Source organism: Ictalurus furcatus, chromosome 2, assembly GCF_023375685.1.
Source record: "Ictalurus furcatus strain D&B chromosome 2, Billie_1.0, whole genome shotgun sequence".
NCBI lineage: Eukaryota > Metazoa > Chordata > Actinopteri > Siluriformes > Ictaluridae > Ictalurus > Ictalurus furcatus.
In genome coordinates, this window is record NC_071256.1 from 33,014,967 (window position 1) to 33,159,145 (window position 144,179).

General features: G+C 41.4%; 5 protein-coding genes across 5 annotated transcripts in view; all 5 read left to right on the top strand.

Moving 5' to 3' along the window:
- kcnh4a (potassium voltage-gated channel, subfamily H (eag-related), member 4a) overlaps positions 1 to 20,945 on the top strand; it is a 48,727-nt gene extending 27,782 nt beyond the window's left edge. Inside the window, exons 6-16 of the mRNA XM_053615506.1 lie at positions 999 to 1,156; positions 3,208 to 3,415; positions 7,757 to 7,951; positions 8,132 to 8,331; positions 10,465 to 10,714; positions 12,855 to 13,054; positions 13,677 to 13,730; positions 15,898 to 16,220; positions 18,402 to 18,487; positions 18,851 to 18,927; positions 19,933 to 20,945. Coding sequence (XP_053471481.1) covers positions 999 to 1,156; positions 3,208 to 3,415; positions 7,757 to 7,951; positions 8,132 to 8,331; positions 10,465 to 10,714; positions 12,855 to 13,054; positions 13,677 to 13,730; positions 15,898 to 16,220; positions 18,402 to 18,487; positions 18,851 to 18,927; positions 19,933 to 20,760 — 2,579 coding nt within the window. The 3' untranslated portion in view covers positions 20,761 to 20,945. The remainder of the gene's footprint in view (positions 1 to 998; positions 1,157 to 3,207; positions 3,416 to 7,756; positions 7,952 to 8,131; positions 8,332 to 10,464; positions 10,715 to 12,854; positions 13,055 to 13,676; positions 13,731 to 15,897; positions 16,221 to 18,401; positions 18,488 to 18,850; positions 18,928 to 19,932) is intronic.
- A 7,969-nt stretch (positions 20,946 to 28,914) lies between these two features.
- On the top strand, positions 28,915 to 47,259 carry rab5c (RAB5C, member RAS oncogene family). Its single transcript, XM_053615479.1, has 6 exons — positions 28,915 to 29,020; positions 40,072 to 40,399; positions 42,558 to 42,709; positions 44,144 to 44,266; positions 44,362 to 44,455; positions 45,703 to 47,259. Exons 2-6 carry the CDS (start codon positions 40,228 to 40,230, stop codon positions 45,828 to 45,830), a joined length of 669 nt encoding a protein of 222 aa, XP_053471454.1. The 5' UTR covers positions 28,915 to 29,020; positions 40,072 to 40,227; the 3' UTR covers positions 45,831 to 47,259.
- A 4,596-nt stretch (positions 47,260 to 51,855) lies between these two features.
- kat2a (K(lysine) acetyltransferase 2A) lies at positions 51,856 to 69,643 on the top strand. Its single transcript, XM_053615380.1, has 18 exons — positions 51,856 to 52,255; positions 53,494 to 53,617; positions 53,721 to 53,866; positions 56,219 to 56,308; positions 57,475 to 57,656; positions 57,913 to 58,104; positions 58,241 to 58,347; positions 61,158 to 61,247; positions 61,397 to 61,533; positions 61,844 to 62,052; positions 63,524 to 63,650; positions 63,736 to 63,846; positions 63,966 to 64,109; positions 64,439 to 64,553; positions 65,310 to 65,346; positions 65,424 to 65,487; positions 65,969 to 66,053; positions 67,036 to 69,643. The coding sequence occupies exons 1-18, from the start codon at positions 52,034 to 52,036 to the stop codon at positions 67,227 to 67,229; spliced, it is 2,376 nt and encodes a 791-aa protein (XP_053471355.1). The 5' UTR covers positions 51,856 to 52,033; the 3' UTR covers positions 67,230 to 69,643.
- Positions 69,644 to 69,777: 134 nt separating this feature from the next.
- dhx58 (DEXH (Asp-Glu-X-His) box polypeptide 58) lies at positions 69,778 to 82,214 on the top strand. The gene is made up of 12 exons (XM_053615396.1): positions 69,778 to 70,432; positions 73,094 to 73,267; positions 74,374 to 74,578; positions 74,772 to 74,962; positions 75,179 to 75,292; positions 75,452 to 75,584; positions 76,464 to 76,649; positions 77,436 to 77,683; positions 78,024 to 78,335; positions 78,446 to 78,636; positions 80,057 to 80,150; positions 80,243 to 82,214. Exons 2-12 carry the CDS (start codon positions 73,094 to 73,096, stop codon positions 80,426 to 80,428), a joined length of 2,034 nt encoding a protein of 677 aa, XP_053471371.1. The 5' UTR covers positions 69,778 to 70,432; the 3' UTR covers positions 80,429 to 82,214.
- A 24,406-nt stretch (positions 82,215 to 106,620) lies between these two features.
- Positions 106,621 to 144,179, top strand: part of znf385c (zinc finger protein 385C) — a 111,309-nt gene continuing 73,750 nt past the window's right edge. Inside the window, exon 1 of the mRNA XM_053615417.1 lies at positions 106,621 to 106,870. Coding sequence (XP_053471392.1) covers positions 106,816 to 106,870 — 55 coding nt within the window. The 5' untranslated portion in view covers positions 106,621 to 106,815. The remainder of the gene's footprint in view (positions 106,871 to 144,179) is intronic.

The following is a 144,179-nucleotide window of genomic DNA, read 5'->3' on the forward strand; positions in this document are numbered from 1 at the left end:
TTATGTCTATGTTACCTTTCACCATTTGTAAGCTATCTTATCCACCAGTGTCGTCGGGCATCTTGAAAAAAATGTCTTACCCCGTGTCAGCATTTGTTAGCCCCACAACTCGTCCACAGCATTAGCAAAGCTGCGACCATTGAGTGCATGACATGTCCAGCATTCCACACTTCGTTTTTATTGGTCGAATACGTGCATCATCCAGGTACTTGAAGTGTACTTCTTCTTGTTGGAATTTTCACTACACACACTATTTATACTACAAAATGGCATAGAATAGTGCCTACGTCTGCGATTTGGGATGCACCAATTGTCCAATCTAACATTCACAGACATTTCCATATATGCAATATGCAATCCACAATCCGTCTCCATATACGGCAAGAGTTTGAAGGATTTCAAGAGTACAGAAGAGAATCAGTACGTCATTTAAGGATGGGTTTTTAAAAAACTTGTAAGTAAACATGTCACTATAGCAATCTAGCTAATGTTATCATACATAGCCAGTGTAACTAGTCAGCCAACTTACCTGATATATAGTGCTCAGTACAGAGAATGGCTTGTTCTCGCTTGATTGCTGCTAAAAAAAAAATCTTCAGCAATCTTGTGGAACGGAGCAACATTGAATATCTTTATTTTTCAATGGCTATTGCCACATCACGCAGCACAGCACCATATAGATGCTGGTCAGTAACGCCAGAATCTTTCAGTTCATAATTATGGCAACATAGTCATATATGAAACAGATATACAGTAATGAAAGTCTAAGGACAGTTGTTGAATTCCATTCACAAATATTTTGTCGTTCTTTTGTTCAAAATCCTTGTTGGAAACATATGCTACAGAAGCAGTACATAGACATTAGACTTTCAAAATATCGGATTATCCCTTTAATTCATTGCCTAATTTCATGGATAGAATGAACTGCAGCTGGCATTAAAAGCTCGAAAAGCTGTTTACAGATGTGTAATAACCATGTAATGCCTCATCCACGGCAGATATCATCTTGAATTTCCGCACTACTTACGTGGGGCCAGCCGGGCAGGTGGTGTATGATGCACGCTCCATCTGTCTTCATTATTCTGCCACATGGTTCATCCTGGACCTCATCGCTGCCCTGCCCTTTGACCTGCTCTACGCCTTCAACATCTCAGTGGTGAGTTGGTGTAAATTTGCACAGTATAATTACAAACCATATCATTTAAATTGAGCTTCAGATGAAAATTGGGATTTACGTGTGTAACTAATTGTTACTGATGTTGAATTTTGACGCAATGAGTGATATTTTTAAGGTCTTAAACAATATCTAAATGAACTTCTTTAAAAAAAAATAAAAAATAAAAAATAAAAGCTCAAATTGACTGTAGTAGATGAGGGGATTGAGTTCATAAGTGACTAAGCTGCTTTTGTGCCGGTAATTATATCTCTCTCTTTTTTTTTTTTCTTTTTTTTTTCCACAACTGACATTATCTGGCTCATGTTTGTCAGTGATTAAATTAAAGGTATTTCTTATAACCGTAAATTAACTTCATAAATGTTTCACCGGTTCTTTTTGACGTGTTATCCAAAGCACTGTTAGTCCCACGGTACCCTTAAATGATTTACAATGCCTTTAAGACATTCTTATTTAAAGGAGTGCTCCTGCATTTTTTTTTCTCCACTGCATCTGTAGAGTATGTGTGATTAGCCTGGACAAGAATTTTAACTCGTCCCTCCGTACTGAGAAACATTTGCTTAGTCCGAACGTACTTTTCATAGAAGGCTATGGGTGGTTGAATTCTGTCAATAAACATTTATGCGACAGGAATCTTTTTGTAGAATGCTTTCATGAATTCTTCAGTCAAAACCATTTGGAAATGAAGCTCTACATGTTTTTCATTAACGGGACTATTTTCCAGAATAAAAGAATTTGTATTTGTGTATGTGTGTATGTGTATGTATTTGTGTACCATATCTGTTTGATCTGCGTAAATGACGTTATACTGTAATGTACTGGTCTTGTAAATTTGCATACTACATGAAAACAACAACAGTAGGACTTTCTGTCATGTCTTTACCATTATAAGACCACCTTTATTATTAGAGTGTAATGGTTATATACGTGTGTGTGGGGAGGCAGGTGTGGTTTAGGGGTTACCACGTTTGCCTCGCACTCCTGGGGTCGGGGGCTCAAATCCCGCCTCCACCCTGTGTTCGCAGTTTGCATGTTCTCCCCGTGCTCTGGGGGTTTCCTCCAGGCACTCCAGTTTCCTCCTCCAGTTCAAAGACATGCATTGTAGGCTGATTGGCATTTCCAAATCGTCCATAGTGTATGAATGTGTGTGATTGTGCCCTGTGATGGGTTGGCACTCCGTCCATGGTGTCCCCCGCCTTGTCCCCCGAGTCCCCTGGGATAGGCTCCAGGCTCCATGAGACCCTGTGTAAGATAAGAGGTATGATGACGTCAAAACGGATGGATGGCTAGAGGTTCTATATTATAGAGTCACGTATCGTGCATTATTATTCACAAAACTCAACTGCCCATAGTCATTATAAGTGAATTTGGAGTAAATTTATCTTCAGGTCTTTCCTCAGTGCATGGAGATGTGTTGAAATGAGTAACAGTGGTGATTACATATAGACGACAGCCAGATAATAAGGTAGGTAAAGGATAAAGAATAGGTTGAACATTTAAATATGAAATATTCCCTTAAGCAGAGCGACATATAGTGTAGAGTAAATAGCAGCTGTTTTCATAATTCACTGTGATACTAACTAGTCCAGTGTCGGGGAAAGTAATGAAATACACTAATACTGTGCACAGTTTCTCACCATGTAAAACATAGTAGTTATGAAAGCATGCTTTTGAGTGGGAGGTATCATCCTTATGCCTTTTGACCTTGCTGTATTCTTCGCCTCAGGCATTCACTTCATTACTTACTTCTTTCCCTTATTCTTCTGTACGTGAAGAAATTAGGACGCATAGAAGGAAGTACTTTTGTTTCCCCAATATGACCATGCAACATGTTCTCACTATTGCAAATCCATGCCAATTTATACGGAAAATAACATTTGCTAAAGGTTAAGCTAAAGGGCAGGGGTTAGTGATCGTAGCTTTTTATTTTTGCCCTCGTTCACATGAGCTAAGCGTTCGCATTGCATGAGATAGGGTTGGTGTATGTGCGTCTGCAGCACTGAGGAATCATCCACACTGTTGGTGTGTTGCAGACCTCCTTAGTGCACCTGCTGAAGACCGTGCGTCTGCTGCGTTTGCTGCGTCTGCTGCAGAAGGTGGACCGTTACTCGCAGTACAGCGCCGTGGTGCTCACGCTCCTCATGTCCGTCTTCGCTCTGCTCGCACACTGGCTCGCGTGCGTCTGGTACGTCATCGGCCGCAAAGAGCTCGCCAGCAACGACCCGGTTACCTGGGACATCGGTAAGCAAATGTGTGCGTCTGCATGGTTGTGTCTGCACAGTCAGGAAGAAGGGTTTTACGAGTGAAAGACGCGACAGTGAGTCAGAAAACGCAATAACAAGACGAAACCCGCAACGGCGAATTCGCAAACATGAGCGCAAGACCAGAAACGCAACAGTAGAATACACGATCAATTACCAAAAAGCATGTCATGTTCAATAATAAAACTAAGCCCTCTGCTTTGTGTTAAAATGCTCATGTTTTTGTTTTGTTGTTATGTTTTTAGTTTTGCTGATTTATTCTTGATTTTGTTGTCAGGTTTCTGGTTTTCTTGCGTTTTTTGGTTTTGCTGTTGTAGTTTTGAATTTGTTCTTGTGCTTTTTGTTTTTGCTGTTGTATTTTTGTTGTTGTTGTTGTTGTTGTCTTGTTTTTGGTTTTGTTGTGTGTTTTTTTGGTTTTGTTGTGTTTTTTTATTTTGTTGTCCTGTTTTTTATTTTGTTGTGTTTTTTTGTTATGTTTTGGTTTTGTTGTCATGTTTTTTTGTTTTGTTGAGTTTTTTGGTTTTGTTGTCATGTTTTTTTGGTTTGTTGTGTTTTTGGTTTTGTTGTGTTTTTGTTTTTGTTGTGTTTTTGGTTTTGTTAAGTTTTTTTTTGTTTTTGCTGTTGTGTTTTTGGTTTTGTTGTCATGTTTTTGGTTTTGTTAAGGTTTTTTTGTTTTTGTTTTTGCTGTTGTGTTTTTGTTTTTGTTGTTGTGTTTTTGGTTTTGCTGTTGTGTTTTTGTTTTTGTTGTTGTGTTTTTGGTTTTGCTGTTGTGTTTTTGTTTTTGTTGTTGTGTTTTTGGTTTTGCTGTTGTGTTTTTGGTTTTGCTGTTGTGTTTTTGGTTTTGCTGTTGTGTTTTTGGTTTTGCTGTTGTGTTTTTGTTTTTGTTGTTGTGTTTTTGTTTTTGTTGTTGTGTTTTTGGTTTTGCTGTTGTGTTTTTGGTTTTGCTGTTGTGTTTTTGGTTTTGTTAAGGTTTTTTTGTTTTTGCTGTTGTGTTTTTGGTTTTGCTGTTGTGTTTTTGGTTTTGTTAAGGTTTTTTTGTTTTTGTTGTTGTGTTTTTGGTTTTGCTGTTGTGTTTTTGTTTTTGTTGTTGTGTTTTTGGTTTTGCTGTTGTGTTTTTGTTTTTGCTGTTGTGTTTTTGGTTTTGCTGTTGTGTTTTTGTTTTTGTTGTTGTGTTTTTGGTTTTGCTGTTGTGTTTTTGGTTTTGTTGTTGTATTTTTGTTTTTGTTGTTGTGTTTTTGGTTTTGCTGTTGTGTTTTTGGTTTTGTTGTTGTGTTTTTGGTTTTGCTGTTGTGTTTTTGGTTTTGCTGTTGTGTTTTTGGTTTTGCTGTTGTATTTTTGTTTTTGTTGTTGTGTTTTTGGTTTTGCTGTTGTGTTTTTGGTTTTGTTGTTGTGTTTTTGGTTTTGTTGTTGTGTTTTTGGTTTTGTTAAGGTTTTTTTGTTTTTGCTGTTGTGTTTTTGGTTTTGTTGTTGTGTGCTTGATATTATTTTTGTCATTTTGATGTTGCTGATGTGTTTTTGGTATAGCAGTTGAATTTTGGTCTGCACTTTTATACTTACAGGCCACCGTAGTTCAGGGTTGTAACTGACAACTTTTTGTTATAATATTTTAGGTAATGCTGTTGTGTTTTTGGTTTTGTTATCGTGTTTTCAGTTATGTTGTGTTTTTGGTTTTGTTATCGTGTTTTCAGTTATGTTGTTGTGTTTTTGGTTTCGTTATGTTTTCGTTTATGTTGTTGTGTTTCTGGTTTTGCATTTTGGTATGCAGTTTTGTTCTTACAAGCCACCGTTATTCAGGGTTCTACACAAGACAATATGGCACGGAAGGCATGGAATGGAAGGCAATATGGCAAATTTTGTATACGAAGGCAATTCGAAGTGGTTTACATAGCTAAAAGCATAATAAGAGATAAGGAGGACATTAAAAAGATAATGAATAAAATACAGAAATTAGATACACAGTAGATATATAAATAATCAAAAAGTTGGAACTTGAAAACATTTGAGTTAAAATGTTGTGTTTGCTGTGCTCACTGTAGCTAGCTGGTTTCTAAATTCACTAGCAAATCAATACATTTTCAGTAACCAAAACACTGCCATGCAAAATGTAATTGTATACACTGTAAAACCGGATAAGTTCATTTAACTCAAAAAATTTGAGGAAAAAAAATTTTTTGGAAATATTTAATAAGTGTATTTGGTTTAAAGAAATTGATTTATCAACATAAACATTTTGAGGTCATTAGTTTCCTCAAATTGTTTGAGTTAAATGAACCTATCCGGGTTTTACCGTCTATGTATCTTACATTTACAAAGTACAAATGAATCAAGTATTTTTTATCTCTGCTGTTGGAACGAATTTAGTGTCATATTTAATCATGCTAAATTGGACAATAAACAACCACAAATTAGTGGATTCATTTATTATTTATTATACTGTCTACAAATGATGCATTTTTGACCTTATCCATTGCGTAAGACGAACAGTCTGGACAAGACGTTAACTTGTTATTTGCTCATCTTTGAGACCTTTCCAATCTTGCATGCCATCTGTTCCGTCAGTATCACTGATCAGACCAAGATTACATTCGGCCTAAGCTTCTACAAGATGAGAATAGATCAACTGTATGGAAATAATCGTTTGCACATTACAATTCTAGATACATATTTAAGATAAAATGCCTGGAGAACAAACTATGCCTTTAGACTCTGGTTAAAAATGGAGTTATGTACCAGTGTCGAATTTCCCCTACAGTACATCCGTAAGCACATTTCAAACATTTCAAACCAGAACATGGCTGCAAGGGTGCAACAATAGAGTGCTGCGGGGTTGACGTATTTTTGTAGGCCAACCCAGAAGTTAGCATCACCCTGGTTCCCTAGACAACAATCCAATAGGATTTTTCCATTGGCGTTTGAATTATTGCGGAAAATAAACTCTGTGATCAACAAAAGTTTATGATTCTTACATGTTTTTTGTTTGTTTGTTTGTTTGTTTGTTTGTTTTGAAGCCTAAATACAATCGGCAGAAGTAAAAAGCTAATGTTAGGCTCTAAACGAACCACACGACGGTCGCATGACTTCGTCACCACCACTAAGCTTCCGACAACTCTTTCAATCTTTATTTAAAAAGCACTACAATTGGAAAATACTATAAACTGATAAAGGTACAAGTTGGAAACTCTGAGGTAGAATAGTTTGCAAGAGTGCGATTATAAACACAACGAGGCTGTAGTAGAGGAGTTTTCCTGTTCGGAGTGATGACGTTTAATGTCTCTGAGAACCTCTATAGTCCTATTTAGCCACTTGTTAGCAACCGCCTTTTTCAAAAGCTTAAAAAAAATCACGAGCGATTTGTATTACTGATGTATTTTATGTTGTAGAATAAAACGTGAAAATATCTTGAGCTTGTGTTTAACCTCAGACCTTATTTAACCAAAAAACCCATTCCAAAAACCCATTGATTTCCAGACGATGGAACTGAAACTGAAACTGCTAACTAATTTCGCATTTTTAGAAGGGATTTCTTTATAATTATACTATTCAGTGTTACCCAGATGAGGACGGGTTCCCTTCTGAGTCCTCTCCAGGTTTCTTCCTCATATCATCTCAGGGAGTATTTCCTCACCACCGTCGCCTCCGGTTTGCTCATTAGGGATAAATTCATACATTTAACATTTATATTCTGAATTCATATATTTCTGTAAAACTGCTTTGAGACAATGTCCATTGTTAAAAGCGCTATACAAATAAAATCGAATTGAATTGAATTGAATTTCCAGGTTTTAGGACTCATTCCTTCAGCACTCTATTAAACTAAGGCTTTTATGCACTTATACACTTGTCAAGCACTTATCAATTCATTTTAGAAGAACAAATCTGATATTGGTGCTTGCACCTCTCTTTGCGGCCCCACTGATTGCAGAATGACATGTAGCAGGGTAATGTTTATAAGATTTTGCACAAGTCCGTACACGATGGAGCACAAGATGGAAATAAGTGGCGGCTTGGGGGAAGTGGTGGCTTGGTGGTTAGGGCTCTGAGTTACTGATCAAAAGGTTGGGGGTTCAAGTCCCATCACTGGCAAGCTGCCACCTTTGGGCACTTCAGCAAGGCCCTTAGCTGTCTCTACTCCAGGGGCTGTATCATGGCTGACCCTGTTCTCTGACCCAGGCTTCCTGACATGCTGGAGTATGCGAAGAAAAGAATTTCACTGTAAATGTGATCAATAAAGACTCGTTATTATTATTAAAAGTCACCCATATTAATGCAAATATCCAGAACTGTACTGAAGTCTTTTTTCTTTGGTCTGACTCACTCCCAGGCTGGCTGCAGGAACTGGGGAAGCGCTTGGAGACTCCTTACACAAATGGCACAGTTGGCGGGCCTTCCATACGCAGCGCCTACATCGCCTCTCTCTACTTCACCCTTAGCAGTCTGACCAGCGTGGGTTTCGGCAACGTCTGTGCCAACACAGATGCCGAGAAGATCTTCTCCATCTGCACCATGCTCATCGGAGGTGTGTACATTATCTGAAATGGTTTCTCTGCTTTGAAGCTGGTTATAAGTCAACAGCTGTTAGACAAGCAATCGATCAATCGACAAATTTTGTTTTCAGTACCAGTCTCATTACACATCTCTGTGTGATTCATATGCTGTCTTCCATTAGCAGTGAATTATCTCATTCCGCTTCTCACAGCTCTGATGCACGCCGTGGTGTTTGGCAACGTGACAGCCATCATTCAGCGCATGTACTCACGCCGCTCCCTCTACCATACACGCATGAAGGATCTTAAGGACTTTATCCGTGTGCATCGTCTGCCTCAGCAGCTAAAGCAGCGCATGCTGGAGTACTTCCAAACCACTTGGTCAGTTACCAACGGGATCAATGCTAATGAGGTGAGAGAACCCACACGGAGGTTTTAGGTCCAGTCCTCCAAGTGATCCAGTCTAGGATTGCAACGATAATGACGCTAGTATTGAGTATCGGTCTGACGCTGTGCTCGATTACTCATACTCATAAAAAAACGCTCTGATACCAAAATACCAGGTGATACTCTGAGACATAAGCTTAGTTCACGCTGGTACGCTAATGAACAGATGACATGACATGACAGCAATCTGGACATATTTCATGACTAATGATGCCAGCCAAAGCAAAGCAGACTGCAAACTGTGCACTGTGAAAATATCAAGAGGAGGAACTGCAGCATTTTTCTACAATAAAACCGATCTGATAAAACCTTTTCAACATAAAACTCAGCACGAGGATACTACTAGCAGTATGCTATGAGAATGCGGAAGGCTAACTGAGAAAAACTGTCCTCAGATAAGCCTAGCTGAGTGAAAAAACAGCTCTCAACTCAGTGTGTTGTTCTTGACAATCAATCACTATTGGTGGTTGACAACAAGGGATTCTGCGTGCGGCTGTGGCTCAGGTGGTAGAGCGGGTTGTCCACTAATCGTAGGGTTGATTCCCGGCCCACGTGTCTCCATATCCCGAAGTGTCCTTGGGCAAGACACTGAACCCCAAGTTGCTCCCAATGGCAAGTTAGCACCTTGCATGGCAGCTCTGCTACCATTGGCGTTTGAGTGTGTGTGAACGGGTGAATGAAAAACAGTGTAAAGCGCTTTGCAGAACCGCTAAGGTTAAAAAATAGCTATATAAGTGTAGACCCGCTACTGTAGAACCGCGAAGGTTAAAAAAGCGCTATATAAGTGCAGACCATTTACCATAGACCATTCTGAAGCAGTGTAAACAAAAACGGATTTTACTTACAGTTGTATAGAGACACCTTTTCGAAGTGAAGCAAAACGTGCTAGTCTCCACCGCAACCCTAATCAATCAAACCTGTGACCTAAGGTAACTGAATGAATGTAGCTAGCTAACTTAAATCAACTAGCTAGCGCTATGAAGAATGAGCCTCGTATCGTAGCCTACACGCTTTAATGGCTACTGTTTAAATCAGGGAAACATAAACTGTGCTAAATAACATGTTCCGTGGCGTTCCTGATTAATTAATACATAAGTAGGTTAATCATTTTATGCATCAGTATGGGTTTCGTTATCGACAAATACCAAAACTATATACTTGTGCTCACTCTCTGTCTGAAAACAATCATTTTTACGTTTTATTCTAGCTATACAAAGCTAAGGACAACCTAGAAATCCTTCAGGATCCTCAAGGATCTGCTACTAACTAAGACGTACTCTTAAGACCTAAAACCCAGGATGCAATCCTGTTGAGTTTCAGTCGTGTACCGTTAATATAGGTCTATTTCCTTCCTTTTCCTTTCTAGCATATCTGATTATATGTTCGCACTCAGGCACTCACAAAGTAGGTGCCATGTTGGCACGTTCGGTATCAGAAATATCACGTGAAATATGGGTCGCAACTACTTCACTTTGCTAATTACCATTCAACTCGTCTTCACCGAATAGCAGCTTTTGTTAGGCTGTCTCGATGGTTAGCCCACAGTGAAACGATGGCACAGCTAATTAGCTAGCACAGAAAAGTAGAGGTGAAAGGGAGGGGGAGAAAGTGGTGACTCTCATTTACACTTTGCAGACGTACTAATTTATTCAGTGATTAAAGGGGGGGAAAAACAGCAAACACACTTCAGACAGCTCACAGGAACACTGTGTCTCCTGACAACTGTTGCTAGCGTGGTGCTTTGCTATTGTTAGCGTGATTTTTAAGATCACGTTTTAAAGTATAACTGCACCTCCAGGGTCAGCATGTGTTTCATTAGAATTAGACATGTAGATATATTATGAGCTACATGTACTAGTAAACTCGTTATGATTTCTTATATTTTCTTTACGCTGCAGTAGGATAAGTGAATGCTAAAAGGTCAAGTCGATTGATTTTAGCCTGAGTGTTGGGTCATGAATGTAAAAGGTGTCAGTATGTTATTTGAGAAAGGAAACGATCCTATGTTAGAAAGGAAGTCGTGGAGCATTTACTAAGGAGGCTAATGATGACGATGGTGTATTTGTATTTGTCTTTCTGCGCGAACCTTCTCTTTCAGCTACTGCACGACTTCCCCGATGAGTTACGGGCCGACATCGCCATGCACCTCAACAAGGACATCCTGCAGCTGCCCCTCTTCTCCTCTGCCAGTAGAGGGTGCCTGCGCTCGCTCTCCCTGCACATCAAGACTTCTTTCTGCGCTCCAGGTGAATATCTCATCCGGCACGGAGACGCCCTACATGCTCATCACTTCGTTTGCTCCGGATCCCTAGAGGTGCTTAAGGATGGGATGGTGCTTGCCATATTGGGTAAGTCATATTTAGCAATTGTTCGATAAGAGTACAGATACTGTATGTTCCTGCTATTGTTGTTATTATTTTTATAATTAATGCACTCGGGTGCCAGTATTAGGTACACCTACTTTGTATTTACACTTACTGGTCATTTTATCATTTATATACAGTATACCATATATGTAACTTTGTAGCACAATTGTCTACAATTATGAGTGTAGCCATCTGGTGTTATACACAATTTGTCAGCTCTCATATACCCTGTCCATATGCCCTGACAAGATATTATTTGGGTCGTGGATTATTCACTGACATGGTTGTGTGTGTGTGTGTGTGTGTAATGCTGGTATGAGTGTATCAGGCATTGCAGATTGGGTGGGGTTTGACATCAGTGGAGATGCCAGCACATCCAACTGGTTTAAAATCTTCCCTCTTTGTATGCTGTATCCCAGCTGGACACGATAGTCTAGATGACAGGGTTGCCAGGTTTTCAGGTTTTGTTCTGGGCTAATTTGGTTAAATTTTTTTTTCAGTAACACTTTACAATATTCAATTCAATTCAATTCAATTTTATTTGTATAGCGCTTTTTACAATGGACATTGGCTCAAAGCAGCTTTACAGAAATATATAAACACAGGATACAGATTTTAAGTGTGTGAATTAATCCCTAATGAACACTAACTAGGTGACAGGGAAAAGGGGGTGTTGGTTGGGGGGGGGGGGTTGAATGAAAAAAAAAAAATTCTGTATAAAGATTTTACAGAAGAAAAAAAAAAACCAAGTGAGTACATGCTTAGAAATGAAGGCAACAAGCCATGAGACAAACTCCAGTGAATGGAATATATACAAAGAAGTAGTGTGGCTGTTGGTGAGGGATTCTGGGGATTGAAATTCCTGGAGGACGGAGCCTGAAATGGGTCACCAATGTCAAATTTACAAAAGCACCCTTAAATGACAGTGTTGTTGTGCTATCTTGATTGTTTGGTTTACTGCAATGATAGTCTCGTAGCATAACACCAGTTTATTTAATAAATTATTTAAAGCGCACCTATTATGGTTTTGAAACGTGTCTCAGTTTGTTTTAAAGGTCTCATGTAATAGATTTACATTCATCCAAGGTCCAAAAACACTTTAACGTGCTCATAATATAAATTGCAGCATTACTTTTTTTCCCCCAGAGTCACAAACGACTCGTTAAATGATCCGTTCTAAATGATTCATTCTAAACTCCACCTTTCAGAGAGCATACTCTGCTCTGATTGGTCAGATGTCCCAGTCTGTTCTGATTGGTCTACCGCTGTCAGCGTGTTTCAAAAAGGAAACGCCCACTACCATAACGAGTTTCAGCTCCGTCTGTCAGCGAGCGGGTGATGAAGATCAGAGGCGGGGCTTTTTGTTATAAACCTACGTAGGTTAGTGCAGGAAGTAAAGTCTGGAATCACCGACGACTCGTTTCAGCTGTTCAGAATCGATTCCTTCTTTTGGGAGTCGATAACTCCGTTTGTCGTGCGCTTAGATTTTTGAAACTTTGCAGACTTTTTTACATTCACAAACAGCTCTATAACACGCTACATGAAAGGTAATATTTGAAAAACCACAATAGGTGCACTTTAAAGGAGCACCAGTCACTATTAGTCACTACAAGATTGGCGCTCTAGCGGTTCAGCAGGTTATGGCACAGGCTTCTCGTTCTTACCCATGTGCATAAACCATGCCCCAGAAGAAGAGTACATTTAGAGTTCTTAATCTTTTAAAGCACTTGGCAATTTCACTATAGTTCCAGTACATTTCACCTATTCAAAGGAACTTATCATCTAACCATGTTACACAAGTACTTTTCTTGGTATAGTGCAGTCGGTAATGGTGTTAGCATTTTACCCTGCTGTGTTTTTTTTTTCCCAACTAGGCCATTCAACTTCTTGAGAGCTCAGTTATAGCCCTGTAAACACATTAAATTCACCTCATGCTGATTTGTTGCCGCAAGAAAAGTTCAAGAATGCCTTCACTGTTCTGTTTTTATTTGTAATGAGCTCCCATGGGTTTTTCAGCTGGTCATCACTACTGGTCTACAGTCGTACAGTCTCTCATTGTAATTTATGCAACATAGCAAGAACATACTGCAGCACGCACAATATCTCTGGGTGTTGTGTGCAGGTAAGGGAGATCTGATTGGAGCAGACCTGCCTGGCCGGGATCAGGTGATCAAAGCCAATGCGGATGTGAAAGCTCTGACCTACTGTGACCTGCAGTACATCAGTATCAGGGCAATGCGCGAGGTCCTCGAACTCTATCCTGAATACGGCAACCGCTTCAATGAGGACATTCATCACAACCTCACGTACAACCTCAGAGAGGTGAGATCGCTCGGGTGACTTTGTTATTTAAAGCGGCCATGCTGAAAATACAGTAGTTATAAAAACCATTTAAGGGTTTTATTGGATCCGATCCGTTTTGTGATGGGTTGTAATGATAACCAGATGACCCGTGGACCAGTTCTAGATGCTTTTCATGGTGTAATGGGATTTGAAGGTGAACACAGGAGTCTGGTGGTCTCGGAAGTTCACCTAGAGGTAATAGGATGTCATTTATTGGTGCTTCAATGGCGCTATTCACACTTCTAATTCTCCTGCAAGGAAACCAACAACAAAAAAAAAGCATTACTGTATAGCATCCATTTGTATCTAGAAACAAAAGCTGAGAAGTATTTCATTATGATGCAACTCAGTTAATTACTAATTGAATATATTCCGTTCATTGCAGTTTTATTTATATAGCGTTTTTAAACAGTAGACATTGCCACAAAGCAGTTTTAAAGAAATGCTCATGTTTTTTTTTTTTTTCAGCATCTGTGTTACATTGTGTTTCATTTCATTCCTGCTTTAGTTCCTACTCAATACAATACAATACAATTTTGAAACCCTACAGTGCTTTGATGACTAATAATTATTCTTTCTCTCTCGTTTCTGCTTCCCTCAGGGTCAGACTCGATTTCCTCGCTCTCCGAGAATGTCACAGGTACCATATGCACAGGCACATTCTTTACATGCTCACATATATGCACGCACACACACACACACACACACACACACACACACACACACACTAGTTTACACATGCACTCATTCATGTATGGAACATATTCCCAGCCACATACATATGCTCACACATGCACGCTCTCACAAATCTACAGGCAAACGACAAAATGAAAACAAATTTTTCCACCATTTTCTTGAAAATACCTTCTAGATTTCAATACTGATGGTGCTCGCAGTAATGCCTGCTCGGGTGGCTGTGGCTCAGGTGGTAGAGTGGGTTTTCGACTAATCGTAGGGTTGGGGGTTCGATTCCCGGCCCACGTGAATACCGACGTGTCCTTGGGCAAGACACTGAACCCCAAGTTGCTCCCAATGGCAAGTTAGCACCTTGCATGGCAGCTCTGCTACCATTGGTGTGTGTGTGTGTGTGAATGGGTAAATGAGACACAGTGTAAAGCGCTTTGGATAAAAGTTGTATATAAGTGCAGACCATTTACCTGGGTGTGAATTAGACTTTCAGAAATACTGTAGCTCTCTGCTTCAGTCAATTATATAATCATGCTGCCAAAGCAGTTTAAAACACACACAGAGGTAGACACACAATTCATGTGCAAAATATTTATGTATGAATAATCGGATTTTAGTTGAAAATGCTGACAGCATCTTGTGTGAAAATCGCCTTTATGTTTGTAAAGTGTACGGAACGTCTCGCCTTGACGTCTCACGTAAGGCGTATTGGAAATAGCGGGCCTCTGAAAGAAATAATTGCATTTGACTTCGTAAGGAATAAAACATTAGAGTGTGCTGTTAGAAGGGGTGGTGTGATGCAGCCCGACACAAAGCGGAGACCATCCTGAGGCGGATTATTTTCCAATAACAGCACGTCAAAGTGTTTTATTCCTGTTATACTACAGCAATTTGTCAACAGTGACATTTTTAATGAATTGTGACATGCCATACTTTATCTGTTTGGGCTATCTGTTTACATTTAATGTTGCGGAACGTCTGTGAAACAAGTTAATTCCTTGTATCAGTTATGATGTAGCATTTTTTTCCCTCGCCAGCCCCTTCTATATCTTACTTCTTAAGGTAATTAAAAAAAAATAAAAACAGCTTGTCATGACACTCACACAGGAGACTCCTTCCATAAATGATAAATAAACATCTCTGTCACGAGTTCCCCTTTAAGCAGCGCGCTGTGGAGCGTGTGAGCGCGCGTGCACGAGCAGGTGCACGTGCATTTGTTTATGTTTCTGTTATGTCTCCTCCCCGTTCTGTCATTGGTTGTTGTTTCACGTGTGTCTGAATTGCCCTCAGCCGTCAGCCATTACAACGCTGATTATGTCCGCATATATACCGCGCGCCTCCCAGCACACAACGCGGAATATTGAGTTTGATTTGAATGAATGCGGTAGTCGTAGTCGTAGTCGTAGTCGTAGTCGTAGTCGTAGTCGTAGTCGTAGTCGTAGTCGTAGTCGTAGTCGTAGTCGTATCCTCGCATCAGCTTATGTTTCACGTTTTGTTTATCGACCCTGTATCCCGTGACCACGACCTTGATTCCTGCCTAGCCCTGTGTATGCCTGTTTGCCGATCGCCTGACCTTTTGCCTGTTACTGGATTACGTTTATGGATCACGTTTTGGATTTATCTGCCTGTCTCTCTCCTAAATAAAACCTGTTCATACTGCGCTTGCATCCGTCTGAACTTCCTCACGTCACGAGACGTGACAATCTCCTCGTGGAACGCAACACCATATCATTGATTATTCCTTTTCTTTGTTAAATAGCAGCTCTAATAACAATATTATTATTATTATTATTATTATTATTATTATTATTATTATTATTATAAGAACAAGCACATAATATAAACTTGTGATTTGAATTACAGCCAGCACTACTGTTTTTGTTACAGAAAATTTACAGAAATTTAATCAACACCTTCCGACCGATCAGAATAGAGAATAGAGAACTGTTACTCAGCTATTAAATATCACTTGTTTTTCACCTCTGTAGTGATTACAGTATTTTGGGCGATAGAAGAGGCTCTGTTTACTGTACTAACGTGTCTCTAACGGGAAAGATTATCTTTCACTAATTCTCTTGTCTCTTCTGTCTTGTTTGTCTTCTCAGGGTCGTCCTGACTCCCTCCTTACTCCTGAGCCGAAACTGCCCTTTATCGTGGAGGCCGAGGACGAGGATGATCCGGGACAGGAAGTAGGCAGGCAGCCTTTGCTCTCCAAAGTGGAAGGAAACTCAAACCATTCTGCTCTGAGCGCCATGTTAGGAGAAGAGCTGCGGCATTTCGGCATGCTCCGCCTCTGTCGCTCTCCAACCCAAGGCTACCGAGGGCAGAGCCCCTCCCCCCACCCACCAGCCAGTGAGGACCTGTGCCCCCCTGTGATCGACACGGTTCCCGTCAACCGTCCGGCCAAGCTGCTCATCCCCTCACTTACCTGCGTCAGTCCACTAGACCTGAGCCCCAGGTAATGACTACCACTGCATAGTTATATCTATCCTAATTATTAGTTGTATCACACTGTAAAAAAAAATTATAGTAAACAGTTGTACAGTGGAGGCATGGTGGCTTAGTAATTAGCATGTTTGCCCGCACCTCTGGGGTTGGAGGTTCGAATCCCACCTCCGCCCTGTATGTGCAGAGCTTGAATGTGTATTGAATGTGCTTCGGGGTGTTTCCTCCTGGTACTCTGGTTTCCTCCCCCAGTCCAACGACATCCAGTGTAGGCTGATTGGCATTTCCAAATTGTCCATAGTGTGTGAATGAGTGTGCGATTGGCCCCCCATCCAGTTCCCTGGGATAGGCTCCAGGCTCCCCGTGACCCTGTGTAGGATAAGTGGTACTGAAAATGGATGGATGGATGGATGGATGGATAGACAACTGTACCGTGGTAGAAAAAAAAAGCAGCTTATAATTGAGGCAGGATAGGATACAACTGAGCTGAAGGTTAAGGGTCTTGCTCAAGGACCTCTCCATAGCACTTTGGCCGTGTTGGGATTTGAACACCAACTTTCTGCTCTGTAACTCAAAGCCTTAAGCACTGAGTCACCTCAACTAGCTCAACAACTCAACTAACTAGCATTGATTCAGTGTAATCATTTAGTGCGAGTTAATTCAGCGGTTGAATCAATGTAAGGTAGGTGACACTTTGAGTTACAGTCCAAAAGATAGGTTCCAATCACAGCACCACACAACTGATGATTAGGCCCTTGAGCAAGAAATTTAACCTTCAGCTCAGTTGCATCCTCTATCAATTGTAAGTCCCTTTTTAAATGATGTGTTATTGTATACTATGTAAGGTATTACAGTACTTACAGTGCTATATATACTATATATCTGTGGTTTTTATTTCTACCTAATTGTTCATTGCGCTTGATAATAAGAGATTTACAGTATACAAGCTCCTTTATTTGTTATTTGTTGTCTTATGGTCTATGTTTAGAGTACTGAATCATGTCTCTGTGTGGGGGTGTATGTAAGTGGCCTGTGTTTTTCGCTTTAGTTATCATGAAGCCAAAGGTATTTGTCCAGAAATGGGTGATATCAGTCTGTCTGAATGTCACGTCGGCACATCTGATCCTGTGTGGGAATGTTTTGAATTTGAAAACACACATGCATGAGATATCGAGAGATATATATATATATACGGTATATACTGATGTTATGTCCATGTAGCAGTCAGAAGCTTCAGTTAATATAGAAATTGAAAAAGAGGCTTTACTTGTGTTTATTTTAAGGAAGGTATGTCTAATGTCGTTTGTCTACCGGTAGGTACGTCTGTCAAGGTTGAAACACGATGAAAGAAAAAGTCATTTAAAGCTTGATTTGTTTGGACGTCAGCCTGATTTTATTATGCGCTTTCCAGACAGACTCGGTACACAATGTGCAGTGTGTGCTTATTCATTCTTCTCTAAATATCAGGCACAAAAATAGCTTCCCAACTTTCCATCTGTGTTTAGTAAATTAATCATTATCACCGTCATCTCCTTCAGCAGTCGCTTTTCTGCTGGTCAGAGTCTAAGTGAATCTGGAGCTTGTCCCTTTTTAGTCCCTTTTGGCATGATTTTGTGGGGTGGGGTGGCGGGGGTGGGATTTGGGGGAGTCAACTGAAATTGGGAAAGAGAATACTGGGTGAAGAAAAGGAAAAATGCTTCTCCATAAAGTGAGCAAGCACTCCTCAGTCCATTTTGTTTTCACCATTACATTTTTGTTGTTTTGGACATATGGCTGAATTGATGATCTGACCAGATGAAAAGACACACTGACGGTACACTGGAGACAAATACTAGTGCATGATTCAGTTCTATTAAATTGCATTTGCATGTACAATAGACCCAGAAATATTAATATTACTAATTAACCATCATTTGTGAGCCATTAAAAATGAATGTATATTATAGAGTAATGCTCCAATTAAATGGTCCTGTTCAGTTTAATTGATTATTTCTTTTCTTTCTTTCTTTTTTTTTTTTTGTCTTTTAAATCATGTGAATGGTATTTGTTGAAATGTCAGCATGCTTTAATTAATGTTGTAAATAAACTGGGCAGTAAGGATTTGTTTAGATAGAGACTTCAGGGAAAAGATCATATTTGTATTGAATGTTGGGAAAAAAAGAGGTTCATTTGAGAGTATGCTGATGTCCTGCAGGGTTGTGGACGGTATTGAGGACAATGAACCCGCGTTTCACTTCAACGTGGAGCCCAGTGAGGTCTCTTCTAATCGAAGGGCCAAAGGTAAGAGACATTTTCACTCAGCACTGGCTAGAATTTCAGTTTGGTAGGGCATTTTGAGTGGATAATTGACAGTAAAGTATAGACTGTGTGTGTGATTATATATATATATATATATATATATATATATATATATATATATATATATATCTATATATATATATATATATCTATATATATATATATATATCTATATATATATATATATATCTATATATATATATATATCTATATATATATATATATCTTATATACTATATGCAATAAAGAATGATTTTTTTAAAAAATGTAAAAGTATGGTTTCCTCATATACATAAGACAATTCACAATTAAACTTACTTTTAAATAAGTGTTTGTGCTTTTCAGATCCCTTACAGGTGAATGCCAACCTTTTACTTGAGACAGAAGAAGTTAGACAAAGCATCTCCCAGCTCAACACAGAGGTATTCAGTACACACACACACACACACACACACACACACACAAACTTGCACGTTAGTGTTGGGCATAACTACACGTTTTTAACAAAATTACATCACAACATAATTTAGATTTATGATATATTTATTTAATGTAAATGAAAAGTAGACGTACAACCTGAATATAAAATGAACCTCCTGTTCAAAAATGCAATTTTTGAAAAAGTATTTTTAAACGAAGAATTCTAGAACTGAAAGAGACACTTAAAAAAATTGTGATTCATAATATTTCTATGCAAGGGCTCTGGAAAGGTTGTTCAGCCCTGAAATTAGATCCACCTCTAGTTGAAAAAAGTAAACTATGCCACATTTCTACTTTAATAGAATAATAATAGTGTAATAGAGGGGGTGGTGCAGTCAGTTGGAGGAGACGGGGTCTTTTCAGTGTTTTCATAGCAATTTGCCTCACAGGCAACAGAGGGCCATAAAATTAACAAACCGTGCCTTTAAAAAGAACAAGTTAAAAAGGAAATTGGCTGTGGGACCCTAAAGATAGATACTGTTGCTACCTGATCTGGAATACCAGCCTGATTTACACCACACTCTGCAGTCCACTGTCCTTCAGTTGTGAGAATCATGACAAAAGACGATGTGAGATTTACTACAAAAGAAATATTTATTTTCGGAATGATTAAACGTTTCACTGAGAGACACACAAAGCAGGAATGATTAAAAGATCATTTTTGCGTGTATTTTGCGTGTTAGTTAAAGTCAGAGTCCATGGCTGGCTAGGCAAGACAAGCTGGGAACATGACGGTATAAATAAAAAAAACTAATCAAAGGCAAATCTAAGAACACACATACTGTATGGGAACAGACCAATGAGCTTGAAAACGCTCTTTGCGCTAAGGGGATTTGTGTCAGACACAAAATGATAATCAATCAATCAAATGGACTCAATTAACTACTCAACAATTACTTAAATAACAAACAATTATTAGTGCATAACCTTTGTTTCCTGTGTTTCAGATGAACTGCTTAAACCAGGAAGTGTCCAATCTGGCCAAAGGTCTGCATGAGATGATGCACTTCCTGCATACCCACATGACCATGCCCCACTTCCCTCCCTCCCTCCCACCATACTCGTCTTTTAGTCTTCACGCACAAACCGGCAACACCAGCCTGACACCATCTCCCTCTGACTGGCCCCCTCGGATGTCTTTCAACATGGACACAGCTCCCAGCTGTGGCTGTGGAAGAGGCTCTGTTCTGGGACAAGAAGTGGAAATGGAGCATCTCCGTCCACCTCCCAGTCCTCCACACAGCACCTGCCCTCACTCTCTGTGCTGCTCCGAACAGGAAAGACTCTCTGCCTTGGGACTGGAGAGTCAGCCAAGCCCATACCAGACGTCCAGGACAACACCTACTTCACAATACATGGGTCACTCAGCTGGCCGATCGGTGCCCTGTCTTCTCAGCTTGGCCCCGAGCTTCCCATCAGTCTCAGGACCTAGCAGGATGGCACCTCAAACAAACTCTCCAAGTAAAACTCTGTGTTTGCATAGCAGCCTCAGTCAGTCACACTCCTCTCTAAGCCTGCAGACCACCCCTGACCTCACATGCCAACGTTCCACACCCATCCACATCGCTCTTACACCGACCGGCCAATCGCAGCCCTTTACAGCCGTCAGTCCGCTTATGCATGCCGGGATTTGTAGCTCGAGCTCCTTACACTTGCCGACAGGGCCTAGACAGAACGACCTGGTCGGGTCGAGTCCTGTCCACCTGCATGACCCCACCCCGAGCTCCACTGGGGAAATGACCGATACAGAGAGCTTTGGTCCTGCAGGGGTCTAAATACAGTATTTACTATATTTCTTTCTCAACACTTTCAATGTAAAGAAGTGCCCTGCATGCCAGCTCCTTCAAAAAAGCAGTGGTGTTGCAAAGAGTTTACAGTCTGCACAGAAATTTGCGTTTGGTTTTTTGTTTTGTTTTGCTTTGCTTTGACACTATTACCTCATAATCTCCATTGCAGCTAGCTTCACCAAAGAACAAGGGCTGCTTGGCATTTCAAACTAAATGAGACATGAATGTTTAAATGGCAACATGTATAGAGATACAAACTCCATCCATCCATCTTCTATACCGCTTATCCTTCTTCAGGGTCACGGGGAACTCTTCAAATGTAATTATATATTCTCTCAAGTGCAAGATGCATAGAGATCAGAGTGTGATGTAGTGAGATTTGGATGCCAAACAATCCAAAACCAAACTCATTGCTAAAAACATGGAACGCAAGACATGTCAGAGGAAGGAGTTTTCTGTATGCTTCTAGTCTAGTCCAGAGCAAATGCAGATTCTGTGAGCTCACTTCCCATTACTTGAAAAGTTTTTAAACCAGGCCTCTTAACGGCCCCCTCCGTGTAGAAGCCCTAGGTAGTCAGTTCCAGTACTTCCCAAAAGTTTACTTCCCACGTTTGCTTCGCACCTCCGGGGTTGGGGGTTCGGGTCCCGCCTCCGCCCTCTGTGCATGCAGTTTGCATGTTCTCCCCGTGCTTCAGGGTTTCCTCCGGGTATTCCGGTTTTCTCCCCCAGTCCAAAGACATGCGTCGTAGGCCGATTGGCATTTCCAAATTGTCCGTAGTGTGCGAATGTGTACGTTATTGCGCCCTGCGATGGGTCAGCACCCTGTCCAGAGTATCCTAGGATGGGCTCTAGGCTCCCTCGTGACCCTGTGTAAGACAAGCGGCATGGAAAATGGATGGATGAATGTTCTATGAGAGGATTGAGCCGGTTTGTATTAGGCTTTCCAGGTCAAAACAGTGTTTCTACCAAAAGGTGTGGTTTTGACTTAAGCATGAAGATTCAAGGGATCCATGCTGTATCAAGTATGGTATTGCGAAACAACAACAACAAAACAGTCTATATAGTAAATATGGTGGAATGTCCTAGATCTCTCCATGGGGAGGAGAAAAAGGACAATGAGATAAGGATGGCCCTGGGAGTCCTTATCTAATATCAGGTCCTCGTTGTCTAAAAACGCTGACTTATTGGTGTACAACTGGCAGTAGCTGATATGGCAGTAGAGGAGAGGAGTTATCTTTCTCTGAAGGGGCTGAACATAATCCCCCCCCCACGTATCACACACGTGGCCATGTGCCGCACGTATAGGAGGGTAAAGCAGTTTCTAGAAGCGTAAGCTGCCATAATTCTTCACCAGTGTCTTTTAGATATAAAGATCCTGAAAACACTTACATTTTGGCCCTGGATTAGTCCCTGTGTTTCTAACAGCAAAGTTCAGCAAGTTTTAAACACCATTTAAAAGTAGGCTACTTAAAAATAGGATACCGTTCACTAGCACTTTGCAAATAGGACACCCGGGTCATCCTATTTGCAGTGACAACCTTAGTGAGCAAGATTTACAAGGAATTACTTGTGCAGCTCCATCCATTTGAGTCAAATCATTATAATACAATGTCAATGTAATGTTCACTTATTTAGTAATAAATTAAAAATTAATAAATTAAAAATTTAGATTGGGCGGTGCAGTGGGCAGTTCGATCCTTAGCTTGGGTTGCGCATGTTCTCCCTGTACCTACATGACTCTGATTCAGGTTCTCAGCTTTCTTCCCACTTTCCAGAAATATGCTGGGTGATGGATTGGCTACTCTAGGTGTCCCATTCAGGATCTACAGTCCGGTCCATAAGTATTTGGACAGCGACAAAATTTTCGCCATTTTGCCTCTGTACACCACCACAATGGAATCAATATGTGATTGAAGTGTAGACTTTCAGCTTTAAGTGAAGGGGTTTAACAAAAACAGTGCATTAACTGAAGTCCCTCCATTTTCACAGGCACAAAAGTAATTGCACAATCGGCTGATAAGCAGTTTCATGGCCAGGTGTGGTCTGTTTCTTCATTATTTCATGACAAATTAAGGAGATGAAAAGGTCTGGAGTTGATTCCAAGCGTTTAGTTTGCATTTGGTAGCTGTTCATGGGAATTCTCAATATGCGGTCCAAAGAGGTGTTGATGCAAGTGAAGGAGGCCATCATTACGGTGAAAAAAAAAACAAAACAGACCTATGAGCAGTGGTGGTTTAGTGGTTAAGGCTCTGGGTTACTGATCGGAAGGTCGGGGAGGGTGGCAGGGAGACATTCATTAATTTCTTAATTTAATGCTGACATCCCACCTTGCAAAAACTCATTTCAGGGAGGTACCTCCACCACCCCTGCAACACCACGGACTCGACTGTAGCTACTCGGAAAAATGACCGAGTCCAAAATGTCCAAGTTCGAGTACAAATTTACCAGAGTGCGTGACAAGTCCGAGTTCGTTCATGATAACTCTCGAGTCCGAGTCCGGGATCGAGTACCCCAACTCTAGCTAACGCCACAGGTTGCTAGCTAGCTAGCAGAATAAAATAATAAAGCTATGACACTCTGTCATTTTCTAGATGGAAAAGGATTATTTTAACATATCAAATCATTCACCCATTTATTTCCCGTTTGAAGTAGTACAAATGTATTGCTCAACAGGGTTTAATGCATTTCGAGCAAGTAATACGGTACATGTTGTTCTGAACCGCCTGTGCGATTGAGATTGCAGTGGGAGTTGATCAAGGGTCTGATTTAAAAATATTTTCTGAAACGCATGCCAACTTTTCTACCGTGGATATGCTGCTTGAGTTCATTTGTACATCCTAAAGTAAATGTATTATAGAGAAGCCAATACTGGCACAAGGAATGCTGTGCTAATTAAATTTCCACACTGCATGATCGAGATATTTCCTTCTGTGCTTTCTGCGTTTCGTTCTTTCGCTGCTTTTGTTGCTCAGATCACAGCACGGCGGCAGAAGGGAATATTTGTAAGACGTGCCATTATATGCTTCGAGTAGTTTATCGTTTGGGTTTCCAGTTATTAAATGCTGCAGTAATATTATCCTTCACACTTTCTAATGGAAAAAAAAAATAAAGTTCTTGAAGGTGTGTGAGGATTCTATTTTCATATTCATTTTTTTTTTTTACTAATTATTAAATGTTATGTTGATTTCTTATAGCATTTTAAGGCTTTTTGACCGTAAAAAAAACTTGTCCATTATGACATTTTTAAAGGTTTTGTGAATTATCTTAAAATGATGAAAATGTGTTTGCCTGCATTTTGGTGTCCTATTTGTATTTACCGAACAGAATTATTTTTCCTTTTTGCTCTGTCAAGTAAAGTACCGTTTCATTGCATCGAACGCTGATTAAAGTGTACTGTATGGGGAAAAAAAAAATTAAACATGCTGCGTTTTTGCAAAAACACCGATGCACAGTTTGTTTCCCTGATCAGCGGTCTCTGTGGGTGAGTCGTGATTTGAGGCATAACTCCGTTGAGAGCATTACACAACTACTTGTTTACTTCCTCTCATATTCCCCCTATTCCCAAAAGCCCGTCGTGTCAGACAAAAACACAGGATTTAATGCATGAAGCTTCCCACGCAGGTTGTCTGTCTGGTGGACACTGTCACTAACAGGCTGAGCTCTGAACTTTCTTCTCTTTCTTTCTTTCTTTCTTTCTTTCTCTCTCGCTCTCATTTGCTTTTTCTTTGTCTATCTGCGTTTGTCCTGTAACTATGGTATCCGCACAAGATCACAAGGTTTCATGTTATCACATATCGTGTAAAGGAACAGCATGAGAACTTGCTACACAGATGGTTACTGCTTTATGTAGGACCATGGTTTTAGTTTATAATAAGCCCTTGATCAGTACACGATATAAAACCAAAAGACATTGCCTCGATATTGGAAGGTTTCATACACAGGTTTCTGAGTAGCCCCGATCAGCAGCACAACACTTCATTTTTTCCTTTGCCCTTCTCATTAGCAATCAAAATAGATCCCGCACATCTCAGACACGATGCTCACAAACACACGTAGATAAATTATACACACATGCATATGTTCTAATCACAGAATCCAGAGTTGGTGTTATACATATTAACTGACATTTCAAATATTACCCTTTGTACACCCTTCCCACAGGTTCCCTCCATACCCGCCCAACCATATCCCAATCGCATCTACTGTCTTGTCTTGTCTACTGCTCCGTCTTAATAACTGTCCTCTCCATGTCCTACACCCACCACTCACCCATACTAACCTTTAAATACAAAGTACAACACATCTGAAAACATGAATGAAATAACAATAAATAAAGTCTTAATGGTCCCCCAAAGTGAGGGGGTGGTGGCGGGCCCAAAAAAAAAAAACACCAAGCATTAAAAATAGATCCATGTAGGCATAACGGTACACGGTCACAAATCAAATTAATAAGATGAAGAAGAAAGGCACTGGTGCAAATGTACAGAGGAGAAAAATGAAGAACATTTGCACAGCGTCTACGCATAATAAAGAAGTCTCCGAACAGTACGAGAGATATGTTTCAGGAACATTCCTGCGCTTTTCAAACGAATCTCTGCGGTGACAACCATACAAAACCTGATTCAATTTAATGAGGAAGAAAACAATCCCAGAAGAGAAGTGCCGTTGTAGGAAAATAATCAACAATGGCATGGTTGGATGTGAAGTTTTCCAGTATTTTCCAGCAACACATCTTGAAGTGTTTAATTACCATACGGTTTTGCCGTAAAATTATTCTTTTTTTGCATCAATTATCATTAAAGAGCGACATGTCATGCTTTTTCAGCATTTATAATTCCTTCTAATGCTGCGGAACATCCATGAGTTCCTGTTATCACTTCTATTGGACAGGTTCTATTAACTGCTCCCTCACCAGCCTCTATTTATTTTCTGTCTCTCTTGAAATTAATGAGACTAAATGTTCAGCTTGTCATGTTACAGAGAAATTGGAAAATGCTAAATCCTAAAAAGTCCGAAAAATGTTACAAAGTTACGAAGCGCTGACACTGAAGACTCCTTCCATAAGTGGTGATACAGTAAGTCCCACAAGATATTAAATAGCCTACACATCTCCTTACAGAAAACCATCACCATCGATGATTATATGTTTTTCTTTGTTCAATTATTATTGAAACGATAACATATTAGAACGAGTGCATTAATATCCATCCATTTTCTATACCGCTTATCCCAGGGAGCATCGGGCACAAGGCGGGGTACACAATCCATCACAGGGCACACTCACATACACACTCACACACCCATTCATACATTACCGACACTTTGTACATGCCAATCAGCCTACCATGCACGTCTTTGGACTGGAGGAAACCGGAGTACCCGGAGGAAACCCCCGCAGCACGGGGAGAACATGCAAACTCCTCACACACAGGACCGCGACAGGAATCAAACTCCTGACCCTGGCAGCGTGAGGTGAACGTGCTAACCACTAAGCCCCTGTGTGCCCCGAGTGCATTAATATAAACTAGTCATTTGCCTTGCAGAACTGCTGTTATAGAAAACGAATCAATACCTTCTGACCAATCAGATTTGAGAATTCAACAGTCAGCAGTCAGTACGTTTTCCACCACGGGAAAGTTTACGGTACAGAGGACTTCACTCTTTGCTTTCTTTTGAAAAAAAAAAAAAAAAGATGGTGACGGAAGGACTATTTATAGCTGCTATAACGTACGTGTAAACAGGGACTAACTCGTTTTCTGGACGTTCCACAACATTCAATATAACTATGAACAATTAAAAGTACGATGTTTTGTTGATTAATAAGCAAATGAGCAAATTATAAAATACTTTAACATACAATACAATAAAACACTGAACATACTCTCAGAGGAAAATAATCGACTTTCGGCTCGTAAACGTAACTCCGCTTCGAGTGTCCAGCCTGTTGTTGATTATTTTTCTATAACAGTCCTGTTGTGATTTTATGCCTTACATATTGACTCCCCGACAGCTGCTGTTAGACTTTCATTACAAGCGAATGTCAAGTAAACAGGTTTTCAGTTGTTTTCTCAGTACAGGGAAATGTGTTGAAATTCTTGTCTGTGGTAATCACACATACTGTATGCTACAGATACTCATACGACCAGATGGACGGTGGGAATTGGCTAAATTGATTTGAAATAGAATACATTCCTACGTCCACCCAGCTGCAACTAAACATCTGCCATAGAAGAAACAGCTCAGATTAAATTCTATCATTTGAAAAAAGGCTGTACTGTAAATCACACGATCCTCTTCAGAGAACAAAATTCTTGCAAGAAAGAACAGTTCATATCTTTGAGCATCCTTATCCAAATCCTTATTAATGGCATAAAGCAGATGGTGGGTGAAGATTACGAGATTTCATTTTAATTATAGCCTACTGCCTGTTCTCCTTCAGCCTTAGTAGTAATTAGCAGCGTTTATGTTTGACAGAGTGCGAGTGGGTGGAAAATAAGCTATTAGACAGCGTAAGTTCGATTTTTACACTCACTAAAATGGAAAGTCGAACAGAGACACATAATGAGAAAGAATCTGAAGAATGTCCGTGTGGGTAGCACATGTATGTAGCACCCTCCTAAGGTGAGAATTGGCAATTACATTGATAACTAATAAGAATAAGAAGCTTAAGAAGGTTTAATTCCCCTTAGGAAAAAATAAATGTCACAATTCACATCATGTTTATATTTCAGATGGACAGTCACGTGTCACACGATCAGACGTTTTTCACCTGTGATGATGTGAGTAATATCAGGATCATCACAGGAAACACATGACGGTGCATTTCAACATGAAATTGCACGTGAACTCAAGTTAACCAAGACGTCGTGTGAATTATATGTGATGACATGAAAAATAAATGTCCTAAATGTGGGTAATGTAAAATATATATATAGATATATAATTTATTTATTTATTTTTTAAATGATTGTAATATTCACATGAAAACCATGTGATTATTTATGTGGGTCGTTTGAGTGACATTTCAGTAAGAATAACCATGAAGTTTAAATAGCTTTATAGCTTTATAATTTTGAAAAGACTATATAAAGATAGTATATATGAATAATAAAAGCATTAAACTTTAAATAACAGTATATATCTAAATGCAATTTTACTTAACTCATGGATGTATACTAGCTGTTTAAGCTAATAGACCATATTTCTGTTTCTTTGCATGTTTTCTCTGTGGCCTTGTGGGTTTTCCTCCTCTGGTTTCCTCTCTCTGCCCAAAAACATGCCAGTATGTGAACTGATGGTTAAGACAAATTACCCCTAGGAGTGAATGTGTGTGTGTGTGTGTGTGTGTGCGTGCGTGCGTGTGTGTGTGTGCGTGCGTGCGTGGTTGTGTGTGTGTGCGTGTGTGTGTGTGTGTGTGTGTGTGAACTGGCAGGGAAGTGACCTAAATAATAACCATGACAATCTTGATATGGCGCACAGTGGCTTAGTGGTTAGCACGTTCGCCGCACACCTCCAGGGTTGGGTTCGATTCCTGTGTGTGTGGAGTTTGCATGTTCTCCCCGTGCTGCGGGGGTTTCCTCCCCCAGTCCAAAGACATGCACGGTAGGCTGATTGGCATGTCCAAAGTGTCTGTAGTGTATGAGTATGAGATATGTGAATGTGCCCTGCGTTGGATTGGCACCCCGTCCAAGGTGTACCCCACCTTCTGGCCGATGCTCCCTGGGATAGGCTCCAGGTTCCCAGCGTAGGATAAGTGGTATAGAAGATGGATGGATGGACAACCTGGATGAAGTATCACCAATGTGTGATGCAAAAGTATAAGTATACCCACATACTTTTGGCCATATTGTGTATATATCAACTACCTATCCGTGCCACACACACTGCCCCGATGCCACCTTGAACCCCCCATTTTGCCATTTGCCCTCAAGTGTCCAAATACCGTATGGTCACCTCAATACACTCACTAGGTCACCCTTACCTAAAATAACTTTGACACCCCTATGTCATTGTATTTATTTATTTATTTTAAAAAATACGCCTCTTATTTATTCATTTATTACACTACATAGACCGGCTGAAATGGTTATGGCTCTAGTCACTCCCTCCACCCGGAAGTAGGCGGATCCGGAAGTCAGTTCCCGCAGGCGGAAGTGAAGGCCGGGGCCCATCGGCTGGACTAGAGACGTCTTGGGGCGGCGAGAAGGGAAATTCCGCTCAATCAACATTTTGAGAACCGTTTACTAAGGTAATGTAAATACCGGTTGAATTTATCGACATGAGAATGCCTGAGTGTTAAGTGTGTGTGTGTGTGTGTGTGTGTGTATAGATATATCTCTATATAAATATATCAGCGGTCATTCTGCTCGCTGGAATAAATCGCCTGTGTCATCTACCGAACGTCAGCTGCTAGATGCTAACCTGTTACGCTACCAAGTTAGCCGCCTTAGCTAGCTTGGCTAATCTTATTCTTTGAGGAAATTGTACTCGTGACAGGACTGTTTATTATCCCGTGTCTCTCTCCAGGTGGGTAATTAATCAGCTAGTTAACGTAGTTTAGTTTAGTTTAGTTTGTTTGTTTGTTAGCTGGTTAGCTCGCGCTGCTGTGTGCGATAGTCTTGCGGTGTGAAACTATGCTAAGAGTGCGTTAATGTTTGGTGTAAACAGACGCGCGTAGCTAATTACAGGGTTTACATTTATTCATTTATTTTTAAAAAGGGTGGAGAGAGGAGGAGGAGAAGAGAAGTGAGAGATATTCAGCTTCTGCTTTCTAAATGTTGACGTCGTTCAGGAGCCATAACTGACCGCGCTGCTGCTGTGTACCACTCCCTATAGCTCACTCTTTTATTACTGGGGTGTTTTTTTTTTTTTTTAAAATCCCTGGTTAAATAAAATACATTTAAAAAAAAGAACAAGTCTAACTCCCTCCAGTAGTGTTTGAGTTGTTGGCCGGTCTGTGAGGCTACGGCTGAGTGCAAAAGTTTGCACCCCCTATACACAGCTCTCCTAGACTTTCTACAGTCAGGGATGAAATAACTTGGACCTTCTCTGAACATAATCCAAAATATTAGTCTTAATACTGGATATTAAATGTATACAGTAATATCTTGGCTATTCATTAATTCCTGAACTTTCCATCATCCGGGCTAATATTATTTAGAAGGCATTACTATGTGCAATTTTGGATTGAATCCATTCAACTTGAATTGAAGTTAAATCAAGTAAGGACTCAATAATATGACTGATATTTTAATTATTATTATTAGTAGTAGTAGTATTTGAGATTCACAGCACCCCTGGGCTTTGCTTTATGAATCCCACTTTGAGAACCACGGCTGTGTAGTTTTACAAAGAAACATGAATGTGTGTCTGCAGACAAACGAATAATCTAAACCGTAAGGTGAAACCAAGAGAAAAATAGTTTGTTTTGCACAACTGGATGTTCAGAAATGTTACACTAATGATGTTTCAACGTGCACAATGTAACCTGTGATCATGAAGAAATCTTTGTGGAAACCCAACACTAAAAATCTATTTAAAAAAAAAAATAATAAGTCGGGGTAAATTACATTTCCTTGTTTCCTTTATGTTAGAAGGGTGTCCAAACTTTTGCACTCCGCCGCACTGATGAGTACAGGGTACTGTATAGGTGGTAACGTAGGTTGTCGCTCGCTCACGGATTCGTCTTATCTTTGGAGGACTTCTCGGATGGTGTGGATTGTTCCCGGGTGTGTTTTTGCTACAGGAAAGGAAGTGAGACCGATCGAGTCGCTCCCAGTTCCAGGCTCGAAGGTCAAATGGGTGATTACGGCGTGCGTCAGCGTGTGCGACTTTGAGGAGTAGAAGAGGAAAGTCGAATCATGTCGTCTGTGTTTGAATCGGGCTGGCTCAGCACACTGAGTCATTTCTCGAGTGTTGCGTTTAGACCTTGCAGGCTGCTGGGAGTGCTGATGACGGCTCTGTGGCCTGATTTCTGTACGCGGCCATGTGTCAGGGTCACATGCAAGAGACCCCTCCCCACCTTCTTATTCTATTACTTAAAAAAAATATATATATATATATATATATGTGTGTGTGTATATGAGATCCTGAGACATGTTTTAACTCGACGATGAGCAAATTTCAAACGTTAGTATGAAGCGAGAATTATAAGGAAAAGTAAATATTGATTTGTATGACTCATGCCGGCCTGCTTTTTAACCACTCTGACTGATTTATTAAGAAAATATTTGTTTATTTCATCCAGTTGCATCATAGTGTTTCAGGATTTTCTTGTTTTTTTTAAATTAATATTTTCTAAATTTGTTTACGATACAAGAATTATTCTCAGTAATATTCAATATTTTAATATATTAATGATTAATGAGTACAAGAATTAAGTTATGTATAAGCATATAGCCTTTTTAAAGGACACATTTTTCTGTCATTTAACACTTTCTTTAAAGATCTTCATCACTCCATGTGATGTCACGTCCATAATTCTGCTGAGCTGTTACATATATACAAAAAGAAAAGAAAGAAAGAACCCAGTTACAGTATAGACGCCATTTTGCTGGTCCTCTGGATGGTCATGGTCTCTCCCATGATGACTCCGCCCCCATCCCAGGGCGCAAAAGCTCACGAAAGTTCTGACCTTCGCAGTCACCAGGTCTGGATCCTGTCAAACACTTGGGGGAGATTTCTGAGCGACGTGTTACGCCACGCTCTCCGCCACCGTCTTTACTTTACTCTCCTTTAGCTGAAGGAGAGAATGGTGTTCATCATTCCAGAGACGTGTAGAAAGTATCAGAGGTGCTCTGGTGGCTCAACGCCTTATGTTCCTTTAATTTGTCACCCATCCGTATATCTGTGACGTCTTAGGAAGGTTGCATGAGTAGATCTTGCGCATGCTAAGCTCATGCAAGCGATCAGACATATCCGTAATGCTGGAGTCGAAAGCTTTATCGTGTTGTACAGCACCAGGATGGACTTCTGGTCTTTTCTACACAATCACAGAATATTTCCAGCTGGTTTGAAATTGGATTTAATGTGGCATGTGATGCAGTATGTTTCTGTAAACTGTGTGTCAGTCCAAAGCTGGGCATTTTGGTAAGAGCCTCCGCCAGCACTTTATCACATCTCAGTGGTGTGGTTTGCTCTGCTACGTGAAAGCGAAACACACTAGCTCAGTTTGAAATCTCTCACGTCAGCCACTCGTGCTCGGAGCGACGTAGCGTGATTTGAGTAAATAGCAGTCGTGTCGGAGTCACACGCCGCTTTTTCACATTCCCTTCATTTGGAGCCGGTGAACGCAGTCTGCGAGAGGAAGTAATTAAAAATAATGCCCCGTTTCATCCGTGCAGGTCTTTCATTCGGACGTTTTTAGTGATCCTCTCAGTCATCAAGCGATAGATCTCCGTCTCGTACAGTTACCAGAGAGATCCGGTCACTCGGTTTATCGCAGGGTCAGAATCACCACCCGTCACTGATTAACTTTTATGAGCCGTTGCTCATTAAGGTGAAGGGAAATTAGCTGGTTGATCTATAAATGTGAAGCACGTCAGTCTTTCGCACACACTGATACAAGCAGAAATGTCCTCGTGTTAACGCGTTCAAGACATGGTGAGAATTCCTGGATTGAAGATTGGTGCGCTTGGAGATTTCTGTCCTAGCATAGTAAGCTTCATTACCGTGATATGTATGGGATAGAACATGACCGGGCATGCAGTTCGAGGAAAACCGTCAATGACAGGGCGGTGTAATGCGGTTCCATGTAAAGCAGAGTTACTGTTACCTCCTGGAAGTGATGCAAGTGGGTTTTATTGCTTTTCTAGCAAGGGATCATACAAGAACTACATGTCATACTTTTTAACCATTTATCATCACGTTTAATGTTGTGGAACATCCGCAAAACACGTTAGTTCCTGCTGTCACTTGCATTGTAGTAGCTATAAACAATCGTTCCCCCACCAGGGTCTTGTTTTAGACACTGACACTGGAGTCCTTCCATTGATATTCACCTAAATAATCGTCTCCTTACAGAAACATCACCATAGCAACGGTTATAAGATGTCTGTTTACGAGATGTTTGTTGATGTCTGTTTACTTATTTCAAAATCCATTTATTATCGGGCTTTGATTATGTGGTGTGGCGTAGAAGTCCCATAGAACGAGATTGGAACGAGCGCGTTAATATAGACCCATGTTTTGAATTACAGCCGGCACTACCATCTGAGCTGACCAGTCAGATTGGAGAATTCATCATCACCGCGGTATGAAGTGAATCGACACCTTCTGACCAATCAGATTGGAGAGTTTGTAGTGCTGTGGTGTGGTTTGTTGTTCACATCTTGTAACGATAAGAAGAATATCTTTTGCTTTGGTTAAAAGTGTGTGTGTGTGTGTTTGAATAAGCAACAGTGTTATCTGTCTATTTATATTGCAGAATGCTTCTGTAAACCCAGATAGGCAAACGTTCTTCTCTTCGCAAATGCTCACACGCAATCCATTGGCAGGTTCACAGGAAACTGGGTCGATATCCAGAGAAGCATTTCCTATTTTTGTGTTCAGTAATGTCCCCTTTCCTCTTCACGATGTGAACGATAGTCTCACAGTTTTGCTGCTTGGATAATGAAACCATGTCCCAGAACAAAAAAAAGTACAAGGAAATTGAGCACAAGTTTTTCTTCTACTATAACCAGTGTTCTCTCTTTCACACTCGTGATGATACTCCAAGGTGGAATAGCGAACAATTTTTTTTTTCTCTCCCCCCCCCCCCCAAGTGGTATTGTAGTCAGTTTTGCTCTGAGGTCGAGGACATTACAGGTTTAAATTTCAATACATTCTTCATATCTTTTTTTTGTATGAAGGACATATGAAGTGATAAGGAGGAATTTCATGATTCATTGGTTTGCTTCCTGAGCAAGCAGCACTGACTAATAATAATTACAGCCACCCTTCATTAGTATTGAAGCGGTTTGTTTCTCTGTTTTGTTTGCGGTATATTTTGGCAGCAAGTTCACATGAGTGAAACCAAGATAATGGTGTTGGCTGGAAAATCTACTCGTGCACAGACAAGCTTAGAAATGCTTCTTCCAATAGCGATTCCCTTACAGAAACCATGAGATCAGCTTCTTTCAAATTTACTTCGCTTTTAAACTGAAGAAGAAGCACTAAATTTTTTATTATAGGGACGTGTACATAGCCGTAAATAGCTATAAATATATACGACTTGCACAAACCCTTCTTTTTTTTATTATTATTCTGTTAAACTCTTTCCCTTTTATGGCGATTATAACGAACACAATACGGATTCTAATTATCGGATGGGTTCCGTTTCTAGAATCGAGCAAAGCACACAATTTTTCCTTGTATAATCTAGGCAAGAGTAATAATAACTTAGGGAACATACATGTTCAGCATGTGTAAAGAACTCCGCCAGTGGATTGGACCTTAACCCAAAGACATCTTTATCCAGAGGGATTTACAAATCTGATCATGTTTTTATTTATTTATATTTTCTAGGAATAATAAACAGTGCTTCCGTAATCGTTACTGCTACCATCGCTTGCATTAAACACTGCCCAGACAATTCCTGTAGGAGTTAATGTGCTGTAAGAAACACTCCACTCCCATTTATTATGATGATTGAAATGTTATATTTAGTCGTTTTATTGATTAATAGACCTGTATGTTGTTCTTGAACCTGTGTGTGTGTGTGTGTGTGTGTGTGTGTTGCGTCTGTTAGAAATTCAGGCCATGTTTACACTAGTGCGTTTTCGTTTTAAGACGCGTAACTCGTACTACGGTTACTCCTGTCGTCTACACTACTGCGGCGTTTTCAACTGTCGAGAATGGGGACTTTTGGAAACACCGAAGACCCCGTGTTAGTTTAAAAACTCCGGGTTCGCGTTTCAGTGTACACGGACCAAAATGAAGGTGTGGCTCCGCCCGCATTCGCTCCCTGATTGGGTCTTCTGGATCACTGCGTATCCTTCCCTGATTCGTCAAGCCCCTACCATATGACCATTACGCTACCTTGATCATATACACAACACAGAGACTGAACCGCAAGCTTTGCTTGCTTTGTTGTCGTTCTTCGCAGCCATTGTGCAGTTAAAACCTGTATTTTATAATACTGCAGCTGCCTACATGCACAAGAGGCGAGCTAGGATTTAGAGCAATCGGCAACAAATCTCATTTCGAGCGGCGTAAGCCCTACATGGAACCCCGGTTTGTTGTGCCTGCAGGTGACTAGCAACCAACTTATTGTTTATACTGGTTTGCGCCTGCAAAGTGTGCATGAATGGTCATGTGACATGCGTGGATGGAGATCGTTTCTGAAACACAGCGGCAACGCCAACGTGGACAAGGATTGTTTTCGTTTTAAAACGAAAACGCACTAGTGTAAACAGGGCCTCAGGTGGCCATAACCCTAATCCAGGTTAGTTACACACCACAATACAAGGCTTCATTGAGACCAATTAGTTGAGTAGGTGTCCAGAGAAACCCACTTGTCATTTTTGCAGAATTTTTAAACTCTGAAAGTAGTAGCTATCGATATTCAGATTTTTGACCACCGACTAGGGAAAAAAACCACAGGAAACGTCCCCTCAACTCGTGATCCTTACTCAGGAATGAAACGGCCTCCTCAACTCCGGATTCAGCACGTGACGTCCGATCAACATGGCTTTCGTTCAGTCAATGTAGAGACACATTAGCCTGTTAAATCTATAACCTATAACAATGACTACACAATTCCCTGTTCTGAGAAGGAAAATATTCATCACGATTAGTTGGCTCGACGCTTGCAAAAGACGAACACGGAGGCGTCCATGTTTTCTTCACCTCTCCACCAAACTTTGTAGATGGAATACACAAAGGTCAAATGCGCCAGGCTGTCTTCCCACTTTTGAAGTAAGTCAAATATCGTGTAATTTGCGATGCTCTTGCAACGACTGCGCTCATTTGCATAAGCACACACCCCCAAATCGCCATATATGGTCAACCATTTCCCTTTATAAAAAGCCCAGGGGCACTGCTCAGGGCACTGATCGTTGTGGATGAATGGAGTATGTCATGTGATCTAAGATCTTCTGTCTAAGAAATTAATACGATTTTTTGGGGCTTTTATAACCACATGTGAGCTTTCTATTGCCCCAATTACATTTAGAAAAGTTCTTCATTATTGTTATTTTTCGCTGATTTATTTGAATTTAACTATAGTTGATTGGGAGATAACAGACCTGCCTCTAATTTCTCTTTGAGACGTGCCTGTGGCTACATCCCCTATAGTAGAGATGAAATATATCTGCACTGGACAAACGAAAGTAAATATACACACGCCCTCAAGCACAAGAGGAGAAACAATACCATGCGTGCTGTTGCTCAATCAAACACCCGGTCTCTTCATCTCGCTGTTTCACTGTGACTTGATAGTCTACTTTGGAAGACTGGTTCCTTCCTGTTTTGAGTCATTTTGTGCTAGTGTGTCCTGGAGTCGTGTTAGAATAACCCTAGAGTAGTCGACTTTCAGCGGTGTTGGATGTTCCAATCAGTGCAGGTGGAGGAAATCTGTGTATTCGCCTCAGTTTCCTCCAATTTGCTGCTCATTATAGGGGCTTTTGTACCAATTAACACTAAGATCTGCATTATCATACGTCTGAACAGTATTCAGGACACTCATGGGAGGAAATAACAAGGTGTAATGTAGTAGTAAGTGATTTAAAAAAAATTTTTTTTAAATTATTCTCCACTCTCATTCATCGTTATAGTAGACGTGTTGTCTGTTGGCGAAGAGGTTGTACGAAAGGTAGGGGTGCCAATAATTGTGACATGGTTTTGTTGGATGAAAAGAAGTAACAAATATTAGTAAAATAAAGGAGGCGGTCAAGCATTTGAATTGAATCGTTAGAGATGTACAGCGGTGCTTGAAAGTTTGTGAACCCTTTAGAATGTTCTACGTTTCTGCATAAATATGACTTAAAGCATCATCAGATTTTCACAAGTCCTAAAGGTAGATAAATAAAACCCAGTTAAACAAATTAGACAAAAATATTGTACTTGGTCATTTATTTATTGATGAAAATGATCCAATGTTGCATATCTGTGAGTGGCAAAAGTATGTGAACCTTTGCTTTTAGTATCTGGTGTGACCCCCTTGTGCAGCAATAACTGCAACTAAACGTTTGGGGTAACTGTTGATCGGTCCTGCACGTCTGCTCAGGGATTTTAGTCCATTCCTCAGTACAGAACAGCTTCAACTCTGGGATGTTGGTAGGTTTCCTCACATGAACGGCTTGCTTCAGGACTTTCCACAACATTTCTATTAGATTGAAGTCAGGACTTTGACTTGGCCATTTGCCACTCGCAGCTATGTAATATTGGATAATTTTCCTCAATAAATAAATGACCAAGTATAATTTTTTTTGTCTCATTCGTTTAATTGGGTTCTCTTGGTCTACTTTTAGGACTTGTGTGAAAATCTGATGTTTTAGGTATTTATATATTTATGCAGATTTATAGAAAATTCTAAAGGGTTCACAAACTTTCAAGCACCACTGTAACTTAATAATTTGTTATTTTATTGGGAATTGTGTTTTCAAGACAGCATGGTTGTTGCCACAAGTCATTTTCTATACTGCCGGTTTTTGAGGCTGTAGTGAGGACTCCATACCTAACAACAGAAAGGCCAAGACGAAACAAGTAGCTTAAATGACGGATGACACACAGGAAACAGGACAGAAATTACACTGTCAGGGTCTTCACCATTGTTTTACAGAACGCTTAAATGCTGCTGTCCAGGTTCCCAGGGGAGGGGGGTTGGTGGGTTTGAAATTATTCAAAGGAAATTTTGTTATTTTTATTTCACATGTTTTTTAACCATTATCCTCACCATATTTGTGAAAGAAAGCTGGCAACACTTTAGACTTTTGACTATAAAAGTACAATATTCATTTCAACAATTAACATGTTTGGGATTCAGTGAAAACGTATGTGGATTACCATAACTTGTACATATAGGAAGAATAAAGGTGTTGAATCACATTTATTCGTTTAGCGGACGCTTTTATCCGAAGCGACTTACAAATGAGGAAATACAAGCAAAGTGATAGATCAAGCGGAGAACAATACAAGTAGTGCTACTGTACAAGATCTTTAATCGAGTTCTAGAGAAGCAAAGTGCGCAGAGTAGAGGTGTAAGTGCCAGAGTGTTTTGTTTTAAATAAATAATATGGGGTTGGCGTTTTAGGGGTTAGTTTAGTAAGTGCTCACGGAAGAGGTGGGTCTTTAGCTGTTTTTTGAAGATAGTGACAGATTCTGTGGTCTGGATTGAGGTTGGAAGTTCACTCCACCACTGAGGGACGGTTAGTGTGAAGGTTCTGGAAAGGGACCTTGAGCCACGCTGAGTAGGCGCTACTAAATGTCGGTCGTTAACCGATCTCAGATTGCGTGAGGGAACGTAAGCTTTCAGGAGAGAGTTGAGGTAGGAGGGTGCTGTTCCAGACAAGGTCTTGTACGTGAGCATCAAGGCCTTGAATTTGATTCGGGCGGCTACAGGAAGCCAGTGGAGGGAGATGAAGAGGGGTGTGATGTGGGTTCTTTTGTGCTGGTTGAAGACGAGGCGTGCTGCTGCATTCTGAATCATCTGAAGGGGTTTGATGGAGCTGGCTGGGAGACCCGAGAGTAGTGCGGTGCAGTAGTCCAGTTTTGATATGACAAGCGCCTGGACTAGTATCTGTGTGGCCTGTTCGGTGAGAGAGGGTCTGATTCTCTTGATGTTGTACAGGATGAACCTTCAGGATCTTGCACTTGTGGAAATGTGGTCTGTAAAGGTCAAGCCGTCATCAAAAATCACCCCAAGGTTCCTGGCTGTCCTGGTTGGCTTGAGTGTGGTTGACCGAGCTGTACGGTGAGGTTGTGGTCGATTGAGGAGCAGGCTGGGATGACGAGAAGCTCAGTTTTTGCCAAGTTGAGCTTAAAGTGGTGTTCCCTCATCTAGTCCGAGATGTCCGACAGGCAAACAGAGGACATAAAGGAGACCGACATTTCAACGTTTTTCTTCTTTTGAAGCCGTCAGCACCTGTTTACATAATAACCCTGTGGAGTAGACGTGATTTCAAAAACGCCCCGAGTTTCTTTTGGGACGCTCAACTGCATTTTGGAACAGCGTTAATTTTGTTTGTCTTTTTTATATATATATAGATCAGGAAAAAAAAAGGTGTTTCATATGAACACAGCCTAACTTTCTACCTTTAGTTACCAAGCCACTTTAGATACTAACATCATTTCATGGTATCGTTATATGAAGTCACACAACTAGCTTCACCGGCTAACGTAACTTAATTCGATAGTAAAATACGCCTCATTAGTTATATCTTTTCTCTATCTGCTATCCCTGTTGTTAACCTCCACAAGAATTACTCCCTAATAAAAACAGTTTATTCTTCATTTATTCTAAGCCTTTCTATGAACTGTCGTTTTCGTTGCCTGTCATTTTTGCCATGTAAACGAGCATTGTTTTTCATTGTTCTCGCTAGGTGCAGGTCATTTTCATCACTGCCACCTCTTGAAAAGTGTACTATGACACAAGTGATCTCAAAGTCGATATTCTAACAATGTATTAGTCTTTACGAACGTTTCTCGGTTCTTTGGTGTTATTCACCTCTCGTGGTGTTCTCTCACATCCAGTTTTTACTTTGTCCACGCAGTCACGCGTACACTACAGCAACCACGTTTTAATGAGAATAAACACGAGTAATAAAGTAAATGTTTCCTGGCAGTGCACAGACTTCCTTTCCAAACCTTCTTTTTTCCCCTCGGGATGGTAAACGAGGTCCGACGCGAACTCTCAAATGAGTTACTGATAAACTGTATATCTGGCTTCAGACCGATGACCCCGGTGTGTCCCTGCATTGCCGCTGTACTCCCAAGGTATTCTTATCATTCAGCTGTTTTCTGCTTCGTGTGAATACCGCAGGTTACTTCCGTGTGTGACTCAAATAAGGACGACACTGGCTCAGGGAAGAAAAAAAAAAACCCAATAACCCAGGAGTGGTTTTACTAGCTTATGTAAGGTAGAACACGACACACTTGCAGTTTTGTGTGAAATGCTACCCTTAAAGGAAATGACTCCTATTGTGGGATTTATTGATCTTTTTGGCAGAAATCCTTCTTTTGAAGTTTTGGCGTGGTTAAGGAAGCTTCGTTGAGTACGAAGTTGTTTATATGTTCCTATGAAGAGTTCTGAATGACTGTTTGTTTGTTTTTTCTTTCTTTTTTTCTGATCGTAACGATATGTTCTGTCTGTGGATTTTCTAGGTTTTCTCCACCTGTGACTGCTCCATCTGTGACTCCCTCCATCCGTCGTTTAGCCTGGTCTCGATCCTGGTGTCCTCTGCTCCCCCTCTCGTCCTCTGTGTCCTTGCTGAGCTCCAGTCCCGGCGTTAGCCCAGCCTGCTCTCCTCTAGTGCTGGCATGGCGGGGCGAGGAGGAACGACGCGGACCAACGGCACCACCGCCGCCGCCGCCAACAAGATCTGCCAGTTCAAGCTGGTGCTGCTGGGAGAGTCGGCCGTTGGCAAGTCCAGCCTGGTACTGCGCTTCGTCAAGGGCCAGTTCCACGAGTACCAGGAGAGCACCATTGGAGGTGTGTGTGTGTGTGTGTGTGTGTGTGTGTGTGTGTGTGGAGTTTTACGAGTTTTTCTTTTTAAAGAAAATAATTTATGTAGGAGATGAAGCAGTACTGTTATGATTAATTAAAAAACAAAATCATGATTTTGTTTTAAAGTTCTCTCATTTGCAGCGTAGGTTTTTTCCACAACCATTTTTTTTAATTAAGGGTGCCAATAATTTTGAAGTTGAGTCAGTGCGTTTATATATTTACTTGTATCTTGACGTACGTGACATTTCTACTGTCTTTGCGTGTGCAGTTAAATATTCCTTTATGATGCTGAAGTGGATATTTCTCAGTGTTGGATAGTAAATGTCCAGAGTGGGAGAGAGAAACCACTTTAATGGCAGACCCTGTGTGTCATGTGACTTTAATCGAGGCCTTTTTTATTCCTTAGAGCGGTTAGAGACTTGTACTTGAAGACTCGGCACATCTCAGCAAAGTCCTTCCTCACGATAACGCCCACGCTGTGATTAAATGTCTTAAAGGGTAAATGTGTGTGTGTGTGTGTGAACTGCGGGCTGTGATGTCATTAGAAAGGTGAGCTTGCACTTTCCATGCGAGCGAGCTGACGGGAAGTCGCGGCGCCCCATGCACGAAGCAGAGGAAGCAGCATGACTGTGGAATTTCCTGGATTTTCTGGTTTGTGTGCGTGTGCGCGTTTTGTACCTTTTCTCCAGAGTGAAACTGTCTGCGGTTCTCAGCGACCACGCGCTTAAAAAAAAAAAAAAAAAAGTGTGAGAGAGACGCTTTAGTAAAAGCACGGGCTTTTGGTGAGATGAAGAATTGTTCGCAGAAGCAGAAAGAAGTTCTCCGTCTTGTTCCACACAGGATGCCACGCGCTTCCATCAGCCGCGGTGTTCGGATCCGGGTCAGCACTTTCTCTCTTCCCGGTTTTATTTTCTTACTTTTTCTGTCCAGCAGCAGGTCAGAGGTCACAGAGCTGGATGTGCTAGTTACCTACTGTACAGTCATGTGAGCAGCCTTGCTGACTCGGCACAAGTCCTAACTTCTGTGGGGGGGTTTTTTTTTCTTTCCCTTTTTCTGGATTTTCTCCTTCTCTTCTTCTCATTAGTTGAGTGATGATGTTTTTATAAGACTCCCTAGTGCCACTGTTTCAGTGAACAGAAATCAAATCTTAAAGGGAATCTTGCACTTACTTTACTGTCTGGGATCTTTTCGATTATTCCAAAACGTTTTATTTTTCATTGTTCAGCAGATCAACTAAAATAGCATTTTTTTTGCAACCGATAGGCCGAATTGACCAACTGTTATTTTGTTATTAAATAACGTTTGCGTAAAGCCTTGTTCAAGCTGTACGATTTTGGCCACGATTCAGTCGTCTGAGACAAATTTCGAGAATCCTGAGATAACTGTAATCCCAGGCCAAAAATCCGTAGTCTTTGATCGCTAGTTTGACGTGTTTCCCGACGTTAAATTTTTCCTCCTGATTAAATTCTGGCCGTGTCGGAAGATTTGAGGCACAGTCCTGTAGTGTTGCTTGTCCTAGTCCGTACGTGTCTTCTTGTGCGCGTGTTTTTCACGTCTTGACGGTCATACAGTCCGACATTAACGGATCGTGTTCGTACAATCTGACAAGTAACTGTCGCAAAGGACTATTAAAAAATCAGAGTGCACCTGGATTAAGGCGGCCATAGTGGTTTTGTGGTTAGCAGGTTTGCCTCGCACCTCCAGGGTTGGGGGTTCGATTTCTGCCTCAGCCTTGCGTGGGCACAGTTGCATGTTCTCCCTGTGCTTCGGGGGTTTCCTCCAGATACTCTGGTTTCCTCCCCTAGTCTAGAGACATGCCTTGTAGGTTGATCGGCATCTCTAAATTGTCCGTAGTGTGTGTGTGTGTGTGTGCGCGCGCCCTGCGATGGGCTTGCACCTCGTCTTGTGCCCCGAGTCCCCTGGGATAAGGTTTCCCGCGACCCTGTGTAGGATAAAGCGGTGTAGAAAACGGATGGAAGTTTGAGTAAAGGGAGAACGTGTAGTACTTCATGGCCTCGTTTAGTGACGTGTACTGCACGAGAATGAATTTACAAGAACACTGGTTTTATTTAGCGTGATCATTATCTTCATTACCATAATTCCACGTCCGTCATCTATTTCTTCCTGTCTGTCGTCCTCACAGCCGCATTCCTCACACAGACAGTCTGCCTGGATGATACAACAGTAAAGTTTGAGATTTGGGACACAGCCGGACAAGAGAGATACCACAGTCTGGCACCAATGTACTACAGAGGAGCCCAGGCTGCCATCGTAGTCTACGACATCACTAACACAGTAAGAGCGTGCACACACACACACACACACACACACACACACACACACACACACACACACACACACACACACACATCATTATCATCATGTTTATGGACAGACTAACACTCAAACTCAAGGATGTAGTGCTCAAATCCCCAACATGGACTTAAAGGAGGGTATGAGCGGAGCTGTTGGTATAATCGTATAAGGTTTATCTGAACCATGCAGGTCAGTGCGAGACATGAGGTTTATTTATTCATGACTTTCTCAATGTAAATACTCACACCACAGAGGCTTTCCGTCTCCTCCGCTGAGCATAACATTTTTACGTTATCTTGTTATCTTCGAAAGACACGAGGCCTTAGCCGTCGCTCCTTCACTACGAACTGGGACACGAGCTCGCAAGACAGATTTATCAGTGATACCAAAACAAAAAAACGCTACTCAAACTTGCAGCACTTTATCTTTGAGCAGTTCATTCTGCTGATAATTCAATCATCAGTTTAACCATCCCACCTCCTCCCAGGACGTTATTTAAGACTTGAATAGGAAGCGCCTCGAAACAATCTGCCTTATTCGGTGTGTTGACGTCATTTCCACTGAAACAGGAAGTCGTGATATATAATCTCTCTCAATCTCTCTTTATCTCTCTCTATCTCTGTCTGTCTGTCTCTCGCTCTGTGTGTATATGTCACAATCGAGTGGCTCCTCCCCCTTTTAAAATGGCCAATAGTCATAGCCAGTATTGTTTAGTTACCTCACAGCCTAGGGCTAAGCTGTATTCGACAGTTAGAAGCATGGAAAAAACGCCCGTCACAAAGCCGTGAGAAGCCAAAGCGCAGAACGGCATCATCAGAACTGTTGATCCGTATCAGTGGTAGAGAGAGACTGTACGTTTTGAATGCACGTATCTTCTAAATGTGAATTTTGTCATTGTTTCGGAGCACACTTGCTTATAGATAACCTTAAGGCAGGTATATTCATACTAAAAGACACACAACTTTTTATTCCAGGACTGGGATACGAGAATGAGATGACTTCAGACTAGTCTCACACTTGACAGCACAGGTTGTAATGAAACATTCTTCACTTTAGTGTCAGATCTTCCAGTGGGACGTTAGAGGTCGTTGCACTGCCTTTTAATTATTATCAAGAGTATATTGGCCTTGCGCGCGCACACAATACACAATACGCTATACACTTTTGCTCAACAGACTATTGTGTAAGAAGCTCAGCTGACTAACTGCTGAGGTCAGTTATTCCACAGGTGTTATTGACGGACCTTTGCTCGGTAAAGCTTACTATTATTTTAAAGCGTAGTGTTTTAGTGTATTAAATTTGCCTCGTTACAATAGTATGCATGACAGAAGATTTCTTGCTGAAAGCCTATATTCATACATGTGTTAAAAATATATATATATATATTTTGCTAATTAGCGTGTCGAATTCCAGGAGACTTTCACCCGAGCAAAGAACTGGGTAAAGGAGCTCCAGAGACAGGCCAGCCCCAACATCGTCATCGCTCTGGCTGGGAACAAAGCCGACCTTGCTAACAAGAGAGCTGTGGATTTCCAGGTATGTGCATGTCTGCATTTTCTGGACAAAGGGAGCCATGATGATGATGATGGTATGCTCAAGCATGTTTCTGACTTCCACACACGTCTTCTCAGGAAGCACAGGCGTACGCAGACGACAACAGCCTGCTGTTCATGGAGACATCCGCTAAGACCGCCATGAATGTCAACGAGATCTTCATGGCCATCGGTAAGCAGCAGCTGTCGCAACTTGCAAGTGGTGCTTCCGTCCACGTTTTTATGTGGATCCAGAACATATAAAAACGACAAAGTAGAGTTGGTTTATCGAGTAAAAAGATGATAAAGTAAGGGTGATGGATACAGATTTTCATTATAAATCATAAGCAAGATTGAAGTGCTTATCTGCGATGTCTATATCTAATAAACGTGTATATATAATATATAATATATACACACACTCTCTCTACCGGTCAAAAGTTTGCACACTCATTCATTTATTTTTATTTTTTTCCTCCACATTTTAGAATAATAATAATAAAGTCATCAAAACTCTGGAGTAACACAAAAGGAACTATGGGAATTATGTTGTGATAAAAAATCCAAAATAAATCAAAATAATTTAATATTTTATCATCTTCAAAGTCGACGCCCTTTTTGCCTAGAATTTCCAAAAATGTATTCTTGGTGTTTTTTCGACTGATTTCTTGAGGAATTTCCCTGAGATGCTTTTTAAACAGTATTAAAGGAGTTCCCACGTACGCTGGACACTTATCGAGTGCTATTCGGAATATTTCGCTCCGAGTCGCCCATTTAAAATAATTTTTTGTAAATAAAATGCTAGTTTTCTAATGAAAGAAATGAATATGTCGGCACGATTATATTTTTGTCTACAACACTGATTTCAAACATTTAATCACACTCCTTCAGATCAAAAGCTTTTTAAGATCATGAGAAACATTTCAGTCAAGTGTCCACAAACTTTTGACCGGTTTTGTGTATATAAAGCGGTCTCTTTCCTTTCTGACATAATGTGTCTAGCCCCGCAGCTCTGGTCTTCAGCTAAATAATTTACATAACTGCTCCAGAAGCCGAGCTGGTTGCTGTTTATAAGTGCGGTTTTTCTGGCTCGCTCATTAGGGACAAATTTCTATTAAAAGAGCTATATAACTGTATACTCTCCGTCCTAAACATTATCCGAGATTAGAATTGGTATCCCAAATCGTAGCGTACCCGGACGGTCTACTAAATGATAACGCGTACAAATTATATAATAAAAAATGAACGGAGAAAAGCTGAAATGCATCGAGGAGTGTGTGTACTCAAAAGTACATGCTTTTTTTTTTTTTCCTTCACAAAGAGTACGTACTTTTTAGCGCATAGTATAATTAGGCGAATTGGGACGCAGAATCTGACTTACTAACCGTTCTTGCTTTGTTTTCTCTTATTTTGCACCTTTTTTTTTTTTTTCTTTAACAGCTAAGAAGCTTCCGAAGAATGAGCTACAGGGGGGACCAGGTCCTGGGGCACGGGCTCGGGGCGGAGTCGACCTGCAGGAGGCGGCACCTCAGGGCAGATCCGGCCAGTGCTGCGGAGGAGGAAACTAACCGTCCGTCCAGTCATGTGGAGACCGTGGCCGAGGATCAACAGAGACCCATTATCAACCAACTCATAGTCTGACAGTTATGTCTATTCACAGCCCAAGTGGAAAATCTAGTCGGTTAGACTGTGGCCTCCATCAGATTCTGCTTCTGAACTGACCAAAGGGGCCGTTCACAGTTCACTTGTAAATATTTTGACCAATTATCCCTCCTACTCCTACCCCTAGGCAGAGCCACGACCACCTCTTTAACAGCTGTATTTAAGAAGCAGCCACCTGTCAAAAAGAAAAATAAAGATAAATTTGGGGAATAAGGAGGGAAACTGATCAATTCTGTCGCACTTAACCAGAGCTGTGAGGTTCTTGTTCTAGTCTGTATTCACACACGCGCGCACACACACACCAAAATAAATAAATAATCAACACTGCAGCTGGAGGGAAAACAGGCTTCCTTCTACTTTATATCCTCAACCTCTCTCTCTCTCTCTCCATCTCTCTCTCTATCTCTCTCTCCCCTCAGTGCATTCTGACCTTTCACCTCCTCTCTCCGTCTCTGGGCACAGCACCTAACAAGTATTGAATTCTTCTTTCCTTCCTGATCTTCTAATTTCCAGTGAGAGGAGAAAGACATATGGGAGTGAGAGGATGTTTTCCCTTCAAGCGCAGCATTTCTGTAGATTCTGTATTATTCTTGGTTATCGCTATTATTATTATTATTATTATTATTGTAATTATGAATACCACTACTCCAGGTCTAATGAATATAAACGATAGATTAGTTCCCCCTAAAAATCATTACCGTAGGAGATCTTGAACTGTGAATGCGTAACGCATTAACAGCTATAACACCAGTGTCTTTAAGCATTAATGAAATGTGATTTATCAAATCGTTCAATCAATCGTTCAAGCTGGTGTTTAAACTCGAATAACGCAAGGCAAGGTTCGCTTCATCTGACCAAAATCATGTGTGTGTATAGAAAAAAAAAACAAACAAACAAAAAAAACCTGTTGCTGTATTTGTACTTTGTATTTTCTTTCTCTTTTTTTTTTTCTCCTGCAAAAGCATATCCAATCATTATCCATCGTCAATACAATACCTTCCCAAAACAGATCAATCATCCATATTTTTTTTTTTCCTCTTTTCTTTTCGGTGAAATGATTTTTGTAACTAAGTTGTCTCTGAGTGCACTGGCTGTTTGACTGTCTTATGATTTTTTTTTTTTTTTTTTTTTTTTGGGGGGGTGGGGGGGTATTTTTCCATTCTTCTTAAGGTAAACTGATATTTTTCATCTTGCAAGTTAGCACAACGGATCAGAACCGCTGCCCTGGCCCCACTTTGAAAGGGTTGGACAAATGTTTTGTGGTCTTCCATGGATGGGGGATGCAAACAACAATCTTCTACGTGTAATTTTACCAATAAAAATGGGGAAGGTATATATTTTTTGTGGTTTGTCTGGTTTTGTTATAGTAGCACATGTATTCTGTTTTGCAACCAGTCAGCTCCTGCCTTTTTCACCTAATTATATGTGGTTAAATATGTGGATTACAATACAAGATTGTGTTGCTTTGTAGTAATATCTATTGTTAAAAGTGCTATACAGTGCCCTATACTAATATTGGCACTCTTTGTAAATATGAGCAAAGAAGGCTGTAAAAAAATAGATATCATTGATTACATAGATATCAAATAATTAAACACAACACAGGTTTATCCAAAAACTTTGCTTATATATAGGTGTGCAAAAGTATATTCCCATTGATATTTAATTTTTTTTTTTTTTTTTTTTTAATATACCTGGGTGACTAGGAACAGGAAATTGTTCAACCATGACTTCCTGTTTCACAGAGGTATGAATATTAGGCAACACATAGGCCAAATTCCCTTATAGTCATTTATAGCAATGGGTTAGACCAAGGAATATAGGTGTGATGTGCGGCAAAAGTTTGTTGAGCTTCACAAAATGGGCAGTGGCTATAAGAAAATAGCACAAGCCTTGAAAATGCCCATTTCCACCATCAGGGCAATAATTAAGAAGTTCCAGTCAACTGGAGATGTTATGAATCAACCTGGAATTGGACGTGTGTCTGTATTGTCTCAGCGCACTGTGAAGAGGATGGTTCGAGTGGCCAAAAAATCTCCAAGGATCACAGCTGGAGAACTGTAGAAGTTAGTTGTGTCTTGGGGTCAGAAAGTCTCCAAAACTACAATCTGAAGTCACCGACATCACCACAAGCTGTTTGGAAGGGTTTCAAGAAAAAAGCCTCTACTCTCATCCAAAAACAAACTCGAGCATCTTCAGTTTGCGAGACACTACTGGAACTTCAAATGGCATCGGGGTCTGTGGTCAGATGAAACCAAAATAGAGCTTTTCGGCAATAAACATCAGAGGTGGTTTTGGTGCACACAGAGAGGTAGCCATATGGAAAAGTACCTCATGCCCACGGTTAAATATGGTGCTGGCTCTTTATGTTCTGGGGCTGTTTTTCTGCCAGAGGACCTGGACATTTTGTTAGGATACATGGCATCATGGACTCTATCAAATATCAACAGATATTAAATGAAAACCTGACTGTTTCTGCCAGAAAGCTTAAAATGGGCCGTGGTCGGATCTTCCAGCAGGACAGTGATCCAAAACATACATCAAAATCAACACAAAAATGGTTTACTGACCACAAAATCAAGGTCCTGCCACGTCCATCCCAGTCCCCTGACCAAGAAACCCATAGAACACCTGTGGAGTGAACTGAAGAGGAGAGTCCACCAGCGTGGACCTCGAAATGTGAAGGATCTGGAGAGATTCTGTATGGAGGAATGGTCTCAGATCCCTTTCCATGTATTCTCCAACCTCATCAGGCATTATAGGAGAAGACTCAGAGCTGTTATCTTGCCAAAGGGAGGTAACACAAAATATTGACTGAAAGGGTTCCAATAATTGATGCACACCTAGATTTAACAAAGATTTTTTAAAATATAAACCTGTGTTGTGTTTGCAATTGTTTGATATCCATGAGAGCAAAGTATTTTTGTAAAAAAAAAAAAATTGATCAAAAGCTTAAACAATAAAGACAATTTTTTCACAGCCTTCTTTGCTCATATTTACCAAGGGTGCCAATATTAGTGGAGGGCACTGTGTATATATAACATTCATTTGAATGAACTGTACAGTTCTGAAATTGAAAAGCAGAAGTTGTCCTGTTTTTGAGGAAGCAGAACACTGAGTGAAATGTACTCTCTGATGTATTGAGTCATAAAATCCTGATCAGTGTAATCCCACACTGCCTTCCAGTGGAGCGCATGTAGTTCACAGCTGTAGTGGCAGCTTTTACTAGTAGTAGACTAACTGTAGTTTAACATTATAATTAAAAAAAAAACAACAACAAAACAATCTGCAGCAGAGATTTATTTTAGACACGATTCACCTATTCAGATATTAGGCAAATATGCTCCATCACGTTTATTTATTGGTGCTATTAGAACTTTTTATTCCCAACCAGACACCCCAAACTTTTGCTAAAATTCCAGTTATATACTTTTTTGATACTTTTTTTTTTTTTTTTTTTTTACAGTTTCCAATCCTTTTTAGAGGCACTACAATCAAACAAAACGAAATGGAAAATGTAATCAAGTGAATACCGCCATTTAAAAAGCATGTATCATCAAATTTACATTTAAATGGCATTTAGCAGACACCCTTATCCAGATCGACTTACATTTATCTCATTTATACAACTAAGCAGTTGAGGGTTAAGGGTCTTACCCAAGGGCCCAACAGTGGTAGCTTGGCAGTGCTGGGGCTTGAATTCCTGACCTTCTGATTAGTAACCCAGAGCCTTTAACCACTGAGCCACCAAATATTTCCCAATACATTTGTGTATTGTCTCAACACCTGACCATCACATCCACATGTGCTTGTTGAATATCTCGTGCCTGATTTGCTGTTATAATAACCTCCACTCTTTTGGGAAGGCGTTCCACTGGATTCTGGAGGGATTTGTGTTCATTCAGCTACAAGAGCATTAGTGAGCTCAGCCAATGTATGATTGAAATGCCTACATTAGAGGTGACACAATCTGCATCTGTATATTTGGGTTTAAACCCAAACGCCTTAAAAATGTATTAAATTAATCCCTATCACTATCCCCACCCAAAACACTTGGAAAAACAAACCCAGAGTTAAAAACGTCGGCAATATCAGCATGACGCTTACAATTCCTCAACCTCCACTACATCACTCCAGTTCAAAACTGCTTTAAACTAGAGATGTGCATGACTTTTTTTTTTTTTTTTTTAAATCTCACTTGGGGTTGGAAACTGGAGTACTCGGAGGAAACTCCCGAAGCACGGGGAGAACATGCGAACTCCACGCACACAGGGAGGGCGGAGGTGGGATTCGAAGCCCCAACCCTGGAGGTGCTGTCGTGGAAATAAATCTTTCCAGCCTAACAAAACTCTTCAGAGACAAAGGGTTTGTAGATGTCAAAAATAATCAAACTTTATTGAAACAATAAAGTGAGACAGAAAGTCTGAATTATACAAACACAAACATGTCTTTATATACTTTTCTGAAGCAGTCAAATTATCCCTAGGTGCTGCAGTCACCTTTTCTTTCTAGAAATAAACCAATCTCCATTGCCTTAATTAATTATTCATATCTATATAGTACCTTACATTTGTGGCGCATGTGTTGTCAGTTGGATTTTCTTAAATGTTTTCATGGGACATGGTCATTTTTTGCAGCACATGTAGCCTTGCATTGAATTTTCTGAAAGGACAGGGTTTTTATTTTGTCCCAAAATTCACCCTTATACCTTAATGATTTCCTGGCTTTAGTCCCAGCCTGGTACACGTCTTCCTGGAAGTCTTACCTGTTATTTTGACACTGGTTTGCAAGCTTAAAAGGCTTTGACTGGAAACAGTTCTGGTGAATGTCTAAGTGCTAATTTATTGCCCTAGAGTAAAGCTGCTTTAGACAAAACACACGGTTCTTCTAACTCAATTTACACAGGAAATACAGATACAGAAAAATACCTGCTGTGCAGTAAAACATAGACGTCTTCTAGCTCAGTACACACAGAATATAACTTGATTAAAAAGTGTTCTATGGTTTTAGATTACGCTTCTAAATATGGATTATACATATAGATTATGTTTAAGTAATACTGATTATTAGATTACGCTTCTAAATATCGATTATACATATAGATTATGTTTGTTAAGTAATACTGATTATTAGATTACGCTTCTAAATATCGATTATACATATAGATTATGTTTAAGTAATACTGATTATTAGATTACGCTTCTAAATATCGATTATACATATAGATTATGTTTGTTAAGTAATATTGACTATTAGATTACGCTTTTAAGTATCAATTATACATATAGATTATGTTTGTTAAGTAATATCGATTATTAGATTATGCTTCTACGTAATAATTCTAAATGTTGGTTATACATATTGATTGTACTTTATTAACATGTATTCTATATATTCTAATATATTCTATAGTGTGAGGCAAGGGTCCTAAACACTAAACCCCCTGTGCCGCCTAATTAGAACATTTTATTTGTTAATTCTGAGTATAATGTATTTCTTCTACTCGGGTTACAGGGAAAGTTAACTTGTTTACTTGACCAGTAAACAAGAGCGATTTTATTTAAATTTCTTTCAAAAGAATCCCAGTTAAATATTCACATACACCTTATTTTATATTCCGTAAATCTCTGAAATAATTGCAAGCCAGTCTTCAACACTGGGGGTATGTTTCTGAAGCAAAATGATATTCATTTTGTTGAGATTTACTTTTTGCATTTTTTTGTAATTTATTTCATTCAGGTGATAAAATAAACATAATAAAGTATAATAAATAACTGTTAAACTCGGATCAACACTCACCATCAGAGCGTTCTTTTGGTGTTTTACACAAAAGTAAATTATAAATTGACCGACTTCCGGTTGAGATCCACTGGACCACATTACCCATAGGCGTGACAGGTGCTGCGCATGCGCAGAGTGACTGTTGTCGCTCGTGTGGAGGCGACGGGTGCTGCGCATGCGCAGAGTGACTGTTGTCTCTCGTGTCGAGAGGGGCGCGAGCAAGGCCTGAAATAAACATCAAAGGAAGTGAATTAACGCACGCGGGAGGCGAGCGGGACTCGGCGCGCGGGCTCGGTGGAGAGGAGAGGAGAAACACCACGGCGCTGAGATGGCGGAAGCAGCAGCGTCGCAGACGTCCACACAAGCCCGACTGCAGCAAGGCCAGAGCGGGGGGTCGGCGGGCTCAGGCTCGGGCTCAGGAAGCAGCAGCAGCGACCCGGCCCGGCCCGGTCTGAGCCAGCAGCAGTGGGCGAGTCAGAAAAAAGCGCAAGTCCGTGCTTTCCCTCGGGCTAAGAAGCTAGAGAAGCTCGGGGTGTTTTCGGCTTGCAAGGTAGCCGGGGCTAGCTATAGCTCCTTTTCCGTTGCTATGATAACCACTGCTTGCTAGCTGACTTAGCTAGCTGTTTAGCTCGCTTTATGTAGACAATGGGTTGAATGGCAGGTTCATAAACATAAACCTCTCACTCAGGTGTGTTCATATCTAAATCTCTAAAAGTCTAAACCTCATCAACACTTTGGGTTAGTCAGGGATTATATTCTCCTTCTGTAGACCTCCATATAACCAACATCCCAATAATAACACTGTTATAACTCAAGCTTGTTAAGTTATTAAATGCATAAACCCAAAAAGCTGTGTAATAAACCATTTAAAGTTCTGTATGAAACTGTTTCACGCTTAGTGCTCCTGAAATCAAGACTGGTGTTTCAGAGCGTTGTTGTTTTACCTGTAGATGGTATATCTAGGGAAAAAAACAAATTTTTGGAGCTAGTGTCTTTTTAATTTTGTAGCTCATTACTTACTACTTTTTTTTTGATGACACGTTACTGTACTAGTCTTGTCTCCATCCAATGAAATGCTCTGTAGAGCAGATATGCCCCGCCCCTTTCCAGAGCTCTTGTCTCAAACATATGACATAAGTGTGGAAACATGGGGCGTCTCGGTGTCTAGCGCAGCGTTTCCCAACCTTTTTTCAGTCATGGCACCCTTTGAGAATTGTAAAAAAAAAAAAAACCCAGAACATTTCTGGCACCCTACACAAACACTAACGCGAGACCGGGTTAGCTACATGAGGAAGAAGTTGATGGTCCAGAAGCATCTGGAGCTTTTCTTTTAAGAAATCTATCCATATTCTTTTGCACTACACACGCATCGTCACACGCTAATTATTAGGATAAAACACACATACTGAAGTTGACATGCTGCTGACAGGTCAGCGAGGGGGCTCCGGCGGGGAGGGAATTATAAAATATATATATTATAATTTATTATTATTATTATGTGTGTGTCTCTGTCTTATTATGTCTATGTCTGTGTTATTATTTCAGACATCAGATATTTATCATATATATAAAATGTTTCCTACATATTTTAGCATTTTAGTAATGTTTGAAGGATTTTTACACGGCACCCCTGCTCCCCTCAAACGGCACCCCTGCTCCCCTAAAACGGCACCCCTGCTCCCCTAAAACGGCACCTCTGCTCCCCTCAAACGGCACCCCTGCACGTGTTTGCCACTGTGTATAACTGGGTGCTTTATTCTGTCTCTGAACTGTACTGTTCTCCTCCAGGCCAACGATTCCTGTAAGTGTAATGGATGGAAGAACCCTCATCCTCCGACGGCCACCCGGATGGAGCTCCAGCAGCAGGCGGCTGATCTGAGCGAGGCCTGCCGCAGCTGTGGTCACGCCCTCGGTACGCTTTCCTCACATGTTTTTCACCCTGTCTCGTGTCACGAGGCGACATAGCCTTTTAATACTTTGAAGTCATTTGCATATCTGTACGTTTGCGTGTTTAGCGGAGCACGTGTCTCACCTGGAGAACGTCTCCGAGGACGAGATCAACAGGCTGCTCGGGATGGTGGTGGATGTAGAAAACCTCTTCATGTCTGTGCACAAGGAAGAAGACACCGACACCAAGCAGGTCTACTTCTATCTGTTTAAGGTGACCGCACACAGATCACGTTTCACACTCGCTAAACGGAACACGCACTCACACGCTAGAAATAGAAATCTAATCTGCCAAATGCACCACTAAATGTCACCGAACCGTGGAAAACGGGAACAGGTCGAGTCGAACCAGATGCCATTACAACACAGCTTGATAAAAATGTCGCACGAGAAAGCGGGACAGTAAACAAACATGTATCTTTTTTCTGTTTATCGCGGTCATGAACACTCGCGACGTTGCAGAATCTGATTTTTAACGTGTGTAGAAAAGTGGGAGATTAGGGTTTGGATGCGTCTTTGTAACGATATCTGTATCCTTTTATTGCTAATAAAATATAGAAAGCAGACTGACAGCCAGCGTCTCACTGTTTGATTTGTATTTGCTGATTTTGTTCCATTTTCTAACTGACTACGTTTACATGGACAGCAGTAATCTAATTATTGACCTTATTCTGAATAAGACAGTATTGTGATTAAGGTGTTTACATGGGTCGCTTTTAGAATATTCCTTTCATGTTTTCGTGTTACATGTTATAGAACATAGATCGATTAACAGCACACGTCATTACGTCACCGCGCCACGCCGTCCGACGTCCCTCCAGAATTTCACGTATCGACATACAGTTGGTCTTCGTTATGGAACCGTATACAGTTTTGGGTGTTTTTATTAAAAATATTTATGAAAGCTTCAAGTGCAGTTAATTATTTCTCATGCTATACGTACAAATAGACGACTGCTTGAAGCCGTGGGCTGCGTCCCAAACCGCATACTTACCGTCTATATAGTAGCTGAAATACATGTATCTCGCCTCCTATATAGCAGGTAAGTACGCGGTTTGGGACGCAGCCGTGCTCTCGTTTGCTGTAAAACGGTTGAGCACTGCCGTGTGTGATCGTGTCCTGTCGCAAAATGCGGTGAAAACTCTCACACGACGTTAATAGTGTGATTAAGGTGTGTACATGTCTGTAATACACGACGATAATGCGACTAAAACAGGAATACTCCACACGTCTTAATTCCATTTGTGTTTACTTCGAGTATGACTTTAATCGGATTAAGGTCATTAAAAATTGCTGTTTACATGCTAGTGTCTTAATCGGGTTAATATCGGATTATTGTTATCTATGGAAACGTACTGACTGATGGTCAATTATTAGTGCTTAAAGATGCACTATTGTTTTTTTTTTCAGTATTTAAAAATGAATGAGCTTTGTTAACAGATCTCTGACCTGGAGCAGAAGAAAAGCTAAAAGATGGGGTTGAAGACAGAGAAATCCTTTATGCACATTTCGTGTACATTATATTACATTAGGGACTTTTAGCATTTATATACTAAGAAAAATAAGCTGAATCTATGCTTGACAAGCGTGAGTTTTCACAATTCCTTATGGCAATGAATAATTTTCCAAGTCTAACTATGGAGATTCTAAGTAACTGGAGACAGAACTGGTTTATTTATTTATTTGTTTGTTTGTACACCATGTAGATCATAAACAATTGAAATCGTTTGAGAAATGTAAACGTTATTGTGCTTTTTATCCAGAAAAACTCCCACATTTACTCGTATTTGTTTATGGTGCAGTCTCTCCCGGATCAATATGGCGGACACCTTGACGTGAATGCTTATGTGCGCCGGCTCGTAGTTTTTTCCTTTCAAAGTGACATCGCCATCTGCTGGCCTGGCATGCGTAATACAGCGTTTTTAGTCGTTTTCGCGGATCCGTGTGAACGGGGATCGTTTTGACAACGTCGTCTTGTGTACGTGAAACTTTTCAAAAACGCGAAGGAAGAGCTTTTCCGTTTTTAGTACGTCATTGTCGTGTAAACGTGCCCTGAGATGTTATGTTTTACTTACATTACTGTGTGACTTGATCAGCAGGGTATTGTTGCTTTCTTTTTCTTTTTTTTTTTTTCTTTTGATCTTTTACATTGCATTTAATTTTCATCAGTGTGTTTTCGACACTTGCTTTCAGCCAGGCTGAAAAACGGTCACCGTCCGATCCCCAGGGTGTGGTTGTAATCAGGGAATGGCCTGAAAAGGGCTCATTGTTTTCTTAGTTCTCACCCCTTAATCTTCAGGCTTTTCAGAATTACTACTAAAACATGATAAAAGGGTTAAAGCCTTCCAGCCCACAGCAGCTGTTTGCTCTGGCATAAGATCCAACTTTAGATGCGTTTTAAACTGATCCTGGAGGGACTGGCTTCTGATTGGCTTCTGCAGAAATATGCATGTGATGTGCTTATTGGAACGGAGTTAAGCGGCGTGATTTTCACGATGGATGAAAATGATATTGTGTTTTGTGATGTGATGATATAATTGTGTTGGGGTTTTCTTTTGTCTCCTAGCTGTTGAGGAAGTGCATACTCCAAATGGGCAAGCCGGTAGTGGAGGGCTCACTGGGAAGTCCACCGTTCGAGAAACCTAACATAGAGCAGGTGAATCTGAGTCCGAGTGTGAGATGTGTTTACCTTCATTATTCATTCTGTTTGAGAAATTTGCAACTCGAGTCTCTCTCTCTCTCGCTCTGTGTGCCTGTTTCTCTATCTCTCTCTCTCTCTCTCTCTCTCTCTCTCTCTCTCGCTCTGTGTGCCTGTTTCTCTATCTTTCTCACTCTCTCTCTCTCTCTCTCTCGCTCTGTGTGCTTGTTTCTCTATCTCACTCTCTCTCTCTCTCTCTCTCTCTCTCTCTCTCGCTCTGTGTGCCTGTTTCTCTATCTCTCTCACTCTCTCTCTCTCTCTCTCTCGCTCTGTGTGCTTGTTTCTCTATCTCACTCTCTCTCTCTCTCTCTCGCTCTGTGTGCCTGTTTCTCTATCTTTCTCTCTCTCTCTCTCGCTCTGTGTGCATGTTTCTCTATCTCACTCTCTCTCTCTCTCGCTCTGTGTGCCTGTTTCTCTATCTCTCTCTCTCTCTCTCTCTCTCTCTCGCTCTGTGTGCCTGTTTCTCTATCTCTCTCTCTCTCTCACTCTCTCTCGCTCTGTGTGCCTGTTTCTCTATCTCTCTCACACTCTCTCTCTCTCTCTCTCGCTCTGTGTGCTTGTTTCTCTATCTCACTCTCTCTCTCTCTCTCTCTCTCTCTCTCTCTCACTCTGTGTGCTTGTTTCTCTATCTCACTCTCTCTCTCTCTCTCTCTCGCTCTGTGTGCCTGTTTCTCTATCTCTCTCTCTCTCTCTCTCGCTCTGTGTGCATGTTTCTCTATCTCACTCTCTCTCTCTCTCTCTCTGTGTGCCTGTTTCTCTATCTCTCTCTCTCTCTCACTCTCTCTCGCTCTGTGTGCCTGTTTCTCTATCTCTCTCACACTCTCTCTCTCTCTCTCTCGCTCTGTGTGCTTGTTTCTCTATCTCACTCTCTCTCTCTCTCTCTCTCTCTCTCGCTCTGTGTGCCTGTTTCTCTATCTTTCTCTCTCTCGCTCTGTGTGCATGTTTCTCTATCTCACTCTCTCTCTCTCTCTCTCTCTCTCTCTCTCTCTCTCTCTCGCTCTGTGTGCCTGTTTCTCTATCTCTCTCTCTCTCTGTGTGCCTGTGTCTCTCTCTCTGTATGTCTGTTTCTCTGTCTCTCTCTCTCTCTCTCTCTCTCTCTCTATCTCTCTCTCTCTCTCTCCCAGGGGGTGTTAAACTTTGTGCAGTATAAGTTCAGTCACTTGGCTCCTAAGGAGAGACAGACGATGTATGAGCTGAGTAAGATGTTTCTGTTGTGTCTGAATTACTGGAAGCTGGAAACGCCGTCTCAGTTCCGCCAACGCGCTCAGAAAGAGGACGCGTCTGCCTACAAAGTCGACTACACCAGGTGTGTGTGTATGTTTGTGTGCTGCTTCTTATTTCTCTTTTACCCAATATGACACTCTCTTCTACGTGCTTTCTGTTGGTTTTTACACACGTACAGTTACTGCACATTTATTCAATTTAGTTGAGGCTTTTTATCCAGAGCAACTTTCATGTGAGGCAGAAATCCTGTGGGAGAGGGGAGAGGTCCCTGGTTGCCAAAAGTTTAAGCACCCTTATGATCTAATGCGTATGTCTCATGTGTTTGTGTTTTGGTTCAGGTGGCTGTGCTACTGTCACGTGCCGCAGAGCAACGACAGTCTGCCTCGCTACGAGACGTGTCAGGTGTTCGGCCGCAGTCTGCTCAAATCTATCTTCACGGTCACCCGCAGGCAGCTGCTGGAGAAGTTCAGGGTAGAGAAAGACAAACTGCCCCCGGAGAAACGCACGCTTATTCTCACACACTTTCCCAAGTACGACACACGCACACACACAGAGACAACGGAAAGATCTGTCAAACTGCACTTCAATAAAACTAGAATGTCGAATGCATTGTTCTCTGACATTTATGCCTTGTATTATACGTGTGTGTGTGTGTGTGCGCGCTAGGTTTCTTTCCATGCTGGAAGAAGAGATCTATGGTGAGAACTCTCCTATATGGGATGCTGAATTCACTATGCCAGCTAATGAGGGAGCGCAACTGGGGCCTCAGACTGGTTTGTATACATTTGTAGACATTGTGTGTGTGTTTGTAGTTGGGCTGTCAAATTTCTTCTTTTTTTTTTTTTTTAAAGAATTAAACTTCAAACTCAATTTTTAAGCTGTAGTATTTCAATAGTCAATTTTTATAAATTGCCAAAGATAGTAAAATATTAGCAGTAGCTCTACAACGCTCGTTTTGTGTCATAAGTTTTTGAAGGTGAAGACAAATGTGTTTTTATTTAAAATAGTTTCAGGTCGATTTTAATTTATTTACCCACAGTATTTATTTAGTGCTGGTGTCTGCTTCCCTTCAACTTATAATGATCATGAGTGTTTATTGATGACATATACATTACAGCACAGAGAGATTCTTTTTTCTTCGCATATCCCAGCATGTTAGGAAGTTGGGGTCTGCTGATGAGATGAGCAGAGAGGGTTAAGGGCCTTACTCAAGGGCCTAACAGTGGCAGCTTGGCAGCGCTGCCACTGATCAATAACCCAGAGCCTGGCAGTGCTGGGGCTTGAACTCCCGACCTTCCGATCAGTAACCCAGAGCCTTAACTGTCAAGCCAGCACTGCCCCTTAACTTTTCTTAATCGTTCGTGAGCCTAGAGAAGAGCCAATAGAGAACGCACAAAAAAACGACAGTTACGCAAAATCTTCCCTCCGAGCACTCATCCTTAAAGACCAAAACATCCCATAATCGTCAGCATCCTAGCTAAAGCGGATTCTTGAAAGAGACAAAATTTCAACGTCCTTTTTTTTTTTTTTTTTTTTTTTTTTTTTTTTTTTTTTTTTTTTGGCTGGATACCAGGAAATTTGGGGCTGTCTGGCAATGAACAAGCAGACATTGCTGTTAAAGCCTTGTACACGCTACGTGATTTCAAGTCCGATTTGCAAGTTGCCGAGTTTGCATACAAAAACCCTTTGAGGCACATCAGGAGTCTACTACACAACGACGCATCAAAGAGGCTCCGAGGCATCGCCGACGCCAGACAGATATATGGCATGCTATATATCTGGAGCTCCACATCCTGTGGTGTGAAAAGTGTAATCACTGGCAGTGTTGCGGCGATGAGCTACAGCCAATGAGAGAGCAAGGCATGTGGTGAGGCCACCGTCAGGAAGGGAAACCCATGAAACCTATGGCAGAAAGATAAACGTGAGAAGCTGTATAGCTTTTTAACATTCAAAGAAGACGACGACGACGCAGCAAGAAAGAAGATGGCAACGAGAAAAGTGTAGACACAAGCCATGGAGCAACGTTTCATTGAACTTTGGCAGGAGCACGAATGCCTGTATGATGTCCGTCTTCAAATAACCAGCTCCTGTTTAGCACGTGGTTTTCGCGTCATATATCTGTATCAGCGTGTGTTTTCGTGACAAAACGTAGTTTGGACAGCAGATAGAGGGGTCGGGTGACTGAGTCGTTGTCAGGTCGTGTAGTGTGTGACCCCCTGTCGCAGAGCAATCTCGACTTCAAGACTCCCGTGTACAAGACAGCATGTCGTGTAGTGTGAACTAGCCTTCAGGAAGCCCTCACGTTGAGAATTACAGATTGTCAAATCAGATCTTAAAGCGATAATAAACTGGAACAGGACCAGCGCATAAGTTCATAACAAACTACACGAACACAACCCTGTTATAAACGAAAAGACAATTCCTTAATTTCCCCTTGGAATCCAGACACGATCAGATCATGTACACAAGATGCCGTATCGGACACTCAAGACTTAGACGTGCTTTCCTACTGAGCGGTGAAGAACCTCCGACATGTGATTACCTGTAAAACAAGAATGACTGTTAAACATATACTAATGGACTGTCCTTCTCTTAACAATACCAGACTACGCTTTTACTCAGAAAATACGTATTTAGTAGTCTTCCAAAATGTCTCACCAGGAGTTCTTACTGAACATTAAAGTGCACCTATTATGCTTTTGAAACGTGCCTCATTTTGTGTTAAAGGTCTCATACAATAGATTTACATTCATCCAAGGTCCAAAAACACTTTAACGTGCTCATAATATAAATTGCAGCATTACCTTTTTTCCTCCCAGTGTCACAAACGACTCGTTCAATGATCCGTTCTAAAGGATTCATTCTAAACTCCTCCTTTCAGAGAGCATACTCTGCTCTGATTGGTCAGATATCCCAGTCTGTTGTGATTGGTCTACTGCTGTCAGCGTGTTTCAAAAAGGAAACACCCACTACTATAACGAGTTTCAGGTCCGTCTGTCAGCGAGCAGCTGATGCAGACAAGAGGCGGGGCTTTTTGTTACCAAATTACATAGATTAGTACAGGAAGTAAAGTCTGGCATCACTGACGACTTGATTCAGCTGTTCAGAATCGATTCCTTCTTTTGGGAGTCTTTGATTTTTTTTATTTTGCAGATGTTTTTACATTCACAAACAGCTACGTATATAACACTACATGAGAGGTAATATTTGGAAAACCATAATAGGCGCACTTTAACGTGAAGGACCTCGTGTAGATGCTGTTGTTGATACTGCTGTAATGTTGTAAGATTTTATTGTTGTAGTGCTGAAAGAATTACTGGAATGCCCTGCTTTACTTACCTTGATTTTGCCATGAAAATAGCCACTGATGCCTGCATGACATTAAAAGAGCAATCAATAATGAAATAAATGTTTGTGACAGTTAGGGTATGACATATATGGGTGTTTGTAGTGCATTAAATATTAAAAAGTCATTAAAGATTCAGCCATAGGAAGAAAAGAAAAAAGAGACGTTAATAATGATCTTGTAGAAATGATTAATTACAGATTTGTAGTGTGAGTTTGTTTGTATGGTTCTCTTCAGTGTTGAGTCCGGTGGCGGTTTCTGGTTCTCCTCTGCGTAAAGGCGCCGGTGGCCCTGCTCTGGACACGGCGTCCTCCGAACCCGTCACAGGTACAGAGAACATCAATAAATAATCTAATAATCTCCAGCGCACAGTATTATCTTTCCCAATTACTCTATTAATGACATCACTTACTGTTCTGATTTCCTGATGCAAACTAATATAAGTCTCTCTCGCTCTCTCACACGCACGGACGCAGGAGAGAAGAGGAAGTTACCAGAAGCCCTGACACTGGAGGATGCTAAGCGGATCAGGGTGATGGGCGATATCCCTATGGAACTAGTCAACGAGGTCATGATGACCATCACTGACCCTGCTGCCATGCTGGGTCCAGAGGTCAGTAGCTCCTCTGTCTGGTAATCGCACAATACTGACCACACACACACACACACACACACACAACTCTGAGCTCTGTCCGTTACAGCAGAGACGTATTGCGAATTCTCTAAGGCGTCTTCTATTGATTTGCAACAGGTTTTGGAACGTATGTGAATCAGAGAACGGATCGAACGCCATCGCTTCACGTCGTTAGCTGCGTAGAGCACGTCGGTCCACATCTGCTCTACCACTACCACACCAATTATAAAAGGATGGATTATAAGAGGGTTGATGAGGTTTTTTTTTTTTTTCTTTTTCTGTTCCACAGACAAGTCTCCTGTCGGCGAATGCAGCGCGTGATGAGACGGCGCGTCTGGAGGAGAGGAGAGGCATTATAGAGTTCCATGTGATCGGTAACTCGCTCTCTCAGAAGTCCAACAAGAAAATCCTCATGTGGCTGGTGGGCCTGCAGAACGTCTTCTCCCATCAACTGCCCCGCATGCCCAAAGAGTACATAACACGCCTCGTCTTCGACCCGTGAGTCTTTTTAGTTCATCTTTGTCTTCAACTTCAACATGGATGATTTGTTTTACCGTGACCTACGACCTGACGAACACTTCACTTTGTCTCGTCCACATGAAAATCCATCCTCGTGAAAAATTACCTTTTTTTTTTTTGTTACTGAAATCAAACCGACCTCCATCCTTTTTTCTTATGTGATTTAACATGTTTGTAATTTCAATTTATCATCACACCCTCACGTGCGGATCAGAATTATGATACGCTCCTCAATCCATCACTCTGGCAGTAAATGTACTGCAAATGGAGATTTTGGATGAGACACAAGTGTAACATTTTAAGCAGTAGTTCTCCCTCCTCCTCCGTCCATACATATCAATCCTTGCTCTGGTCAGCATGTACAGGGAGACAGACAGGGAGACAGACAGGGAGACAGACAGACCCGACCCAACCTCCCTCAAAGAGGAAATTTGTTTCCACTGTGGTTGCGTAGAAAAACATAAACACACCACTGTACATATTAACCATCATAAACAATGACAGGCATAGAGCAGAGAAGGGAACAAAAAGAAAACATCAGGATTATACAACAAATGCCCGAACATGAGATGGCACCACAGTGGCTGATTACCTATGTGTTTAACGCTCGTATAGCCATAGGAACAAAACTCCTTCCATAGCTGGCCTTTCTGCACATGGGTAGTCTATACCTACGGCCAGAAGGAAGGGGGTTGAAATATTGATAAAGTGTGTGATCTGGATCATTAAAAATTTTATGTGCCTTCCGGAGCGTATATGAAATGACACAGTCCGATAATTTAGGTGTGGGACCTTTTTTTTTTTTTTGGCCGTGTACGACCCCCCGCCCCCCTCTCCCATTCAGTATGATGTTCTTAACATTATTCTAGAGTCATACTTGACATTCGTTAACAAGTTATTAAAACCGTGATCACCAAAGTGCAATGAAATTCTCACTGGCATGTCTTTCCTAAAGACTACACGTAAAAATGCAAAAGAAGTCACATTCAGATAGATTGTGTTTTCATGGATGGAGATATTTTTAAAACCACCATTTGAGGCATAAAAACGACATTTTTATAGGGAAATATCCCTATACGTGCGAACAGGCGCCAAGACTACACGAGTCGGCCGTTAATAGATCTACCTCTACAGTCGCTTAGTAGCCAATCGGTATCCTTAAATATTAATATAAACGGTCGTAGCATTTTACACCAGCTACTGCAATCATTTGCACAGAGATGCATATTTTCATCACGTAGAGTTAGTTTTTGTCACGTCTCATGGCTTTTTTGCCATTTCATCCGTTATATTGTGTAGCAAACAGCCGTAACAGAAGCACACACGAGCTTTATTTATGCTGTGTTCTTAATATTGACGGCCGACGTAAACAACGTGATTGTTTCCAAACAAAAGCCAGTTTTCATCCCTAACTAACACCTTTGACATCTTTGTTTGTATTCGATGGCAGGAAACACAAGACTCTGGCTCTGATTAAAGATGGCCGTGTGATCGGTGGGATTTGCTTCCGGATGTTTCCCACTCAGGGATTCACAGAAATCGTTTTCTGTGCTGTTACTTCAAACGAGCAAGTGAAGGTATGGAAATGTGCACCCAGCAATTCTGAACACGCTGGAGTGATGTAGACACCTAATAATGTGTGTGTGTGTGTGTGTGTTTCAGGGTTATGGCACTCACCTGATGAATCACCTGAAGGAGTATCACATCAAGCATGGCATTCTTTACTTCCTGACCTACGCCGACGAGTACGCCATCGGTTACTTCAAAAAACAGGTACTTCTCTCAAACAGATTTGCATGAACTAGTAAACCCGCTCTCATAAACCTATTCTCATGCCCCTGTTTGTTAATGTAATACCATTTGAGTTTCTCCATCTAACATGTAAACCATAGGGCTTCTCCAAAGACATCAAAGTGCCAAAGAGTCGCTACCTCGGCTACATCAAAGACTACGAAGGGGCCACCCTGATGGAATGTGAGCTCAATCCCAGAATCCCCTACACGGAGCTGTCACACATCATCAAAAGGCAGAAAGAGGTGAGTCACACAGATCAGCCAGCGTACGTGTGAGAGACAAGAGACGTGCTCCTGTGGCATCTGAGATGGCTCACCTGGCATGCCTCCATTTCATTGGATCAAAAAGAATTTCACAGTTGGCTGCTCAGTTTTATTATTTTTTTGTTTTGGGTTTTTTGGTGATGTTCAGCACAACAAAAGAAAAACGAACAGAGGTCTAGACTTCTAGACTTGCATCTGTAATCTGTTGAACTGTCTGTCCATCCGAAATCCAAAGCTTTTTTTTTTTGACCGCATATTGAACCACATGGATGCAGTGCCTGAGCACCGTGTGTGCGCGTGTGTTACAGATCATCAAGAAGCTGATTGAGAGGAAGCAGAGCCAAATCCGGAAGGTGTACCCCGGCCTCACCTGCTTCAAAGAGGGAGTCCGACAGATACCTGTGGAGAGCATTCCAGGCATTAGTGAGTGTTCCTGTGTGTGTGTGTGTGTGTGTGTGTGTGTGTGTGTGTGTGTGTGTGTATACAGTTAGGGAAATAATATTGAACGTGTCAACATTTTTTTCAGCAAATACATTTCCAATGAGGTTATTCACATGAAATTTTCACCAGACATCAGTATTAACTCAAGGAATCCGGAAATATAAAGAATTTACAACATTAAAGTCCATAAATAATTTTATGTGTAATAAAGTGGAAAAAAGTATTGAACACGCTAAGAAAAAGCAGTTCTCTAAGGCAAGGAACCAGCTGAAATCCGTCAGTAATTACACCCCCTACCTGTGTAAATTAATATCAGCTGGGTTAGGAAATTGATGGTCTATAAAAAGGCTTTTCGTTACCAAGGTGTCACACAAGAAACATCTCATGATGGGTAAAAGCAAAGATTCTCCCAAGACCTTCACAACCTTATTGTCGTAAAACATATTGATGGAATCGGATACAGACGTATTTCAAAACTTCTGAATCCTCCAGTAGGCAACATTGGGGCCATTATCCAAATATGTATATATCGATGCCACAGTCATCCAAAAGAGAAAAACAAATCACTTCCTGTGATGAGTGACGAGCGCCCCCTAGTGTCTTGAGGTATCGCTTGAAATAGCATCATATGTGTACACAATTGCATAACATTTAATACAAGTCCACTGAATGTTAATATCACCCAGTTCATATCATGATTCTGGTTTAAGCCTTTTCCCTGTGTTTCTCATTATTCAGGAGAAACAGGATGGAAACCCAGCACCAAAGAGAAAAAGTAAGTGACATCGTAATCATTGAGCTGTGTTGCCTATCGTCCCATTTATTATAATCTTTTGCCTTTTTAATCCACAGTAAAGAACTGAAGGATCCTGACCTTCTGTACAACATACTGAAAAACCTTCTGGCCCAGATTAAAGTAAGAACTATCCCACACTATCCCATGTTCCTTAAAGCTCTGCCGGACAGCGCCTTTTCTCCTGGCTTACGTTTACATGACAAATTTGCTCACTGCTTCTCGGCCTGGATTAAAGTGACGTACAGGGCTGAGATTCTTCCTGTCTGTGAGAAAGCTTACGTACGTGTATGTTTGATGTGTTAAGATTTGTATAGGCTTATCGCGAAAATGTGTAATATGTTCACCGGCTTAAAAACAATTTTGGGGAAAGAACAAGGACTGAAATCACTTAATCATCAGCCGTTGTGATTGAACTAGATCGCTGGTTAGAATAAGAAGCAGCACTTCAGACAGATTCTCTTCCTCAGCATTTAGAAAAATGTTTAAAATGTCTCAAAATATGACCTCATAAGTGAAGCATGTACATGTAAACACGTTCTGTACTCTGTGTGTGTGTGTGTGTGTGTGTGTGTGTGTGTGTGTGTGTGTGTGTGGGGTACAGACACACCCAGACGCTTGGCCTTTCATGGAACCGGTGAAGAAGTCTGAAGCTCCAGACTATTACGAAATCATCAGATTCCCTATTGGTCAGTTTGTCCTCTTGTCCATGCTAATGTATATAACGCATCCCAGTTTTGACTTTGATCGGGATTAAGACCACGTATGTTCACATTGTTCATAAATACCGTATCTCAATGCACAATATAATCAAGTATTAAATTATGCACACAGCTGTAAAAATGTCAAATAAAAGATGAAACGTTACCAGAAGTATATTGTCACCCTCTGACATTCATCGCACTGAGTTTAAAACAAATTTGAAGGTACTATTTTCTATTTCTTGTCTTACTTGTTTTGTATTTTGTTTTTTGTTAAAAAAAAAATATAAAAAAAATACGTATAATTTTATTTGACCGCTTACGTTACTGAACATAACTCTTCACTTAAGTTTAGCTAACTGTGCTTTTTAGGTTAATGGACACATGCAGTGGCTCTGATTATACGTATTTGCATGCTCCAATATTCTCATCAAATAAGCCGTTTAGATCTTCTGGAGCAATTTTTTAAAGTGAAATAGGTTAGCCTCCTCGCACCTCTGGGGTTGGGGGTTTGAATCCTGCCAGAGGCACTTGCATGTTCTCACCGTGCTTCAGGGGGTTTCTTTCGGGTACTCTGGTTTCCTCCCCAGTCCAAAGACCGATTGCCATATCCACATCGTCTGTAGTGAACGTGTGTGTGATTGTGCCCTGCGATGGGTTGCGACTTTAATCAGGTATTCAGCTGTCCGACTCCAATACAAAGCCAAGATTATTATTGTGCATATTTAAATAATTAAATAATATTTGAATAGTTGTTTGTAGGGGGTCTGTGAAATTTGTAACAACTTTAAAAAGAGGTCCTTGGCTGGAAAAGGTGTGAGAACCCCTGGGCTTTAGAAATAATGCAACATTAACAAGTTGTTACCCTGTTTAAGTAAAGATTAGAAAGATATTTAGAATATTTTCCACACAGGAAAACTTGGCAGACTTTGCGCAACCCTAACAACCAGGTGTCCGATCTGTCCGTTAGACCTGAAGACCATGACGGAGCGTCTGAAGAACCGCTACTACGTGACCAAGAAGTTGTTCATCGCCGACCTGCAGCGAGTGATCACCAACTGCAGGGAGTACAACCCACCTGACAGCGAGTACTGCAAGTGCGCCAACACGCTCGAGAAGTTCTTCTACTTCAAACTGAAAGAGAGCGGCCTCATCGAAAAGTGACCCGGGGGGGCGGGGTTTAAAGGGACACGACGTGTACGGCAGACATCACCGAAAAACTCCCACTCATGTAAAGACATACAAGATGGAACAATCTGAGTTGTCTGTGTGTTTGTGTGAAGCGGCGAGAGTTCACTGGGCATTAGAGAAAGCAAGGAGGGTCAAATGGGTTTGGTTTAGCGTTAATTCAGCAGCGGAGTAAGTGTTTTGGACATTATTATTCTTTCTATTTGGTGTGTGTATATATATATATGTATATAATATATATATGCACACACATACTGTTAAGAGAACATTCATATCCAATACTCCATCATAACATTTTATATCCCAGTGCTGTTGAATGCTCAATTCTGATTGGTCAGAAGGTATTTGAATTTTCTACATCAGCAGCTCTGACAGTGGTGTGAGGAGATGTTTATTTAGCATATTTGGAAGGAGTCACCAGTGTCAGCCAGAGGTAAAGCTGTAACTTCTATGTTTTGAGACGTGCGAGAGTTCAGGACGGACGACTCTGCGCTTTCCGGTTTCTGTATAACATGACAAGGTGCACTTTATTTTGACATTTTTTGGGGGATCTTATCAACTTCAAGAGAGGGGGGAAAAAAGACAGCTGCTATTCTAGAACTAACTTGTTTCTTGGACGTTCCACAATATTACACACAACTACAAATGGATTAAAAAAATTTTTTTTTTAAAGTACATGTTCCGTAATGAATAGAAAATTCCTGAGGAATAAAACACTTTGCGATGCATGGTTATTGGAAAATAATCAACGCTTCGAGTGGTCACAGTAATTCCGTGTCACTCTGGCCCACATCACATCACACCACCCCATCGTTATTGATTATTTTTCTTCAACAGCATGTCCAGAACTGTTTTATTCCTTACATAGTGTACGTTTACTGCCTACTGATTAAGCTTTCTTTTGGCTTGTGTAACAGTCACAACAGTTTTCCTCTCTAAACGATTAGAAACATGCCGTCTTAATCTGCGTAGATGCTACGGATCCAGAGTGCGCTCAGTAGATGGTTACACTGACTGCTCATTCTCGCCATATTTAGTGTACACCGAGCCGAAAATGCTCCACTGGACCCTGGAGTCTCTGGTTGCATATGTGGTTGTGTAAACTGGTGTGATTAACAACACGTACTGCTCCTGTAGGAGTCGAGGCCGGTTCTCAATCTCAGTGATGTGTTCTAGTATGTATTCATTGTCTTCACGTTTTGGATTCTTATCAAATCAGGGTTTTTTTTTTTCTTTCTTTCTTTCTTTGCATTTCCATATGTGCAATTCCTCCAGTGAATCCATGTGGAAACCTCACTTAGGGCTCCTTGCCCATGTCATCGAACTAGTGTAGTTCTTCTCTGGACTGTATGATCATGGCTACCGGTTGTGTACTACAGGTGTGCATCGATTTCATTTGTAATATCAGAGCTCTGAGTCTCGGCTAATCTTCTCCGCCGTTCTGATGTAATTGAGCTAACTCGAGAAAATAAATAAATAAATAAATCACAGGCGTGATAGCAGCATGCGTTACAACAGTTTGTGCTCGGTGTATATGTGCAACATCACGACCTAAAATGTCAGTTTATCAGATACTAATATATTAATGCTCAGCATCAGATCGGCGCGTCCTGGGTTTGCACTTCTGGTCGTTTGCAAGTATAAGCCATATTTATCACGACAATATTTCTTCAGTGCTTTTGAGAGATCATGATGTCATGCAAATCTCCATTGTAATACCGTGAGCTGATTTTTTTAAAAAAAATCTTTTACATAGTATCTGTGCCAGATATCTGAATTTTCATTTCTAAGCTCATCTTTATGTTTTACGCATCATTTCAATATGAGGGGAAAACGTTCACAAAAAAGCTTTTCCCGATGCGAGTGTAGACTTTTCTGGACACTGTGTCTGTAACCTGGAGTACTTTCATGAAAGTGTTTTGTTGAATGGTTGGTTATAACAGATTAATACACACCTTACGTACCTGTCTGTGACTGTTCCCGATGTTGCATGATCTCAGCAACGTTACTCTTTGCATTAAAGAATTAAGCTTACGACGTTACCTGGCAAATTTTGTTCTGAGGAGTTTTGCGCAGTGATGTTGAAATTCTAAGTGGGTGGTTCTTCACTCTTATTGTTTTTTATTTTTTTGTGTTTTTTTTGTTCTCTCTCCATATATTGGTTACATACTTGAATCAGACTTGGTGTAATGCAGTGTTCATATCAGGCTGGTTTTTTTTTTGTTTTGTTTTGTTTTTTCTACACATCCTGTGTAATGATAAAGTGTAAAAAAAAAAAAAAAAAAGAGTAAAAAAAATCGGGGAAGTTCATGGCTTTGGTTAAATTTCGGTGCATTTCTTTGTACTGTAATTCTGTTTATAATAAAAATAAACCTTTTTATAAGTTACCATTTTCGGTTATTAAAACGTTTCCTATTGTTATAACTTTGCTGTAAATGTGTTGTGTCGTATTAAAATGCCAGGCGTATCAAGTACAAGGCTAAACATGTTACTTTGGTACATCCTATTAGTTTTTTTTAATCATGTGTTTTGTTTTCATTTCGTTTCAGCTGCTTGACACAGTTCGTGGAATCCCTTCAGTTTCCGTTTCCTTACTGTCACTTGACTGCATGAAGGGCTCCTCAAGGGCATCTCCGACATCCTGTTGGGCCTTTATGTAGTAGTGTTGTTTTTGTTTTTTGTTTTTTTTAATCATCCCTGTGTGAAACATTTCTGGGCTCTGCTTCATTTCATCTTCTTTCTTTAGTGATCTGTGTTTGTGTGTAGACGTTTTTCTGAAAGATTGAAGAATCTAGAAGAAAACCAAGCACTGCTCTTCTTCTAGTGTAGCAGGTTGCATTTACTCACAGCTTTTCTTCTTACTCCTGAATGGTAAGCAAACACAGTAAAAGTACGTTATAGTAAAAAAAAAAAAACAGTATATTGCTGTCATACTGTTGCTGCCACTACACACACACACACACACACACACACAAACTGCATGTCATTGTTATTTGTCTCACTGACTGCTGTACATCATCTACCCCCCTAATCTGGGCCCTTCCTTTACACTCCCTCTCTTATCAGTTTCGTTTCTTCCATAGACTGACAGGCTGACCTAGTGGTTCATTTAAAGAGCTGAACAGATGATTCCTCTTCACAACACAACACGGTTCGTCCACTGATAGCTCTGCAAAAAGGTAAGGGTTAATCGTCTGTAATGATCTGTTTATAAGGCAGCGAGAGAGAGAGACAGAAAGCCTTTGGACGTAAGCTAGCTGTGCTACAATACATGTTCCTTTATCTATAAAGCGACTACGGGTGATGTTTAATAAAAAGAGTAATTATTTTGTAATATGAATGCTAAGTTGAGTCCATCTGTGAATTTAAAAAAACAAAAAAAAACAAAGGAGGAGCGATCATGTTTGAATACATTTTAATAAGTTGTAGAAGCAAATTAAATGATATTCAAAAACATCTAAATGGGCAACCTTTGGAAGTCTATAATTTGCAAGATTGTCATGTAATTTATGGCCCTAAACTTGAATTGTATATGTAGACATCCGTACATGTGTGTGTGTGTGTATATATATATATATATATATATATATATATATATATATATATATATATATATATATATATATATATATATATATATACACACACACACACACAGTGAGGGAAAAAAGTATTTGATCCCCTGCTGATTTTGTATGTTCACCCACTGACAAAGAAATGATCAGTCTATAACTTTAATGGTAGATTTATTTGAACAGTGAGAGACAGAATAACAACAAAAAAATCCAGAAAAACGCACGTCAAAAATGTTATAAATTGATTTGCATTTTAATGAGGGAAATAAGTATTTGACCCCTCTGCAAAACATGACTTAGTACTTGGTTTAAAAACCCTTGTTGGCAATCACAGAGGTCAGACGTTTCTTGTAGTTGGCCACCAGGTTTGCACACATCTCAGGAGGGATTTTGTCCCACTCCTCTTTGCAGATCTTCTCCAAATCGAGGTCTTGCAGGTTTCGAGGCTGACGTTTGGCAACTCGAACCTTCAGCTCTCTCCACAGATTTTCTATGGGATTAAGGTCTGGAGACTGCCTAGGTCACTCCAGGACCTTAATGTGCTTCTTCTTGAGCCACTCCTTTGTTGCCTTGGCCATGTGTTTTGGGTCATTGTCATGCTGGAATATCCATCCACGACCCATTTTCAATGCCCTGTCTGAGGGAAGGAGGTTTTCACCCAAGATTTGACGGTACATGGCCCCGTCCATCGTCCCTTTGATGCGGTGAAGTTGTCTTGTCCCCTTAGCAGAAAAAAAACCCCAAAGCATAATGTTTCCACCTCCATGTTTGACGGTGGGGATGGTGTTCCAGGGGTCATAGGCAGCATTCCTCCTCCTCCAAACACGGCGAGTTGAGTTGATGCCAAAGAGCTCCATTTTGGTCTCATCTGACCACAACACTTTCACCCAGTTGTCCTCAGAATCATTCAGATGTTCACTGGCAAACTTCAGATGGGCATGTATATGTGTTTTCTTGAGCAGCGGACCTTGCGCGCGGTGCAGGATTTCAGTCCTTCACGGCGTAGTGTGTTACCAATTGTTTTCTTGGTGACTATGGTCCCAGCTGCCTTGAGATCATTGACAAGATCCTCCCGTGTAGTTCTGGGCTGATTCCTCACTGTTCTCATGATCAATGCAACTCCACGAGGTGAGATCTTGCATGGAGCCCCAGGCCGAGGGAGATTGACAGTTCTTTTGTGCTTCTTCCATTTGCGAATAATCGCACCAACTGTTGTCCCCTTCTCACCAAGCTGCTTGGCAATGGTCTTGTAGCCCATTCCAGACTTGTGTAGGTCTACAGTCTTGTCCCTGACATCCTTGGAGAGCTCTTTGGTCTTGGCCATGGTGGAGAGTTTGGAATATGACTGATTGATTGCTTCTGTGGACAGGTGTCTTTTATACAGGTAACAAACTGATATTAGGAGCACTCCCTTTAAGAGTGTGCTCCTAATCTCAGCTCGTTACCTGTATAAAAGACACCTGGGAGCCAGAAATCTTTCTGATTGAGAGGGGGTCAAATACTTTTTTCCCTCATTAAAATGCAAATTAATTTATAAAATTTTTGACATGCGTTTTTCTGGATTTTTTTTGTTGTTATTCTGTCTCTCACTGTTCAAATACAACTACCATTAAAATTATAGACTGATCATTTTTTTGTCAGTGGGCAAACGTACAAAATCAGCAGGGGATCAAATACTTTTTTCCCTCACTGTGTATATAGTCTCTCAGCAAAAAAAGAAACTTCCTCTCACATTCAACTGCTTTTATTTCCTGCAAATTTCATACCATTTGTAAATATTTGTATTAACATAAAAAGATCCAACAACTGAGACATAAACTGAACAAGTTTCAGAGAGATTTGACGAACAGAAATGGAATAATGGGTCCCTGAACAAAGGGGGGGGTCAGTATCAAAAGTAACAGTCAGTATCTGGTGGCCCCCAGCTGGTTTATGTACTACAGTGCATCTCATCCTCATGGACTGCACCAGATTTGTCTGTTCTTGCTGAGAGATGTTACCCCACTCTTCCACCAAGGCAAGTTCTCAATCACGTCCGACAGGGACACTATACTTTAAAAACAGCACCGTCTTTTGGATGAGACGTTAAACCGAGGTCCTGACTCTCTGTGGTCATTAAAAATCCCATGACACTTCTCATAAAGAGTAGAGGAGCAGTAGCAGCTTGACAGCGCTGGAGTTTGACCTCACGACCATCCGTACCAAAGTCCAACGTCTAAACCACTGAGCTACCACTGATCTCCCATTGCCTTTGTGTGTGTGTAGATGGCGATATCACTGAGGCCATACCAGCAGGAGGTGGTTCAGGTGGCTCTGCGTGGGGAGAACAGCATCATCTGGCTGCCCACAGGTGGAGGAAAGACTCGCGCTGCTGTCTACGTGGCCAAGAGGCACCTAGAGACTCACCCCAATGGCAAAGTGGCCGTTCTCGTCAACAAGGTACGAAGTGCTCAGGTCCAGACACCAAGCATCAACCAGCAGTCTTCACAGCTCTAATATTACAATATATAATCCTCATATTACAACTCCAAATATAACTGAAATAACAACTGAAAATATACACTCATTTCAAATCTGATGACTGCAACACACTCCAAAAAACTTGGAGTAGTCGACTGTTTACCACTGTGTGACATCACCCTTTCTTTTAATAACACTTATTAAGCGTTTGGGCGCTGAGCGAAGACACCAGTTGGTTAAGTGTAGCAAGTGGAATTTCCCTCCATTCATCCATTATGCATTTCTTCACCTGCACAACTGTACGGGGCCTTCGTTGCCTTATTCCTAGTCTAAACTATGCAGTTGATTTACGTTCGACATCAGATACCTTGTCTTTATACGTTTTTTGTTTAAATACAAGTCGAAGTACGTTTACAAATCACTCCTCGTTTTTATTTGCATTTTCCATACTGTCCCAACTTTTTCGGAAACGGGGTTGCACATTTCAGGAACAACCACTACTGGTTTCATTTATAGTGTGTCATATAAGTAGTGATATTTTCAATTGCCTTTATTACATTATTATGTCAAGGTAATAATGATTCAGTTTACGTGTCAAGACGGCTTTGCGTAATATAAAACGCAGAAAACAAGAAAAGTAATCAAATTCAAATTCCCTTATCACGGCACATTAGTGGTGAGCACATTTGCCCCGCACCTCCGAGGTTGGGGGTTCGATTCCCGCCTCCGCCCTGTGCTTGCAAAGATCGCATGTTCTCCTCGTGCGATGGAGGTTTCTTTCAGGTACTGCGGTTTCCTCCCCCAGTCCAAAGACATGCGTTATAGGCTGATTTGGCATTTCCAAATTGCCCGTAGTGAGTGAATATCTACTGTGTAGGAAAAGTGGTACAGAAGATGGATGGATAGTTCCCTTATAGCCTTTGCCAGCAACCATGTACTGTTTTAGTATTTTATCTACACTTGAGCAATATTGTATCACTTTCTCATTTGTAAGACGCTTCGGATAAAAGCGTCTGCTAAATGAATAAATGTAAAGATGTAATGTAGAACAATGTGTGCGTTTTGTTCGTTTTTGTTTTTTTTAGGTGCACCTGGTGGATCAGCACTTTCAGAAAGAGTTCCGGCCGCACCTGGGTAGCTCGGTGAAGATGGTGCCAATCAGCGGGGACAGTAACGAGAAGGACTTTTTCGGCTGTGTGGTCAGGGACTCGAGCTTGGTCATCTGCACAGCTCAGATCTTGGAGAACGCCTTAATAAACACAGAGGAGAGCAAGCATGTGGAGCTCACAGGTAACCCATGTGACCTTGACGTATAGAACTATCCAGGAAGAAAAGAAAAAGAGAAGGGAACCCAATGGAAAATTCCAAGACAAAAAGAGATTTGTAATGTTAAGTAAATACATATCGAGTGTTGAAACCATTGCATGTAAAGCTTGCTGTAGGCTAAATTTTTGTGTTCGTGTTGTTCTCATATTTCCCTCAGACTTCACGCTGCTGATCATCGACGAGTGCCATCACACTCATAAAGAAGGGGTGTATAATAAAATCATGGCACGTTATGTGAGAAAGAAGATTGAAAGGGTGAAGGGTCTGCCTCAGATCCTGGGCCTTACAGCCTCACCGGGTACCGGAGGAGCCAAATCACTGGAGGGTGCCATCGCACATGTACTGGAGGTACTGCAGGGTGTAGGAGTGACCTGAGCAGTGTATTTTGTTGTGAATGTTACTGTTGGGAGAACACTGATGGGGGAGTTGAGCATTATATGTATAGAAGGCTATTTTCCAGACTTTAGCTGCTCATCAAAGCAGATAATATGATGGAGAAAAATGGGAATTTTTTTTTTTTTAGGTAGAACATTAAAATACTGTAACTGTTTCTGTGTCAAACAGATCTGTGCAAACCTGGACTCTGTTATCGTGTCGACTAAAAATTATGAGGCCGAGCTTAAAGAAGCCGTCCCCAGACCCATGAAGAACTATGACATTGTGGATGAGCGGTACTGGGTATGCTTGTGTTCCTCCTGAAACCCTTATTGTACCTAGAGTGCTAAAATAAAGTTGCGTTATTTTATTGCATTGCATGAGTTTAGTTCAACATATCATTGTGTGTGTGTGTGTATGTGTGTGTGTGTGTGTCTGTGGATATGTCTCTTGTTTTTATAGGACCCGTTCGGTGATCATCTGAAGATGATGATGAAGCTGATTCACGAGTTCATGATGTTAGACAGAAAGTTCACTCTGCGGGAGATGGGCACTCAGGAGTATGAAGCTGATGTGGTGGAGCTGGAAAAGAAAGGTTAGAGGATATTTCCATGGCAACCATGGAGATTTGGTTGTTGGGGAGTAGTACTGCACATTTAAAGCAATCAGTCAGCCAGAAATGAAGTGTACACCATACGTGCAAGATTTGTTTAGTGCCTGATGTTGGCAACATTAGACCTGCAGCACTTTTAAAGAAAAAAAAAAACAGAATTGAAGCCTACAGTTCGCCTCCGTCTTCATGGACAACAAAAGAACAGTGTTAGCTGAATCTAGATTCCTGAATTACTGGGTGCGTTGTTTTGGCATCACTTCACACAAACATCAGATTCGGTTAGGGGGTGTGGCCTAAAGTTTAAAGACATACATTTGTACATTAGAAGTATTTCAGATGATAACATGGTTCCAGTTTGAATTGTGTATTTTTCATAGAGACATGATGATGATGATGAAGGCATGTAGTTTGTACAGTGCAAAGCTTCCCTTACTTGTTAACAACATTAGCCAGATGTGTAAATGTTTATACACCAAAACATGGACTGGTGGAAATCTATTGCACAAAAGGTCCACTCCACTCTACTGTGGTAAATGGTCTGCACTTATATAGCGCTTTTATCCAAAGCGCTTTACACTGTGTCTCATTCACCCATTCACACACACTCACACAACAATGGTAGCAGAGCTGCCATGCAAGGCGCTAACTTGCCATCGGGAGCAACTTGGGGTTCAGTGTCTTGCCCAAGGACACTTCAGTATGTGGAGTCACGTGGGCCGGGAATCAAACCTCTAACCCTACGATTAGTGGACAACCCGCTCTACCACCTGATCTACAGACGCCCACTTGAATTAGGAGTAGACTCCACATTAATAAGAAAGCATTTGCTCGAAAGTGTGTGTGTGTGTGTGTGGTTTTCAGGAGTACAGGAGCAGAACAGGTTGTTGGCACGGTGTGCTCTCCACCTGCGGAAATTTAACGACGCTCTGCTCATTAACGACACTGTGCGCATGGTGGACGCTCTGAGGCTTCTGGAGGAGTTCTACACCACAGAGACAAGAAATGTGCTGGACATCACTGATGAGTTCCTCACAGGTCTCTTTAATGGTAAAGGTTCAGTCCAGCTCCACGTTTCTTTAGACAAGATATCAACAGCAGAGCCACATATATATATATATATATATATATATATATATATATATATATATATATATATATATATATATATATATATAGATATATATAGATATATATATATAAAATGTGTGTATAGTGTATATCTCACACACACACCCTCTACTGGTCAAAAGTTTAGACAGACTCATTCTTTATTTTTATTATTTTTTCCCTACATTTTAGAATAATAATAAAGTTATCAAAACTCTGGAGTAACACAAATGGAACTATGGGAATAATGTTATGATAAAAAAAATCCAAAATAATTTAATATTTTATCTTCAAAGTAGACGCCCTTTTAACCTAGAATTTCCGAAAATGTATTCTTGGTGTTTTCTGGACTGATTTCTTGAAGAATTTCCCTGAGATGTTTTTTAAACAGTATTAAAGGAGTATTAAATGTTCGTTTTCTAACGAAAGACATGAATATGTCAGCACAATTATATTTTTGTCTACAACACCGATCTCAAACATTTAATCACACACCTTCAGATCAAAAGGTTTTTAAGATCATGAGAAACAGTTCAGTCGAATGTCCACAAACTTTTGACCAGTAGTGTGTGTCCATGAGCAACATCTGTCATGGAGTTGATTACACTGTAAAGCAACACGAAGGGTCATGTTTAAATTGGTTTAAATTGGTTATAATTATGGAACGGATAAATTTTAGCTCCACTCTCAGTGCTGATAATCATGATGATGATCTTGTTTACTTAGAGAACAAAGTCGAGCTGTTGCAGCTTGCTTCCGAAGCATCAAACGAGAATCCCAAACTGAAACGGCTGCAGCGCACCCTGGTGGACCAATTCAAAGACGAGAACTCTCGCGGTATCATTTTTGCCAAAACCCGTGAGATTACACGCTGCCTGTACGACTGGGTGCGTACAAACCCAGAGCTGCGCCGCGCTAACATCCGCGCTGCTAATCTGGTCGGAGCAGGAACTGGAGCCACCCACATGACACAGGTGGGACCCCAGTGGAGGACGTGTTTGGTGCCCAGTTAAAGCTTGTCTAGCCTTGTAGTTTCAAACGGAATTAAAGATAAATCCTTTTAAGATTTCATCCACCCTGGCTTTGGCAGTATATAGACGTGTTTCCACCAGAGCAACTTCCTTCCTTCTCCACAGAAAATGTTTTTTCTATGAGCCAGGAGTTATTTGCATGGGGGCTTGCCAAACGTTGCCAAACGACAAGCCGTTTAATCCTAACATTTAATAAAATCTGCATTTGATTAACAAGTGATTTTGTTAAAAGGTTCATGAACATCACTGAATATGACACCACGTGTCTGCCTTTAATTTATAGAGGGAGCAAAAAGACACCATTAAAACGTTCCGAGAAGGAGCACTCAACCTCCTCATCTCTACCAGCGTGGCCGAGGAAGGCCTCGACATCCCAGAATGCAACGTGGTGATCCGCTACGGTCTCCTGACTAATGAGATTGCACAGCAACAGGCCAGCGGGCGGGCCAGAGCCAAGAACAGCGTCTATTCAGTGGTGGCAAAAGCAGGTGGGCGGGAGATGCGCAAGGAGAAGACCAACGAATATCTGGAGGAGTTAACTAGTAAGGCGATCGCTCACGTGCAGAGCATGGAGCCCAGGAGGTTTCGCCAGAAGGTCTTGCACCAAGTTGTTTTTTTTGTTGTTTTTTTCCAAATGTAATCGGATCATTCGGCTCGTGTAGGTGAACTGAACTGGTTCCGGTTTCCTGTGTTTTGTGTGCGCAGATCTTCGAGCTGCAACATGAGGCTGTGACGGCGCGCCTCCTGATGGCCAATCAGAGGGAGAGGAGGAGGCTCCGGTATGACGCGGCCGAGGTGGAGTTCAACTGCCGGGGCTGCTTCACAGCCGTCGCCCGTGGAGACGACATGAGACTTGTGAACGACACGCAACACATCAACATCAACCCTGATTTTGAGTGAGTTTTGTTTCATATCAGCCTAGCGGAGGGAATAGGAATTAACCGTGACGTGAGCACGACTACAGTAGAATTAAATACATGTTGAATTTTTCTTGATTGCCATGGTTTCCGTGGTAACACCTGGCGACTGTGAATATAGAGGTACACACTACATAACTAGCTATAAAATGTTTGCAAACCCACCGGTATGACCACAAATCAGATGAATTCCTCCTAAAAAAAATTCTTCAAGGCAAGCCATAAGCACGGATCAACCAGATCCAACATCACTCTGAAACCCAGAAGCTATGCATTTTCTGTTCTGGCGTCCAGGTGGTGGAATAAACGCTCAGTCAAACGAAGACTGTTACACAGACTACGTTTACATGGACAGCAGTACTCTAATTATTGACCTTATTCTGAATAAGACAGTATTGTGATTAAGGTGTTTACATGAGTCGCTTTTAGAATATTCCTTTCAGGTTCCCGTGTTACATGTTATAGAACATAGATCGATTAACGCCACACGTCATTACGTCACCGCGCCACGCCGTCCGACGTCCCTCCAGAATTTCACGTATCGACATACAGTTGGTCTTCGTTATGGAACCGTATACAGTTTTGGGTGTTTCATTTTTAATTTTACGAAAGCTTCAAGTGCAGTTAATTATTTATCATGCTGTACGTGCTAATAGACGACTGCTTGAAGCCGTGGGCTGCGTCCCAAACCGCATACTTATCCACTATATAGTAGCTGAAATACATGTATCTCGCCTACTATATAGCAGGTAAGTACGCGGTTTGGGACGCAGCCGTGCTCTCGTTTGCTGTAAAACGGTTGAGCGCTGCCGTGTGTGATCGTGTCCTGTCTCACAATGCGGTGAAAACTCTCACACGACGTTAATAGTGTGATTAAGGTGTGTACATGTCTGTAATACACTTCGATAATGCGACTAAAACAGGAATACTCCACACGTCTTAATTCCATTTGTGTTTACTTCGAGTATGACTTTAGTCAGATTAATATCATCAATAATCACTGTTTACATGCTAGTTTCTTAATCAGAGTATCGTCTTAATCGGGTTCATATCGGATTATTGTTGTCCATGTAAACGTACTGATTGTTTGCTGTACTAACCCTTCTCGAACACAGTTTTTTAGCTTTGCTGGAGCTATAGGACTTGCTTTCACTCTTGTTTGCCATTTTGCTTTCTTTTTTGTATATTTATTTTTACTTAGGATGAGAGTTGCGAGGCTCAAAAACTTTTTTACAATTTATTTTTCATTTGTAAACACATTTTGCAGTCCTACAAGGCATTGTCTGATTTATGTACAGTTGTATGTGTTGATTAAATTCTGAGACTCCTATGTGTTGTACCTCCTGTACTGTTTGTATATTATGAGACTTGTTTAAAACTAACGGTGTGTGTTTTACAGGAGGTTCTATAAGGTTGGAGGGCAAGTTTATCTGGAACGGACATTTGAAGATTGGGAGCCAGGTCGTACCATTAGCTGCGTTGCATGTGGACAGGTAACGTGTGTGTTTTAAAGTGTGCGACACACTCCCAAGCTCATAATGGAGAAATAGATCAGTTAATAGATGTTTCTTTCTGTTTTGTGCAGAACTGGGGGATGGAGGTGAAGTTAAAGAATTTGGTGTTGCCATGTCTAAATATAAAGGGCTTTTCGATGAAGACTCGTCAAAGTAGCCGCACAGCCAAACAGTGGAAGGACATTGAGTTCCTGGTAGAGGAGTTTGACTTTGTTCAGTACGTGAAAAACCGCTACCCTGACCTCGAACAGGACTGAGCGTCTCTGTTCGTCCAGCCGTCATAGGAACTATGAGGAAGTCCTGAACACACTCCACCTCAATTTGTCTTCATTTTGGCCACCAGGTGTCGCTGTAGCGCAACATTTCGTTCTCATTTTTCACATTCGCAGTACGTGTTTGCGTCTCAAACCACATCCTCCTGCACCAAGTAGTTCGCATATTATAACCGTCAAGATATTTAGTGTAGTAGCAAGCGCTTCGTGACGCAGCTAGAGTCTCTGGGGAGTGAATATGCTAATGCGCTTGAAGCTTGATTGCCTGATTAATTCTAATTCATGCTGATAAATGTGCATTCAAACGCTTGACACCTTGAACAGCTCATGGTTTTTGCGACTTTCACGAAGACTCGCACTGGCTAGTCCAGAATGACCTTTGACCCTTGCACTTTTGAAAGAGGCTGCTATGGACCTCTTTGTGAACTTTGTCTATTTTCTATTTATATATGAAATGATTTGGAGTTGGGACGAGCATGCCACTGACGAGCCGTGTAGACAATCCAAACAGGGTATCATATATAGTCCGCCTGACACAGCTTCCACTCAGTCCCTGGGTGTCACACCAGGAGACGGGGGAGCTGGGGTTCACGAGGACTCTCCCATAGCTTGGAAACAATACACACAATAACCCAACAACAATATCAATATAACACTCCTAGGTAAACCACATATTTGCGAGCTCACGTAAAGTACTACTACTTATCAACACTTATTTAGGCATTATTTAGGCAGGCATGACGTTACAGAGGACCATAGACCAGAGTGCAGATTATCGACAGACAGATAATCACTCAATTATACCACAACGGTTCGGGATGCACCAGGGAAGAAAGAAAAACACTTACCCTGATCTGGAGTATCCCACTTCTGACACCAGATTGTTAGAGAAACAGGAATCTCAGGTTATGTCTTTCAGCCGTCCTCCGTCAGCCTTTAATTCTCTTAACCCTTAGTTCTGTACTATGAGTGAAGTGTGGTTGACCGCAGAGCCTTCAGGCCTGGAGAGTCTGAACGAACACACACTGACATATGCTGTTCACAGAGACATCCGAGTTTATTTGTGCAGAACAGGAGTATTTATACACATAGATAAGCAGCAGTGCGTGGGCGGTTTCTACTTGTCCAGGGCGCTAGACGGGTTCAGACAGTTGCACCAAGCACACAGACATACCAAAAATGAGTCTCTCAAGGTATAGAAAATACGTGTCAGCTATAATTAAGGATGGCAGTTGATCAGCTTATAAGAAGAGGTAATTAAGTGAATACATTCATCATAGGTATTGACAGCACAGAGACACACCTGTTTACAGTAATTCCCCTAGGCTGTCTTAATTGCAGTTCATAATATAAGGGAGTACATGACACAAGAAAATCTCCTTCAATGTGCTTTCACCAAGAATTTGGTGTTGCCATGTCTGAATATAAAGGGCTTTGCGATGAAGACTCGTCAAAGTAGCCACACAGCCATACAGTGGAAGGACCTTGAGTTCCTGATAGAGGAGTTTGACTTTGTTCAGTACGTGAAAAACCGCTACCCTGACCTCGAACAGGACTGAGCGTCTCTATATTCGTCCAGCCGTCCTAGGACAGTGTCCCACTGTAAGTCCTGAACACACACCACCTTGCTTTGACCCTTGCATTTTTGAAAGAGGCTGCTATGGACCTCTTTGGGAACTTTGTCTATTTTCTATTTATATACGCAAACTTTTACGGTAACCAGTGTGTGTATCAGAATAAAGCATTCCTGATAACGATTGTTAGTGGGGGTTTTTTCTTACTGCATCCTTCTGAAGACCTTAAATTGGTCTTACCTTTGAAGTGGTGTTAGAAAAGAAGTCACGTTTATATATTATTTTTATATATATATATATATATATATATATATATATATATATATATATATATATATATATATATATGTATGTATATATATGTATGTATATATGTATGTATATATGTATGTATGTGTGTATATGTGTATATATATGTGTATATATATATATATATATGTATATGTGTGTGTGTGTGTGTGTGTGTATATATATATATATATATATATGTGTGTATATATGTGTGTATATGTATATGTATATATGTATATGGTGAAATATTTAACGCAGGTTCCTGAGTGGGGATAACGGAAGAACAACTTAAGGAGCAACTCAAAGCCATTAAATGCATTTCTTATGGCTCCTTAACTCCAAATGTCAGGAGCACTGCAGTGACACCTGAATCACCAAGCAAGTTACTGAAGTGCAGTCTGAGTGGGTGGGTAAAGGCAACACACACACACACACACACACACACTTACAAAACATCTGACTCACAGTGCCGCAGTCCACCGTTCATCCTGTGTGTTTTGAGCCACACTCAGGGCAGATGTAACTGGTCGTAGTCTGCGTTGTGTGTTTAATTTAATCCAGAAAAAAAATGTAGGCGGACGGCAACTCTCTCTCCCATTCAACCATAACGCAAAAGGACACATGTTGACACATGTTGAAACATGGGGCAGTGGTGGCTCAGTGTTTAAAGGCTCTGGGTTACTGATCAGAAGGTCAGGAGTTCAAGCCCCATCACTGCCAGGCTACCACTGTTGGGTCCTTAACCCTCAAATGCTCAGTTGTATAAATGAGATAAATGTAAGTCACTCTGGATAAGGGTGTCTGCCAAATGGCGTAAATGTAATGTAAATGAAACAAAATACACTTTAAAAAAAAATTGTACACAGGTCATAAACATATGGTCCACACACAAAACAGTCAGTGAAGACGGTCGGCGTCGAAAGCTACCCAATGAAAGGATAAAAATGGTTTGAAATTGGCCAAACTTCAACACATTCTATAGACATTATTAAGGTGCCCATTACACCTCAAACACTTAGACCAAGTACTCAAATAAGGCAAGTTTTCAGTAGAAAAAAACAAATGAACAAGGCAAGTTTCAAAAACCATATGTACCTATAGACAAACTGAATTCAGACATGAATAACTGAAGACCCAGAATCCAAACCTAACAGGGTCTCAAGTTGAACCATAGATTCAATAAGTCTGCATACTGGTTTGATGATTCAAACCCAAACCTGCTAGTGAAATGATCACCTGTATCTAAATCAGCTACAGGATCTTGCCTACAGGGTACACTGGCAGAGACAGGATTTTGGGATGAATGGCTAGCACCAGCCACAGTATTATCATCAGTCATTTATTATATACTGTTCAGATAAAGGATACGATGCTCCAAGGCCACTGAAGCGTCCTGGTGTGCTTATCATCTTCTTTTTGTTTTAATGGCGGTTGGCAAACCACTAAAGGTGCATTACCGCCACCTACTGGACTGGAGTGTGGGCAGTAGATTGGCAGGGAAAAAAAATATAAAAATAAAATAAAATAATTAAAATTAAATAAAAAAACTAATAATAAAAAATGCCAAAACAATAATACATAAATAAATAGATAAATAACTATATACTAGATATTCCTACTAGAGTACTAAAGTCTCTCACTTATCCCAGTATTTTTATTAGGGGGTGGTGCATAATTACACAAATCAATGACATCATGACAATTAAAAGGAAAAATACTCAGACAAACAGACAGCCACGTCAGGTACACATCCTTTTTGTGTAATTCTACACGTTAAATTCATGGTATGTTTTCCATACCCGTTACACGGACATGTTGGAAAAGTAACAGACTTGCCTTAAAGTCACAATACACTTTATGGAGTTTGGCAAGAGTCCCACAATGTTGACGTTTCACGTGCCACACACGCCAGGGGCCAGAGCTGCTTTCCACGGCAGAAAGATGTACACGGAACCAGGAAAGTGTTTTCCTAAAAACGCATCTCTAAATGTCGGTAAGGTTTTCTAAATTCATCGCAGCACAATGAGTGTAAAAGGATAAACATTGAAAATTCCGAGCAACCTTGAGACGTTGATCCATTTTGTGGCAGTTATTACACACTAAAACACGGCTCTTCTAAAGCATCGTTAAAATGATATGACTGTTACAGATAAAGAAACTCTTTTAAACGTTCAGACTTGGTGAAGACTTGGTTTTCGTAATAAACGGGAAGCTAAAAAAAAATAAAAATCATTCGTATTAATATTACCCGGCGAATGTTATTGCATCATACAACATAAAGTCTGTACAGGACTTTGCAGAGGGTTTTTTTTTTGTTGTCATTTTCACGACCAAAGATGCTTGATTTTGCTTCTGCTTTTCTCGAAACGTTTTGAATTGCGGAGTTTTTCGAGGGTTTTTTTTTTTTTTTTTTTTTTTTACAGAAAGCTACTTGAATTGGTACAGAATTGTTCTTTCTCAGTAATGTTTGTCGGTAAGTGAGACCTTTTTAGCTGTACTCGTGTTCAACGCACGTAAATCGAAGAGGCTTCCGCCGTCGTGATGACATCACGTGACGCGTCTTGGCCCGGATGTGAGGTAAATCTGTGGTAATTTCCTGTCAATATCGCCGAGTTTGCGTTCATTTCTGTGATCGCAAAATCGTGCTCTCCTGGAGAGACTGAATATAACAGGCACTCATGTTCCAGTATGCAAATTCATCCCATCTGTCGGGAAAGAGAGTGGGCGTGTATTCGGGTTCCTCAAATTGAAATTTCTTGTTCAGGTTAGAAATGCAGTTGCTTCTGTATGTTTGTTTGTTTTTGTTTTTGTTTATTTTTTAAAACAAAACCCTGAACCCAAGAAGCAGCATCAGTATAGATAACATTTGCTTTCAGGTTTCCGTGACGGTTATGACCGACTCACTGCAGGTCACATACAGGCACGGTGTCGCGTTCCATTAGCGAGTTAGTATAAAATACATCATAAATACGTTATCTAACATTCTCGTTTACTTCTGCGATATCTTTCCTTTTTGTCCTCCGACGTGTGCTAACGATATTACGCCCGCAGTGTAAGGGTTAATAATGACAATGGGTGGGGAACTTTTCTGTGAAGACGTTCGCTAAGGTTTATTTAGCATTATTGAAGGAGTCTCCATTTTCAGGGTTGTGTAACGGTCAGTAAGTTTCTCACCACAGGACGGAGGAGTCTTCAGGACGGAGACGTTTCTTGGTAACATGACGAGCTGCGTTCTTGTCTCATCGACGTCACAAGACGGGAAAAAAGAGAGCCTGGTGAATCTGCTCGGATGGAAGTGATAACAGGAAGTAGCTGGTTTCAACATGAAACGTAACCATATTCTGGGGAATATATATATATATATATATAATTTCTTTATTTTAAAAAGCCATTGTAGGCAAATCACTGTGGTATAAGTGGAATAAAGCACTTCAGGATGTACTGTTATTGAGAAATTATCAACTTCAGGGGTAACACTAAGTCCACTTCCTGTGTCTGCATCACACCTACCCCGTCGTTGATTATTTTTCCAAAACCGCACACTCCATCGTGTTTTATTCCTTACTTAAATGACCACCATCATCACCCTTCACGTTTGTTTGCTTTATGAGGTACGATGACGGCTGTCTACGAGTCAACATCCCAGAATGACATCACCCTGAACTGCATGTGTGATAATGTGACACGAACAAATCAACACAAAAGCGTGACACCGATTCGCTTCGGATTTCGGTCTGGCTTTCGAGTCGATTCGACTCGTGCACGCATATGGACGTTTTTGGTTTTGTTCTCATTTGTAATCTCTGTGTTGTGTGCTCTGTTTTTATCCACTCAGACTGTACTAATGACATGTTTGGGCTCCGTGTATAGGCAACAGGAAGAGACGGACAGACGGAGCGAGGAGAGGGTGAGAGCGAGAGCGAGCGGGCGAGAGACTGAGGGAAGCCTGTACACTGGCACTCTCGCTCAGTCGTTCTTGTTTATTCCCTCCATCATACTCATCTTCTGTCTTTCCTCAGCTAGCCCATACATCAATTACCCACCCCCAACACACACACACACACTTTCTCCTTTGTCAGCCTGTCACTCGGACTGTGTTTTTTTTTTTTAAAAAAAAGCACCCTGTCAATCTTTCTTCCTTTTCTTTCTCCATTCAGAAGGTAATCACCTGCTATTTTCTGCTCCAGAAAGCATATTAATAATCGGACAGGCTGAAGGAGAGCACGTGTACGTGGGCCACTTTGTCCGGATAGCCAAGAACAGTAAGCAAAAAGCAAGGTAATTTGCCTGAATGGAGTAATTTGCACAGTGCAATTGGTGAGCTGGCCTTTTCACAACTAACAGCTGTGTGCGTGTGCGTGTGTGTGTGTGTGTGTGTGTGTGTGTGTGTGTGTGTGCGTGCTTGTGCATCTTTTTGAACACTGGAGAGAGAGAAAGGGATTAAGGAAGAGATATCCGATAGCCATTAGAGGCGATATATTTTGCTCAGATTCTTTTATCCAAAGGAAAGCAATAAGAGAGGCGGGATGCAGTCCGAGAATATACCGTCCCGTCTGAAAGTATTGGAACGGCAAGGCCAATTCTTTTGTTGAAGACATTTGGGTTTGAGATCAAACGATGAAGGAGTTTTTTTTGCGATGCTTTTCCAGGCTTGTACAACAGCTTCTTTCAGTTGTTTGGGGTTTTTTTTTCTTCTCCCGTCAGTCTCCTCTTCAGGAAGTGAAACGCATGCTCAGTTGAGATAAGGTCTGGTGATTAACTTGGCCAGTCTTAAACCTTCCTCTGAAGTTCTTTGTTGTGTTGGCAGTGTGTTTTGGGTCTTTGTCTTGCTGTGCGATGAAGTTCCTCCCAATTAGTTTGGATGATTTTCTCTGTGCTTCTGTAGACTTCTGAATCATGAGGAGATCCTTTCTTTCTCCACACTCTGGCCTTTCTGTCGCTTCGGTAGAGATTAATCTCAGATCCAGAACTTTTGTGGCTCATCTCTGTAAATTTCTTTACGGATTCCAATCTGGCTTTCTGATTCTTTCTGCTGATGAGTGATTTTGCGTCTTGTTTATGGCCTCGATATATCTGCTCTCGAAGTCTTCTTCAAACAGTAAGTTGTGATACCTTCACCCCAGCCTTGTGGAGGTTGTTGGTGATGTCACTGTCTGTTGTTTTGGGGTTTTTCTTCACAGCTGTCACATTGTTTCTTTCATCAGGTGGTGTTGTTTTCCTTGGCTGACCTGTTCCATGTCTGGTTGTTGGTACACCAGTGGTTTCTTTCTTTTTCAGGAAGGCAGCTGTCTGGAGTGCCGAACATTTTCCCCCACTTCACCGGCTTCTTTCCACCCCACCCCCCCCCAAAAAAAGTGTGTGTAGGCGGATCTGCGTAATTGTGCCGCGTATGGATGTTATCGACGATGAGAAATTGCTGCTAGGCGTGAATGAGTTTGTGAATGTGTGTACAGTGTCCTGCGATAAACTGGCATCCCATCCAGGGTGTATCCTTCCTCACGCCCGGTGCTCCTGGGATTGACTGACCAGAATAAAGCATTCACTGAAGATGGATGAATAAAAAATGAATGTGAGTATGGTGACTCTGATTGTAGTAGTAAATCTGATTTGTACTTTATTCATCTATTATGAGGTTTAACTTCTAACACTTGTCACACCAAATTAGGACCCAATAATATCAAGAATTTCCTTCCTTTTTTATTTCCAATGAGGCTATTCACATGAAATTTTCAGCTGAACCAGCTGAACTCCGTCAGTAATTACACCCCCTATCTGTGTAAATTAATATCAGCTGGGTTAGGAAATTGATGGTATATAAAAAGGCTTTTTGTTACCAAGGTGCCACACAAGAAACATCTCATGATGGGTAAAAGCAGAGATTCTCCCAAGACCTTCACAACCTTATTGTCGTAAAACATATTGATGGAATCGGATACAGACGTATTTCAAAACCTCTGAATCCTCCAGTGAGCACCACTGGGGCCGTTATCCACAAGTGGAAGCAACATCACTCCGTCATCAACCGGCCACGCACAGGAGCTCCTCGCAAGATTTCTGACCAGGGAGTCAGAAGAACAGTCAGAAGAGTAGCCCACGAGCCCAGGACCACTCGGAAAGAGCTCCAGAAACACTTGGAGGCAGCAGGTGCCATCGTCACAGAGAAAACAATAGGCAATGCACTCCGCTGCTCACGGTCAACCCGCAAGACTCCATTACTAAAGAAAAGGCATGTTGAAGCTCGTTTAAAGTTTACTACAACTCATTTGGACAAGCCTATGAAATACTGGGAGAGTGTAGTCTGGTCAGACGAGAGCACAATTGAACTTTTTGGCTGTCATTCTACACATCATGTTTGGAGAATAAATGGCTCTGCACATCACCTTTAAAACACTACACCAACGGTGAAGTGTGGAGGTGGAAGCATCATGGTGTGGGGCTGTTTTTCATCACACGGTACTGGGAGACTTCATATAATTGAAGGAAGATGAATGGAGCCCTTTAATGAGAGATTCTTGAGAGGAATCTGCTGCCATCCACCAGGATGATGAAGATGAGACGTGGGAGGAGCTTCCAGCAGGACAACGATCCAAAACGTACAGCAAAGGAAACTCTCGATTGGTTTCAGAGAAGAAAAATCAAGGTGTTCGAATGGCCCAGTCAATCACCTGACTCGAATCCAACTGAACAAGATTTAAAGACAGTATGTTTAGAAGAATGCACCAAAATCACACCTGAATACTGCAGCCCACACATACATTCCCCCACTGTAAATTCATGACCTTCACTTCACAGAACCTTTGTCTGATCCAGCCACTGTCTTGCTGTAAATTATGAAAGCGATCACTGACATACTGGCTGCTTGCTTTCTTCTCTTGTTTTCTCAGAACCGATCGCCTCGTCCAAATACACGACGCACTCCTACATGCTCGCATGCTCACCGGAACAGGGAAATGAATCACGCGCACAACGTTTGCATGATTGTGCTGCTTTCCTTTCTCCGTCTTTTCTCTGAGATGTGAGGATGACCCAGTCCTCCTCCACTCCTTTCCTCTTCTCCAGCCGCTCGGCTTCTCTCTCCACTCAGTCACTCGCCCCCTCGCTCTTCCTTTTGTCTCCTGGAGAGCAACATGCGCTCCGTTCCATTCCTCTAATCTGTTATTAGAATAAGAATGAGCTGCTGGAAACATGGCGCTTTCAGACGAGCGTGAGGACGACACTCTGTCTCGTTCTTTTTATCTCTCTATTTCGTCCATTAAGCATCACTGCCTAGATGATGGAATGGGGTTGAACCTGTTGTACTTACAGCTTGAGTGTCTTGAGCATTCTGATTGGTTTTTTAACACACTGAGTCGTGGAATAAGAAAGCTGCATCTTAGATGAGGTGGTGGGCTGAATTTGAATTGCGCTTACAATTCTTTATTTGATGGACGCTTTTATTTAAGATAGATTAGTAGTGAGGCGGAATTCAGTCTAAGCACAGAGCATTTGGTCTGGTCTGCACTTATATAGCGCTTTTATCCAAAGGAGTCACGTGGGCCGGGAATCGAACCGCCGACCCTACGATTAGTGGACAACCCGCTCTACCACCTGAACCACAGCTGCCCCATTTAAAGAAGTGCTCTCGAGACCAGAGTTTGGGTAAGGTGCAGTCCAGGGTCCTAATCTGTGGTTCACTTGCAGTAGTGGTAGGTGTCAAATAACACAATTAACATAACTTTTACCTTTACCAAGCTTCATAATGGTGGAGACAGGCAACTTCAACTAAATTTCTTTACCAATGTCAAGCAGAACAAAAGAAATAATTAACAGAATATTTACTTTGTGTGTGTGTGTGTGTGTGTGTATATATATATTATATATGCGCAAGTGTATGTATGTATGTATATAAAGTAATAATCAGTAAATATTTACTTTGCTACTGAAATAAAAATCAATTAAGGGAATGTAGCTTTTTGTTGTTGTTGTTCTTGTTGCTGCTGTTTTATGGCATTCGTTTTCTCCCAATCCCCTTTTTTTTTCTTTCTTAAATGTTAAGCGCAATTTGTCATGTTGTTGACAAACCAGAAAGCACAAAGTCCTCGGTTTGAAAACTTAAAAGGGAATTGACTTAAAAAGAATAAGTTGTTACATAGAAACATCCGTAACCCAAAGAGCAGGGTGGTTGTGTTCTCACGGACTCCCTTCCATCCATGGAAGGTTTTGGCTAGAGGTTGACCGATTGATTGGTTTTGCCGATGAATTGGCACCCATGACTGATTGCTGGACATATCGGTTACTGGTAAAAATCCACACTCTACAGGCCGCTCTCGTACTGTATAATGACAGCGGAACCTTCTCAGCTGCTTCTGCAACGGACACAACCGGGAAAAACTATCACTGGCCAATTTTGTCGTGTTATTTGAAGTGTTTTTTGATTCATTTTGGATGTCTCTATTTTTATTTGTTATTAGGAGTGTTACTTTTTGGTTCGGTTTGGATGGATCTTTTTATTTACTTTACTATTTATTGATATTCAATATATATTAATATATATGTATTGTTACGTTTAAAAAAAATTCAATACATTTTCATGGTACAGTCAGTACTGTATTACAAAAATAAAAAGTTCAGCGGTATTTTACTTTGAGTGTTGATTAATCGGTTTTCGGCAGGTACTGCCCAGCTTAGTTATCGGTATCTGTAAAATCCACTATCGGTCGACCTTTAGTTTAAGGCATTGTTGGTATTCAGCCCTTTTTATTTATTTATTTAAGGTTGTAAGAAAATCTCTAGAGTGGACTCCAACATGATTCTGCTGTTGCAGAACCACAGGTGCGCTCAGTCTCAGAGGTGCAAACATTATTAATAAGAGAATCCTAGCAGGTAGAGAGGAAAATGCTACTGAAGCCATTTTTAAGACATTCATCAAAGACTTCTGGCTGCACTCACTTGTTTTCTATTGGCTCATAAATTCACAGATCATCTAGTTGGCACAAAGTGGGAGTGCTGTTTGGTCTGATTGTTCCTTTTGGCTTAAAAAAAAAAAAAGGCAGAGAACTGTTTCCAGCTGGCTCCACCATCACGAGGCAAAGGGTCAAAAATCATAAATGCTATGGCTAGACCATACAATATTTTGCACGTCTAGTCTTTTAATCTTGGTGGGATCCCCAATCACTGTCTGTTTACTTGCAGAATGGATGAAGTGTAGGCCCAAATGACTGACTCTCTGTCCCTTTTATTATGACAGACCTCTGATAGTGGTCTTAATGAGAGCAACCGAGTGAGTCGAGCTGGATTTTGTGTACCTGATATTAAGTGGCCGCCTGTTAAATCAAACGTACGAGCGGCGTCATTACTCCTGTGCTCCGAGAGAAGCAGAGCCACAGGGACGAAGCTGGAAATGACACTAACTGCCTGGCTGGGGAGAGCGGACAAAGATCACGACAGGGGCGAAATACAATGTCGTGTGTGTGTGTCAGTGTGTCTGCTGACACATTTCAGCTGGGTGGTGGGACGGCATAGTAAAAGTGGGTTTGCACTGATGGGAAATGGCTATTTATGTAATCGAAAATAGAGTGAACTCACACACACACACACACATACATATTTAGAGTGCCCTGCAGGCACAGGTAACCTTCAGCAGTAAATGCTGTTATTAAAGAAAGAGGAAAGGAGTGAGACGAATGAGCGAATGAGGGTTCGGGGTGTGGCAAAAAGGCGTATCATTTCTCAACCAGACCAGAGTTTCACTTTGCATCGCCATTTCTGATTAAACAAGTGACCCTGTGTGTCTCGCTCAACTCTGAAGCCACATGGTTTACAAGTGGTCGCTGACACACGGTTCCAGCTCACACATACACAGCACTCTGAGGTGAACTTATTCGAGTAATATTCTACATATTACAGTCAGAAGACAGGGTTTATTTTATATATATATATATATATATATATATATATATATATATATATATATATATATATATATATATATATATATACAGTTCATAGAATTTTAAAGAGCAGGCCTGTCATGCAAATCTCTCCGAATTGCTACACAACCACGTTTTCGACCAATGCCTTTATATGCCGTAATATTAAGAGTCCCCTTAGGAACAGGCTCAAACCTGTTCCAGCATGACTGTACCCATGTGCACAAAGTGACATCCATAAAGACATGCTTTGTCGAGGTTGTTGTGGAAGAACTCGAGTTACCTGCACAGAACCCTGACCTCAACTCTCAAAGCTGAATACTTTTGGGATGAACTGTAATGCAGTGTAACAACTGTAACACCACCTAAACATTCCTAGATTAAAAACGAAATAACCAGGCCTTCCAAGTGGCACAACAGTAAAGAGTTCGCCCTGTCTTCGGGGAGGTCATGAATCCCTGCAATGCCACAGCCATTAGTGGCCAGGAGTCTAGAGAGCAAACCTGGTTGTAAGAGGGAGGGTAGGAGGGATGGCATAATCTCCCACCCAATGTCAATGAGAACACTAGCCAATCGTGGGTGTTTATGAGCTCATCTATGTGGAAAATGGCAGTTGCTGGCTATACATGTCTCAAAGGACGTACATGCTAGCATTTTTAGCTGTCATGTGATGAAGGAAAACTAGCCAGTGGGTGGGAATTTGAGAAAATTGGGTAAAAATGAAGAAAAAAAACAAAACCCCTCTATTTATTCTATTTATTCTGACTCTACTCATCACACTATTAGGGAGTTTCTAAATAGAAAACAAATTCACACACTCTGGTGTGGCACAAGGAACCTTTTAGGGTTCGAGACTTTAAGGTTTTTGTTTTGTTCAGGATGTATATAGGTAAAAAAATGAATAGCATGTATTTAATTCAATTAAGAACGTTAGTGACTCAGATTCAATTAAGAATCATTAGTGACTCAGACTTTTTAAAAGAATGAAATTTGGTACGTTTCCAATTTGAAACAAAAGCATATTTTAAATAGATCCCTGCAAGAACTATTTACATATAAACAGAGACTAAAAGGTATATACGTATATACACTGATCAGCCATACCATTAAAACCACCTGCCTAATATTGTGTAGGTCCTCCTTTTGCCACCAAAACAGCTCTGACTCGTCGAGGCATGGACTCCACAAGACCTCTGAAGGTGTGCTGTGGAATCTGGAACCAAGACGTTAGCAGCAGATCCTTTAAGTCCTGTAAGTGGTGAGGTGGGGCCTCCATGGATGGTTTGTCCAGCACGTCCCACAGATGCTTGATCGGATTGAGTTCTGGGGAATTTGGAGGCCGAGTCAACACTTTGAACTCTTTGTCATGTTCCTCAAACCGTTCCTGAACAGTTTTTGCAGTGTGGCAGGGCGCATTATCCTGCTGAAAGACGACACTGTAATGAGGGAATACCTTTGCCATAAAGCAATGTTAACGTTGGTCTGCAACAATGTTTAGGTAGGTGGTACGTGTCAAAGTAACATTCACATGAATGCCAGGACCCAAGGTTTCCCAGCCGAACAAGCTGTAATGCACTGTGTGTTCTGACACCTTTCTATCAAAGCCAGCATGAAATTTTTCAGCAATTTGTGCTACAGTAGCTCTTCTGTGGGATCGGACCAGACGGGACGCTAACCTTCGCTCCCCACGCGCATCAGTGACCCTGTTTCCGGTTCACCTGTTGTCAGTCCTTGGACCACTTTTAGTAAGTACTAACCACTGCAGACCGGGAACACCCCACAAGACCCGCTGTTTTGGAGATGCTCTGACCCAGTCGTCTAACCATCATAATTTGGCCCTTGTCAAAGTCGCTAAGGTCCTTACCCTTGCCAATTTTTCCTGCTTTCAACACATCAACTTCGAGAACTGACTGTACACTTGCTGCCTAATATATCCCACTCCTTGACAGGTGCCACTGTAATGAGATAAGGTCATGCCTCGAGAACATTTAGGCTGGTCGTTAGTAAACCTTTCATTAAGAAAGCACAACTAGATCCTAGTAAACTAGCAAATTACAGATCGATCTCAAACCTTACATTTATGTCTAAAAACTACAAAACTACATTGCTATTCAGGGACAGACATTAAACTGGTTTAGATCCCACCTGTCTAACCACTACCATTTTTTTATGTTTAAATGATGAACTTTTTAACTTAACGACAGTAAAGTATGGTGTGCCCCAAGGATTGGTGTTAGGCCCCCTGTGCTTTTCTGCCCCTTGGAAATATTGTTAGAAAACACAGGATTAATTTCCACTGTTATGCTAACGATACTCAGCTATATATTTATATTATTTATATTTACAATATATTTATTTATTTATTTATTTATTTATATTTAACCTATCTTCATCACAATCCTTTAAGCGCTTTAAGTTTGCAAAACTCTGGATTTTTGATAGGATACCCAGGATACCAAAGTCTACTAATGGAGGTAGAGCTTTTTCATACTTAGCTCCTGAACTCTGGAATAGCCTTCCCGATAATGTCCGGGGTTCAGACACACTCTCAGTTTAAATCCAGATTAAAAACACATTTCTTTAGCCTAGCATTCACATAACGCATCTCATAGCCTTGTACTCCAGTCATCTCTGATAAAACGATAACTAATACGCATGGTTATCTCTGCCTGAAATGCAATGAACAGCAGCAACGCTAAGCCTTCTCCTTTTGTTTCCTGTTCTTACCTCGGGATGCCCATTCCGAGGTAATCAGTGAATGTGCCGCCTCCAGCTCAGAACCAGCCTCTACGATGTTTGCGGGTGTCGCCAACGCCTGCGAAGACTTTGGATGATAACAACGTATAATTGTCACAATCACAAGCTCTACACGTGTTGCTCCAGGGGTAACAGTGGGCCTGACCCGTTCTGCTCTCCGGGCTGGACCGGACCGTCCTGGTGCCCTGCTTCTGGAGTTCTCATGGCTTGAAGGCCACTCGCTGTTGCTGAGGATAATAAGTCTTTAATGAGTCTTTATTGGTTAAATACACATTACAACACAGTGAAATTCTTTTCTCTTTGCATATCCCAGCACGTTAGGAGGTTGGGGATGGCCCCATATGGACAGCCTGGGAACACACTCGGAAGCCGTGAAGATGGCATTGGACTGCATTTGACGCGGGCAGTTTTCGGTTCCGGTGACGGTTTTGGGACTGCATTTGCCACAAACAGACTTTGCGCTCAGGTCTCCATCAGTAGACAGTTCACGACTTCAGCGGAACAGACTTCACGTTGAGACTGTGGTGAATTTCCTGATTGCACAGCTGCACTTTTGTTTTATCATGTAGCACACAGTCATAGAAGGGATTATCCCGTGTCACCCAGAAGACGATGGGTTCCCTTTTAAGTCTTTTCAAGGTTTCTTCCTCGTCTCAGGGAGTTTTTCCTTGCTACCGCCGTCTCTGGGATTTAGATCTGAAATGTATATACTTCTGTAAAGCTGTCCATTGTTAAAAGCGCTATACAAATAAAACTGAATTGAATTGAATTAAAGTCACAGAGATCACACTTTTCCACATTCTGATGTTTGATGTGAACATTAACGGAATCTCTTGACCTGTATCTGCATGATTTTATGCATTGTACTGCTGCCACATGAATGTACAGGTGTTCCTAATAAAGTGACTTTGTCTTTGACCCTTATGTTTGTTTTTATTATTATTATTATTATTACTGAAATTGGACTTTTCAAATGTTATTTAATTATTATTTTTTCTTTTTAGTGCTACACACCAAGTTCCAATGATGGATGCTTTTCCTCTCCACTGCTGGAAGGTTGTTGTTGAAGTTTGAACCCAATGTGCAGTGTGGTGTAAAAGCACCTGCTGCGTCTCCTGTAATGACCGGTTTGTTGGGCTGAAGTCGAGCACTTGTACCCACATGCTCCCCTGACACGGACGAGAAACTTTTCAATCAGTGCAGTGCTGGGGCATTAGACCACAGATTTATTGCTGGAGTTGGGGGCGGGGTGGAGGGTGGGTGTGTTAAAGCACCTATAAGGAAAGTGTGTGCGTGTGTACGCCACTGACAAATCCTCAGATGTCCCTGTACGTCCACTTTCTGATTTGTGCTCATGCAGTGCATTTTTCTGCCGTGTTCTGCGTGTTTATTATATACTCGAGCGTGTAGGAAGATGATGTTAATGAGTCTAACATTATGCTTTAATCTTATCTAATTTACTTCTTTAAAGGTCTGACAGCTGAAGAACCAAGACTATTATCAGCACAATGTAAGAGCAGAGATCTGTCACTATGTAATAAGCAGCTGCTTAAGAGCTTAGCAGGCTAACAAGCTAGCTAACATTGAGTAAACAAGATAAGACAGGAACAGGAACTCTTTTTTGGGGGGTGGTTTGCTCTAGAATTCTTTTCTATTGCTTTTCTGTATAATGATCAGGATTAATTCTGTAAGAACAAGTGTAATAAAAAATAAACAAGCAAAACTAGCTCGGTTTAAAGCTAATAAGTTTCAGTTCACTTCAACAAAAGGCGTTGGCTTTTTGTTTGTTTGTCTGAATACTCTGCTGCTGTAGTGTTGCCTATGAATATATTTTTCAGCAGCAATACTTTTATGATGTGTTAATCCTGAAAACTGCTATAATTTCCTGAATATCCTGAGGGGCAATTTAAAAAAAAAAAAAAAAAAGTTTTTAAAAAAGGATTCTTTTACTGCAGTTGCACAGGGAGGTAGTTGCTGAATCTGCTTGTGAGTCGCATCGTCACAAAAGACTAATCTTTGTTGAAGATGTCGCGTTTAATTCCGAAAGTAATCAAGAACTGAACATGTCAGACCAAAATTTTGGCACAAACGTATTGTAACAACTCATATTTTACATTTGGCAACCTATTGCAGCAATTTGCTAACTCTAGTAATGGTTGCATTTAATGTTATGGAAAGTTACTTTATCACTTTAACAAGTTAATCATCCATCCAGCCATTTTCTATACCGCTAATCCTTCAGGGTCACAGGGAACCTGGAGCCTATCCCAGGGAGCATCGGGCACAGGGCGAGGGGCACCCTGGACGGGGTGCCAATCCATCTCAGTGCACAATCATACACGTTCACACACCCATTCATACACTACGGACACCTTGGACATGCCAATCAGCCTACCATGCATGTCTTTGGACCGGGGGAGGAAACCCCGCAGCACAAGTTAATAATAATGTTTTAAAGACTGAAGACTTTGCCGTGGTGGAAACCTTCCCAACTGTTACAAAGCGCTGGCTCTGGAGACTCCTTCCACGAATCTTAAATAAACTTCTCCTTACAGAAAACTTATATAAACTGTTGTACGTTTTTCTTTCTCAAATAACCTGGTTTTAATCTATTTATAATTAGAAACTGATTCATGTCCAGTTCTTGTGAAAGTGAAAGCGCTCTATCGTCTGAAGGCTAGAGCCAGCAATGTAGCTGAAGTAAGTAATAAAGTTCTTATAGAACAGTGTGTTCCAGGCCTAATCCTGATTACAGATGGTCAGTTGTAACTTAAAAAAAAAAAAAAAAAAAACAAGCTCCCACTGACACACAAGAAGCATTCAGGTGAACTTTCAGGTTAGGATATTGAGTTTAAGAGCGTAGGGGTTAAAAGTGCATCTGTTATTCCTACTTTTCTGGCACTGATCAGCAAGACATCAGCAAGAGGCATTGTGGGAGGAAATGGTCTTTCCCTGGCTCGCTGATGCTATCATTGTGTCTAAATTAAGTCGCAGCTTATTTCTAACCAATGCTCCATCTGTTCAGGCCTCTCTCACAGTAAAAGGCTCTTCTCATCTCGGCTTGGCACAACGTGTGGCTTAAGTTTGAAGGGACGAGTAAAGAAACAATGTTAGCACTGTTCTGTATTTGAAAAATGTGGTTTTGCCAGCTGAAAGACATCCTTTTTAAGTGTTGCAAACACGGCTTCAGCTTAGCTTTGTAGCTTTGAAGCCACTGGCTACTTGTTTATCAAATTTCGCAGCTAAGCAGGATTTGTAATTGAATCATTGCCACCAAAAATGTAATCAAATTGTTTTTAAATATAACTGAATTGATAATAAATCTTTATTGATCACATATACACAGTGAAATTCTTTTTTTCACATACCCCAACATGTCAGGGTCAGAGTGCAGGGTTGGCAATGATACAGCGCCCCCTGGAGGGGTGAGGGTTAAGTGCCTCGCTCAAGGGCCCAACAGTGGCAGCTTAGCACTGCTGGGGTTTGAACCCCTGACCTTCTGATCGGTAACCCAGAGCCTTAACCACCAAGCCACCACTGCCCAGAGTGTGAAAAAAACAGCGTTTATTTACATAGCATATATAGATGGTTTGTAACGGTCCGTTTTCCACCATGGGAAAGTCTTCAGTACAGGGTAATGCCACTGCATCCCACCGCCCTGGCGATGATTACTTTTCTATAACAGCACCTCCCTGGTGTTTCTGTTCAATAATGCAAACTGATTGCAAATCATTATAACAATTACCAAACAGCAATGGTAGAATAAAACCTATGAAGTGTAAATAAGTAAAGGAAACAAGTCAGTAGTCATAGAAGAATCTATGCTACACTGAAACATAAAAGGTGATAAACAACTAAAACTAAAGCTACTGACTGTTTTAGGAGTCGCATTTTATCTCAAAAATCCAACAGCTCAGTATTAGATACTTACAGTTTACTTCAGTATTGAAAGTGAAGGTCACCCTTCAGCTATGTCACTTGAATGTGTGTGTAGAGACTGTGTGAATGTGAGTTTACATGTGGACGCGTGGGAGGATTAGGTAACTCCACTCAGAGCCACTCTGCTGCTGCTCATAATGCTGGAGTTAAGGGCTCTTGGTGTTGAAGTGTCCAGTAAAAGTTACATCATATCAGAGTGACATTTGCTCTTCAGGTCCGGGTCACAGTGAGAGTCTTTCCAGCAGCACATCATTCCAGCTCGACACATTTAGTTAACATGAAGGGTCACTGTATCCGCTCATCTGTGTTGGAGCTGCTAGTAAACATGTTCGCCAGGAAGAGTAGCAACTATTATACACTTATTACACAGACCTGAATGACAGGGTTCTGCCCTTTGCTTTTGGGGAATACAATGCAGGCGTTTTCAACATTAACGGTTTTCTGTAAATGGAAAACCTTAATTGTAATGTTGATTAGGGAGGCTGTTGTGCGATGGACTGGCATCCCCAATGAAGGTGTATTCCCATCTCGTGCCCAGTGTTCCCAGAATAGACTCGACCCACCGCACCCCTGGCCAGGATAAAGGCAGCTAGGAAGGCTGCGCTCTTAGTAAAAGATTTCTTCAAAGGGTCTTTACATTCAATGGTTCTATCGTTTTTTAAAAGGGGTCTACACAGAACCTTTTTGAAAAGGAAACCTTCAATTCTAGAGTTTAAGGATTCCCCTAGACTGCCAAACCGACACTTTGGTTGCTAAATATAGAATGTCTTCCCGTCTCTAGACATTCCCGGGAATAGTCGGCATCATGGTGCAGCCGGTAGCATTGCCGCTTCACACCTCCATGGGCCTCGGTTCAATCCTGAACTTGGGCCACTGTCCGGTTTATGATGGACAACAACAGACTGAGAACCTTACTGTCTTGGGTCTCACTTTGACAACACAATATCCACACTAGAAAGTTCGGACTTGTCCTAGTCTGCAAACGAATGCGTATGCAAAAAAATCCAAGCTTCCAGACCAGACTTTATCATATACTTCATACACACCTCATTAGTGATATCCATTTGGTGTGTGTAGTCTGAGGATTGTTAATCGTCTAAGCATTCATTTGCAAATCAGTAATCTGCAGACCAGTTGCCCCTGGAGAATAATGATATTTTCAAAACGTTCCAGTCTGGTTTAAAAACCTTTCTGCCTCATTAAAGGTGACTTGGGGTCAATTCTGGTGACTTTGCTGTCCTGATTCTAGCCGCATTTGACACCGAACATCATGAGCATATGGTTGGTCTATGGGATACTGAAATGTGCTGAATTGGTTTAGGTCCAACCTCAGTCTAAGGACATTCTCATTTTAATGCTGGCCATTTACATTCCTCCACTGCTACTAATGACTGTGGTGTCCCACAAGGATCTGTATCAGGGCCTGTACTCTTCTCATTGTACATGCTCCGACTCTTCTTCGAAAACACAATATCTCCTATCATTGTTTGGCACATGACACTCAACTCTATCTTCCTTTAAAACCAAACCATCCGGGTGGACTACACCGTCTAAACTTGTCCATTGAGGATATTAAGACTTGGATGAAAATCGATTAGCAAATTAACTTAAAAGTGATTAAAAGTAGTTTTTAGCAACTCGGAGCGATCTCTAAAAATGAATTCTTTCCTCTTGTTCCATGATTTGGAAAAAAATATCGAAATGCTTTTATTTTATCTTGTTTACTATAATTGACTGTGTTTCGGTTGCAGCAATGTTTCTGTCAATCGTTTACAGTTAGTTCAAAATGCGGCTGCGATATTACTCACCGGCACCAAGAGAAGAGACAACATCAGCCCGGTTTTGCTCTCGTACTCTCCTTCCAGGTCACTAAGGTCTTCAGACCAGTTGCTGTTAGCTGTTCCATGTAGCTTTCTTGGCCGAAAGCTAAAGTTAACGGGGCTTTTGCAGTAGCTGCAACGAGGTTGTGGAACAGTTTCCTACTGGACATCAGATGTGCTCCCGCTGATACGGTTTTTAAATCAAGACCACACGTACAGTTGGCGTTTTTAATCTGGGTTTATCTATTCTAGCAGTGTTTTATATGTTTGGCGGGGTTTTTTTTGTGTGTTTTTATTATATTCTCTCATTATACTCTGTACAGCACTTTGGTCAACTTTTCTTGTTTTAAATGTGCTTTAGAATGACATTTTACTCACTCAATCTACCACACATTATTAGAATCATAAACCCTTTTTAAAACTTATTTTCACTGAATAAAAATGTATTCCGTAATTGTCCGTAAATGACGTTCAATGATAGATTTTTTGATCCGATTTGAGAAGTGAAGAATTCCAAATGAAAGCATTCTAAGCATGCAATTGGTACAACTAAAACCCACCTACTTTCAAACAACCAATCGATAGGAACATTTTTAATGCTCAGATCAGTTCAGATAAATGTTCTGCTGCAGTACCATTCCATCTCATTCCATCATTCCCAAGGCTTTCCATCCCTCATACACTCTCCTCGAAAAAAGGTTCTATCTAGTACTCTTAAATGGTCCTCCGGTTTGTCTCACTGGGGGATCCCTCAGTTCTACAACATGGATTTACTTTCAGAAAAGGGTCCACATGAACCCTAGATCCCTTGAAGTACCCCAGTCGTCTAATTCGTTTCACATGTCTACACTTTTTATGCCGTTCTAAGATTTGAAGTGAAAGATTACAGGGAGTGAAAAATTACTGGGAGTAATCTGATGTGAGACATGTTTTCTCGTCCTTATGCTGGTAATTGCTTGTATCCCAAACACGCACACACATGGGGAAGCACAGATCAAATGAAACAAAGCTCTTTATGTTTCACTCCTACACAAAGAGCAGCTCTCACCAATCACTGACTCGCTCTGTTTCCTCTAAACACACACAGACACCTCAGTGTGTTTCTGAAATGCTTTTAGCTTAAAATGACTAAACTGCACTTGGCACGCTGCGGGATTTCACCATACGGTGCTGAATGTATCCCTGATGGCTGAACAAGGCGAGTTTTTAAAACGAGATCACAGTATGACTGTGTAAACTGTGCGAATTACACTCAAAAAACTGATATTTACCTTATCGGTATCTTCACATGTACTGTATTGGAAACTAAAGCGTCTTGCGAGGACTGAGAGAGTTGTGAGAAGAAAAGCCGGTAAAGGAGTGATTATGTTTATAGCTGCTCTAAAGTCACTGGGGACAAATCTGTTGCGTCTCCTTAAAACCAGCAAAGTGCAGTAAATAAGATATACAAGACAACATACCTTCGCGTATTGGCGTGAGTGTGTCTCCAGCTTCTCATCAGAGGATCATGTGCAGGATGATCCCTTTTTGCTTAGCAGAAAAATTGATTTTAAGTTCATTACGCAACGAGGAAGTGTCCGTGTGAGGATTTACTGTCCGTTATCGCTAAAAAGAACAGATGAGTTTCCGATTTCAATTCAGAATTATTCACGCAGGTCACACACTACATCATCATGAGCTACCCTGACGGGGTTAGTCTACTTCTAGCCGTGATAAGCTGGGGGAAACAAATAGTGTTCTTTCCTAATTCCAGTCAAAAAATACATAAATACTTTTACACTCGAACTCTAACCCTCCTCTAATACTCTTATTTTAATCCTACTCTTACCTTAACTGTACTCCACTCAGTCTCTCCAGGACTTTGCGATCGCAGAAATGAACGCAAAATCAAGGAAACTCCGGAATATTCCCAGGAGCTTGTAATTTTTCTAAATTACTGCAGATTTTCCACAGATTTGGGCCAAGACGCATCTTGGGACGACATCACAACGCGCATTCATCTGAAGCCGTCTTCGACACATGTGCAGCTAAAAGGTCTCATTTAACGACAAATGTCAATGTGAAGGACTGTGCAAAACTATTTTGGGCACTTGCAATTTTGCTAATTCACGTGTTCCACAAAAAAAGCACAAAAAAATCCAAGTAGCAAAATCAAGCATTTTTGGCCGTAACAATCAGGAAATCCTGTAAGAAATGTGTACGTATCTACATACGGAATATGTAGGCACTCTAACTAACTTACTCTAACCTTTACTGTGCTATACTCTAACCATACTCTAACCTTACGCTTACTCTAATCCTACTTGCAGAGTACCCTGGCGTTTATATCCTGGCGTTTATACCCTGCCGTTTACACTCTGGCGTTTATACCCTGGAGTTTATACCCTGGAGTTTACACCCTGGCGTCTATATCCTGGCGTCTATATCCTGGCGTTTTTACCCTGGCGTTTATACCATGGCGTTTACACCCTGGCGTTTACATCCTGGCGTTTACACCCTGGCGTTTACATCCTGGCGTTTACATCCTGGCGTTTACACCCTGGCGTTTATATCCTGGCGTTTATACCCTGGCGTTTATACCCTGGCGTTTATATCCTGGCATTTATACCATGGCGTTTACACCCTGGGGTTTACACCCTGGCGTTTACATCCTGGAGTTTATATCCTGGCGTTTATACCCTGAAGTTAAACCCTGCCGTTTATATCCTGGCGTTTACACCCTGGCGTTTATACCCTGGTGTTTACACCCTGGAGTTTACATCCTGGCGTTTACACCCTGGCGTTTACACCCTGGCGTTTATACCCTGGTGTTTATACCCTGGCGTTTATATCCTGGCGTTTACACCCTGGCGTTTATACCCTGACGTTTATACCCTGGTGTGTAATGTGACAGTAGAGCAAATATTGGTTCTATGATTATGATTCAGGGTTTGAGAAAATATTTCAGCCTTTACATTCTTGCTGCTAGAACCTCAAGAACACTCGCATGCCTCCTCATCTGAGAGGTCAACTAATCCTCTCTAACCTCACCTGTTTGATTAAAATGTAAGATGTTCCACTTTATACAGTAAATCTGGTTGGCACACAAGACTTAATCAACCACATACATTCATCTGTTTCCCCCCCCATTCTTCCTTTCCATTTATTCATTTTGCTCTTTTCACAGGCCTTCAAAAGACTCCATTAAGCTGCATTTGAAAGTGCCCTTTGTTTGAAAGCTTGATGTGCACTTTTTCAGCCCGTTGCTGTGGAAACCAGGTGAGTCAAATGGAAAAGTCAGGACTGATTGGACACATTTTGATTAGAGGGAATGTGTGTTTATGTGAGACAGAGAGGGAAACAGAAAGAAGCAGACAGACAGAGAGAGAGAGAGTGAGAGAGAGAGAGAGAGAGAGTGAGTGAGTGTGCTTGATTTGGGTATGGCGTGGCTGGTCTGGTGGCGAAGATTGTATTTCATGCTTGACCGTCTCTCTCTGGGTTTATTTTGGTTGACTGCTTGAGCAGAATGTCAAAGGACTTGTACACAGGGGACCGGAGTGTGTTTCCAATAGCATCTATCAAACACGTGCTGACAGTAAAACCTGAGACTCGCGTACACACAACGGACAACAAGGCTACTGGACAGTGGCCATGCTGCAAACGTGTATGCGTGTGAGATTCTAATTTAGATCCAAACATCCCTCTACAGTGCTGTGAAAAAGTATTTGCGCCCATCCTGATTTCTTCTGTCTTTGTGTATATCTCATACTAAATAGTTTTAGCAAAAAAAAAAAAATAATAATAATTCCAATACCTATCACCCATGTGAAATTTTTTAAAATCTGGTTGTGCTACCTTTAGCAGCAATAACTTCAACCAAATGCTGCCAATTACTGGAGATCAGTCTTTCACAGCACTGTGGTGGAATTTTGGCCCACTCTTCTTTGCAGAACTGCTTTAGTTCAGCCACACTGGAGGGTTTTCAAGCATGAACTGCCTGTTTAAGGTGCTGCCACAGCAGCTCAATTGGTTCAAAGTCAGAACTTTGACTAGGCCACTCCAAAACTTTAATTTAGCTTTTTTGAGCTATTCAGAGGTGGATTTACTCCTATGCTTTGGATCATTTTCTTGCTGCAGAATCCAGTTGCGCTTGAGTTTCAACTTACAGACTGAAGACCGGACATTCTCCTTTAGGATTTTCTGGTAGAGAGCATAATTCGTGTTTCCCTCAATTACTGCAAGTTGTCTAGGCCCTGAAGCAGCAGAGCATCCCCACACCATCACACTTCCACCACCACCAGGTATGTTGTTCTTTTTGTTGAATTCTGTGTTTGCTTTACGCCAGATGTAACGGGATCCCTGTCTTCCAAACAGTTCCACTTTCAACTCATCAATCCACAAAACATTCTCCCAAAAGGTTTGAAGATTGAAGATCATCAAGGTGTGTTTTGGCAAAATTCAGACGAGCCTGAATGTTCTTCTTGGTTGGCAGTGGTTTTTGCCTCTTCACTCTTCCATGGATGCCATTTTTGTCCAACTGTAATTAAAAGTGTATTTATTTATTTATTTATTTATTTATTTTGGGGGGGGGGGGGGGGGGGTGTTGTTCCACATACTTTTTCACAGCACTGTATTTTCCATACCACTTATCCTACACAGGTTCGCAGGGGAGCCTGGAGACTAAGGGGCGCAAGGCAGGGGACACCCTGGACAGGGTGCCAACCCATCGCAGGGCACAACCGCACACGCATTTACACACCACAGACAATTTGGAAATGCGAATCAGCCTACAGCGCATGTCTTTGGACTGGGGGGAGGAAACCTCAGAAGCATGGGAAAAACATGCAAACTTGCACACAGGGCATAGTCGGAATTCGAACCCCCAACCCTGAAGGTGCGAGGCAAACGTGAAGGACATTTTGAATATCACTGAGCGAAGCAGAACTACTATTTTAACATTCTGTTCCTGTTTTCCATCCCAAACATACAGTAATGTTCCTAAACTGGTAACAACAACAACAACAACAAGAGAAAAACCTTTACCTAGGCTGTATATGCCAGTCCATTGCAGGGCACCATGCACAGACTCATCCACACACACAAACACACACACACACACCTCGGGGCAACTTAGTGTAACCAATCCACCTACCGTCATGTTTTTGGGGTGTAGGAGGAAACTGGTGAACCCAGAGGAAACCTACAAGGACACAAAGGGAACATTCAGAACTTCACACAGACAGTAACCTGAGCTCAGGATCGAACCAGGGTTACTTTAGTATTATAGGTAGAGGATCATTCAATGCCGTAACTCTTAATTCAATTCTGACCATGCATGAGGTATTAATTCAACACTGAATCTGTAACTAAATACCACAGGTCTTAATTCAACACCATGTGGGTTGGTAAGACATTGCGTGTACACTACAGGTATTAAGTCCCTTAATTTGACACTATGGGTGTAAAATCAACCATCAGCAGCTCGTCCTCAGGTTGACCCTGCTAGCTTTATTTAGAGATGGATAAAGCTGTAGGACCACACACACCTCTCATCAGATGAAACAGTCAGGGTGGTTGATATTAGCTGAGCGAAGGTCAGCTCATGCTTCAGGCTAATTAGCTCGCTGTCCAGTCGAGTTACAGCCCAAAAAAAAAAACAAAAAAAAAACGACAGAGAATCATATCTTATATCGAGTTTCATTTTGAAAAGGAGCAAAACACATGGATATGTGAACTAATCCACTTTGTTATTCAGGCAGAAGTCATGGAAGGACTTGAAACAAATTAGAGTCTGGGAATTTTACATTATTATAAATAGGTTTTGTGATTCCACTAACACTGTGTGGCTTTAGTGTGACTGAGTGTCGAGAGAGAGAGAAAAAAAATCATCTTGTTTAAAATCACTGGAACTGAGGTAAAAAATGTCTCTCAGGCAAGTCGAGGCGCGCGCACTTCTTTTTCGTGTGGAAGCAGCTGCTGTGTGTCGGCGCGCGCGCAATGACGCACGGGGGTCTTCGGTCCGGCGCTAGATTCTCTCTCTCTCTCTCTCTCTCTCTCTATCAGCGTCATCTAGCTTCACGCTGTGAGAGGAACCGCAGCTGGGCATGTTAGTGATGTTGGGCTCGGTGCTGGAACACGCGGAGGAAAGAAACGTAACCGGTAAGACGCACGCGGAGCTGAATGAATGCTTATTAGCGCGTTTCTTTCACTACACGAGCGCGTGAACAAGTTTGTAAAATGTAAATGTTTATGCTGTTATCATGCTCACTGCCTGTCACTATATATATATATATATATATATATATATATATATATATATATTTATATATTTACGGTGTGTTGAAGGATGTTTGGTGAAGTAAATAGGATACAAAATAACTGACAGAAATAGTGAATAGTTTCTGTGTAAAAAAACAAAACAAAACAAAAACAACAACACCAAAACAAACAACTGATGGATTTGTAGAATGGACCTGTGTCTGGACTTGGGTGTGAAGCTCCAGAGATGTAGCTAACTGTTCTTTCTTTATCTTTTTAAAAGAAAGCTAAGCTAAACTGACTTAATTCTGAAGTCATAATAGTACAGTTACACTGAGGAATAACATCCGGGTTTGGTGTATATTTTCTTACTTAAAACACATTAAATGTGGTAAAAGAAGAGCTAGAAGTAAGAGTCTAACTCTTAAGCTTGTCTTCAGGTTTCTGCTTGTTAATGGTGTGTGTGAACGACTCAATGGCGCGTGCGCTATGTGAACCGATTCAGTTGTTCAAACAAACAAACAAACAAACAAACAAGTAGCAGTGGTGTTCAAACCCATAACTTTTTACCTGACAAAACTACATAGTCACAACTTCTTCTTCTTCTTCTTATATAATTATTCTTATTTTTTTAAAAAAATTTTACATTTATTTTATCTTAAACCTACCTTGTGTAGTCTCGACACATTTCGTGCAGGTTTGTGTAAATGAAACGATGAACCTTTGTCTTTAAATTGACCTGCTCGTGCGTGGTTTAACACCTCCGCGCGCACTCTCATCTCTGCTCGCGCGCGTCATGTTTACTAGCTGGAAAGACAGCAGCCTACCAATGTCTTCATCTGTCTTATTTTTGTGACGTTGACTCGTCTGTTCAGTGCCTACACAACTCATGATGCAACTTTTTTTAAAAAAAAAAAAACAGATTAACATAATAACTGAAACTACGGGCTGCCAGTGTTGTGTTCAGGATTTTTTTTTGGACATCTTTTTATATATATTTATATATATTTATATATATATACATGGTCAAACACATGGTCACATAATGACTACTGTATTGGCTTTACAGTTGGTTGTAGAAGTTATAGAGGATAGATAGTATTCATTGCATCTGTATATGAATAGAATAATAAAGCATTGTGGGCGCACGGTGGCGTAATGGTTAGCATGTTCACGTCACACCTCCAGGGTGCGATTCCCGCTGCAGATCTGTGTGTGTGTGGCGTTTGCATGTTCTCCCTGTGCTGCGGGGGTTTCCTCCGGGTACTCCGGTTTCCTCCCCCAGTGTCCAAAGTGTCCGTAGTGTATGAATGGGTGTGTATGTGATCGTGCCCTGTGATGGATTGGCAGCCTGTCCAGGGTGTACCCCCATCTTGTGCCCGATGCTCCTTGGGATAGGCTCCAGGTTCCCCGTGACCCTTTAGGATACACAGGATGGATTATTAACTTGTTAAAGTCATATAATGACTCTTTACAACCGTGGTGAGCAGAAAAGCATCTCAGAACGCACAAAACACTGACATTGAGGTGTATGAGCTACAACAGCAGAAGACCACGTCAGGTTCCGCTCCTGTCAGCTAGGAACAGAACTCTGAGGCTATCATGGGCACAGGCTCACCCAAACTGGACAGTTGAAGACTAGAAAAAGACAAGGTGATTATTTTTTTCCCCCCCCAATCTTCAATTGTCCAGTTTGAGTGAGTCTGTGCCCATGATAGCCTCAGATTTCTGTTCCTGGCTGACAGGAGTGGAACCTATAGACTTCCTGTCAGCTCAGACCAGTCTGGACATTCTCCTCTGATCTCTCTCATCATCAAGCTGTTTCAGCCTGCAGATTCTCTTCTCACCTGATGTTTTTTGTTTTTCGCACCATTCTGTGTAAACTCTAGAGACCCTTGTGTGTGAAAATCCCAGGAGATCAGCAGTTTCTGGAATACTCAAACCAGCCCATCTGGCTCCAACATCCATGCCACGGGTAAAGTCACAGAGATCACATATTTTCCCGCCGTTCTGATGTTTGATGTGGACATTAACTAAAGCTCTTGACCTGCATCTGCAAGATTTTATGCATTGTTCTACTGCCACATGATTGGCTGATTGCATAACTGATTGTATAATTGAGCAGGTGTACAGGTGTTCCTAATAAACTGGACGTTACATATATAAATATATATATATATATATAAATATATATAAATATGTCTGGTTTGAGAGCGGTTTGTGAAATTGGGATTACTTTCCGTGTGGCGTTTCGCATCTTCTCCCTGTGTCTATGTGGGCCTTCTCTGGGACCTCTGGTTTCCTCCTACGTCCCCGTACATGCCGAGAGGTGGACCCATGAGTCTAAATTGCGCCTTGGTGTGAACGAGTGAGCGAACGAGTGTGCACGGGGCCGCGTGTTAGGAGTGAAAACTGAATTTTCATCACAGTACGCACAAATAGCCTAATTCTGCTTTTATTAATAGATTCCTTTTGACTGTGCCGATGGTGATTAACCTATTTCTCAGGCATTGTTCTCCTGCCGTATGTTATCGTGATAATCGATGACTACTCCATGTCTTGTTATGAGCTCTCGTTAGACACCATTTTGACTGAAAAAAAGGAACAAAATGATGTTTTTCTGCCATAGGGAATTAAAAGGCAGCCACCTAATTTTGCGGCTGCCCTCTGTGGCACTATTAATGCGCTCGTATTCAGTTTCAGACTCGCTGCTCCGCTGTTCAGTTCTCGGACACTGTGTCATCTTACTGTAATATCCACATGTATTGCTACAGTATGTATCGTAATTTACATCCCATCAGTGTTCTGTTACTTTGCAGATGTGGCCTATGAAATCAAACCGTTCTTCTTTTTTTTTTTTTCTTTCCGTTTTAAACCGTAGTTGTGAAAATTGTGAGACGACGTGTAAAATCCGATGCAGCGTCATGTTGTTGGCTAACATTTTGGATCAGTAACACTCCTGTATGTCTTTGTATTCGCTATGAAGGACACGTGATGCTCCTCTTGAACAGATTTCTCCTGCGATGTCTTACATCCTGCGAACTCTCACATTAGGATGGCTATAAATGACACGCCACAATCTCTTTTCCTTTTAATCTGGATGTTTGCATTATGCACGGTGATATGATATGATATGATATGATATTGTCGTACCTTGATTTTATTTTATCCATCCATCCATCCATCCATCAGTTTTCAATACCGTTTATCCTGTACAGGGTCACAGGGGAGCCTGGAGCCTATCCCAGGGGACTCGGGGCCCGAGGCAGGGGACACCCTGGACAGGGTGCCAACCCATCACAGGACACAATCGCACACGCATTCACACACTACAGACAATGGGGGAGGAACCCCCTGAAGCACAGGGAGAACACAGGGCACACAGGGCAGAGGCGGGAATCGAACCCGCATTATGTCATTAATCATATAAGTAAAAAATAATGCCTTTATCACTAATATGGTGTAGTGAGTGGTAAATAATGTGGTGTTTATTAGACAAGCCTACATTCAGTAGTCAACACTAGCGACACTGAATGAATAATCAGTTATGAATGTGGTAACTTTCCTTTTTTCTTTTTGGATAGACATATTTTGCTGTGAGCATTTTTCAGATAAAGATAAAATGCTGCTTGCATTTGTACAGCATTGGGTCTCTCGCTCTCTCTTTCTCTTTCTCTCTCTGTTTCTTTGTTTCTCTCCCTCTCTTTCTCTCTATTTCTCTGTTTCTCTCTCGGTTTCTCTCTCTCTCTCTCTTTCTTACTCTCTTTTCCCTCTCTCTCTCTCTTTCTCTCTCTCTTACTCTGTCTCTCTCTCTCTATCTTACTCTCTTTTCCCTCTCTCCCTCTCTCTTTCTCTCTCTCTATCTTACTCTCTTTTCCCTCTCTCTCTCTCTATCTTACTCTCTTTTCCCTCTCTCCCTCTCTCTTTCTCTCTCTCTATCTTACTCTCTTTTCCCTCTCTCTCTCTCTATCTTACTCTCTTTTCCCTCTTTCTCTCTCTCTCTTTCTCTCTCTCTATCTTACTCTCTTTTCCCTCTCTCTCTCTCTCTCTCCCTCTCTCTCTCTCTCTCTCTCTATCTTACTCTCTTTTCCCTCTCTCTCTCTCTCTCCCTCTCTCTCTCTCTCTCTCTCTCTCTCTCTCTATCCTACTCTCTTTTCCCTCTTTCTCTGTTTCTCTGTATCTCTCTCTATCTTACTCCCTTTTCCCTCTCTCTCTCTCTCTCTCTCTCTCTCTCTCTCTTTTACTCTCTTTTCCCTCTCTCTCTCTTTCTTTCTCTGTTTCTGTCTCTCTCTCTCTATCTTACTCTCTTTTCCCTCTCTCTCTCGCTCTCTCTTACTCTCTTTCCCTCTCTCTCTCTCTCTCTCTTACTCTCTTTCCCTCTCTCTCTCTCTCTTTCTCGCTCTGTTTCTCTGTCGCTCTCTCTCTCTCTCTCTCTTACTCTCTTTTCCCTCTCTCTCTCTGTCTCTCTGTCTCTCTATCTCTATCTTACTCTCTTTTCCCTTTCCCTCTCTCTCTCTGTCTCTCTGTCTCTCTCCCCCTCTCTCTCTCTCTCTCTCTCTCTCTCCAGCATCTTAGCTGATGTATGGTTATGAAGTTCTAGTTGAGGCAGAGGCATGAGGAAATTAATCACGGCGGGAAAAAGATTTGTTCGGGTTCGGATGGGCGACGTGATGAACAGCTCTAGCGGCTGCCATTAGGACTGCAATCGTAGAGTCTCTTCTTTCCGTCTACAGAAATCACTGATGTAAACATTTATTCAGTCATGTTCCGGCAAGTTAGCAGCCGTTTGTTTTAGGTGTTGTCAGGTTAATGTTGTTACTTTATAGAGCTCTAAAAGCTTGTGTGTGTGTGTGTGTGTGTGTGTGTGTTTGTTCTGGAGCAGCAGTCAGGAAGTCACTTTACAAAGCAGCAAGACACACCAACCAAAACACAGTTGTTTTCGTGATTGGACATGGACCTGCTAGTTATATACCTTTTGATGCTCGAACCACCGCACCACACACAACCCGACGCCGTGAACACACGATCGACTCAACCGCCGACCCGACCAGCTTCCTGGTGGCTTTACAGCTTATAAAGCAGAAACAGCAAATCCAGCACACAATTCAGAACCAGATCCTCGGCTATCAGGGTAGTGAAGTCGTGAGTGTACGGTGGGGGAAGCACGTCTCGAACGCGTCAACATTTTTTTTCCATTCACGAGGCATGAAATTTTCACCGGACATCAGTATTATCTCAAGAAATCTGTCACTAAAAAGAATTCACAGCATCAAAGTCCATAAATAACGTTAAGTGGAATGAATGGAAATATGTTTCCTGAAATTCTTTTTCGATGCGTCCCAATACTTATTTCCCCCACTGTATGCTTTCTCTGGCTTTACTGAGCACTGATTTAAAATGTACGCTACGCATGAGTGTGTTTGTGTGAGTGGGAGCTCCTGAGTCACTAAAAGAAACCCCCCCAGCAAACTTGTGACTGCTTGACATTTCCCCTTCAACACTCAGTACTAATTGCACATCCGCTCGGTGATACGAGGGCATCGTCGCGGTTCAAGAGTTCGTAGCGAATTACTCCGGCGAGACTCGGGAGGGTTTATTTGAGGCAGTCCAGCATTTTTGGACTATTCATGGCTCAACACATGAACACACACACACACACACACACACACACACACACACAGAGAAAGAGAGATGTCAATCAGCTCTGTAGTTCAGTAGTCAGGGCACTGATCAGGGAGTCGGCCATTTTAAGGGCATAATCCTTCCAAGCGCACTGGAACCTTCGCTCCCTAAAAGATTCCCATGATGCACCGCAACAACCAGGGAGCACCGATGTGCGCTATGGTTCCTTACTGGAAACGACCTTCTTAAATGTAAGCACTTGTTATCGTCGTTGTAGCTCTCAAATGATTACTTACTGTACGTTAGCGGTTTTTAAAAAAAAAATACTTTATTTGTCATTTTGTATACGGTTTGTTTGACGCTAATGACTTTTAAGCGTTTAATGATTTAGAAAAAAAAAAATCCTCTAGCCAGGCTACGACCGTGACAGAAACGCGCGTGATTAAACGGACAAATTTGCGTGATGTATAATGCCAGGAAGACGTCGGTCCTTCCGGTCGATGATGAATGCCTGCGGTGACGTTTGAGTACATTTACAACGCGAGTACGTAGACACGTCGCGGGAAATTGAGTCGTCAACGTCCCAGTGTGTAGTGAGCGCCAGGGTCCTTACCAGCGCCCCGACTCGTGTACACGATACACCGATTCACCAGCGAGGGAGCCGATTGAGACGCACCCCAGCTGTCGCTCTTACGGTTCATCCGCTGATTCTTCACTCACGGCGCGAACCCACGTTAAACACTCTCTTCACACGGATTATTTAGCCAGCTTCACGTTTCGTGGAGGAAACGTGGGTCTTCCCCTGGGATAGGCTCCAGGCTCCACGTGGCCCTGCGTAGGATCAGCGGTACAGAAAATGGACGGACGGATGGACGGACGGATGGATATCCCTACACTCCTAGTGTCTTAGTAAGGTGTTCATGTCAGTGCTCTTTCAGCAGCGTGCTATAGCACACGATTTGCATCATTTTCATACGCACCAGACCATTCAGCGATCCCTCGTGCCCTGTGGTAGGGGGCGGAGTCATCCTGGAGTAGACCACTCCCAGAAGATAGAAAGAAGTACTTTGTGGACTCAAACCTCTTCTCTTTTAAGACAGCAAGACAGAGTCAGCGGTTTTCCTTTAGTCTGTCGCCGCAATGTTAGACACTCATGAAAACACACACACACACAAACACCTTGCGAGCGCAGTGGTCAAGTCTCTGTCTCTCTTAGTGTGTGTGTTGGGGACTGCGTTGTGTATGACAGCTGCATAAGGCTGTACGCTGCACCTCCTGCCCTTTTCTGTAGTAGACTTCCTCCAGCAGCCGTCACACTGCCGCCCTCCCGTTGGAGCTCAGGACGGAGTCGGCAGGAGGCGACCCCGAGGTCTCACAGCTAATGTTTCAGCACCATGGCCCCTCTGTTTCTCCCTGGCGGACAGAGGGGACTGCGCCCTCCACACGCCTAAACACACACGCACACCCTTTAACCAAACGACCTTCACAGCCTCAAGTGTTTGATGCCTGAGCGTCCGGCCTCAAAGGTGTGTGTGTATGTGTGTGTGTGCGAAGCCAAAGAATTGTGTGTGTGTGTGTTTGTGAAGCAAAAGAACTTTGGCTCAGATTTAAAGAGATGGGTGTTGGTCATGTACACACGCGCGCACACACCACATGCGTCAAACCAGTGCCACTGATTCGTGCCTAACAGTGCGCTTCTGTGTAAGCCACAAGCGGACACGAAACGCACAAACAAACAACACACACACGCATAGAGGGCCGAGTGAGGGCGAGCAGGTACAGCACCTCTCTCTCGAATTCCTTTGGGATTCTTCAGTATAAAAGAAGGCACTGTTACCTCATCAAAATGTGTGTGTGTGTGTGTGTGTGTGTGTGTGTGTGTGTGTGCCAGTCCGCCTGTTCATTCATATCCATGTAGGCAAGAAACAGCCCCTTCTAAACTGGACGTCTTGTAGGTACCTGGGTCACTCACGGCAAATTGAAACACGTGAAGTATTTACCCTCCGTATAGGTGAACTGCCCCGAGCCGCACTTGAGCGACGAGGGCTAAATGTAACACAGCTTTTCTGCTGCCTCTTAGGAATTCCGATCACAAGCTCTCTTCTGAGCGCGCCGTGTAAACAACGTCTGAGTTATAACACAGGCCGTCATTAAAAGTTGCCTTGTTGGGGTGAAGTACACGGTGTCCAAAAAAGTCTCCATTCATGTCGTGCCTTCGCCAGTGGATGTTCGTGGACGTTCCAGTCTCACGACACACAGTGTCTCGTGTGTGTGTGTGTTTGTATGTGTGTGTGATGTGCTCGCCACGTTTCCTGTTAAAGTCCATCGCAACCTTGCGACAGCTTCCTGATCCGGTCACAAGATGATTTCAATACCTTCTTTTGTCAAAGAAAGCATTCTCAAAAGCTATGTGGAAGAAAAAAAAAAAAAAAATATATATATATATATATATATATATATATATATATGTATGAACGTATATATATATATACACACACACACACACACACATATATATATATATATATGTGTGTGTGTGTGTGTGTGTATATATATATATATATATATATATATATATGCGTTCATTCATACATATATATATATATATATATATATATATGAACGTATATATATATATATATATATATGTATGAACGTATATATATATATATATATATATACACACACACACACACACACACACATATATATATATATATATATATATATATATATATATATATATATATATATATATATCGCTACCTCATCGATAACGTAGTTAAACCACTGAGGCCTTTCTGAGGAAGTGTAAATCAGGTGGGGAAGCAGAACTGGATCGTGCTCAAGGTGGCAAAATGTCTTAGAGGTGCGCGTTCTTCCTGTCTGATTTCAGTGCGCGTTCTTCCTGTCTGATTTCAGTGCGCGTTCTTCCTGTCTGATTTCAGTGCGCGTTCTTCTTCCTGTCTGATTTCAGTGCGCGTTCTTCCTGTCTGATTTCAGTGCGCGTTCTTCCTGTCTGTTTTAAGTACGCGTTCTTCCTGTCTGATTTCATTACGCGTTCTTCCTGTCTGATTTCAGTGCGCGTTCTTCCTGTCTGATTTCAGTGCGCGTTCTTCCTGTCTGTTTTAAGTACGCGTTCTTCCTGTCTGATTTCATTACGCGTTCTTCCTGTCTGATTTCAGTGCGCGTTCTTCCTGTCTGATTTCAGTGCGCGTTCTTCCTGTCTGATTTCAGTGCGCGTGCTTCACGTCTGATTTCAGTGCACGTTCTTCCCGTCTGATTTCAGTGCACTTTCTTCCTGTCTGATTTCAGTGCGCGTTCTTCTTCATGTCTGATTTCAGTGCGCGTTCTTCCCGTCTGATTTCAGTGCACTTTCTTCCTGTCTGATTTCAGTGCGCGTTCTTCTTCCTGTCTGATTTCAGTGCGCGTTCTTCCTGTCTGATTTCAGTGCACTTTCTTCCCGTCTGATTTCAGTGCACTTTCTTCCTGTCTGATTTCAGTGCACTTTCTTCCCGTCTGATTTCAGTGCGCGTTCTTCTTCCTGTCTGATTTCAATGCGCATTCTTCCTGTCTGATTTCAATGCGCGTTCTTCCTGTCTGATTTCAGTGCGCGTTCTTCCTGTCTGATTTCAGTGCGCGTTCTTCCTGTCTGATTTCAGTGCGCGTTCTTCCTGTCTGATTTCAGTGTGCGTTCTTCCGGTCTGATTTCAGTACTCACATCTTTTAGTAGCGTCGAAGTAAAACAGTCGTGAAGGTGTTTCAAAAGCCGCTGGTTCCCGGGAAGTTCCGGGACTTTCTACCGCATTCTGCTTATCCTCCTCCTCCTCGTCAGCTCCACATCCTCCTAGTGCTCCTTCTTCTCCGCTTCATCCTCATTCCCATGGTCCTTCTCTTCTCTTCTTTCTCCTTCCCCTCTTTGTTCTTGACCAAGCCAGTTCATTTTGCACGCTTCCCTAGATATTCGTTTATTGATTCAGACGCACTGCGAGCTGTTTAGTTCAGTTAAAAAAATTCTCCGCATAATACATTCAGATACACTGGACTCAGATAATGCGTGTAAACAACATTAATCTTTCTCTCTGTCTCTTTCTCTCTCTCTCTCTCTCACACACACACACACACACGCGCGCGCGCTTTATTGATCGGAGACATTTCTCAGATCACCGTGATGGAGTCGCACATATAGACGTCGCTAATCAACTGTGTTACCACACTGAAAAAGACTCTGATGGAATCAATACTCTTTTGTGTAAGAGAGAGAGAGTGTGTGTGTGTGTGGGTGTGTGTGTGTGTGTGTGAAGCTGAGCACTGTGGCAGATAGTCAGGGTGTAATGAACTGAGCGTGACAAGGTTGATTAAAACTAAGCTGATGGGCTTCCTTAGAATCAGTCTAATCCCTCAATCAGTGTGTGTGTGTGTGTGTGTGTGTGTGTGTGTGTGTGTGTGTGTTCTATACCTTTCTTAGGGAGACAGGATGATACAACCTGGTTCGTAGCAGTCGTGTGATAGAGGAGAACCAGCTACAGTAGTTGGTGGGATTTGTTTAATTTTTGTACCGCGTGACTATCGCCATTCCGTGGATGGATGGAAGTGCGAGATTAATTTGATTAAAAGTCCAAGTCAGTAGTCAGAACTGTGGTCAGATTCGGGCCGGCAGGTGTTCCCGAGTGGTGCAACAGAAAAGCTATCATTGAGAGATGGTGAGTTTGAGTCCCAACGATGCCACAGCGTTGAGTGGGAGGGCTGGCATACACTCCCTCTCCTGTCAATCACAGCAACACTAGCCTGTCATGTGAGCTCATGTGTTTTTTCTCATGTGGGAAGTGGTAGCTCAGTGACTGAGACGTTGGACTACTGAGTTCAAATCCCAGAACCGCCGATCTGCCACTGCTGGACCCTTTAGCACGGCCCTTAACCCTCAACTGCCAAATGTCCAAAAGAGTAGAGACGCACCGATACTAAATTTCCACCCGTGCTTCAATTCAGCTCGAGCAGTTCGGCAAAAAAAAAAAAAAACAGACTCGACGCTGAAACTCCCGCTTCACTGCTGCAGCGTCCGGTGTAAAATTTGATCAGTGCAGAGATTACAGAGATTACAAACTGCAGTTCTGTCGTCGTTCCACACAAGAGACACCATCTTTACACACGGCACGGAATCCATGTGTCTTCCCGCCCTCTTTTGATTGACAGGATAGAATCCGCCCTGATCATCGGATGTTTTTAAACTATCGGAATTAATTTCTTCCTTCACAGATGTTTTTTTTTTTTTCTTCCGTAAGCTCCTTTTATAACACAAGAAAGAAAGTTGAAGTGGTAATGATGACGTGTAATATCGATACATCGCTTTGTGAATGGACAGCTTTTGAACGCAACAGGATATAGATCACGTCTTTAACTCGTATACGATACTGAGTGCTCCCCAGACTGCAGAGCTCCCACAGTTAGACGGCTGGAACCACTGCATTCACGAATCCGAATGAACTAAAAATGAACAAAGTTAAATATAGACCTAAGTGGGCGATTTACAAGTTATTTATTCCCATGCTCACAGCTTTATTTTCTCTCTCTCTCTCTCTCTCTCTCTCTATGCTATATAGTTGACGTTTGCATGGAATTGCCCCGGTCTGTTAATAATGAGCGTTAACGATCCTTTCAAGGACACGCTCACACACACACACACACATTCTCTAAACACGTCCTCCTCCGGATCTCCTAACCCGACCCTGAGCCCACCGCTCGAGGTGCCCGCACAGCCCTGCGGCTCTAAAACAGCCCCGGAGGAGGCAGTGACGTCTGGACCGAGCTGACTCAATCCAGGGTCGTGCGGAGAGACGCTCTTGATTTGAACATCCGTCTGCTACTTCTCTTTTTTCTCCTTTTCTCTCGCGCTCTATTTTTTGCTCGCTTTTCCTATCCGCGTCCGGCCGTGCGATCAGGCCACTGCTGTGTGAATCACAAGTCACGTTGAGCAGAGAGGAGAGGAGGCAAGGTGAAGGGGCGTTAGCTTTAGAAAAAGAGGCGAACCTGATTTTTATTACGCCGCCGAAGCTATGAAGTGTGTGTGGGTGCTTCTATTAGCTTTTTAAAGAAATGCTGTGCGGTGCTCTTGGTTAACTGTGTGCCAGTGTTAGTGTGTGGGCTGGTAGCATAGAGAAGCCTCTGTATGGGGATGAGAGGTAGAAAGGAGTTTTTCTTTAGACTCTGTTTCGTAATTAAATATTTCTGAGGTCAGACCCACTAATGGATGAGTGATGTGGCAAAAACATCACGCCACGATCTTTGAGACAGGACACATGTCTAAATATTTAGCTAGCAAAACAGTAGTATGGCTAATAACACTTGAGAAGAAAAGGGCGATTTACGTTAACTAAATCGAGGTTGAACAGAAAAGTCTTGAAATGCTACAGCTAATCGGTTTGAAGCCTGAGATGCTACAGCTAATCGGTTTGAAGCCTGAGATGCTACAGCTAATCGGTTTGAAGCCTGAGATGCTACAGCTAATCGGTTTGAAGCCTGAGATGCTACAGCTAATCGGTAGTGCTTACCGGATGAGAGAGAAGGCATATTCCCACAGTGACACTAGCCAATCATAGATGTCTGTCGGATCATCAGGAAGAGGGTTGATATCACGTTCCTCCGAGTGTGTTACGCTGCTCTGTGAAAAGACGTGGTTGGCTGGCTTCACGTGTCTCAGAGGAAGCACGTGTTAGAGTTCATTATCTCTGGGTGGTAGCTGGTGATCGGAGAGAGCTGGATGGTGCGTGGGAATGGGTCTTTTCTCCCTAATTAGGTAGATAATAGAGGTGAAAACATCAGTAAAAGTAATAAATAAACCTTTTATTTAACATATGTGTGGAATACATTACCACAGAAAACAAGGTACCAGGAAAATTTACTACTTGTTGCTGTGAGTAGAAGTCAGCAATACTACTACCACTATTACTACTACCACCAATACTTCCAATACTACAACTACTACTACTACCACCAATACTTCCAATACTACAACTACTACCACCAATACTTCCAATACTACTACTACTACTACTACCACCAATACTTCCAATACTACCACTACTACTACTACCACCAATACTTCCAATACAACTACTACTACTACCACCAATACTTCTACTGCTGCTACTACTACTACTACTACCACCAATACTTCCAATACTACCACTACTACTACTACCACCAATACTTCCAATACTACAACTACTACTACTACCACCAATACTTCCAATACCACTACTACTACTACTACCACCAATACTTCCAATACTACTACTACTACTACCACCAATACTTCCAATACTACTACTACTACTACTACCACCAATACTTCCAATACTACTACTACTACTACCACCAATACTTCCAATACTACAACTACTACTACTACCACCAATACTTCCAATACTACAACTACTACTACTACCACCAATACTTCCAATACCACTACTACTACTACTACCACCAATACTTCCAATACTACTACTACTACTACCACCAATACTTCCAATACTACCACTACTACTACTACCACCAATACTTCCAATACTACCACTACTACTACTACCACCAATACTTCCAATACAACTACTACTACTACCACCAATACTTCTACTGCTGCTACTACTACTACTACTACCACCAATACTTCCAATACTACAACTACTACTACTACCACCAATACTTCCAATACTACAACTACTACTACTACCACCAATACTTCCAATACCACTACTACTACTACTACCACCAATACTTCCAATACTACTACTACTACTACCACCAATACTTCCAATACTACTACTACTACTACTACCACCAATACTTCCAATACTACTACTACTACTACCACCAATACTTCCAATACTACTACTACTACTACTACTACCACCAATACTTCCAATACTACTACTACTGCTACTACCACCAATACTTCCAATACTACTACTACTGCTACTACCACCAATACTTCCAATACTACTACTACTACTACTACTACCACCAATACTTCCAATACTACTACTACTACTACCACCAATACTTCCAATACTACAACTACTACTACCACCAATACTTCCAATACAACTACTACTACTACCACCAATACTTCCAATACTACAACTACTACTACCACCAATACTTCCAATACAACTACTACTACTACTACCACCAATACTTCCAATACTACTACTACTACTACTACCACCAATACTTCCAATACTACAACTACTACTACTACTACTACCACCAATACTTCCAATACTACTACTACTACTACTACTACCACCAATACTTCCAATACTACTACTACTACTACTACTACCACCAATACTTCCAATACTACAACTACTACTACTACCACCAATACTTCCAATACTATAACTACTACTACTACCACCAATACTTCCAATACTACAACTACTACTACTACCCCCAATACTTCCAATACTACTAGTACCACCACCAATACTTCCAATACTACAACTACTACTACTACCACCAATACTTCCAATACTACAACTACTACTACTACCACCAATACTTCCAATACTACTACTACTACCACCAATACTTCCAATACTACTACTACCACCAATACTTCCAATACAACTACTACTACTACCACCAATACTTCTACTGCTACTACTACTACTACTACCACCAATACTTCCAATACTACAACTACTACTACTACCACCAATACTTCCAATACTACTACTACCACTACTACTACCACCAATACTTCCAATACTACAACTACTACTACTACCACCAATACTTCCAATACTACTACTACCACTACTACTACCACCAATACTTCCTATACTACAACTACTACTACTACCACCAATACTTCCAATACCATTACTACTACTACTACCACCAATACTTGTACTGCTACTACTACTACTACTACTACTACTACTACTGCTACTACCACCAATACTTCCAATACTACTATTACTACTACCACCAATACTTCCAATACTACTACTACTACTACTACCACCAATACTTCTACTGCTACTACTACAACTACTACTACTACTGCTACTACCACCAATACTTCCAATACTACTACTACTACTACCAATACTACTACTACTATTGCTGCTACTACTACTATAACTACTACTTTAAACACTTCTCTCCCTTTTCGTTCTATTTCATGATCTCTCACTCTTGATCTCTCATTTTATGCTCTCGCTCTCACTTGACCTCCTGATCTCCTTTTTGATCATTTTCTCTCTCTCTCTCTTCTCCTCCTTAAATAGCATTAGCATGTCCCATTTAATGGCCCTTTAATTGTCTCCTGCTGTCTGCCTTTGTCCTTGGCACACATTCTTGGCTTCATTTATATGTCACGCATGACTTAAAAGCAATTACGATGGCGAACATAATAACCAGCCGCGTTTGCATGACAGAGGTTAAACTATAGCACGGCAGCCACGACGCTGAAGGGGAATAAGGCAAGGCGTACCGTGACCACTACTGTTATTAGTAAGGCTGTGGGCTGAAATTTGGTTCCTACAAAAAAAAAAAAAGAAAAAATTTGGAGCACAATCATTTGTAGGACTGAGCATGTGTAAACGTGTAAAAGTGGTATAAATATATATATATGCATAATAAATAAATGATCACTATATTTTATATCTCTATTAGCAGTGCAACGCAATGCCACTATCTATATCTGTATTCGGATTTGAACTGGAAGTGGGCGTGGTCTAACCCAGAAGGTTCCTCAGCCTCAGCTACTTCACTCAAATTGGTCTCATCCAGATGCCATGAGGAACTTTGAGCAATTATTGAGCATTTTCGTCTAAGAACTGCAAAAACAAGTGGAAGTTGTTCTTAAACTTAATTAAATGGTACATTTTTGGGGGACCCCAGAAGACATATAGCCGCCCTGTGCACAGTGGGTGTTGTGCGTGGGCGCTATGGAGCAGCGTCTCTATAAATAAAAGCCTTTCTTTTGTGAATTTCTGGCCAGTTTGTATAGGAATATGGTAGAAATATGGTTTATTTAAAGCAGTGTTTAGGTCAGACTATTAGAACAAACCACTCATGATGGATCAAAAAAAAAAAAAACCTATATAGTGCACCTCTTATTCAAATCTGTATTTGTATCCGTTTATATATCTGTGTATATAAACTGAACACATATCTGTGTTCAGTTACATCCCTAATCTAAAACGTATGGTTCAGTAAAGACAGGTTACTCCAGCACACGTCTAGCATGTCGTCTACAAAGAGCTAGAAAATCTGCCGCATTCGAACATTACACAATGCTTTAAAGTGCAAACTGGCCATTCTGCTGTCTTATCAGATCCACTGCAACTTCATAACAGTGAATCCATCTCTGTCAGGAACAAAACTGCAGATTTCTGCCCACATGAGAAACGGCTCTCTTCGGTTGTCCACAGAGACGCTGTAATTTCCTCGTCGCTAACACACCACAGGCAAAACGACACAACAGGAGCATTTCAGACATGAACGGTTCTCACTTCTGCAAGCCATGTTGTCGTTACTGTGAACAAGTATATGAGGTTATTGTAGGATTAAGCTGTAGCGATCATTCTGAAAGGTTCTCTGTCAGAATTTAAGTTAAGTAGAGAGGAGTCTGGGGAGGCCACGGCGGGTGCACTCTACAGATGAGTGATTTAAGGTTGTAAGCAGGGGCGTAACCTGGTCTGGGCGTTCGGGGAGTGGGCTGTAGAACTGAAGATTTTTTTCACGTAGCGCCGAGTAATTCTCCACATGGAGCGGTTTGTCAGTACGTCAGTAAAAGAAGACGGCAGTGGTGTAATTTTGTATCTTCAGTGAACGGAGGCGGGACCAATCAGACAGGGTTTACAGGAAAATATGTGGAAATACCCGTGTCTTATTGGCTGACGGCTGTCAATTCTAGCTCACTCAGTCAGTGACTACGTTTACATGGACAGCAGTACTCTAATTATTGACCTTATTCTGAATAAGACAGTATTGTGATTAAGGTGTTTACATGGGTCACTTTTAGAATATTCCTTTCATGTTCCCGTGTTACATGTTATAGAACATAGATGGATTAACGGCACACGTCATTACGTCACCGCGCCACGCCGTCCGACGTCCCTCCAGAATTTCACGTATCGACATACAGTTGGTCTTCGTTATGGAACCGTATACAGTTTTGGGTGTTTTTATTTTTAATTTTACGAACGCTTCAAGTGCAGTTAATTATTTATCATGCTGTACGTGCTAATAGACGACTGCTTGAAGCCGTGGACTGCGTCCCAAACCGCGTACTTACCGTCTATATAGTAGCGGAGATACATGTATTTCTCCTACTATATAGCAGGTAAGTACGCGGTTTGGGACGCAGCCGTGCTCTCTTGTTTGCTGTAAAACGGTTGAGCGCTGCCGTCTGTGATCGTGTCCTGTCTCACAATGTGGTGAAAACTCCCACACGATGTTAATAGTGTGATTAAGGTGTGTACATGTCTGTAATACACGTCGATAATGCGACTAAAACAGGAATACTCCACACGTCTTAATTCCATTTGTGTTTACTTCGAGTATGACTTTAATCGGATTAAGGTCATCAATAATCGCTGTTTACATGCTAGTTTCTTAATCAGAGTATCGTCTTAATCGGGTTAATATCGGATTATTGTTATCCATGTAAACGTACTGAGTGATAACACCCTAGGCAAGTTTTACATTTACGTTTACATTTATTCATTTATTCATTCATATTCGGACGCTTTTATCCGAAGCGACTTACAAATGAGGAAATACAAGCAAAGCGATAGATCAAGCAGAGAACAATACAAGTAGTGCTGCTGTACAAGATCTTTAATCGAGTTCTAGAGAAGCAAAGTGCGCAGAGTAGAGGTGTAAGAGCCAGAGTGCGTTTTATTTATTTATTTAAAGGATAACATGGGGTTGGTGTTTTAGGGGTTAGTTTAGTAAATGCTCACGGAAGAGGTGGGTCTTTAGCTGTTTTTTGAAGATGGTGAGAGATTCTGTGGTCCGGATTGAGGTTGGAAGTTCATTCCACCACTGAGGGACGGTTAGTGTGAAGGTTCTGGAAAGGGACCTTGAGCCACGCTGAGTAGGCACCACTAAGCGTCGGTCGTTAACCGATCTCAGATTGCGATCAGATCCCTTCAGTGCAGATTCGTTTCATGAACATAATCCAAATATTCAAATATCAGGCTCATAATTTAAAGACGCAATTGAAGTGAGTACAATAATGCTCTTGCTATTTATTGGAACCATAAAGCTGTTTTACAGTTTTCTCAGTGTTACATCAAGGTTAAAAAAGTCTTGATCGGCTACTTTGTTTTTGAGTTTCGGTTTTAAATCTGTTCAGTATTAGAATGCAATAATCAACACCATTTTGTGATCATGCGACATTTTGTTACAGATCATCAGTGTTAGATCGTTGGCAGATATTGACATGGCAGTACGAGTTATCCGCATCAGCTCAGAGGTTTGTGGACACCTGGCAGTCATACCCGTATGTTGGCCTTCCCTAAACTGAGTTGGAAGCACACAATTATATAGCATGTCACTGTATGCCTTAGCTTTACAATTTTCCCTTCACTGGAACTAAAGGGATAAGAACCTGTTCCGGCATGACAGTACACCTGTGCACAAAGTGAGCTCCATGAAGACATGGAAGAACTCAAGTGTCCTGCACAGAACCCTGAGCTCAACCCCACTGAACACCTTTGGGATGAACTGGAACACTGCCTGCACCCCAGACCTCCTCACGCGACATCACTAACGCTCTTGTAGATGAATGAACACAAATGCCCACAACCACATGCTCCAAAATCTAGTGCAAAGCCTTCTTAGAAGAGCGGAGGTTATTATAACTGCGAAAGGGGAATACATCTGGAAGAAGATGTTCAACAAGCACATCTGAATGTGACGGTGAGGTGTCCACAAAGTTTTGGCCATATAGTGTATTGTATGTGCACATCCCTGTGCAAGTACTAGATAGTTTACACTGCGTGGTAATAAACAGGAACTCAGTAGCAAGGCGGTGTTGTGTCCAGTAAAGCGGTGCCATGCAGCGGGATTGTGGGTAAGCATGCATGAACGAGCAGTTCTCTTCCCCACGGTAAGGTCAGGCAGCCATCAGGCCGTGTAACTCCCTGAGGAACATATGGAGGTCATCTGGAGTTTGACCGCTTTGCCTGAAAAGTGTCCAGAATATACACATACAATAATATCCAGTGTTACGTAGCATTCAATATTGCACAGTTTACACGATTCCACACCATTATTGTGATTGTTTATAATAAATGCATTTAGACTTCAGTTCTCTGTGGGTTCTGAAGTCCATATTTCACTTCATCCATGCTTTTAATTCCTTCTGCAATCCGTTTGAAGCACAGTGAATCACGTTGCCATGTGACTCCTACAGTGTGTGAAGAGCTGCTGTTAGAGCTGCAATAACTGATCGATAATAATCGATTGCGAAAATCGTTGTCAACGAATCTCATTATCGATTAGTCGGTCTGAGCGTGACACATTTACTCACTCCGTTACTTCTGTTCCGAAAACATGCCTCTGAGAATAATTACTAAAGCTTTGTCCCAAATAACGTAATATACACTTACACTATGCACTATGTTCTCTACCGTCTAGTGTGTGAATTTTAGAAAGGTGATATCGTTTCAAATGGAACACCAGCGGGGTTTTTTTTTTACTAACCGGAAGTATAAGCCGCTTCCTTAATGCGACGCCACTAGACGATAATGACTTTCTTCCGTTTACTGTTTATATATTTAGTTATGAATTTAGTTTATATTATATATAAGTATTTCTGCATTATTTTTATGGATGCACAAAAAGCACAGAATTAAACTACAGTTCTAAATTAATAATATATATTCTGGTGTGTGTGTGTGTGTGTGTGTGTGTGTGTGTGTGTTGGGTTCTTTTCAGTCTTATATAATTGGACAAAAAAGCTTTAGTCTGAAGTTTATATTTGTAACACTTGATTTGTGGAATTTATTTCCAATAAATGAAAAAATGGTACTGAAAGTCCGCCCCCCCCCTTTCGATTAATCGAAAAATAATCGACCAACTAATCGATCAGGAAGATAATGGCTTTACTCACGTCACATCCAGCAGACAAGACTTTCCTGAGTAATCGCGTCGTGTTCATTCAAATCTCTATATAAACTGCTTTGTATGCGTAGCATGTGACTTCGTATTCAATTCATCTGCGTTCGGAATAAAAGGTCACATGACCAGGTTTGCGCACCGTCTCATCGATGCTCCGTTTCTGCAGGAAATGAGATGCTTTGCAAGTTCAAATATCGCACATGTAATGTTTAGTCAGGTTATTGATATACTGTGGACATCACGTGTGTGCAAAATCTGTGTCTAAGAGTGTAGCACCTCTTCTTATTACACGTGCTAGGGATGTGTGTGTGTGAGAGAGAGAGAGAGAGAGAGAGAGAGAGAGAGAGAGCCCAGGAGAGATTTGTAGAGTGCTCTAGTTTACATTTACACTGTTTCACATCAGTATTTGAATAAAACATAACTCTGTCTTGTTCTTCAACCCACTCTCTCGTAACCTTTTGTCGTTTTATATCAACCGCATTGTCCTGAACACACTGGCAATTTCAGCGGTAGTGTATATCATTGTATCTGCTTACATAAGTGCTCGTGGTGATAAAAAAGACGCGTAGGATAAACATATACTATATCTGACCCTGTGAGGACACTTTGGCCGGGCCCTGTGACGAAAACACGGCTTTTATTTAACAAACTATAAGATGCACAAGGTTTCCTTTTCGTTCGTGGTGTTACAGTTAAAGTCGGATTTAAGGTTTAGACTAGAGTCAATCAGCTGCATTCATAATTATTTCTGTGGAATGTCCTCACAAGGATAGTGCAGTAGTACAAGGGCGTGTGTGTGTGTGTGTGTGTGTGTGTGTGTGTGTGTGTGTGTGTGCAAGTGTGCGTGCAAGTGTGTGTCAATGAACAGAGGAAAAAAACTGGATAGAGAAACAATTATTAATTATTTTGAGCAAGTCAAGGAGCACTTGAGTGACAGATTATTTCCGTGTGTGTGTGTGTGTGTGTATAAATGAATATTAGGAATGATTAAATAGTAAAATGCAACACAGCACTTATCATCTCTCAGTGATGTTGCCTTTATGTCCTTGGTGCTTGAATTCATGAGAAGAAACTCCTTTAAAAAATAAAATCCTTTCTACACTAACCTGTTTGAATCCTTTTCTTTTCACTGCCTCCGCTCTCTCCTGGCGTAGGTGTGTTTGTGTCACAGTGTTTGGCTACGTTCACATTCCTATGCTCTGGGGGTCGGCTGACAGCTCATCATCCGTTCATGATCGGGTCAAGGTCCTGTTTTTACTCCTATTAAAGGTTTCTTAGCTGCCGACGGACGATGACGACGACAGCGACGCGCACGTGCGCAGAACGATGTCCTGAATCTCTCAGCTCTCGTTGTAGTTGCATCGGGACATTTTTCGTCAAGATCAGTGTTACATTTGTGGCAGTTTAACTTTGTAATGCGAAGGAGATGGCTCTCACGGTGGAATGAACCTCTCAGAGTTTGAGCTTGACCTATCTGTCACGCACACACGAGAGAAACCGCTGTTCGGAGATTTAGCGCAGCTGTGGTACGTCTGTGTAAATGCCACCGAACACATTTATTTATAAAGGTTATATAGATACACACGTCGCTCTGTGTGCGCACGTACACTACCGGTCAAACGTTTGGGGTCACTTAGAAATTCCCTTGGATTTGAAAGAAAAGCACACTTTTCTTTTTGTCAATTAAAATGACATCCAAACATCAGAAATAGCATCTCGACATTGTTAATGTTGTAAGTGAGTAGTATAGCTAGAAACAGATGATTTTGAATGGTGTAAAAAGAGTTGTTTTCGGAAACCATCACTCCCGTTTTAATAGCACATTCAGGTGCATCTCAAAAAATTTGAGAATATCGTGGAAAAGTACATTTTTTTCCCGTAATTTAATTCAAGAAGTGGAACGTTCATATATTCTAGATTCCTTACACATCAAATTAAATATTTCAAGCCTTTTTTTTTGTTTTAATCTCGATGATTACGGCGTACAGCGGAACTCAGAAATCCAGTATCTCAAAATATTCGAATAAAGAATTTATAATACAGAAATGTCGACCTGAGAAGAACTCTAATCAGCGAATTAACTGAAAACACCTGCAAAGGTTTCCTGAGACTTTAATCTCTCGGTCTGGTTCAGTACACACAACAGCAATCACGGGGAAGATGAAAGTAAATGTTGCATTTCATTTGGAAATCAAGGTCCCAGAGTCTGGAGAGGAACAGAATCCAAGTTGCTTGAAGTCCAGTGTGAAGTTTCCACAGTCAGTGATGATTTGGGTTGCCATGTCATCTGCTGGTGTTGGTCCACTGTGTTTTCTCAAGTCGAGAGTCGATGCAGCGTCTACCAGGAGATTTTAGAGAACCTCATGCTTCCATCTGATGATGAGCTTTATGGAGATGCTGATTTCCTTTTCCAGCAGGACTCGGCACCTGCCCACAGTGCCAACACTACTAGTAAGTGGTTTGCTGACCATGGTATTACTGTGCTTGATTGGCCAGCCGACTCACCTGACCTGAACCCCATAGAGAATCTACGAGAGACACCAGACCCAACAATACAGACGAGCTGAACGCCACTATCAAAGCGACCTGGGCTTCCAGAACACCTCAGCACTGCCACAGGCTGATCACCTCCATGCCACGCCGCACCGATGCAGTAATTCCTGCAAGAGGATTAAAACTCCGACCGAGTATCAGCGCATAAATTAACATACTTTTCAGAAGGTCGACATTTCTGTATTATAAATTCTTTATTCTAATATTTTGAGATACTGGATGTTTGATTTCCGTGAGCCGTAAGCCGTAATCATCGAGATTAAAACATAAAAAGGCTTGAAATATTTCACTTTGTGTGATGAATCTGGAACACATGAACGTTCCACTTTTTGAATTAAATTACGGGGAAAAATAAAATTTTCCCCGATATTCGAATTTTTTGAGATGCACCTGCAGTGATGGATAATCCAGGTTTGTCATGTTAATTGATCATTAGAAAACATAATTAATTATGTTAATTATTGAAAACCACCTCCGGGGTTGGGGGTTCGATTCCCGACTCCGCCCTGTGTGCACGGAGTTTGCATGTTCTCGCTTCCGGGGGTTTCCGCTGTGTACTCCGGTTTCCTCCCCTGAGTCCGAAGACATGCGTTGTAGGCTGATTGGCATCTCTAAATTGTCCATTGTGTGTGACTGTGTGTGTGTGTGACTGTGCCCTGCGATGGCTTGGCACACCATCAAAGTTTTCCCCAGCCTTATGCCCTGAGTTTTTGCTCCCCACGACCCTTTGTAGGATAAGCGGTAAAGCAAATGGATGGATGGATGGATGGATGAAAACCATTGAGCTGATTAAATAAGCAATAACATGGCCTTCTTTAGGCTGGTTGAGTATCTGGAGCATCAGCATTTGTGGGTTTGATTATAGACTCAAAATGACCAGGAAAAAAAAACAACTCTACTGAAACTCATCAGTGTTTCCTTGTTCCAAGAAAGGACGGCTATTCCATGTATCAAATCGCCAAGAAACTGAAGATTTCATTCAAAGGTGTGTATTACTCTCTTCAAAGAACAGCACAAACTGGCTCTAACCAGGATAGAAAGAGGGCAAGAGGACAAGTACTTCAGAGGCTCTAGTTAGAGAAACAGACATCTCACAGGTCCTCCAATGGCAGCTGCATTGAGTGGTACTCACAAAGTCGATAGTCAAGAGGCGACTCCAGGATACTGGCCTTCTAGGCAGAATTGCAAAGAAAAAGCCATATCCGAGACTGGCCGATTAAAGACGTCGGACAAGCGTAAAAGCGTCATGAGGTGTTTGGAACACAAAGCAGAACATTTGTGAGAACATGAATGTCTGTACGTATGCAAGCTTTTCCGCTCTACTACTTTTTCCTTTTCGGATTGAACAAGCACGGCAGTGGAGTTAGCGTGAGAGAAGGAATAAAAGAGGAGGAGAACGATTCTAACAGGAGAGAGAGGTTTAACAGGACCCTCTGTGTTAAGCAGAGCTGACTCAATCCGGCAGGTGGAAAGTTTAATGCAAAACAAGGCAGGATTTTTACTGTGTAACTCTCGACCGACATTGCACGAGCATACTCAATCACACACACACACACACACACACTGTAGGCTTTTATTTAAGGCTGCTTGTTGACACAGCAGGGTCAATTTACGGGGTGGAGAAAACTATGTGATGCACACACTTAATCTTCTGTATTTAAGAGGGTGTGTCTGTGTTTATGTGTTGCATGCAATCACAAGTGGTCTTATATGAAAGTGTTTCTTCTTCACAGCGAATCGTTACTTGCCATTAAACTGTGCACGCACGTTGTAATAAAAATCACTTAGAGGTTTGAAAACTGGAATCTTCTCTAAATGTTTCATTCTCATCAAAAGGACAGTTTTCGTGTCAAGTTTATAAAGTTTATGGCAATTAAGTGTGTATAAGGCTCTCACGCTTTTCTCACCGCTAACTAACTAGCCTAGCTTTTAGCCGCTAACTAACTAGCCTAGCTTGCTAGGTAGATTAGACGTGATATTTTTTATATCTCCGCGGTAGCTCTCTGTGGGTCTTTCCGAAACAGTTGCCATAAAGTTGGAAGCACAGAATTGTCCAGAATGTCTTTGTGCGCTGTAGATTTACAATTTCAAGAGGCTCAAACATTCTGCGTGAACTCTAGAGACGTGTGAGAATCCCATGAGAGCAGCTGTTTTTTGAAATACTCAAACCAGCCCTTCTGGGACTTCCAGTCTTCCCAATTTGTCCCCATTCATATGTTTGATGTGGACATTAACTCAAGCTCCTGACCTGTATCTGCATGATTTTATGCATTGTGCTGCTGCCACACGATTGGCTGATTAGATAACTGCATGAATGTGCAGGTGTCCAGGTGTTGCTAATAAAATGGACGGTTGTATATACTCACTAATGCTGTGAGTTGGAACTAAAAAAAAAATGTTCACACACCTCACACCCCACAGGACTGGTCCGAGGAACCTTTCCGAGCCAGCCGTTTGGATTAGTCGCTTCACAGCGTCATACCTAAGTAGCGGTGAACGTCCCAGAAATCGATGTTATTTCCAGCGACATTGCAGTGTTGGAATACTGGCAGAGAAATGCTTTCAGTACAACACGTCAGAAATTTTTTGATGTTTACTCACTAACAAGACTTAATTTTCCACCACTGCTTAGTGCTCCACATTTGCTTCTCTCACTTGGTAAATGGTCTGCACTTATATAGCGCTTTTATCTCATTCACCCATTCACACACTCACACACCAACGCTAGCAGAGCTGCCATGCAAGGCGCTAACTTGCCATCAGGAGCAACTTGGGGTTCGGTGTCTTGCCCAAGGACACTTCAGTATGTGGAGTCACGTGGGCCGGGAATCGAACCACCAACCCGCTCTACCACCTGACCCACAGCCGCCCCATTTCTGACCCGATTGGTCAGGAGGTTAAAAATAAACTGCTTGCCGTCACTCACACTTTTCAGAAAAGTTTCATTTTGTAAGTTGCAACTTTGGAAGCTGCATTGTGACCAAAAGGATGTAGACCGGAGCTCTTTTTAAAAAGAAACGAGTTTGGATTGGCCCGACACATTGCGTGGACATCCAGGCAGCGTGTGATCATTTTTGCACACACGCGGTTACAGTCAGCTGTAATGAAGTGTGTGCATAGACATGTGCACACTGACATAGGAGCTTTCAAGCATTGAGAATGAACATGCAGATTTACACATGGATCACAGATATTTTCGGTAAAGAATACTAATAATAAAAACCAAGAAACACTGTACACAATTAACCTTAACTTAAAAATACACTCAGCTGAAAATGTAGGATTACAGCGTGTACATTATATGATGTACAGTGCCGTGCGGAAGGGTGTGGCCAGCTGTTCCTAGAGTTTATGTAAAATATAATCATAAAATATCAAATTAGCTTCATATAAAAAAACAATGATAAGATAAGTTATCAAGTGCAGAAGGCTTATAGCAGACAAGACATAAGGAGAAAGCTGGGAGTGTCCCTGTTAAACAGAGCTGAAAGTCTATATATATATGTGTGTGTGTTTGTGTGATCTGGCAGGTGTAGTACAGTTATGAGTGACAGTGTAATCTGGAGGGATTAAGGCTAAAGAAAGTACAAATGTGATGGAAAATGTGTTCACTTCCACACTAAGCTCTCAGCATTAGTTTAACCTCGTTTACCCTCATGTACATCACAGAAAGACACACAATCCCAGATCACAGAGACGACTTGGCTTGTCCTTGTAGAGTGAATGAGATACCGAGAACATAGCTGAGAGAGAAAGCGTTATCGTTTGGAGTCTAGGAGGTGCAGGACATGGCAAAAAAAATATTTAAGATATTTAGTTGTATGCAAAGTTTGTGCACCCCTGGTGAAATGACATATTTTGCTGATTTTTTGAAGTGAAAAGAATTCAAACACAGGCTCTGCAGCAAAATATAAAAGGCAAGATTTTCTGCAGGTGTTAATGCACAGAAAAGTGCACACAAGTCTCCCGAACTTAGTTAACTCTTAACTTGCACCTTCATTGGGTTATTGGGACTCGTTATGCAGGTCAAAAATAGTCATTAGGTATTGTCAGCACGGTGGCTTAGTGTTTAGCACGTTCGCCTCACACCTCCAGGGTCGGGGGTTCGATTCCCACTGTGGCCCTGTGTGTTCTCCCCGTACTGCGGGGGTTTCCTCCCAGTCCAAAGGCTGATTGGCATGTCTAAAATGTGTCCGTAGTGTATGAATGTGTGTGTGTATGTGATTGTGCTGTTATTTGGCACCCTGTCCAGGGTGTACCCCATCTCGTGCCTGATGCTCCCTGGGATAGGCTCAGGTTCCCCGTGACCCTGAAAAGGATAAAGTGGCATAGAAGATGGATAGATGGACGGAAGAACCATGAGCTCACACCCATGAAGCATGAAGGTGTGGGTGGGACAGGAATGCACTGTTATACTGTGCAGCATTGGCTGTACAAAAATGATCTGCATGGAAGAGTCATCAGAAGGAAACATCTAGATAAGCCATAGGTCTTTTGAAAACAAATTCTGTGGACTGCTGAAGTACATATGGAGCTCTGAATGGAGCATTTAAAATGACAAACAAATATTTTCATTTATACCACAGAAGGCCAGAAGGTGTTGATTGATTTTCTAGAACAGCAGGCAAATCACAGGTTTATATTAACGCTCTTGTTCTTGTGTAGTATGTTATCGGTTCTCTAGTAATAACTTAGACATGGATTTGTATGAAGGATGCCCCCACATAAACAGTTCATTAAAAAAAAGTGTACGTGTTGATTATGGGGAAGTTTTTCGGGAAGGAGTCTCCAGTGCCAGTGGTTTGTAACAGTCAGAAGTTTCCACATACTGCAAGGCATTCAGGACAGAGGATTTCGCACTTATAATAAGACAATTAACTTCAACGTCTTATTAACTTCAAGATGTAGAAAAAGGAGAAGCCAGTGAGGGAATAATAAACTCTTAAAATTTAGAAAAAAATGCAAAAGCACTAGCGCTCGACGATACCTGCCATACTCAGACAAAATGGAACATGAGGTTAATATCTCAGGATATCGATGCCATATTGTTGTTATTGTCCAGCTGCATTGTCTAATCAATTTATTTCAATTATTACCTCGCTTAAAATGTGCAAAGTCAGTGTAAAATTGTGTAAGTTATATAGGGCTGCAACTAACGATTATTTTCATAATCGATTAGTTGGCCGATTATTTTTTCGATTAATCGATTAATCAGATGGGGGCAAACTTTCAGGTTATTAAAAAACTAATGCGTTCCATTTGAGACGATATTACCTTTCTAAAATTCATACACTAGACCAGTGGTTCAACCTTTTGTGAGCTTTGGACCCCTAGAATATTCCGAACAATCCACAAGGACCCCCTTCACTCCACAACAATTATAGGCTTTATATTAAACAGTCATTTCTATATATGTTACTTTATTTTATTAATATTTAACATTAATAACATTAACATTAAAATTGAATCAAAACATTTCAAGATTGTACTTTTTTTTTTTTACGTTTTATTGTTGGCGTGACATTTAATTTGACTCGCTGAATTATCCTTTGTTTATTTTATCCATCAATGCGACACTTGAACTTGTCTACCACTCATAGGTTTTTGCAAATTATCATTTCATTTGGAAATAAATTTAAAATAAATCCATCAAAGAACGATCGTCAGCTCAGCTAACGTGATATTTGTGAATAACCAAATTGATTCATTTTAAAACATCTCATTTGAATATGTTTTTATACATTGAACAAAAAAATATATATATAATATTATTTAAATATTTTTTAAACTTTCCTACGGACCCGCTGCAATTACACCACTGACCAGTAGTGGTCCGCGGACCCCTGGTTGAGAAACACTGCACAAGACGGTAGAGTACAAAGTGCATAGTGTAAGTGTTTAGTACATCATCTGGGACACAACTTTAGTATTTACTCTCCGAAGTGTGTTTTCGGAACAGAAGTAACGTAATGAGTAAACGTACCGCGCGCAGACCAACTAATCCATAATGAGATTCGTTGACAACGATTTTCATAATCGATTATTATTGATTTTAGTTGTTATTATTATTATTGTTGTTGTTATTATTATTATTGAGTTTAGTTGATTAGTTGTTGCAGCTCTAACATTGTACACCCCATAGCAAAACCCATAGCAGGGAAGTGTGTAAAACCCATAGCAGGGAAGTTCTCTACTACAGCCCTGTTCTTATTCACAGGAAAGGCACAGGACCCAAATCCTCACAAATCCCTTCACTTAATGGAATTCGTCTCTCTCTCTCTCTCTCGCTCTCTCTCTCTCTCACACACACACACACTCACACATACATGACACACACTAAATAGGGATAACGGAGGAATCCCAAACGTGTTGTGTGACTCTGGGAGCATGCAACGACCACGACCGCTGCGACCTTTCTATCGCCCAGCTCTGTTTGAAGTTTGAATCACTTTAACCAGAAAAGCTGACGCAGCGAAACCCGAGTCATCTCTCGCAAATTCTCATTAAGCAGGATGTAGAAATGAAACGTCATTTTTTTCACCCCTTCTCAATACAGTACTGATATTAGAGCTCAGATTATTAGTTGATCCCAGTCCTGAAAAATGAATCGGGCGTGCCTCTAAGCTCTGACTCGGATTCCCCGACAGGAATCGAACCCTGGAGGTGTGAGGTGAACATGCTAACCACTAAGCCACCGTGCGCCCAAATGACTGTTGTCATGGTGCATGGTGTATGTATAGCTATGGAACTTGCAAGCTGACAATTATAGTATATGAATATTAATTTCATATATCTGAATTATATACACGTGACGTTAAATAAAACTATTGTGTTTTAGTGAGGCGTATTTAATAAATTGACATTTTCTCGTGAATATATTTTCATTTTGAACGTACTTGTCATATGTGACTACATTTCCCATCCTGCACTGCGGTCTACAAACATGGCCGCCATGGACTGCAATTCCTAGAAACGCTCACATTCATTCTAATCATGCACACCTGCATCCAATTCACAGCACTCACATCCACAGTATAAAGAGACTGTTGGAGAACAATGACGTTGTGAAGTATTGAGTGTTATCACCATGCCAAGCGTTTGTACCCTGTTCCGCGTTTTCTTTCATGGTCTTTGATCTTGTTTCTTGTTTCTCGTTCTCGATTCTTGCCTTGCCTCGCTTAAGCCTGTTTGCAGATCGCCCGACCCATTGCCTGTTTCTGACCACGCTATTGTCTGATGATTTGGATTTGTCTGCCTCTCTTTATTAAAAGCTCTTATCTGCTCTGGCATCCGTTCTAACCTCATTATGTTAATAACGTGACAATACTAGGGGTAAGATTGGCCTTTTGCTATTAAATAACCTTTGGTTGTGCTGTCCATTTGATCTCTGTACCAGTGTTATTATGGAGAGGTGTGAATTGTTCACCCAGCAGGAGACTCGCACCCCTCCCCTTTCCCATCGCCCTGCTCACCAGCAGCTCAACACAGAGTCACGCTACTCTACACACAGAAACCCAACAGTGTCCTGACTGTTATCTTATAATCAGTGTTATCTTAACTGTTATGTTAATGACTGTTATCTTATAATCTTGGGGCAGTGGTGGCTTAGCGGTTAAGGCTCTGGGTTACTGATCGGAAGGTCGGGGAGTTCAAGCCCCAGCACTGCCAAGCTGCCACTGTTGGGCCCTTGAGCAAGGCCCTTATCCCTCTCTGCTCCAGGGGCGCCGTATCATGGCCGACCCTGCACTCTGTTTCCTAATATGCTGGGGTATGCAAAGAAAAGAATTTCACTGTGCTGCAATGTATATGTGATCAATAAAGACTCATTATAACAGACTTGCAGCGATAAAATACTTAAAAGTACAAGAAAAGAAAAAGTGGTGTCTTCTAATCAGAACTCTAAATACAAATCACCAAAATTCAATCTCAGACATACAGATTTCATGTAAATTAGGCTGAGGTTGAAGCCTCCGGGATTCCCGTGGAAAACTAGCTGCATAAAGGCAAATCTTACTGCTAGCTCAATGTTCAAAACGAAGGTAAAACACTTGCAAAAATGTCAACTTATTAAATACACCACAGCTTCCGAGCTCCGTATCCACCGATCAGCCGTAACATTAAAACCACCTGCATAATATTGTGCCACCAAAACAGCTCGGACCCGTCGTGGCATGGACTCCACAAGACCTCTGAAGGTGTGCTGTGGTATCTGGCATCACAGTTTGGCCCTTCTCGAAGTGGCTCAGATCTTCACGCTTGCCCATTTTTCCTGCTTCCAGCACATCAACTTTGAGGACTGACTGGCTGCGTCCGAAACCGCATACTTACCTACTATATAGTAGGCGAAAAGCAGTACGCCAGCGGGGTAGTATATCCGAATTCTGAGTAGGCGAGAAATACCCGGATGGCGTACCGCTTCAGACGAAATTTTACAGTACGCAACCGATGCACACTACGCGACTCAAACGATCCCATGATGCAACGGGTCTGGCGCGGACGAGCTCAGAAAAAAAACATCGAAGACAGCGTCAGCTCTTTTTAAGAATTAAACCTTGGTTAAACAGGACTCGTTCAACAATACCCCAATAAATTGTTAACTCGTTTAAGATTTTTGTGTCTCTGATGACGTCGAAGGTCACATGACAGTGCTAACATGGCGGATGTAGTGTACCCGGGATTGTAGTCATAATACACACACGTACTCATGTACTGCAACGCAGTACGTCCCGTCATAGTATGCGACTTCAGACGCAGCCACCGTTCACTTCCTGCCTAATAGATCCCACCCCTTGACAGGTGCGCCTGTAACGAGATAATAATGTTAATAATGTCACATGGGGTGTATTAGATGAAAAACAACAATCTCGATAACCTACTTCAAACATTTTTTAAACATTCCTGATTATTCTCCTTTTTATTTCACCCCATGAAATATTTGACTCATATGCTTTCTTCTACACACACATACAATGTCTTTAAGCCTTTAACGGTGCAAGTTTCCCTCCCTGCCCGTCATTTTGTTCCGTTCGGATAACTAATTAACGCAAGAACGAGACGCTACGCGTTCAGCGGTTTTTCCTTTCAGCTCGATTCCTCCTGCTCCGCTCACACGGGTGGAATAATTGTTAAATGCCTGCGTAATAACGGACTTTCTGTGTTTTCTGCAGTGTTGTGTAATTGGTTAATGGAACACCACGGTGCAGATGTGACAGTGCGAGAGTTCAAGTGGCACTTCTGTTAGCCGACGAGGTGAGCTGTGTTACCCTGAGCCGTGTGTTTATGACCGGTATTCAGTAAAAGGTCATTACACTTCAGTCAGTCCGTCTCAGGAGTCATGTAGGATGTCGAAATGGCATTAAATAGTGACAATGACGTACGTGTGTGTGTGTGTGTGTGTGTGTGTGTGTGCGTGTGCTATGCAACCAACGTTCAGACTTTATTTTAATAGCATAAATTAAATGAACTTATGTTAATAACAGTAAGAGGTAATGGGTAATTAATAAGGTGGAATAAAAAAGCTCATTTTGTCCAAATATGAATGGGTCATAAATATAAATTCTCAACCCCAATTAAACACAGGGGAAAATTCGCACATTTAATATTAATATTGGCTTAAATATGAATCTTTCTGTTATTGACATTTACATAAATTACCGTTAAGTGATTCAGCGTTGCGTTGTTTATACACTAATGAGGAAGTGTGATGCCAAGCTATACACTTTGACAGTGTTTCTAATTCTGTTGTGTTTTCTTCAAACATGTCCTGAAACGTGGACCGTAGTATTCCTCTTTTCATACAGCAGAGGTGTATGAACACGTGCGTCTTCTGAGACACGTGAAACACTCGACTGCAGCTTTTGAAGCCGCCCCGCAGGATAACACACTTGGAGGAAAGTGCTATCTGCCCTCTTCCTCATACACCAGCTCACAGATGCACACAATTGGCTAGTGTTGCAGTGATTGACAGGGGAGACGGCGTATGCCATCCTTCACACCCAGTGGGCAGTTTTGCTCCTTTCGGAGCATCCCATGCTGTCTTGGGATTCAAGATCACGATCTCCTGATGATGGTGGAACACTTTTCGGGAACCCGCGACTGTAGGCTTTGACCGTGTGTGTGTGTGTGTGAATGTTGCGAGGGGACGTTAATATGTCAGATGACTTATTAGCAACCGGACCACTATTCTGCTTGCTAATGGGTTTCTTTTGTAATTATCCTAATGATTGTCGAGCATAATTAGAACATTTGAATATAACTTTCAGCAGGGATTTGTTGCCTGGTGCGTTGGCAGAAAACGTCGTTTCGACTCGGATGATTGCCGGGGTGCGTATCGTCTTCACCCGTCGCCAAATAGGCCACGCCAGACACACTCGCGAGTTTCTGTTAACGGGTGATCCTCCTTTATGCGCCTGATGCCAAAGGCCAATATCTCTGAGGCACATTTTAATAGACTGTGACGGTTTCAACTCCTCTAGGACTTTTTTTTTTCTTTCTCGTTACTCTTTTGATTCATCTAAAAAGATTTTTAATGAAGTGAGGCCAGAGTTAGTTTTAGCTTTTTTTTTTTAATCGATAAGATAAACTTTTGCAAACTCTTCATATTTTTTGCTACGTTTTAACCCGTCCCTCACTGTGAAAATAGCCATGGTGTTAAATTTCCAACAAACAAACAAACATGCCTGGTGTTGCCTTGATTCTGCGAACATGATGTTCAGTAAAAGCATCATTTGGTGCTTATGGTGAAAATACAAATGCTGGCTTCGTTCTGCTGCTTTCTCTTCTGCTTCCGTCTGACACTTTTACCAAAAAAAAAAAAAAAAAAAATGCAATCGCTTGTAAAAACACTGGCGAGTGCACTTTGCGGTCGAAAACGTTCTCGTCTCTTATAATTATATACCATGAAGGCAGTGAGGAAAGTCGCTACGTTATTTAGAAAACGGTTTCATAACATTATCTTCACAAAGTGTTTGCGCGTGATCGTTAATGCCGAGCAGACGTAGCTTTCATAGCTATCTATGAGTCATGTTTGATCATTTTAACGGGGGCGGCTGTGGCTCAGGTGGTAGAGCGGGTTGTCCATTAATCATAGGGTTGGCGGTTTGATTCCTGACTCCACATGACTCCACATGACTCCACATGACTCCACATGACTCCACATGACTCCACATGACTCCACATGACTCCACATGACTCCACATGACTCCACATGACTCCACATGACTCCACATGCCAAAGTGTCCTTGGGTAAGACACTGAACCCGAACCCAAGTTGCTCCCGATGGCAGGTTAGTGCCTTGCATGGCAGCTCTGCAGCCATTGGTGTGTAAGTGCTTTTGGATGATGTATCTTTGCTTTCTTTTTTTTTTTGGTAATGTTAAAATATGCAGAGCTGGACACTGAACCAACACGACCACAGAGAACCGTTTGTTACAGACTGAACTGGCAAAGCTATCAAACATTTAGCAGCTGTCTAAATTTCCTCTCGTCCCGACCGATTTGAGACGCGCTCAGAAACGTGCAGATCCTGAGTAAATAAATCCAACCTCGCTCGTCGTGCCAGCGGCTTTCCGCAAACAGATTAGAGCGGAAACATCCGCTGAGTCATTCAGCGCTCAGCTCTCCAGTTTACGGTTAAGTCTAAAACCTGCATTAAAAAAAAAATTTCCCACTCCACGGACAGATCGCTCACACACTTCACGACGTGAACGTTTTTTTTTTTCTTTTCACGTTCATTTATTTATTTATTTTAAACGATTTTGGCCGAGGAACATCGACGGCGCATTGATTTCCTGCCAAAAATCAAGAGCACGATAGTTGAATCGCCGAGCAGGGGTCCCTCTGCCCTCGTACAGAAATACACACGCAGATTCGTCCTGCTCCGGCATGCGTTCGCTTCTCGAGTGTATTTTCGAGAACGAAACGATGCGAGAGCAGCCGGTCTCCCGCTTTGTAGATTATAGACTGCAGTGATAACGACGCGCTCGAAACGTTGAACGTTAAAAACGAATCCCGATTGGGATTTCAAATCTACGTGTACGATCTTTTAGTATGGTCTGTTTTTCTGGTTACTAACCTGATCACGTTCAAAATCCAAGGAAGGATACGTTTCAGTTATCAGAAATGGAGAAATGGAGGCGAGGGCTGTTTTAACATTGCAGCTTTTATCTGAAAAATACATAACTCCCCTTTGGTTAGTGATAGCGATGTGCTGATTCCGATCTTTCACGTTGAATCCGCTGTAGATATAACAGTGTCTGCTTTAAGTATCAGCTGATATTGATACTGATGGTGCGGATACTGATCTGCCTTCCTGGCAAAGTGAATCAGATGAGAAAATTGGAAGAAATACAGATTTCGTGTTTCGCCCGTGTTGGCCTTGTCATTAATACTCCAGAATCAGATCAGTGCTTTCCTACGATTTTAGTTAAAAACCTTTTCTAAAGGTAAAGTCAAAGTTAACTTTATTATCATTAAGCGTATTAAGCGTACAAACGAATCGGGATGAACTATAGCAGGTTATTTCCTGGTAATGATATAAATGACGATATGAAGAGAGAAAAAACCCACAAACATCCATCGGGAAAAAAAGGTCAACTTCATCCTGACTATCGTCAAATAATAAACTATGCCAGTTACGTAGGCTAACAAAATAGAGTCTGGATTTGATTCACAGATTAAAATTACAGTGAAAATGCAATCAGCAATACGCGGGAAAAACAAACGGAAGTCTTGGAAGTCAAAAATACTTTTCTTCTGTAAAAGATGTTTAAATAATGCAAACTAGAGATGCGTCGATGTATCGGGCAGTAATAGTTTAAAGACATCCGATGATCAGGGCGGATTATAACCTGTCAATCAAAAGAGGGCGGGAAAACACACGGATTCCGTGCCGTGTGTAAAGATGGTGTCTCTTGTGTGGAACGACGACAGAACTGCAGTTTGTAATCTCTGTAATCTCTGCACTGATCAAATTTTACACCGGACGCTGCAGCAGTGAAGTGGGAGTTTCACTGAATTAAAGCACCAGTACACTGCTGAAAGATTAAAATGAAGATGAGTTGATAAAAAAGTATATATATAGCACAGAAAAATATATTTGTAGAGTAGTATATTTCATATCCAGTTAATGTTAATATATAAAAAGCTGATATTATATATTAGCAGTTTGATGTCAGTGATGCAGTAGAAATGCTTGTGTTTGTGGAGAGTGAATGTGAGACTAACAGGAGGATTTTTACAATTCAGTCAATGTTAATATGAATTAATAACATTCAATAAGTTAATAATCTTACTTTAATCTTCAGAATTGATTTCATGTGTTCATGTTAATTAGAGTAATGTGTGTTCTGTTTATGAGACAGAACTGAATTATCGGTATCGGCCGATATCGCTCTGAATAATCGGTTATCGGTATCGGCTGATATCGCTCTGAATAATCGGTTATCGTATCGGCCGATATCGCTCTGAATAATCGGTTATCGGTATCGGCTGATATCGCTCTGAATAATCGGTTATCGGTATCGGCTGATATCGCTCTGAATAATCGGTTATCGGTATCGGCTGATATCGCTCTGAATAATCGGTTATCGGTATCGGCCGATATCGCTCTGAATAATCGGTTATCGGTATCGGCTGATATCGCTCTGAATAATCGGTTATCGGTATCGGCTGATATCGCTCTGAATAATCGGTTATCGGTATCGGCTGATATCGCTCTGAATAATCGGTTATCGTATCGGCCGATATCGCTCTGAATAATCGGTTATCGGTATCGGCTGATATCGCTCTGAATAATCAGTTATCGGTATCGGCTGATATCGCTCTGAATAATCGGTTATCGGTATCGGCCGATATCGCTCTGAATAATCGGTTATCGGTATCGGCTGATATCGCTCTGAATAATCGGTTATCGGTATCGGCTGATATCGCTCTGAATAATCGGTTATCGTATCGGCCGATATCGCTCTGAATAATCGGTTATCGGTATCGGCTGATATCGCTCTGAATAATCGGTTATCGTATCGGCCGATATCGCTCTGAATAATCGGTTATTGTATCGGCCGATATCACTCTGAATAATCGGTTATCGTATCGGCTGAGAAATTTAGTATCAGTGCATCTCTAGTGCGAACTATTTACCAAGTCTTCAACTATGCTGTAAAACATCAAAACAGTATATAAACGCTTCCATATAAACGACGAAGCCCCTTTTGCGGGACTTAATCCTTCTTACTCGTCTAGGGTTGGAACTCCGCTTTTCGCCTTGCTTGTTCTCGTACTACGTGTGAGATGCCTATTTATTCCCGCAATATTGACTATTTCGTCAATATTGCGGGATGACAAAGTCTTCCCAGAGGTACATCATGGACGATACGATCTGGCACAGCCCGTACAACCGATTGATATAACAAGCCCTGCGTTGCCAAGTTACACACTTAAAATAAAAAAAGACATTAAAAAAGACACTTAAGAGTAGAAACTTAAGAAATATTTGGGAACACAAGGGCTGTTATAAAGTAGCTGAGATGTTTTAAGGAGCAGAACATGACTGGATGGTGAAAGTATGAGTGTGGATGGCTTCTGGCTCTTGAACATTCAGAGCCAGATTGTAATGTATAGAAAATTGTCAAAATGATCGACACTTCTTGTGTTAAATGTGTTTGTTACATGTGAGAAAAGTGATGTAGGTGGTTGTGACCAGGGTTGCCAAATCAGCATGACAAAAGCATCCCATTGGACAAGCAGTGTTAGAACATGTAGTTTATCTGAATAGAGGTTGAGGTGATGCTCTCATATTATTATTATTATTATTATTATTATTATTATTATTATTATTATTATTATAGTAAAAGTAGGCAAAATTCCCCACTGTTTAGTACAATTTATGGAATAT

Excerpts from the sequence above, each read along its gene's own strand:
- rab5c (XM_053615479.1), top strand. The coding sequence starts at position 40,228 with ATGGCGGGGCGAGGAGGAACGACGCGGACCAACGGCACCACCGCCGCC. Across the intron at positions 44,267-44,361 it reads AGAGAGCTGTGGATTTCCAG|GAAGCACAGGCGTACGCAGA; the intron begins GTATGTGCATGT and ends ACGTCTTCTCAG. Across the intron at positions 44,456-45,702 it reads CGAGATCTTCATGGCCATCG|CTAAGAAGCTTCCGAAGAAT; the intron begins GTAAGCAGCAGC and ends TTTCTTTAACAG.
- kat2a (XM_053615380.1), top strand. The coding sequence starts at position 52,034 with ATGGCGGAAGCAGCAGCGTCGCAGACGTCCACACAAGCCCGACTGCAG. Across the intron at positions 61,534-61,843 it reads CTGCCATGCTGGGTCCAGAG|ACAAGTCTCCTGTCGGCGAA; the intron begins GTCAGTAGCTCC and ends TCTGTTCCACAG. Across the intron at positions 65,488-65,968 it reads ACCTTCTGGCCCAGATTAAA|ACACACCCAGACGCTTGGCC; the intron begins GTAAGAACTATC and ends TGTGGGGTACAG.
- dhx58 (XM_053615396.1), top strand. The coding sequence starts at position 73,094 with ATGGCGATATCACTGAGGCCATACCAGCAGGAGGTGGTTCAGGTGGCT. Across the intron at positions 75,293-75,451 it reads TTGTGGATGAGCGGTACTGG|GACCCGTTCGGTGATCATCT; the intron begins GTATGCTTGTGT and ends TTGTTTTTATAG. Across the intron at positions 78,637-80,056 it reads AACATCAACCCTGATTTTGA|GAGGTTCTATAAGGTTGGAG; the intron begins GTGAGTTTTGTT and ends TGTGTTTTACAG.